Here is a 104,518-nt window from a genome sequence, read left to right on the forward strand (position 1 = left end):
GAAAAGAAAGAAAGAAAGAAAGAAAGAAAGAAGAAATGAAAAGAAAGAAAGAAAAAAGGAAGGAAAGAAAGAAAGAATCTGGTTTGCCTCCCCAAGTGATGACTTCAGAACCGTGGATTTTGATGCCTCACTTGCAGGTTGAAATCTTTCAATGGGCCTGTTTTTAGGTTCTGATATATTTATGAATAGAGTCTAATTTTTGGATTGAATAGAAAATTGAATCTCCTTCAGTTTTAAAATAATTGAAGCTTCCTCAGTTTTTGTTGCTCAGTCATGTCCAACTCTTGTGACCCCATTTGGGGTTTTCTTGGAAAAGATGCTGGGGTGTTTTACCATTTCCTTCTCCGGCTCATTTTACAGAAGAGGAACTGAGGCAAACAGGATTAAGCAACTTGCTCAGGGTCACACAATCCAGTCTGAAGCCAGATTTGAATTCAGGAAGATGAGTTTTCCTGATTCCAAGCCCAGTGCTCTATCCGCTGTACCACCTAGCTGCCCAGTTTGCTATTTATATTTGCTTAATGAACTACACAGTCACTATGGGGTAAAAAGCATGCCAAAGGCAGGATATTAGCATTTTCTCAAGCCATTTAGTTTTAGAAAAGCTAATTTTTAATTATGATTCATATCTGTTATCTTCTTATATACTAGTCCCAAAAGAACATACCTTCTAGAGACCCAAGGTTCATAGGTAATATAGGTTATTAAAAATGAAACCCTTCAGAAGTCTAATCCATTGAAATGTTACTCATGAGTAGTTTCAGCACTCATTAAAGAATTTGTAGTTATTAGTTTTCCTAGCTATACAAACTTGGTGCTTAAAGGTATTATGCATAGGTTTACATTGGATATTATCTGATGAAAATATTTTAAATCTGGGTTGAGGCTTGGGGCATTTTGTACGAGCTTCTCTTCAGTGGTTGACAGGATGACTTCTCAATGCTGCATGACTGAATAAGGGATACAGTTGAGACTAGAACTCAGGAAAAGAGAAATCTTTCTTCTTGCTTCCTGCTTTGATAGAACATATGAGGTACTAGACCTGCTTTGGAGAGAAACCCAGGAAGCAATTAGTTGAGCTGAGATACCTAAATCCCAGTGGATCCCTAGGCTCATTCACTCTATATTTTCTGGAATATACTGATCTGTATAACTTCTCTGATTTTTGTTTGCTCTTTGCTTGGATAAATGGGTTTATTTGCCTTTTACTAATTGTGATAGTCTTTTGTGTAACTAGCATTTGGTAGGAAGGAACCAAGAACTGTACTCTTTCTATAAAGGATTATCTAGGGGAGCAGCTAGAATCTAAAAAATAATTTCCCTGAGCCTAACAATATTTATGAATACAGATAGATGTAATTTTAGTCTGGTACTTCCTCCCTTAGGTGAGCAAAACAGAGAGTGTAGTAGTCTCAATCTTCTGCCCCCTTCCAGGCAGGAATAGAAGTGTCTCTTGGAGAGGGGAGTCCAAGATTCCAGAGATATGTATTCATGCTTCCCTGTGAGTCAAATTTAGACAACTCACGTGCATGTTCATATAACCTACATGGGCAACAAACACTCTACATGATTCTTGCATGTTATTTATTTTGGGGCAAGAAGTACAATAGGGAGGAAAGCATAGCGTAGTGGAAAGAGTGCTGGATTTGAAGTCAGAAGATATACGTTCAAATCCTCATTGTCACTGCCTGAATGATGGTGGGTAACCTAATTAACTGCTTTGGGCCTCACTTTCTTCATGGGTAACATGAAAGGGTGGGACTAGATCGTCTCTATTAGAAAGTTTCTTCCAGTTTAAATCTATGATCTTATGAACAAATAGTGGCATCCAAAGATGTAATTGATTTAGGACAGGTGACTTGAATTCATCAAGAGCCCCTCAGCAGACTTTTACTCTCTCCTTATTTGTTTTGATTATCAACTACCAATTAATCATTTTTTTTGTTTTGTCCTTTCCAATTCACAGATTTCCAGAGGTAAAGAAAAGAGAAACAAAGTAAAAATTAAGAAGCTCTGTCTTTTTTTTTCTTATCAATCATCATTGTTCTATTATCAGTCCTATCTCTTCTTTCATCTTATTCTTCTTCCCAATACTCTTTGTTAGGCCCTGAGGATAGAAAAAAATTAAAGATATTACACAGTCAAGAAGCTTACATTCATGGTTATCATTTAAAGTAAGCAAAATCAAGAGTTCAAAAGTCTCTCAGCCAATCAGGAGTCACACCTTCTGCCAGTGATCACAAGAGGTTTCCATTGTACCAGGAGGAATGGCATATATACAAATAAGTATAAATAGGGTAAAATGTAATGGGGGCAAAGACAACATCAAAGCAAAACACTCTGGGAAAATTTGAAGTAGTAGAGAACACTTCCAGAGTTGGTAAAATCAAACCTGAGCCTTGAAGGATATGGTTTGAGAGGTAAAAATGAGGAAAAAATACCTTCCAATCTTAGGGGGTGGGGAAGTTTCAGGAATACATAGAATCATGAAGCAGTTTTTTTTTTCTTCTAGCAAACAGCCAGGAATCCAATACATTGAAATAATGATGGAGCCAAATTGTTGGGGACCTTAAATGTCAGATTAATGATATCATGTAAATTTAAATGAATAATTAATTACAGCAAATATATCTTATACCATCTAACAAAAATTTTTAGAGCTGAATGGATCTTTCTATGGCTTTATTAACAATAGCAGTTCCCTGTTGCCCAAAATGGTGCTCCCAGATATGAAAGTGGTCACTAATTGATCAAATGTGCAAATCTAGATTTTCTCTAAGTGATGCTGAAAATCATATTAACTTTCTATGCCTATAACAAAGGCCCAAAGCCTAGCAGAAATCAGTTGTGATTGAAAAGACATCATATGGTTCTTAAAGATGCTTAGTATGCTCTCACTCTCCTTCCTTTGTATTTTATTTTCATATTTGAGGGAGAATTATGCATGTGTTTGCCACAGCCAGATGTTTAGATTTCTCAGCCAAGTGAGATACGGAATTATTGAAAGAAATAGGAATGGCTAAAGAAGGAGGTTTACCTTTTGTAATTGTGATGTGTGGGTGTATAAATTCTGTGAACCAAATTGAATCTCAGTGAGCTTAATGAATATGAAAAAATTCTTTACAAGAATGCTTTAAATGTAATGTAATTTTTTAGCCTATTATTTCTGGTTGAAATGCTTCATTAGCCACATGTTTGGTGTTCTCTTTTGGATAGGGACCCGACTTGTCATTTCATTTTCATAAAGAACCTCCAGGTGATGAAATTCCCTCTTCTAATGTAGGTTAGAACCTTCTCTGCAACTTAGTCTTAGACTAGAGTTGCCTAGAATACTGAAAGGTTAAATGATTTGCCCAGACCAAAACAGCCAGTAAACATTAGAGAAGGCACTTGAACACAATTCTTCCTGGCTTCGGGGCCAGCTCTCTATATACTACACCAAACCTACTCTTTCCATTTTTGGAAACAATTGCTAAAGCAAACTTTTACAATGTTTTTTAGAATATTTTTTAATCTTCTTGTCAAACAGCACAAACTGGTCATAAGGTATAGCTACATAAAATGGGCAACTTTGATCTGCAGCTAATTTATTTTAACTTCTTAACCTCCAAGGAGGCAGGGGAATTACCTTTATATCTCCCTCCAACACAGTGCTTTGAACATGGAAGGTGTTTAAAAGTTGGTTGTTGGAATAAACACAAGAACTTTGATATCAAATCCTACTCTTAGTATAATTTGGCTGATGAATGCTTAATAATTGGTAGATTGTCTTTAGAACTTTTATCAATGAGGATAAAAATATCTGTAGCCTCGAATATTGTAGAACTACTAAAGAATATGTCGATCAACTCTAAACATTTTAATAGCTTACTTCTTTCTCTGTTTTAGGCGGGCTTTCCATGGGAAATTGTAAGATAAAAACATGAGTCAAAAAATGCTACTAGAGAGTGCTGAAATTTTTTTTACATCATTTTTAATGCCATTTTGTCTTTTCTTCCCTATTATATTTCCTCCATAATACTTCATGGTAAATCTCCTTCAAATGAATCATTCAATTAAAATTATTTATGAAGCCCCTATTATGTGCTAGCACTGTGCTAAGTACTGGGGATACAAAGACTAAAGTGAAACAGTTCCTACCCCAAAGACCTCGTATTCTAATGGGAGAGACAATATGACCTAAGAGACTAGTGTACCTTTATCAGAGAGCAGGGAAGGGTAGTGGTGGCTCTGGAAACCTCTGAAGTTTCTCCTCCTCCTCCTCCTCCTTCTTCTTCTCTCTCATTCTCTCACTCTCTTCCTCTCTTTCTGTCTCTCTCACTATCCCTTTCTCTATCTACCATCTATCTCTATCTCTTTCATTGTGTATCTACATATACACATATACATGTATTCGTATGTCTGTATACATATTTGTATACATATACACATGAATTATAGATCCATATGTGTATATGTCACTTTATAGGAGAAGGGTCTGGGATAGGAATCTCTCAGGGTACTTTCCTCTCGAAATTGAGATTGTATAATGTGAGCACAGACAGGGAACATGATAGCAACCATGGGAAAAAGAGAAAGCATGCAAAAAGGAAGAGTAGGCAGGTATAAACTTGGAAGAAAAAAGTAGTGGAATGAGCAATCCCATGAGAAGAGAAGGGGGAGGAGGTGGAATGGACTTAGATAAAAAGCAGAATAATCATTGGGAGTAGCAATTAAAGAGCCCACAAGGCTCTCTGATGGAATAGGAGGAGGCCAATCACATGGGGAGAAAGAGCTCAAGAGCAGAGAAAACCAGAGCAAAGCAGCACAAGACTAGTGGTCACTAAGAGATGGAAGAATCTGGCCATGGAGCTAAAGAGTCACAAGAAACATGAGGAGTCTGCATAGCGTAATCCAGCATGGAGTGATGATTCTACAGCTACAGAGAAGTGGGGCAGGAAGCATCTGCCTTGCTGAAGGTGCCTGGAGGAAAAGAAACTCAAGAGATGGATGTCATGATTCTAAACTGTGTCCTTCCAATTTTGTTGTGGCAAGAGGGGATTTTATTATCCTGTGGTGTGAAAGATGGAATCCATTTTTATGGGTATGGATAATGATTACTATTCATTTAATTCCCTGTCATTTATCTTCCTGTTCTATTTTACTTAAATATATTTTTACTCTTGAAATCACAAGTTTTGATTAGTTTGACATAGAGCTGGGCATGGATAGAGGCTTAGATCATAGTTCAGATGACTCAAAACGGTACACTGAACCTGGGGAGGAGACTTTTAGAATCCCTGTCTTCCTTCAAAACCCAGCTCAACTACTACTTTCTGTTGTCCTCCTCAGCTGCTAATATCTTCCCCCCCCGCCCCAAGCCTATGGTCCATTTATGGGTTTGTTTCCTCTATGAACCTATTTATGTGCATGTTGTCTCCCTCGCTGGAATATAAACTCCTCAAAGGATGGGACTATTTTTTTCTTCATATAATCAATGATTAGCACAGTGCCTGGCATATAGTTAGTGTTTAATACATGCTTGTTGATTCATTGATTAGTGAGGTGTTGAAGAATCATGTGGGGACCTTGAGAGGGATCAGGTCTATATTATTACAATTTGGGCTATTTAGTATTTTTACTGCATTTTTTTCAAAAACAAAGATAAAATATACTAGCATTTAATACAGTTGTGTTTTTTATTTTGTACACTTTTCGAGGAACATAGGAAGGGCTTAATTAATGATTATATTAATGACACTCGGAGAGGGAGTGGTATGAATAATTGACACTTATGGCTAATGACTCCTCCGTATATCAAAGGATCTGTGATTTTATTCATGTAGATTCTCTTTCCATCAACAAAAATCATAACCTAACCATACCTTGGTTGAAAGTTTCATGAGTTGCAATGGCCTATGATGAACTTTCCATACTTAGGGTGGTTTTCAAGAAACAATTCCCCACCAGAACCATACGTGCAGCCCTTGCAGTTTGGTAGGATCTATTAGAGGGTACATACCTTTGAGAATATACATTATGATAAAGTATTATTTTAGGTCTAGTAACTAATTATACTTTAAAAATACATATTAGGGGGGCAGCTAGGTGGCACAGTGGATAGAGCACTGGCCCTGGATTCAGGAGGATCTGAGTTCAAATCCAGCCTCAGACACATAACACTTACTAGCTGTGAGACCCTGGGCAAGTTACTTAACCCCATTGCCTAGCCAAAAGAAAAAAAATACATATTAGCTATTAGTTCCACCACTAATTCTAGCAATTAATAAAAATCGTCAATTGGAATTTTACTTCTTCTCCCTCTTTTCACATATATTCCTGTACCCATCAGGGCAAGTACTAAGTAGCAGATATTTGGCATCAACAAAGCCCAAAAGGAATTAAGGAGAAGCATTATTTTGGATAATCCAAAACAAGTTAACTAGTCCTTAAGTAATTGATAGTTGGCTGAATTTACAGCCTTGATCAGCATGGAGACATCCATTTAATGTATAGAAAATACAAACCAAGGGAAATGAAAAGTGAGCTTTCATGGCTAAAGTACCATGTAAGAAGAACCAGAAAAAGAAAACTAATGAGAAAAATTATATACTAATATAAGTTTGAATCATAGTAGCATTTTTAGGTTCTTACAACTCCAGACCTATAAGTTATATAAGGGCTAAAGTTCAGTAAAAATATAAATTTCTAAATCTGCTGCAAATAGTACACACTAAATCCAGTGACATACCAGTCCTCTTGTTCATTTTCATCACACCTTCACCAGACCAAAGAATATTGCCAGAATGCTATAAACCATTGTTTATCCATTATTGTATATTAAATAGTGCAAGTGCCAGCCCTGGAATCGGGAAAACATCTTCTGAGTTCCAATCTGGCCTCAGACCCTTACTAGCTATGTGACACTTAATAGTGCTTGCCTCAGTTTCCTCATCTATGATATGAGTTGGAGAAGGAAATGGCAAAACCTCTCGAGTATCTTTGCCAAGAAAACCCCAAATGGGGTCACAAAGATTTGAATATGACTGAAACAACTGAACAACAGAAATAGAGCTAGTTATTAGATACATAAAAGTCACTTTATACTTGTGAGTTGGCTGACAGGTCTGGAAGTCTCCCAATTCCCTTTAACCTGCACAGTTTGTAATTTAACAGAGAACTGAAAAGCTAAAATCTCCAGTGAGCACAAATTGGGTGTCATATAGCATTGTAACTTGTAGGAGAATATAGTGACAGAATCAGCAGCTAGGCAAGAGTTCATCTCTGGCCTCAGGTACTTACTATCTGTATGACCCTGGTCAAGTCACTTAACCCTGTTTGCCTCAGTTTTCTCACCTGTAAAATGAGCTGGAGAAGGAAATGACAAACCACTCCAGTACCTTTACCAAGAAAACCCCAAATGGGGTCACGAACAGTCAGATGTGACTAAAAGGACTGAACAACAACAAAGGTAGCAGGATTGTCCTTGAATCTTACACACCAAAACATCTTTTTGGATCTAGTTTCTCAATGGTCTCTAAATCTCATGAAATAGAATTTATCAACATATTTGTAAATGTTGCAGTAGAAAAATACAATTTCTGTCAAGAAATCATTAGTAAGTATGAATGGTTCTCATCACAATGACTTTTTTTCTTTCCTCAAATGCATTTTTAACTCTAACAATATGACACTATGTACCACAATGAAATCACAATGAACTAAAAACCTGCGTGGTAATGGCTATGTCTGTGTTCATGTCTATGCCTCTTTTAGTCTGCATCTCTTTTTTATGTTGATATTTATACTCATAGGTAGTGTCTCTTAGATTGTGCTATATGTAACCATGGAATGCAGTAAACAGTCCAAAAAGTTTCATAAAGAAGAAAGCTTTAATCCTGGGTAGGCATGTACAAGGAGCTCATCTGTTTTTTTCTGTTTGTGACTCTCATTCCTAATGCATTTGGTCAAGGTGGACAGTTATTGGAAATTCATTAAAAGTGATTACATGAACAAAATCTTGGCTTCTTTATGGTATAGAATTAATCATTGAATGTTCTCCAAAATATATCAAAACTTATGGCTCAGGCTATGTGATCTGAACTCACATGGACAAGCTTTCAAAACTACACAATAATAACTCTCTGAAATTGACTCGTGTCTCTGAGGACCCTTCTCCACCTGATGGTACTTACTCTCATAAATATTCAATGTACAACTGTATGACTAGAACAAAAAGAACCAGAAAAAAAGCCAATAGAAATGACTTTTTATCCTTTCTACTAGAATGTTACTCCCCCCATGGGTCTTGGCATTGCTAGTTCACAGTTCATCTATCCCTTAGAAACAGTGGACATTTCCTCTTTGCTTTCTCTGTACTATCTGACCATTCTTTTTTTAATCATTATGTTTTTCTTCCCTTGAATTAGTGACAACTGACTTTACTGGTTTTCTCCTACTTTTCCTTTTATAGAATACCCCTTGCTTTGTTATCTTCAAAGCATTCCTTATATTCTTTCCAACAGCTAAAATTCTTACCCTCCTACCTCTGACTATTACTGCATTAGAGCTTGGGTGGGAATTATGAATCAAAGGCAATGAGCAAGCTAACATGATGTCAGGGAAAAGAAATTGAGAAAGCCCTAGAAAGTCAGGAAAGTGTTTTACATGTAAAGTGTTGTTAGGAAGTCCCAAGTGACTAAACACTGATGCAGTGATTTGACATGGCAAATACGCGATTTGCCACAGTGGTTACCCTAGTATGTTAGCTACAATAAATACAGATAACTAAGGGTCTCGCTCCAGTGAGTATAGAGAGCAAGCAGGATTGTGCATGGTCATAGAGAGAGGTTGTTCTATTTGCCTAACTGCCAGTGCCAAGTACTCATTATAAATACACAAAATAAAGGTAGATGTTTCTATTAGAGAAGATGAAAGCTTTGGAGGACGCCTCCAGTTGAACAGAGAAGATAAAGTGTTCTTTGAAAGAATGAAAGAAAGGCTTCAAATGGAAAATGAAGAGATTGAGAGGACCCTTACCCGTATCCCAAGCCTGGAAGCCTGGGAAAGAAACTGGAGATTTTAGAGGGCACAAGTGGTGTTTTCGGTGGAGAATAATGATGACGATGATGATGATAAAATATTTATATAGCAATTACTATATTCCAGGCACTGTGATAAGCACCTTACAATTATTATCTCATTTGATTTTCATAACAACCCTAAGAGGGAGGTTCTATTATTATCCCCATTTTACAGTTGAAGAAACCAAGGCAAACAGAAATTATATAACCCTCTCGGGGTCACACAGCTAATACTTGTCTAAGGTCATATTTGAACTCAGATCTTCCTGACTGCAGGCCCAGTGCTGTATTTACTGTGCCACCTAGTTGCCTCCAAAGGTGGACCTAGGAAGTAAACAATTGCTTAAGAAAATTATGCATGAGGGGCAGCTAGGTGGTTCAGTGAACAGAGCACCGGCCCTGAAATCTGGAGGACCTGAGTTCAAATCTGGCCTCAGACACATAACACCCACTAGCTGTGTGACTCTGGGCAAGTCACTTAACCCCAATTGCCTCACCAAAAAAAAAAATCATGTGTGAGAATTGAATTTGGAATTCTAAACCATGATTTAAGATCTAGGAATGAAAGACTTTTGGAAGGGGATACATATAGAATACATCAAATATCTGGTGATTAAAAATAGATGTTCCTGAAGACCCCTGAATCTGATATGGAAGTTTTTGGATTAAAAATGGAAAGGAAAAAAATAGAAAATGGAAAGAGAAGGAAAACTATCCTCATACCCTCATATATCTGCCAAGTCAGAGACTACAGATATACAGAACCATTGATGGTTATATACAAATATACATCAATGACATGAAATCATTAATGATTACCTTTTGGGAATTTCATCCTTGAGAACTTTTCCTTCCTCTTGAACTGACTTCCCTTAAGAATTTTAGGCCATTGGATTGTACCCATTTTTTTTCTCTAAGCTGTACGAAATCTGTTCTCTAATGTTTACATAAACCAAATAGGCCCTGTGCTCTTCTTATCTCTCATGAATTCTAAGATGCCACACTCTCTTCATAGTTTCATTCATTTCAGTTTCACCAGCCAGAACATTTTCATCCATCAAAATCAGATCAATAATGTCAGTTCTCTTTTCTTCCGAGAGCTTGAATTACCAGTAGTTGGTCAATTTGTACAATGTTATTTTTTATGACAACAGTATTTTAAAATTTCCCTTGAAACTGAGACCCAGAGAGGGGTTCATACTAGAGCTAACGTCACTAATTCACCATATTACCTTTGAAAATTCTATTTATCTCACTGTACTTGGTGTCCACATCTATGGAGGTATAGGGTTAGACTAGATGATCTTTGAGCTCTCTTCCAAAGCGTCTCCATACTCCTTCTCCCAAGATTACCTAATTTCATTCTATATATGATTGCTTTGTATGTTCTTGTATATGCACATGTTGTTTTCCTCAGTGAATAGAACTCCTTGAAGGCATGACAGTTTCATTTTCATCTTTTTATGCCTAGTGCCTTGTATAGGGTCCAACAAATAGGAGGTGCTTAATAAATTCTTGTTTGTGGGAAAAATACATAAAAAAATTTCTCACCAATACAAGAATAGTCTGGTAGCTAGAAGACTAAAAAAGCACCAAAGTTGAACATTTAGCTTTTTATTATTAGTGAAAGCTTAACTCCCATAGCTACCCTTATCATTGTTTTATAAAATAAAAAAATATATCATTTACAAGGAGAATGGTTAGAACCTAGGAAAACTTATATGAACTCATGCAAAATGAAGAGAGTAGAACCAGGAGAACACTGTACATGGTAACAACACTATTGCAGCAATGATCAACTGTGGAAACTTAGTCATTCTATGCTATACAATGGTCCAAGATATTTCCAAAGGATTCATGATGAAAAATGTTATCTACCTCCAAAGAGAGAACTGATGAACTCTGAATGCAGATTGAAGCATACTTTTTCACTCTATTTTTCTCTCTTTTTTTCAATATGATTTATATGGAGATATGTTTTGCAGGACTTCATATGTATAATTAATATTGCCTGCCTTCTCAATGGGTGATGGACGAGGTGGAGGAAAGGAGTTTAGAACTAAAAAAATAATTAATATTAAAAATAAATAAATAATAAAAATCATTTAAAGAAATAAATGTTCCAATATTCTAAGACTCCAATGAGTCTGTGATCTCAATGATATGCTCTTTCCATCAATGCAGACTGCATCCCATGTGTTAACCAAGCCTATGCCTGTAAAATACAGTTTTTGGCAGGTTCTACCAAGATGGAAGGAGGCAACTAGGTGGCTCAGTGGATAGAATGGTGGAACTGGAGTCAGGAAGGCGTGAGTTCAAATCTGACCTCAGACACTTACTAGTTTTATGAATCTGAGACAATTTACTTAACCTCTATTTGCCTTAATCTACCAGAGAAGGAAATGGAAAACCACTCCAGTATTTTTGTCAAGAAAACCTCATGGATAGTACTGGTGTGCTGTGGACTGTTGGATCACAAAGAGTTGGATATGACTGAAGAGTGAACAACAACAACGAAAACCGTGATGGAAAGGCTTTAAAAATGGTCCAGGAAATGTTTCTTTTCTGTGGATCAGTTCAGAGACTATCAGAAAAGACTCATTATCGGTAGGCTGGTCACTTAGTGATGGATTCTGTGGCCATGGCAAACTATGAGATAAAAGAATAAATATGTGAATAGAATATCATAGAATAAGGTTATTACTAATGTACATTGTTTATGTGAGGTCTATATTCCTATTGATTCATCTTGTTACCTGACATAGCAGGACAGTGCTATGTGTCTGATATCCTTTCCCTGGTTTTCATGTTTTATGGTGCCCAGAGACATGAAAACCTATGTAGTATCCCCACCCTCTGTTGCGTCCTTCTCATCATGCCCAGAGTGCCAGGGTTTGGGGTAAAGACAGAAAGAGAGGAAGAGAGGTATGGCAGCAGACATGTCAAGCTCAGAATGAAGTGGAAGTGGGAAATAATAATAATAGCTATACTGGGGCAGCTAGATGGTGCAGTGGACAGAGCACCGGCCATGGATTCGGGAGGACCTGAGTTCAAATCCAGCTTCAGAAACATAATACTTACTAGCTGTGTGACCCTGGGCAAGTCACTTAACCCCATTGTGTAATCAAAAAAAAATAATAATAGCTATACTTTAAAATGACACTTTAAAGACATGTTCTCTTTCCTTATAGAAATGACCTAACAGTCAGTAAGTGTCTGAGGCAGGATTTGAACGCAATTCTTTCTGATTCCAGGTCCAGCACTCTATCCCATTGTACTGGTTGGCTACCTTACCCTACATGCTGGTGGTTGATCGCATTCATCCTTCTCTGTGATAGTTAAATGTGGCCAGATGAGATCAGAGGTTCTCGCTTTCACCACACAGACAAAGAGAGGGGACAACCAACTTACTTGAGTGCCAGTCCCCACCAGATCCTACATTCCATTTCCTGTGACATGAATGAACTGTCACCTTGGTGTTAGTGTTTCTGTGTTTCTACCTGATGACTAGTCCCATTGGAAATGTAAACTGAGCTTCATGTGGTAACTCAATTGTTAGTTCTAATCTGTCTGCTAAAAGGAGATCTTAAATTGTATTTGTGTTAAAACTCTTAGGTGCAGATGAATACTATGTCTAAAGGACTTCTGAGTTGTTGAGTAGTTTTATTGATTGATTCTATGCTAAGTAACAAGACTGTTTATAGGTGGATGGGTTTGCTTTTGTAGGAAACTAGTGTCTTGGCAAGATCACGTGACCAGTTCAGGAAAATAAATCACATCCAAAAGGAGGCAGAGTAGGCTATTAAGAAACGATTTGGAGCTATGATTTTTTTTTTTTTTTGAGACTAGATCTTCTTATCTCAGGTAGGCTGAAAGTACAATGATCACTCATGGGCTCAATCCCACGACTGAGTAGATTCCCACATACTGGGGATATTCACTAATCCACATACCTCTGGACTACGAGTGCACTAAGAGGTAATAAAAGTTGAGGGACAGAACATTTCAGAGTCCCTGCTATCCATAGAATACCTAGCATTAGCTGAGTACTCACAACTTCTGCCTCAGTGGGACATGCAGAAACTTTCAGGGTGACGACCAAATAAATTTTCAAATATTTGTGTGGAAATGGGAATTCTTGGCTTTCTGCAAGCATATAATACTTAAAGAGTACTTTAAACATTGACTAATACAACCACAAGGTCTAAAGTTTCCCTTGGGGTAGAATCAAAGGGCCCTAAGTTATGCCTTGTCATTTCTCTACTTTCTCCTAGTAATGAAGTGCAATTAGTCTTTCATCATCTGATTTCTTTGTAATAAAATAATTTATGCAAACTCAGTTCCATATCAGAAGCCAGTCTCGGTGTCAAATAGCTGTTGAGGTGTTAGCAAAGCTTGATTAGTTACAGTCAATTGAAGTCTTTTTATTGACTCACTGTTGGGAAAGGCACTTTGCATCATCCATCAGAGTTAAAATTAAGAATCAGATCATTATCTCTCTGGACACAGTTCACTTCTGGCTTTCATTTTTGCTTCCGACTCTCGAAACTGTGAAAGAAAAGAACTGAAACAGTAGAATAAGCAGAGATATTAAATATGGTAGAAAAGGCTGTCAAACCTTTAGATGGGTGGAGATTACTGCAGGCAATTTGATCATAGCAGGGAAGCACAAATAAGGCCTTTCAAGGCAGCACTTTGGATCAATATGCTATTTTAAATGCTTTTAAAGCCTTAAAGTCTTCCAAAGCTTTACGTTGCTGTGAATCATAAAAAAGATGTGTGTGACTATTACCTAATAACATGTTTGCAGATTTAGGTGAGTGTTATCTGAAGATGGATGACACTTCGGAATGTCCTAGGCAGCCTACATCCTCATCTGTTTTTCAAAAGTCACTCTTACAATCAGTTGACAGACCTTTTTTTTTTGTTTGTTTAATGGTTTGCATTAAAAAGAAAATCTGAGGAAAAGGTTAGATTCTGGAAAGACTACAGAGATGTATTTTTTTTTCCATTTCTAAAATCAGAGAGTGATCACCGATTTCTCATCACAAATTCATTTGACTGAAGTACTTGTTTTCTTTTTAACCAGGACAAGGAAGAACAATGGAAATAGTTACGTTATAATTTGGATTTAATGTTCTACCAGTTATGATATGCCTTTTTTGAAATTCAGAAGACTTAAAACATTATCAAGCTAACTTCTATCAGCTAGTGACTTCTATCAACTGAATGTTGGAGGGCAGGAGGCTTGTGCTACACCAGGAGGATCAATATTATTTGGTAAGTGAAACAGAAGGACTCATCATTATGTATGTTTGAATGCCAGAAACTGATTTAAAAACATTGCCCACAGTTATTTACTTTAAGAAAATTACATTTGCACCTGCAGCCTTATGATACTTGGCATGGCTCAGATTGTTGGCACACTTGCAACCACATCCATGATGCAAAGCGTAATCACAGAAAAGCATCACATGTGTGCCAATTTCTGTGTTGTGATGTTTTCTAAAGCAGGGTGTAAAGGTGGAACAAATATATATACACACAAAATGAATCTTGTGCCTTCTTTTCTATATTCATCTTTTATTCTATGATTGGGGTCACAAGTGTGGAAAGAGCACACAAGCTGTGACATGGCAAAGAAAAGAGAATAAACATCTGCAAAATTATCAAAGTACTCTCCTGGCCTCTGGACAATTACATTAGATGCCCTAGATTCAGATCTCAGAGGGAACTTAAAGAGCATTCAGCTTCACCCCCTCCCGTTGTTTTATGGATGAAGAAATTGAGGGTTAAGGAGGTTTCAACTTGCCCAAGCTCATCCAACCAGTAAGCAGCAGATTTGGAATTTGAACCTGGATCCTTTAGACTAGGACTTGCTCATTCCAGAGTATTCCAGCATTCTTGGGCACCCCCAGTTCTGGCTCTATGCATGTGTATGCTGATGTTTGAACATGGCTCTTTCTTCACAAATTATTTCTATGATAAAACGTGGTCTTGATAGCTAAACTATGATAGCTAAATTAGTATAAAAATATGGTCTTGATAACAAAACCAGGGAGAGTCAAAACAGAGAAAGAAAACCATGTACCAATATTCCTAATGAACATTGGTGTAGACAATTTAACAGCAAGAGGCTATAGAAACATATAAAGACTATAATCCGGTTGGATATATCCTGGTGCTCTTTTAATATTAGGAAAACTGTGGCCAAACAAAACTGGCCATATAAACAACAAGAATGACAAAAATAATATGATTATATCAGTAGAAGCAGAAAAAGAAATAAAATACAACACTCATTTCTATAGAAAACATAGAAATAAATGGGCCTTTCCTCACCATGGCAAATAATATGTATCTAAAACCAAGGGCCAGCATTATATGCAAAGGGAATAAATTAGAAGTATTTCCAATAAGGTCAAAACAGGAATGGCCATTTCCACCATTATTACTTAATGCAGCTCTAGAAATACTAGCATTAGCAATAAGACAACAAAAAGAAATTGAGGGAAGCATAGGCAAAGAAAAAGCAAAACTATTGCATTTTGAACACGATATAGTGCTGTACTTAGAGAACCTTAGGCAATCAACCAAAGTGGATTGACATTATTAGCTTCAACAAAGTTGCATAATATAAAATAAATTCATTTAAATCATCAATATTTTTATATTACTAATAAAATCTATCTGGAAGAGTTAGAAAGAGAAATTCAACTTAAAATAATTACTGAATATATAAAATAATTGGGAGTTTACTTACCAAGATACACACAAAATACAATTCTAAAACACTGTTTATGGAAATAAAGGCAGACCTAAATAATTAGAGAAATATTAATTGTTCATGGGTAAGATGCACTAATATTATAAAAATGACAATACTACCTAAATGAATTTACTTATTCATTGATACATCAATCAAACCTGAAGGATTACTTTATAGAACTATAAAAATAATATAAAAATTTGTTTAAAGGAACAAAAGTTAAATAATCTCAAAAGAAATAATGAATATATGCATATACATATGTATATTATATATGTGTGTGTATGTATGTGTGCATGTGTGTATATATTTATGTACACACACACACACACACACACACACATATATGAAGGAAAGGAGTCTGGTGGTATCAGGTCTCAAACTATACTATGAAACACTAACAAAAGAATTTGGTACTGGTTAAAAAATAAACAAACTCTGCAGCAAAACAGATTAGGTACATACCATATAGAAGCAGATGAATCTAGTAGCCTAGGGTTTGATAAACTAAGAAAACTCAGCTACTAGGATAAGAACTCATTTAATAAAAACTACTGGGAAAATTGGACAGCTGTCTGGTGGAAACTAGGTTTATGCTAAAACCTATCATCATATGTCAGGGTAAGCTCCAAATGGATTCATGATCTACATATATAAAGGTCTTATTATAAATTAAGAACAAAGAAGAAATTACCTTTCAGATTTATGGATGGGGTAGAATGTATAACAAATGGTGGAGGGGCTGTGGAAAAGCAGGTGCATTGATGAACTGTTGATAGAGCTATCAATTATCAATACTCATTCTGGAAAACAATTTGGAACTATGTCCAAAAAAATTGCTAAAACTGTACATGCCTTTTGAATCAGTGATACTATTGCTACCAGGTCTATTCCCCCAAAATAAAGAAGAAAATTATCCATATGCACAAAAATATTTATTTCACTCATGCAGCCATACAGTGAAAGTAATGGGTTCTCTATACCACATAGATCCCCTCTTCACAGTTCAATATCTCATAAATTACCCCAGTGCCTCTTCACAGTTGGGTCCTCAGGATCTAGGGGCTCTCCTCTTATCTTTTTAAGGGGCTGGATTATGTGGCTCTATCCTCTCTTAGAATCAAATGAGCAAGAGACTCTACCATTCCTTCTTGCTGCATACTCTGGCTGACTTTACTAGCTAGGACTTAAGGTATGAAGGCTTAGCGGTTGTTCAACTCTTTTCTTTCCTCTCACCCCTAGCCCACGCTCTAATAGAGAATTTATTGAGTGTGAGTGGAAGACACTATGCTAAGCCCTTTGGAATATGGATATAAAAAAATAACATGGTTCCTACTCTTAAAAACTTTACATTTTAAGAGAGGAAAGCAACATATAAAGGGGAGCTGGAAAAGGGGAAGGGGAGGAAGGAAGATATTCATCCTGCAAGGTATTTTTGTCAAGGAAAAAATGAAATAATAGTTTTAAAGTGCTTTGCAAACCTTAAAATGCCATATACATGTTAGCTATGATGATGAAGATGATGATGATGATGGTGGTGGTGATGATAATAACGACAGTGATATCTGACTAGTCAGGATTTGTAAGAGTCAGAAATAACTGATCCAATTGCTACACTTGTGTCTATGAAGTATTAAAAAGCAAAACTGAACCAGAACTACAGGATGGCCTCCATTGTGTTGGATGGGTCCTCTATCAAGTATTTATGGAAATGTGGATAAAAAGACACATGATATAGCAAGTATGGATATGTTGTGATTTATATAAGAAAACAGCCACATCAGTGGAATCACAGATGCACAAAAGTGTAAAATCACATGTATACAAAATTAAATTAAGCTCTGTTGTGTAGTTTTGTATTTCCTTTACCCAGAATTGGGGGGCAGTCAGAGAAAATGCAAGAAGATGAGAGATGGAGTGTCTTGTCTGTGGAATATCCAGAAGATCAGTATTGCTGGATCAAAAAAATGTGCTGGGGACTAAGTTGTAAGAAGACTAGAAAGGTAGGAGGGAGCCCTGTGGAAGATAGACAGCACCAAACCACTCACTGTCAGAGAAGTTTTGGCTCCTCTTTTTATCTGAGGAGGCTGGCTACATTAGCAACAGTACCCATAAATCTATTGGAATGCACTAGTTCACATAAGCATTTTATAACAAAAACATCATGTAATGGGAGAGAGCATCATCTTTTAATATATTATTTTAATATATGCATTTTAATTTTTTAGTATTATCTTTCATCTGGTACAAGTTCTTGAAGGAGTCTCTTCTATTACCATCTGCCTTGTGTGATTTTTCTCCTTGGCCATAAGCCATCTTGCTGGCCTCCCTCCCTTGCCTCCTCACCAACATTTCTTTCAAATGTTTCTAGGACATTTCCCCTCACTTTCTAGTGAATGTTTTTCTTTGCTTCTGTTCCTTGAGGCTTTTAGAGTGTAGAAAGAAAGGACTTTTTTTTTTAGTCAAGTAGTTGAAAATATATTTGTATTTACTTGATGAAAGCAGGAATCTTTTCACATCTTTCTTTCTGAACCCCACGAAAATTAAAGTTGTTGGCAATGTTCCCAGGGATAGCTTCTTTGTGGAAAATCTGTGATTTTTTTCCTATTTATATTATGGTTATCAAATTTGGCTCTAAGCAGCATTAACACATCTTTTTTGAAGCATTTCATTTTAAATTTTCCTTTTTTGCTCTGAGTTTTCTGCTGTGCCTACCCAACAAAGGTCCCAGCAGCAAACATCCTTTGTTCAGGCTCTCAGGCCACATCCAGTTCCAAATTCGGAATTATCCCACCCCACCATGACTCAAGCAAAATTATTAAATAAAATGTCCTTGTTTTCCAGATACTTGTTTCCATTTAAAATTATATTTCATATCTTACTTGGATGAGTGTTTTACCTGGGACAATCTTTTCAGATTTCATATCAATTTGCTTAAAAACCTTAATCCACCTGGAATTTGGGTCAACATCAAATACTTTTAACATTCTATCATATTGCTTTTAAAATATAGTTAGGTTTAATGGCACAGAAATGGATGGATACTTATATAAAGCATTTTTTAAGTACTTACTTTGTGCCATGGCCTGTATGTACCCTTAGAAGCCAGCTTATTCCACTATGTCTGTTCTTTTCATCTTCAGAAATTTGTATGTAACATGCTCCTAGGGTAGAACATAGAAAATCCACTCTCCCAAATTCTCTCATCAAGTTAGGATAACAAATGGTTCACTTAGACAACAAAAGAGATCACTGCCAAGGAAACTGCATTCACTTTAGTTGAAGGGTAAATCAAGTTTCATATATCTTCAATCAAATTCATCACCTCTCATTCCAAATCTTCCCTTATGGCTCATCTATTTCTGTCAAAATTACACTCACTCACTAATATTCAAATTGTTGGTGTTCTACCTTCTTTCTTAGCTTCTCCTACATTCGATCACTTTTTTTTTTTTGAGGAGGGCAATGTGGGTTAAATGACTTGCTCAGGGTCACACAGATAGTAAGTATCTGAGGTCAGATTTGAACTCAGGTCCTCCTGACTCCAGAGTCAGTGCTTTACCCACTTCATCACATAGCTGCCCCTTATTCACCCTTATCCCACTTTTCAAACTTGTTGATTCTGACTCCAAAGAAGCTCCAGCATCCACCCCCTTTTCTGTTATCTTTGTCTTTTAACTGTAGTATTGAAGTAGCCCTTGTCTTGATTTTTCTGACTCCATATTCTCTTTACTTCAAACCATCCGTCTCCTGCTTTTTTTTAATGCTCATGTTGTTTCTTAAGACAGTTCTCTATTGCCTGTAAAGCTTACTCTTTATTTAGGCATTCAAGGCATGCCATTATCTGTTCCTGCTCTACTCATCCAGCCTAATGATACTACTGACTAAATATTCCATGATTAAGAAAAAAACTATACTACTTTTTGCCCTTTTCCCTACACCCTTGAACCTTTGATCATTCCACTCTTAGTATATTTAACTGCCAAATCTTAATCTGTTGTGCTCCTCCTATCTATGAGGCCTTCAAAATAAATTTTTTTTTATTTTTCAATTATTTTTTAAATTTTTCAGTGTTTTTGAATTAATTTATTTTTAGTTATCAACATTCACTTCCATAAGATTTTGAATTCTAAATTTTCTCCCCCTCCCTCCCCTCTCCCCTCCCTAAGACAGCATACAATAGGCTCTATGTATACATTCATATTAAACATATTTTCACATTAGTCGTGTTGTAAAGAAGAATTAGAACCAATGGGATGACCCATAAAAAAGAAGAAACAAAACCAAATAGGAAAAAAAAGAGAGTAAATAGTATGCTTCCATCTACATTCAGACTGCAGGTTTCTTTCTCTGGATGTGGATAGCATTTTCCATCATGACTCTTTTAAAATTGTCCTAGATCCTTGCATTGCTGAGAAGAGCTAAGTCTATCAAAGTGGGAAATTATCTTCTTCAGACTTTTTGTTGAATTTTGTATTTCTGTTATGGAATAACATTTTTTTGTGGTTGTTTTGGTATTTACTATATTTCATTTCTAGTGTGCAAAACTACATGCGGGCGGATACCTTGTCATTTGAAACTTTGTATCTCCCCTTGTGTCTAATGGGCACCTCAATATTTGTTGAATTTAAAAGCAGTATGGATAATGGAATAGGGGAAAGAGTAAGGGAGGAAGTGGAAAGGGAAGGAGAAAGAGGCAAGAGGGAAAAAGACATGGAAAAGAAAGCAGTGCAAAGAAAGAAGGGAAAAGGTAGAGGGGGGAAGAAAGAAGGTAGAAGTGAGAACAAAGGAGGAGAGGGAAAGGGAAAGAAAAAAGGGAAAAAGAAAGAAGGAAGGAAGGAAGAAGTCAGAAGAAAGGGGAGAAGGAAAGGATTAAGGGGAATGAATAGAGAAATGAAGAAAGAAAAGGCAAGAGAGAAAAAGTTATATTAACAAACTTCTTTGTGATAAAAAACAATCAATATGGATTTTTAGGATTATAATTTCCTCTTTGAATTTAGTTTTCATTTTTATAATTTAATTTTAGCTGTTTGCCTCAGAAATGGATTTTTTATTAACTTCACTTTTTTTTCCCACATGGTATCACAGTCACTCACATTTTCCTTTCAGTTGTGCATTTTTAAATATTCACATCTCTACTTAAAGGATGCATTTTGACAAAACACTTCATCAAAAACTATGAACATTTAGAAATTGCAAAACAAGAAAATAGTGGAATCATAAAAAAGGAATGAAATATCCCAGCCCCCATTAGTAGGAGATGCTATATATAGTGCTGGAAATATCTCTTTACTTGAATGCTACCTCTGTACTGACAGAGGGTCAAGTTTCATGTGGAAATGTAATTAGACTTCTTTTATTTAGTCCTAGAAGGTAGGATTAGGTGGGGGAGGCAGATTTCTTTTTTTTAGTATTGTATTGTATTTTCATTTCTTTTGTTAAAAATTTCCCAGCTACATTTTTGTTTCATTAGTTTTTTTAAATTATTCTTAACATTCATTTAAAAAATTTTTGAATTCCAAATTCTCACCTTTCCTTCAGCCCCTCCCCACTCTCATTGAGAAGACAGGCAATATGTTACCAATTATATATGTGAAATCATGCAAAACATATTTCCGTATTAGCCATGTTGCAAAAAGAAAAAAAAAAACAAGAAAAAGGAAATAAAAAAGTATGCTTCAATTTACACTGAGTTCATTAGTTCTCCCTCTGGAAATGGATAGTATTTTTCAACAGGAATCCTTTGGAATTGTCTTGGATCATTGTATTAATCAGAGTAGTTAAATCTTTCCCAGTTGATCATCGTTACAATATTGCTGTTACTCTGTGCAAAGTTCTATTTACTTTACTTTACATCAATTCATATGCAGTTTCCCAGGTTTTTCTGAAACTATTGGGGAAAGCAAATTTAAACTTTATATAATGAAAAATTTCCTAAAAATGAGAGCTGCCTTAAACTATAGCAGGCTGCCGACGGGAGGGAGTGAAATGGTCTTCAAGCAGGACCACCAGTCATTTATGCTGTAGAGAAGATTCTAGTCTACATAAAAGTTAGGCTAATTAAAGATTCTTAACCTTGGATATATTAATTTGTTTAAGAATATTTTAATATCTGTATACCAATATAATTGATTTCCCCTGTAATTCTTTGTATTTTATTTTATTCATTTAAGAACATGATTCTGACAAATGGTCACTAGGCCTCACAAGATTGCCAAAGGGGTCCATGACACAAAAATGTTAAAACCTCTTTCACATGGTTTGTAAAATCCATTTCAACTCTAAGTTTCAATCACCCTTTGTGGAGTCAATTTCCTTGGCTGCAATGTGGGGATCATAACACTGCTATTATCTACTTAACAAGATTATTGTGAGGAAAGTTAGGCAACAAGCATTAATTAATTACTTACTATGGACCAAGCTGTGTGCTAAGTGCTGGGAATATGGGGAAAAACAAGGCCCTGCTCTCAGGGAGAGTACATTCTAATGAGAGAGGCAACAAGGATAATAATCTAGATAACTGTAAAATAGAGTATAGGAAAATAAAGGAGAAAATATTTTGTAAAACGTGAAGCACTGTGAAATATAAGTAATTTTAAAAATTAAAATAGGCACATGTGTGCCTATTCTATTCTCTTAGATGAGCTTATTCTTCGTTGAATGCTAAAAATTCAGTTAGGTGGTCCTGTGGATAGAGTGCTAGACTTAGAGCTGGGAAGAACTGAGTTCAAATTTATCCTTTGACAATTATTAGTTGTGTGATCTGGGGTGAGGGGTAGCTAGGTGGTGCAGTGGGTAGGGCACTGGGCCTGGAATCAGGAAGACCTGAGTTCAAATGTGGTCTCAGACATTTACTAGCTATGTGACCCTGGGCAAGTCACTTAACCCTGTTTGCCTCAGTTCTACATGAGCTCGAGAAGGGAATAGCAAACCATTGCAATATCTCTGCCAAGAAAATTCCAAATAGGGTCACAAAGAATTGGATATGACTGGACCAACAACAACAACAATCTGAGGTAAATTACTTAACCACTATCTGCCTCAGTTTCCTCACCTGTAAAATGTAGACTATAATAATATCTTTCTCCAAGGGTTGTTGTGAGGATCAAATGAGATAATATTTATAAAGGGCTTTGAGAATCATAAAGTCCTCTATAAATTCTAGCCATTATTACTATTCTGAAAAACAAATAATATGGAGCTGGAATGATCATCCTAATCTTAGGAGCTTTCTTTAATCTCTAGCTTTGATTTGGACAGAATCTATATATGAACTGATAAGGTCATAGATGTGTAAAAGTAGAAAATTAATAGATTTTTTAAATCCTTTATTTAAAATAAATTTTGTTACTGCTTTTTAAAAAATCACAACCATTTTCTGCCCCTCACCCCTGGAACTGAACCTTCTTTTACAACAAAGAAAAAAAGTTGAACAAGAACAGCTTATAGTAATGCAGGAGCCATTTTGCTTCCATAGTCTCCTACTTTTCTGCCAAGAAGGAGGAGACATGCTTCATCTTCTATTCCGCAGAACCAAGACTGGTTACTCTGAGCATTTAGAATTTGAATTCCTTGTAGTGTTCTTTTAATTCACATTAAAAATCCTTGATTTTAAAGATGAGTCAAGTATAATCTTCATGTTAGGAAAAGAGACTTGAATCTTTCTTTTCTCAGTAGCTATAATAGGATGTAACTATGAGAACTAGTGGATAGAACACTGGATTTGGATTCAGAAATACTTGAGTTTAAATCCAACCTCAGACTTTTACTGGCTATTGTGACCCTGGGCAAGTCACTTAACCTCTGTCTGCCTTAGTTCACTCATCTGTAAAATGGAGATAATAACAGCACCTAACTCCCAAGGTTGTTGTGAGGATTAAATGAGATATTTGTAAAGTGCTTTAGCATAGTGCCTGGAATATGTAGATACTATATAAATGTTAGCTATAATTATTATAAACTGGGTTGGAAAATAGTTCTCATTATTCTATCTCTGAAATAATACTTCAAAATAGCCTACTTCTTTTTTTCAGAATCAGAGCTTCTAAGAAAGGGGAGTAGTGAGGTTGAATGCTATTCACAACTCCTGGGTGGGGAGCAGTGTGGGGAATAATTGGAGTTCTAAAAATTTCCCTTGGAAAACAGAGACCCAAGAAGGCTTCATCATCAAAGCCAAGTATATCTCTTTCAGGCTGTTGTCATGGCTTTGAAGAGATCGTGGCACAAGGAAAGGACCCATATGTACAAGACAGAAAAAGCAAGGATTTATTGTTGTTGCTTCTGTAGCAGCAAATAACTGGAAACAAAGTAGGTATTCAGCAGCTGTGGATAGCTGAACAAAGTGCGGTGCAGGAATATAATGGACTTTCACTGGCTCAGACAAAATGACAAATAAATAGGACAAGAATCATGGCAAAACTTGTATGAATCAATGAAGACTGAAATGTACAGAATCAGAAGAACAATTTATGTGATGGTAATAAAAATAATGTAGAGGAAAACAACTTTGAAAAAATCAAAACTCTGATGAAATCTAGGAAAATTAAGACTGATGATGAACAGTAAGTTTCATCTCTTGGTAGAGAGGCAGTGGACTAGATGAGCAGAAGGAGCTATAGATTCTCCGATATGACCAATATGTTAATTTGTTCTGTAGGACTATATTTGCTACAGGGATGAGCTTCTATTTAGGGTGATGGATGGGGGTGGGCTACTGGATAATGATAGAGAAACAAAATATTTTTTAAAATGCATAAAGAAATGCAAAAGGGGTACAAACGCCTTATCAAATTATACATATATATTTCTTAGCAAACATGTTATACAAGTTCATAGTTTCTTACATCCTCATCATAACAACTAACACATACAGCACCTACTAATGTGCCAGGCGTCATTCTAAGTGCTTTACAATTATTATCTCATTTGATCCTCACAATAACACTGGGAGGTTGGCACTATTATTATTCCCATTTTATAGATGAGGAAACCAAGGCAAACAGAGGCTAAAGGTCTTGCCCAGGGTCACATTGCTTCCAAGTGTCTCAGCTGGATTTGAAATTAGGTTCTCCTGACTCCAAGGCCCTTACTCTATCCATTGTGCCACCTAGCTGCCCAATTACATAATTTTCTTCCTTATTCTTCTTTGTATCTTGAAATGTTTGTGTTTGTGGGTGATCATTAAGCTGATAAAATTTTAAAAGAGATCATCTCATGCATTAATACATCTCATCTTAACATTCACCTAAAATGTGATAGTATTCTGTCAGCAATGACTTCTCTGAACTTCTTGATGGAGAGCAATAGTTGTATTGTGATGAAATAGAGATGAGAAAATTCACTATTTGAGACTGAATTTTTTTTTTAAGAGAGAGAAAGAAAAATCAATAATAAGTATTCTCTTTGTAAAAGAATATACTGAATATACAGAAAACGCAAATCTCAGAAAACCAATAATGAGAATTTTCCGGTTCAGAGAAATGAAAAGTGTTGAATTAGCTAAACCTAAAAAAGGTGGAAGAAATATTAGGATCATTTACAAAAGAGATAATAAAGCAGCTAGAAAGCCCTAAGACTGCAGGCCAATAAAGATTCTGCTAGCAGCAGAATTAGTTTTTGTTTACTTATTCTTTCCAATCAATATCCCAGAGACCAAACAGAGGTGCAAAATGTATTAAAAAGAGAAGATAAAGAAAACTGGAAATATACAATAAAAACGAACAAAGTGTGATTTATCTTAAAAGTTAGGGCTTTGGGAAAAGATCTCAGAAAGTAACTTCAAGTTAGTCCAACTTTCTGAAGGGTGAAAAGCTGTAAAATGTGTAGAAAGTTCTTCAAAGATTTCTGAACTCTATAAATATAACCCAACTGCTGCCACTTTAAGACCCTTTGGCATCTTGTAACACCCCCACTGATTATACTCCTTCTCACACTTCTTACCCAATATACCATTCAGAGGAGACTATAGAGGGTAATGAAGAATAGAGAGACGATTGACTCCATTGACAGCGACACTGCATAGGACTTAGGAGATCTGCTCACCTTAGAGACAGAGGTAGAAATGTTGAGATGATTTAAGTTCATATGGACTAACCACTTCATCTTACACCTGAGGAGGCTAAGTCCTAGAGAGGTTAAGTGATAGATACAAAGTCACATAGGTTGGTATTGGCAGAGCTAGGATTCGAACCCAGATCCTCTGATTCCAAATTCTACCTGTTTTCCATAGCCTAAAGTCAGAAGGACCTGAGTTCAAATTAGGCCTCAGATGCTGGCTGTATGACCTTGGACAAAACACTTAACCTTCATTTGTCTCAGTTTTCTCATCTGTAAAAAAATGGAGATAGTAGTATCCCTTACCTCCCAGGGTTATTGTGAGGATCAAGTGAGATAATATTTGTAAAGTGCTTAGCACAGTGCTTGGCACATAGTAAATGTTATATAAATGTTATTTTTGTTATTATTATTGAAATGTGAGATTTCTTCCAGCTTTAAGTCCTATGATCTTTATTTCAGGTATAAAAAAAATAGTATTCAATGCTGTAAAACTACTAGATAAGAAAGGACATGCTCTTTGAAACACTAGGAAATGAAACAATTGCCCAAATGTGATTCCATCTATTTTCCTATTTAGTTTCGGGCACAGGTATATTGTCCAAGCCTAGTGCTCATAGTCATCATTTCTTAGGGTGTAATAATATTTGATTATACTCATATACCACAATCTGTTTAACCATTCCCCAATTAATAAGCACTATTTATTTTCAGTTTTTTGATAACACAAAAATGCTATTATGAATTTTTTGTATGTATGTATATATGGGACCTTTCCCTCTGTCTTTGATTTCCCCAGGGGTATAGATTTAGTAGTAGTTTCATTGTGTTAAAGGGTTAGTTCAGTATAGTGTTCTTTCTAGTACAATTTTAATTTTTCTTTGAATTGCTGGAGCAATTCAGCCATCAACTATTGTACTGTTGTACAATAGTGTGCCTATCACAGAAGATTTTATGAAAGTGATTGTCATTTGAGCCAGCCCTGAAAAAAACAGATCAGATTTTTCTGGTACTCAGTCAGTAAATAATCATTTATTAAGCACCTACTCCAGTCACCATGTTAAGCAATGGAGATACAAAGAAAGGCAAAAAACAAAACAAAACAAAAAACCAGTCCCTGCTCTTAAGGAGCTCATAATCAAATAGGGAAGACAACAAGTAAATATATACAAATAAGCTATATGAGATAAATCAGTAATAATTAATAGAGGTAAGGCACTAGAAATAAGATGGTTTAGGAAAGGTTTTCTGTAAAAAGTGAGATTTTATCTAAGACTTGAAGGAAGGCAGGGAAGCCAAGAGAGGGAACTGAGGAGGAAAAGCACTCCACGTATAGGGGACATGCTCAGAGCTGATAGATGTAGTATCTTATTCAAGGAACAGCAAGGCAAATAGCGTTGCTGGATTGAAAAGTCCATGTTGGAACGTGGAAGATACTATCAAATGTAAAAAGATTGGAAAGGTAGGGGAGGGGTGGTGGTGGCTAGGTTATGAAGGACTTTGAATACCAAACAGAGGATTTTATATTTGATTCTTGAGATGATATGGAGTCACTGATGTTTGCTGAGTAGGGGGTGGGGATAAGCATGGGGATAGTATGATGTTTTAGGAAAATCATTTTGGTAGCTGAGGATGATAACTAAGTTGTGAATTTGGAGGACTGGGAAGATGGTATTGCCCTTGACAATAATAGGTAGGTTTAGAAGAGGGAAGGATTTGTGGTGAGAGATAACGGTAGAGGTGGAGAAGAAATTTTAGGCATAGAGAATTTTAGGCATAGTCAAATACACAGGCAGGAAAAACATAGACTTCTCTAGGTTATTTCAATTACTGCAGTTTGGAGTAACACTATTATGTTCAGTATGTGAAGCGGGATTATCTGAATGATGGCTAGAAAGATAAGTTTGAGCCTATGGAAGGAATTGAATACCATATTAAAGAGTCTGAATTTGATTTGGTGGCAGTAAGGAGCCACTGAAAACTCGAGCAGGAAAATGATAGTTGTGCATTAGGGAGTTATTTGTCCTTTGTTTTCAGAGGACCAATGACATTACAGGGTGATGTCTTGACTCGTGCATGAATCGGATTTAAGTGAAGTAGAGTTGCACAAAGTTGTCAGCCTCACTCTCTCTTCCAGAGTCATTGAAGTCCAGTGGCGGGACAAAAGTCAACATGATTGGAGATGGGCCAGGATGCAGTGTATGACATTGGCATCTTTGATGTCTGACCAAGCTCTAAGCACCTCACAGCACCTACTTCAGTGGTCTTCATGGCCATTGGAACAAATTGTTTTTAATTTGCCCATTCTACCAAGGAAAGTCTTCACATGCTTAGGGTAAACATCCCCCTAATTCATAGTTGACTTGAGGTCCATCAGTTACCCTCAACTTGGTTTAGCCTGTTTGTTGAGACAGTTTACTGTGCTGTAGCTGCTGTACGTGCTACAGCTTCTTGGAGCCCCCGTGAGAGGTAAGGGCCAGGTGGACACCAAACGTGGATAATCAGCCCTGAAAAAGACTCAACAAGCCCTCACACCAGAGGTGGAGTCCTCCTTGAACATCCCAGACACCTCATTAAGGAGTACATAGAATAGATTGGACTGGTTATCAACTAGAGACAAGGAGAACAGTTAGTAGTCTTCTACAAATAATTTAAATGGTTTGCACTGGTGGACTCATATCATCAAATGCCTACAATTAGGCCCTTAACCAGAAGAGCTTTAACACCAAATAGAAATACTTTCCAATTAGAAGAATAAATGGTAAAGGAGTAATGAGTGTATGGATATTAAGGCAGATCATTGAAGTTATTGCTTTTTCAGGGATTGGAAAGACTTAGAAATTAATTCATGTGGCATTTTACCACCCCCCTTTTCTTCATTGCTTTCCTACATACTGGTTCCAGAGGTTCCTTTAAAGGGGAGTATAGTTACTCATCTTAAAATAATACAGTGTAACTGCCCTCCAACAGTGGTTTGGGGCTGTTAGGTGGCACATTGCCAGGCCTAGAGTCAGGAAGACTCATCTTCCTGAGGTCAAATCTGGCCTCAGGTACTTACTAGTTTTGTGACCCTGGGGAAGTCACTTAACCCTGTTTGCCTCAGTTTCCTCATCTGTAAAATAAGCTAGAGAAGGAAATGGCAAACTGCTCAAGTATTTTTGCCAAGAAAACCTCAAATTGGACATCAATCCATCACACGTGAAATGGTTGAACAACCACAACAAATTATTCTCTTTTTCTTTACTAACAAAAACCTTCTCCTCCTCTTCACCTTGGCTTCATTACTGATCTTCAGTTCAGTGCCAGGTGAAGAATGGAGAAGGAGGTTGGATAAATTTAGCTTCTTAAATAGGAGCAGGTAGATCTGGTAAGAAAGGAAGTATGCTCTTTGATACATGAATGAGTCTTATATCGTGGTACAAGCATAGGCATAATGCCATGGCCATAGATAAGTAACAGGGAATTGTGATGTGTAAAAAGTTTGAGAAATATAATTTCTGAGTAATTAATCATTTTATTAATTATGGCTAGCAAATAATAAAAGGATGGTCATTTAGCTGTCTCTTGTAAACCAAAGATGGATAAATGGTGGCCTATTGATGCTTATATGCCCTTGGAAGAGTGGGTTTTACTGACAGGAGGCAATCAACTCTGAATGGCTAACAATTAATAAGAGAATGAATATTATAAGGAGAATGGGACCTATTCTAATGAGGGGCTGGAAGACTTTGATTATATTACTCTTATTCCCAGATCTCTCCCAGCCTCCTAGCAATCTAGACAAAGAATCTAGCCTCCATTCAAGCCTGAGTAGAATATGATGGACTTTCCCACTTGGTTGGGGTCTGAATAAAATTGAGGAGAAAGTTAATACAAGTTCATCATCATCAATGTCTTTCAGATGCTGAATAACCTCTAAGGGGCTGATTTCTGAACAAGAAAACGGGAAGGGGAAAATCTTTAGTCCTAATTCAAAAATTGGTTATTAATACGAGAGAGAAATAATCATTTCTCTCAGAATACAGCTCATGATAAATGCCTTGGCATCTGGGATATGTATAGATTTTATAGATAAGAAACCTTATAAGAAACCTTAGAGATCTTTTGGCTCAACCCTCATTGTATGAATTACAAGATGGAAGATTTGAGAGAAGAAATGACTTGCCCAAGGTTATACATGTAGTAAGTAAGCAATGGGTCCCCCATTCAAGTCCAAGACTAAATAACTGGGAGGTTCTAAGAAACTAAACTGTGAATATAACCACAAATGAGTCTGATAAGGAAGGAAATGTGGATGAAGGACTTGCTGGGGTGGGGGGGAATGATATTGAAATACACTAATGTAGTCAGAGGGAGTTTTCTGATGAACTCAAATTGTAAAAAGGCATGTGCAAAATATGGGAACAAAGGCACATAATTAGGAAACAATACAAACTAATTGCATAAACTTGTAAGCATAGTTTCAGGAAATGTTAAAGCACAAAATAAGGTGGAGCCTTTGAAAAATGCTAAGGACAATTGAAGGGTTTTCAAAACCATATTCAAGGTATAACAGATATTCTCAAAGCACAGTTATGGCAATGTCACTCCTCTGCTCAATTATACCCAGTTTACCTGTTATTTCTGGAATCAAATAGGAACTCTATTGTTTGGTATTTGGAGCCCTTTATGATCCTGCTTCAACCTTCCTTTCTGACTTATTGTATAATTCTCCTCACTATGGACTTCCCTGTCTAATCTGGTTTTCTTACTCTTCCTTATAGACAGCATTCCATCTCCTGTCTCCTATAGCACATTCCTGGAATTCATTCCCTTTTCTGCATTTTAGAATTCCTCACTTCTGTCAAGTTATTAAAAGATACCCTATATTCCAGAGCTAAGGCCAAGCAAGCAAGCTGTGCCCTGAGCGTGGCATAACAACAATACTTCGTGCTCACCTTCTGGATGATCTCACCCTCTGGCAAAAATCATATAGTTATTGTCTTGCTCTGACCAGCACCAGGTGTTCTCTGAGCTCAGAAAAGCACCAGACAAGATTGGACAAGTACCTATGTTCTTGTCATGAAGCTTTGCTATGAATCAAATTTGTCTCATTGTTATTATTACCCCTCATTATCAGGGTTTCAGCTCACTGCATAGCCAAAAGTATAAGTATTGAGATCTGTCCACACTAAAGTGAGCACATGTGTCTTTGGTTGCAAGCTGTTTCTTTCATTTTGAAATTAAACTTCTGTTTGATTCCTGACTCTCCCGTCTCTAGCCTGCACTGTTTGGCTCTGGTCAACCACAGGTTAGAGGCTGGTTCAGGTCAGTAGACATTAAATGATGTCAGAAATGAGACTGTACATGGAACTGGGTCATTGGATTCTCCAGTACCAGCTGGAATAGACCAGGTGCCAATGGAGATTTATTTCTCCTGAGTCTGACTCCCCCTCATGTGGTGAATCCTCTGCCCTTGCCCTTACTCTGATCTCTGAGCTCCTGCATTGGTCAAGCTTGCCATTCTTTGGGAGGAAAACTCCAGGGCCCCTCTGGTGACCCAGTTCATCTTGGATCACTCTGGTCAGAATATCCTTTCTTAAACTGCACACCTCTGTTAATTGGCCTGTCTTCATGCCTCTGCTGTTTTTATACTGCATGCCTTGGTAACTGTGTGCCAATCTGCCCAACTTAAAATTAGAATTATAATTGCATGCTTTGTTAAAACAGTTTGTGTTTATTTGTATCTGTCTTGTCATTTTGTCTGTGTTTGTGTTTGTATAAAATGTCAAATGTCTGTGTCGAATTTGTGTTGTAAGTTAGATTCTGTTACCTTGAAAGATTTACAATGTAGCCAGCTAGAAAAACTTCTGAGGGCTATAGTCAAAGAGTTTAGGACACAGGAAAGATTAATGAACATTCATACTTGAAGCAATTGTCCCAGCAAGCAGTACTAACTCCCACTTTAGGCTTTCCGTGGGAGATCAGGTAATAAGAAAAAAAGTCAGATAATCAAAGTTTGTAGAACTGCTGAAAACATCTTAGCAAATTCTGGAAGTTTGAAGATTAATCATTAAAGAGTTTGAAAATTTATAATTTTTTAGGATTACAGGAAACTTCTGAGATTTTGGGTAATTCCAACTCACTTCTTTCTGAAATATCTTAGTAAGTTTTGGTAGTAAGTACAGACTTAGTAAGTCTATAGAATTCATTTTAAGAAAAAAGTAAGGATTACCCTGCTATGAAGCAAATTTGTCTCATTGTTACTGTTACCCCTCATTGTTAGGGCTACAGCTCAATGCATAGCCAAAAGTATAAGTACTGAGATCTGCCCATACTAAAGTGAGTTCCCCTATTAGGGGAGGGGCCCCAACACATGTGTCCTTGGTTGCAAGCCATTTCCCTCACTTTGAAATTAAACTTCTGTTTGATTCCTGACTCTCTTGTCTCTAGCCTGCTCTGGCTCTGGCCATCCACAGGTTAGAGGCTGATTTGGTCCAACTGACACTTTCTTCAAAGTTCATTTCAAGTGATATCCCCTACATGAAACATCTTCTCATTATCTTCTTCCATCCTAAGTTATTGAATCCTCCAAAATTATTTTGTATATATATTTTATGAGCACATATTTTCTCTCTCTGATAAAAAGTAAGCTTCTTGAGAGAAAGGGACAGTTGTTTCATTATTGTCTTTATATTTCCAGCACTTAGTATTGGAATATAGGAGGTTTTAAGGTTAATAAAGCACCTTCTTCCCGACATTGTTAAATAGGAAATATAATATTAGTAAGCCTATTTTGCAGATGAGGAAAGTGAGGCTTTGAGAGGTTAAATGAGTTGCTCACTATAGAAATGTCACTAAATGAGTCTGATTTTTTTTCACTATGCTAAACTTCCTTGGGAGAACCACAAAATAATATAGGGTTATGTCTCTTACTGAAGAATGGTATGGGAAAGCTGAAGAAAGTCCCATTTAAGCTAAATCTGCAGTCAAGATTCAAGTGTGAAGTAACTTCTTTAAAATCATCACTGTCCAAAAGTGTAATAGGATCACCTGGATTCTCCATTAGAAGATTTTCTAGTGGAGGCTGAATGGACACTTTAAAAGATGTTAAAGAAGAGGTTCTTGTTAAGGTACTGACTGTTATTAGATGCTCACTGAAATAATTTTCAGCTTTTAAATTCTCTGGTTTTGTAATTTTGGGGAGGAGTGGAGGGTTGCTCAGGAACACTTAATAGATTTTATGGAAATTGACTGTAAAGAATCATACATATTACAGAATACACCCCCAAAGATTCTGACAGTTCATTCAAATGCACTATTCTATTCATATATAGTCACTGAAAAGTTTTCTTCCTGGAAAGATGAAGTTTACTTTGTAAACAATGCAAAATTAGATTGTCACTGTAAAAAACAAATCCATAATTAACCTTGTCATCTCTACTTTCATGGTTACAAAATTAAAAATATGATTATATAAATAAAATTAAAATGGGAAGATAAATGATTAAAATGTCAAATTTATTGTGGTACAATTTAATTTAATATGATAATTGCTTGACCTGTAAATACATTGTACACAGATTAACTGTACAGATCAAAGTTCCTTATTATCATATAAATTGGCTAATAAAAATTACTTATTCTCATCAAAATTGGGTGAATTGAAAATTCAAGATGTGCTGTGTAATATGTTGCATCTTTTTTTTATCACCTAAGAAGTTATATTAATTCTATTACAGCTTGAATATAATTTTATTTTTCTAGAATTCTTTTAAGATAATAGGCTTTAGAAAAATTAATTATTGGAAGGAATCTATACATAGTTAAATTATGGAAGCTCATAATTTATAAAACATATTCACAAACACCTACACAATATCAGCAAAGAACATCTTAATTGATGCTATATGGAAGGGCTTGTACCAGGGTTTCTAAAGCAAATTAAGGAGACTCATAGAATTTTAGAGTGGGAGGGGACATCAGAGGGCAACTCTTGGTTGGAGGATAAGCTCAGAAAACAGTAAAATCACAAAATTGGAAAAAACTGCAGAACCCATCTAGTCCAATTAGCAACTAAGCAGCAATCCCTCTATGTCATAGTTTCAGACTATCTACTTGTATGACCTTGGGGAAGTCACTTAACCTGTGTCTCAGTTTTTTCAATTGTACGATGGGAATAATAATAAAACCTACTTCCCAGGGTTTTTGTAAGGATAAAAAAAGTTATCACCACTATCATCATCATCATTACTATTGTTAAGTGGTCATCCAGTCTAAACTTAATGATTAAGGGTAAACCGTACGCTCCCAGAGCAAGATTTTCTGCTTTTCGAACAGTTCTAATTGTTAGGAAGTTTCCTTCACACTGAGCTTAGATCTCTCTCTGCAACTTCCACACATTATTCCTAGCCCTGCCTTCCAGAGTAAAGCAGGTCAAGTCCAATCCATTTTCTACCAGACAGCCCATAACATATTTGAAGACAACTATCCTGCTTCCTTTTGTCCAGGACAAATACCCTCAGTTTCTTTTCAAATGATCATTTATAGTTTATGATTATTCTATTGGAAATTGTTGTTGTTGTTCAGCTGTTTTTCAGTCTTGTCCAACTCTTCGTGACCCCATTTGAAGTTTTCTTGGCAGAGATACAGGAGTAGATTGCCATTTCTTCTCCAGCTCATTTTACAGATGAGGAACTGAGGCAAATAGAGTTAAGTGACTTACCCAGGGTCACACAGTTAGTAAATATCTGAGGCCAGATTTGAACTCTGGAAGATGAATCTTCCTAACTCCAGGCCCGGCACTCTATTCACTGCACCACCTAGCTGCCTTCTATTGGAAGTATGTTGTTCAAACACTTTGAACACTCATCTGTTGGGGAATGGCTATAGTTGTTACTGCTACGTATTTGTGTCAATTTCCCTCATATTTTGGCTATTAGACTTGACTATCATTGATATTTGTATGCAAAAAATTTCCACTCGACTATTTCTCTTAATCTAGTCTCATTGGTATTGTTCATGCAGAAACTTTAAAATTTTGCTCAATTGAAATCATCCTTTTTTATCTTTTGGGAACTTCTCTATCCTTTCTTGGTTTTGAATTCTCCTCCTAGTCATACTCATGAAAGTTCTTCATTCCATTTTCCTTTAGTTTTTCTATGATTTGACCTCATATTCAGATTAATATCTCTTTTTAAAAAAACTTGAAGTGGTATATGGTATAAGTTGTTTATCTAAAACTAATTTCTGCCAAATTTCATTGCAGTTTCTCCAGCAATTCTTATTAAAAAGGGCATCATTCTTGCAGTAATTTATATTCTTGTGTTTATCAGATACTGAACTTTTGTTCTTAATGGGATATGTTTCCTGTTCCTTAGTGTGCATGTTTCTGTATATGTATTTTAAACAAGTACCAAACATAGTTTGAGGTCTAGAAATGTTATTAAGCCTTCATTTGTACTTTTCTTATGCTTTCTTTTGAGATTCTACTCCTATTGGTGCTCTGGATGAATTTTGTTACTTTGTCTAGTTCTATAAACTATCACTGTGATAAGTTAATAAATCAATTTAGGTAATATCATCATTTACATTATATTGGCATGGCCCACTCATGATCACTGCATATCTCTTCAATTATTTAAGTCTTCCTTTGTTTCTATACAGTTTTGAACTAACTTTCCTAGGTTAACTCCAATAAATTTAATACCTTTTGTAGTTATTTTGAATGGAATTTTTCTTTTTTCTGTTTATTTCTTTTTTGTGGTACTATATGGAAATACTGATAATTTCATAGATTTAATTTATATTCTAATAATTTACTGATGCCATTGATTACCTCAATTCCTTCACTGCTTTTCTGGGGTTTTCTAAGTATATCACCATGCCACCTGAAAATACAGACAATTTTGTCTTATTTTTGCTTATTTTTAGAAATTTAATTTTGTGATTTTTCTCTTATTGCTATAGATAAAATTTCTAGATCTCTTTGAAGTAATAATGAGGTAAAGGAACATTTTACTTTTTCTCTGTTTATACTGGAAATTTTTTTCACTATATCTCCACTGGAGGAAAAAGTTAGCTTTTCGTTTTGTATTTACACTATTAGTCATACTAAGGAAAAGCCTTTTGATGCTTTTTAGAATTTTAAACCTAAATTAATGCTTTTTCTTTGGTCAAAGACTTTCCTTGCATCTATTGAAATAATCATATCATTTTTGTTCTTTATATAGTTAATTATGACAATTATTTTCCTAATGATGAGCCATCCTTATATCTCTGTTGTAAATCCAATTTGATCTTAATAAAAAATTTTTTTTCCTTGAAAGGATTTTATTTAGAATTTTTGCATCAATATTACTCAGTGAACTTGGTCTGTATTTTCTTTCTTTTGTTTGCCTCTTTTTTTGTTTAGGTATCAGGATCATCTGCCTCATTAAAGGAATTTCATAGAATGTTTCCAATTTTGAGAATAATTTTTGTAGAATGGGTATTATTTTTTCCCCTCTTTAACTGTTCATTTGTTGCTTGATTAGTATCTTCTGAGTCTGGATTAATTAATATTTATATTTCTTGTTTTGTTAACTGAGGTATTTTGTATCTTTGTAGGTTCTCATCTATTTCTTTTGAATTCTTTTTTAAGCAATAATTATGCATAATAATTTCTGATAATTGTTTTTATTTCCTCTCTTTTGTTAATTTATCTTCATTTTTAATTTTAGTAATTTGATTTTACCCTCTTTAAACAAACTGACTCAGTTTTTCCTTTATCATTATCTTTTTATTTTCAAGTTATTCTTTTTTCTCTTTCAGAATTTCTTCTTTTGTATTTGTTTCTGAGTTATTGCTTGAAAGACCTTTTCTTAATGAAGCGATACCACCTTTTTTTTTTGGCAATTGAGGTTAAATGACTTGGCCAGGGTCACACAGCTAGTAAGTGTCAAGTGTTTGGTCTGAGGTCACATTTGAACTCAGCTCTTCCTGACTTCAGGGCCAGTGCTCTATCCACTATGCCACCTAGCTGCCCCTACACCACCTCTTAATAAACACAATTTCCTTCTCCTAATGTCTACAAAGTATCTCTTCCAAACTTTTCAAATTCTTTCAGGAATTGAAGTCAAACTTACCCTCCTATAGCTTACATATTCTACCAAATTCACATAAAAAAAAAAACACAATAAATTTCTTTCTCCATTCTGTTGAAAAGAGTACTAAACGTAGAGTTAAGAAAACATATATCTGAAGTAAATGTCAGACACTAGGTGGGTGACTCAGATCTGAAAACTGAGGATAATAATAACACCAATCTCACAGCATCGTGTGATCACTCACAGTGACTTGGCATTTGGATCCTAGAGTTCTTTTAGTATGCTGAAGTGTGGCTCATCTGAGCATGGTATTTTGACCTCATTGAGGAAAGCTAGATATTATCATACCATGTTGTCTCTCAATTCTTTATTTACCATTGTTAATATCCTGCCAGTCAAAAGTTCATTCTCCGTGATATAGAAAACATACAAAAAATATAATTCATTAGTTTTGCATTCCCTTCATCTTTTCTTAATCCTTTTCCCACACTCCCTAAGTTGTGGTATTATCTCTTTTTTTATCCTTCCTTTGCCACTATTGTAGTTGAAAATGTCCTTTTTTATTCTCAGCATTCATCCCAGAATCAACTTATTCTGAATTTTATTGTGTCTGCCACTATTCTTGTAGGACTGACACTTTCATTTCATTCATCTTTCAAAAAAACAAGTTGTTTGATGTGTTCCCTTAAGCTTATGGTTTAGATAGTCTCCTCTTTCATGGGAATTATTTGTGCTTTATCCCTACAACATTGTTAGTGAAACATTCCCATCCCCATCATTTTCTGATAGAATTTTTTGCTATGGGATCCTGCCTATCCATTTTTTGTAATCTTTGAAACTTGTTCTACCCATTTGTAGGTTTGTGTAAGACAATATCTGACTTTCTTTATCACTTTCATGAATGCTAAGGTGGATTGGCCACTTCCTTTCAAGGTTTCCATGATTTCTACTTCAGCATGCATTTTCCTCTTATTGATTAGAATCAGGTTCAGAAAAGCATCTCTCCTTATTCCTCTACCTTTTGGTGAATGAATTTATCATTAAGGCAAGTCAAAAATTTATCATCTACTCTGCTTTTGGCAGACATAGAACTCTAGCATATGCTTGTGCAGTTGAAGTTTCCCATCACTACTAGAACTAAGTCTCTCTCATCCTGTATATGTAGAGTTTATTTTTTAAACCTAAGTGTAGGCCTTTCCATCTTATTCCATCTTATTTCCATCTTATTAAATTTTATTTTATTCATTTTGCCCCATTATTAAAGTTGGTTGGAATCTTCCTGGATCACAATTCTTTCATTCTGCATATTAGCTATCTCTCATCTTTGTATCACTTGCCTTATGCAAGTGGTTAATTTAAATTTTGAATAGAAAAATGCCTAAGGAATGAGGCCTGCAATGTACTATTAAAAACCATCTCCCATACCGACACCAATACATTAATCAGTACTTTTGGAGTATGGCCACTCCGTTCTGAATGCACATATCTTTATTCTCATCCTTGATATTTCTTTTTATCTTGTCAAAGAAGATATTAATTCAATTTGACAAGTATTTTCTATATAGATAAATTATTATGCTAGGCACTAGGGCTACCAGAATAAAAATGCAACATTCCCTGCCCTCAAGAAACTTACATTTTGCTGGAGCAATGTAATAGCTACACAGATAAGAACAAATCTAAGTATTTCTTGTTTTTTATTCACAAATTCCAGCTCATAGTCATTAATCATATCTGCCCCATTGGACACAATTAGTTCAGGTCTGGTGACTTGAACTCGCTAAGGACAGGTATATCCTCTTTTATCTGTTCCTTACTTATCTTAAGTTTTAATGCTTCTTAATATTTTTTTCTATTCAGCTCAGTCTGAACACTAGTATATATTAAAGAAAATGAGAATCAAAATATGTACACCAAGTAGTTCTGCTAATTATCTTTCCTTTTACCTCAAATAGAAATGATGGCTCCATTTCTTCTTTTTTCTTGTCCTTGCCCACTAGCACCTTAAAGCAGCTTTCTTATTGTCCTTAGCCTTCTTCTCAAACCTTGGCACATTTCTAGACCTCAATCTCTGTGACAATTCTTACAGAGTCATATTATTTCTTTAATATTCATCTTCTGTTTTGTGATCTCTCTTCCATAATTTGTATATTTTTCTTTAAATCTAAATTCATTGGCAGCACTTCTTACACTATGACATTGCTCTCTTTATAGAGCTCCTTGTTTATAGATTGCTATAGATCTCTTAGAATCATGTTATAAAAATTTTGCTCTTGAGTTACCTGAGTCAATTTCCCTTTAAGCAGCCAGCCATAAGAAAAATACTAATTTCAACCCAATCACCTAAAAATCTTGGATATTTGCCATGGGATTTCCAAAAGTTTCCTCTTTATCACAAACTCTCCTTTGAATAATCCAATGTTGTTTCTTTTCTGATAGATCTGATAGATCAAGATCTATCCTTTTTGGACCAGGGATTCTTATCCTTGTTTTCCTCTCTGTGTCATATTTGTCCATCCACATATTCCTTGAACTGGTAGAGATTTACCTCTGCTTTCTTCAATATGATGTCCATTCTATTTTTTTTCTTTAAAGTTAACCCTTTGGGAGTTTATTTTTCTTTTGACTCATCTGACTCTAATGATATTTTCTTCTTTAAAGAAGGATGCTACACCACAGTGGATGATCCCTATGTTGGTTAGTAATTTGGGAAACAGAAAGAGATGCCTTCCCAATAGCATATACTAAAAAATTATTTGTTGAAATGATTTGGACCTATTAATATGTAGAATAAATTAGCATATGTATGTATATTTAAGAATCAAGCTCCATCCTGACTCCCCACAAGAGGATATATTTTATAATTGAAGTATCTTTATAAGAAAAGAAGAGTTTTTATGACAAATGTCATTCTTATTCCAGTATTTCGAAGGTTCATCATTCCATTAATATGGAGCTCCCTTCAATCACGAATATCCTAAGCCCATTATGCTTTAGTATGGGTCTTCATAAGTTGTCATGAAAAATGCATCACTTTATATTCAATCTAATACTGAGACTATCCAAACTTAGATAAACTGGTCCTTAGATGACTGATGTAGAATTAACTTCCAACACCATCTTTTAAAGTTTTTCTATTTGAGCCGTGCAATAGTATCTTAATTTGGGCTGTCTACCTCAATTTTGTCTCTGTTCCAAACATCATGTGGTAGCTGTCAAAGTGATTTTCCAAAAGCACAGATATGACCATTGTCATTCTCATACTTAGTAAACTCAAGTGGCTCCTGATTACCTATAGGATCAAATATAAATTCCTTTGACATTTCTGCAAGAAACCTCTTCTGATCCCCTCAGATATTACTGCCTTCTACCCCAAAATTAACCTGTATCTTTTTATAGATGTGTAAATTTTGTTTATATGTTCAAATTGTATGTGTAAATGTTGTTCCCCCCAGAGAGATTACAAGCTCCTCAAAGGGAGGGACCGTTTCACTTACATCTTGGTATCACCAGTGCTTGGCAAAAGTAGGTACTTTGTAAGTACTTGTTGATTATTTGTATAATAAGACCTGCAACAGGCCTTTGAGTCACTTCCATACTACAGGCATCAGATAACGGCTTGAGGGGAAATCATAACAAATTCCATGACTGGAATCAAAATTTGTCATGGAGATGGTCTTAAATTCTGCTCTACAATGTTTCTATTTTTTAAAATCTTGGTTTTATTTCCAATAAACCCTTTTTTAAATTGAGCTAGGAACTTTTCATGCATCCTTAAACACAAAACAAAATTGAATCTGGGTAACATCACTATAAAGGCACCAGCAAAAACCTTCTACTCACATAACCTTACTCACTATAGATCACATTTCACAGAGCACCAGTCACCATGAAATCTGATTAATTCAATTTTATTTTTTAATGATTCATCTGTCATAGAAAGCAAGTCACTCAGATAATAACTTTTAGTATAATTTTCTTATCGACAATAAAATGAAGTCATTAGGGATCTACACACCTGATCCTGAATAACAATTAAAAACCCAATTTCCTTTGCTAGGCTGGTCTTAAATAGAATCCTTGTACTTAATCACATGAAGAACAGCTCCTTCTTATTAATTAAACCTAGATTTTTGTGCTGTTGAAACCACCACAATAGAATTAGCTTTAGTTATTTTTTTTGTATTGTTTTGCAAAGCTAAGAGAACTGCTGTGATGCTTCTACACAGTGTACATACACATCACATTAAAATGTTCCTTGTGCTTTGTGAACAGAAACAAGAATTTTCAAGCATTAGCAATGATGTCTGTGGGAGTTTTTGGCATTCAAATAAATGAAACTGGGGGCTGGGGGCATGCAGGCAGTAAACAAGGAAAATATTTATCTTAAGACAGGGCCGGATGTTAACTAGGCACATTAATCAAGCTGTGATACAGTGCTCTGCAAAGTCAGCCATAATAAGTGTTTTTCATGACTCTTCTACTTTTAAATACAATAATGATAACAGCTCACATTTTGGCTTTATTTTATGAAGCCTTTTACACTCTTTATTTCAATTGATCCTCACTGTAACCCTCTGACAAAAATAGTACAAGTATAATTTCTACCGTTTTACAGAGAAAACTAAAAGGGAGTGAGTGGTAAGATTCATTAAAAATACTTAAAAAATGCAAGAAATAGAGAATATGTAATTTCTTGGACTCATAGGCTTGAAGTTAGAAAAGATCTAGACCTCACCTACCCTAACCCCTTCATTTTACAAATAGAGAAACCAAGGCTTTAAGGGATTGGGTAACTCTCCTAAGGACACACAATAGTGAGAGGCAAAATTAGCAACTTTTCGGACTTTCCACAATGACTTGCTTGAGTGACTAAGAATTGAAAAATGGAAAAAAAAAAGAGATCCATGTATTTCATGAGCATGGTAGGAAAAGATGGTAATCAATGGAATAAGTTACACTGCTGCTATTGCTGTTGGGCGATATTGTTATTCCTTGCACTTGGTGCTCCATGTCTCGACTCTGGTATTTTCTCTGGCTGTCCCCCATGCTTGGAATTCTTTCCCTCCTCATCTCCATCTTCTGGCTTCCTTTGAGCTTCTTTAAAGTTTCACCTTCTGCAAGAAGCCTTTGATGGTTTTCCTTAGTCTTAGTGCCCTCCCTCTTGAGAATATCTCCAATTTATCCTGTGTATAGCTTATTTATACAGAGCTATTTGTATATTGTTTGACTTTTATCATATTCCTAGCACTTACCATAGAGTCTGGCAGACAGTAGATGTTTTTAATAAGAGCTTGTTGACTTGATTTGACTTTTATCCTATATTTCTAAGTAGATCCATTGTATGATTTTTATCTATCTCGTGATAAAATAAGAATTTCAACTAAAAATAATCCAAAATTAGACTGTGAGGAAAGTTATATATTTAAATTTAACTAGGAGAAAAGATAATGAAATCTTTATAACCAATACTGAAAAATTTTAGAAAGCTATAGATTGATCTCTTTGTGAGGAAAATTATGACAAGAACATAAACAATAAAGTCATTCTAAGAAGAGACTTCATTATGATAGCAATTATTTTCTACTGGAGCTTTAGAAGATTCTGAAAGCTTCCGAGGTCTTCTCAGAAGAAAATCTACAGATAATTGGGTTATGCTACTGATCTTGTTTGATTTCAGACCAAATTAGATTCTTTAAGCAAAATGAAGTAGAGGCAATCAGGCAGTCCATAAGCATTTATTAAATGCTTACTATGCTATATACTGTTCAAAGAGGTGACTCTATCCTCCTTGCTGTACCAAAAATAAGACACTCCATCTCTTGGCTCTGAGTATTTTCTATGTCTGTCCTCCATGCCTGGAATGTTTTCCCTCCTCATCTCTACCTTCAGGTTTCTACCTCTGCCTCCCTTCAGATCCAAACTAAAATACCACTATCTACAGGAAGCATTTCCCTACCCCTCTTAATTCTAATGCCTTCCTTCAGTTATTTCCTATTTATTTTGTACATAGTTTTGTTTGTACATATTTGTTTTCTTCTTGTCTTGCTCATTAGATTGTGAACTCTTTGAGAGCAAGGACTGTCTTTTGCCTCCTTTTTTTTTTAAAATATCCCCTGCACTTAGCATAGTGCTTGGCATACGTAAGATAGAAAGGGGTCAGGTTATGAAGGATTTTTAATAACCAAACAGAGGATTTTGTATTTGATTCGGGAGTTTATTGAGTAGGGGTGGGGGAGGGTGGAATAGTAAACAGGCTGGTAACTAAAAAGTTACTGGAGTTCCTTATTCTGAAGAGTAGGAGGGGAGAGAGGACAAATTGTCTTTGTAAGCAACTTGAGGGTAGGAAGAAATCATAGTGCCTCCATGGTGCCTAGCACATTGCCATATTGAATTGATGTTTGCTCAGCTCTGTTCCTCTATAAAGGCTAATGCCTGAGTCTCCATCTCTCTGTCAGTAAACACTCTCTAAAATATGCAGAGTGATAGGAGAGCTAGTGGAAGTAGCGTTGTATATGAAATAACAGGGGCAATGACATGATAATAATACTGATATCTGTTTCTGTAGTCAGGAGACCTATGTTTGAATCTCTGCCTTTCATGTTTACTAGCTTTACGAACTTGGTTAATTCTCCATTTCCCCACCTGAAAAATGAATGGATTGGACTAGATGATTCCTGCTTCCTTTCCAACTCAAATATTATGGTAATCTTCCTGAAACTCAGTTTTGTCATCCACAAAATGGAAATAATAAGACTAGAATATTCTACCTCATTGGGTTATTGTGAGGAAAGCACCTGGAAAACCTTAAAAGTCCTATAGAAATGTGAGTTATTATTAGTGAAAAGAGTGCAGTTCAGGGAAAGGCCAAATTGTTTCCCTTATTAATTAAATAGAATAATATCTCCAACTATCTGGTTCACTCTGATTGTGGAAATGAAATATTTCCCACTCTAGTCCCTAGTGGGTAGCTGAATCCAAAATAAAGATTGAACATAAGCCTGTTTCAAAAGGAGATATTTCCAAACTTATCACTGAAAAAAATCCAACAATAATAAAACTTTTGCTAGTGCCATGTTCCTTGATTATTTTAGTCCTTGAGATTGAATCTATGATTTCATTTATGTAGGAAACTCTCGGTATGGAAATTCTCTCTACTGATACAGATCAGATCATTTTGGTAGGAAAAGTTGCCTTTAGCAGGTGATGTTTGAAAACCATCTTAGACACTCCAATTTCTGGATAAATTTGTCCAGTCTATAAATGCTCTCCATTTTATTAGTAATTCCCACTGCGCACATGGCCTCAGCATGAAGGATGTTCACGGCTTCCTAGTCTTGTCACACACAAGATCCTAAATCTTCACTGGTTTTTTTTTCTGAAAATCAGCACATATTAACTCATAGAAAACATCTTTCTGGACTCTTAGTTTACTCTAATTCTCAATGGAGACTCTTAACTGGAAGTGACTTCAGCTTTTCTTGGCCTTCTCTCAAGCTACCCAAAATGGCAAATTGTCACAAATGTTAACAATTTTTCTTGTGATTATATCTCACCAACAGTTGGAAAAAGCTGTTGAGCTTTCCAGGAAAATGCACTTAGGGGCTAAAACCCAACATGGGAATACCCTTTTCCACAAAGGAAAGTTTTAGGCAAGTTTGAACGTGGTGAAAAAAGAGTTTTCAAATGAAAGTTGCCTCCAGTTCATTACTGTACTTATTTCTGTTAATACTGAGGCTGGTGAAATTGAATGTCCTGACAAATTATACAAACATAGGAATACATAGGAAAGAATGTTAATTTTGGAGTCAGAGGACCTGACTGCAAATCTAACACTATCTATGGGCAAGTCACTTTACCAGCCTCAGTTTCTTCTTTTGTAAAATTAGGTGGTTGAACTAGATGGTCTCTGAGATTTCTTCCAGTTCTAATTCTTTTTTCCAAAAGTAGAAGTGAACTTTGACTATTGCTATTACCATTCTTCATTAGTGATCTATAGTAGTGTGTATCTTCTGAAATAATGGACCAACATTTTTTGAAAGGGACTCTTCCAACTTTTTCTTCTCCCGAACCAAGTTACTTCATGCAGTATGACTTTAAAAAAGCTTCTTTTAAATGAAACACCTTATGTTCATGGATGTAATAATGTACCATAAAGAGACAGAATGACACAATGAATAGAGGGACACCTTTTTAGTCAAGGAGACCAGGGTACAAGTCCTTTCTTTAACTTGAACAAGCCATTTAATTTCTTAGTGCCTATGAAATTCTACAAGATTTTAAGCTTCAGAACACGTGTAGATTTGTATGATGAGAAGAGTTTCCTCTTCGGAAGTTCTCTAAACAAATAAAATCCCAAGTCTGGTAAAAACAAAACAAACAAAAAAGCCCTATGTATATTATGTGCCAAAACAATAAAACCAAACACATAAGAAAATGTGTGTTCTGTACATTTTACAGTCCCTTAGGACAATAGGCTACCCACTGGACAGGCAGTACATAACAGTGGAATCTAGGAACTTTCAATACCTTCTGACTCTATCATTCTATGACATATATTCTAATCTATGATTTCTCCAGTGTGAAGAACTCTCAGTGAGGAAACTCCACTGATTCAGATTACAATTATCTAAGGTTAACAGATAAGTCCTAGCGAGTCACTGGAGAGACACAGACTTGCCCAGGGCCACACACATAGTGTCAGAAGTAGAATTTGAATCTGTATAGCTAAATATTTTTTTAAAAAAGGTAAATAAATGTCATAGTGTTCTTAAAACACTGATATCATTTCCCAATGAATCCTTTACTGACAGAACCCTTTCTTAAAAGAAAGTTGTACAGATAAGCAGAGTGCACCATACTGGCCATGTCTGAAAATGTATGTCTCATTCCACACCTGTACTCTACCTCTCTGTTAAGAGGCAGCATTTGGCATATTTCACTAAGAGTTCACTTGAGTCATGATTAGCTTCTGCATTACTTAGCATTCTGATATCTTTCAATGATGTTTTCTTTTATATTACAAAAATCATTGTGTTCATTCTTCTACCAGTTTTGTTTCCTTCACTCTACATTCATTCATTCATATAAGATCTCTTATGTTTCCCGAATTCTTTATTTTTGTAATTTCTTCCAGTACAATCATGTTAATATATCTCAGTCTGTTCAATAATTCCCCAATTGATAGGCACCCACCTTGTTCTTACTTTTCTACCACAAAAGTGTTGCTATGATTACATATATGTATATATACATATGTGTATGCATATAGATATACATATGTGTATATTTCTATCTATGGGACCTTTCTCTCTCTCTTTGACTTCCTTGGGATGCATGTCTACTGTAGAAGTAGTTGAAGCCAGCTCTTTCTAACTCCAAATCTGAGTTTAGCACTCTATCCACTATGCTATATTCTCTCAATAGCATATATGATTGTCAAATTTATGTTAAATCTACAAATAGGAAAAGGGTCTTAAAACCACCTTCCTTCATATGCTGAATTGCCACTTGAATATTGTAATAGCTAACCTCTCTGCTGCTGTGTTCCATATTGCTTCAAGATGTGAAAAACTGGCAGGACCCTAAATTCCAGACATCATTTCCAATCATGCTTGGAGTAAGCTCATGGTATCTGGTATTGTGCAACATCCTTTGGAATTCAAAGAAATATTTGACACGCTGCTTCTCTCTTGCAAAAGAAAGAAAAAGGGCAGAACATCTTATCATCAAACATACTGACAGCATAGTGTTTTGGATTCATCAGTTTGTGTAAGAGCCAGCAATGTTTTCATGGAGCAAACTGCTTTTTTTAGATATTGTGAATGGATTGGATGCAAAATCATAAGAAATGTGTATTTTTGACCTATATTAATAATCTGTGGTATGCTTTCCCTTATAGGATCACTGTTCATTGTAACAGGATCCCCTCCATAGAAATCTACTTAGATTGTCTTCTAGAATAGTGTGTTTTTTCTGAAATCTTTAAAGTTGTCATCAAGTCAACAAACATTCGTTAAGTGCCTACTATGTGTCAGGATCTGTGCCCCCCAATACTGAGGATGCAAAGAAGGGCAAAATAAGAGGAACAAGAAAATGTACCTACTCACTAGCAAAAGGAATCCAGGAAGAATGTCTTAAGGCAAGTCAACTGTTCTAACCAGGTTAGGGGTAAAAATTTTCATGTGGACTTTATGGAGTGGATAATAACTTGGGATGGAGGACAAGAGTTAGAATTGTGAAGGCTTCCCAGAGGATCTTGACCTTTGCTACAATCACTAGCACCTACAGAGCCTTGGTCCCCTCTGCTCACTTTGATGAGCATGGTGATATAGTCCCTATCTTCCCATACTAAGGAGGCTACCTAAACCAGGACCAAGGGCAGATTTCCACTGTCCTGAGATGAAGTGACACCACGGCTGAGATGTTGTGTGGGTTCACTCTCTTGTTGTATATATTTAGACTCCATTTCTAGTCACTCAGTTAAAATACTATCCCCTGCTTGTTTCCTTGTGTTTAGTTTGAATGAATGAATGGAAAACAGCGGTTTTTTTAAGTGCCTACTACGTGCTAAGTATTGAGGAACCACATAAAGCAAGATAGTTCCCGTCAATGGTGTGTTAGTAAATTTTTAACAATTGGCTCTCTGAAGAAAAAAAAAACCACACTTTTAAGTTTTTTCTACATTAGTCTACATTTCTCTATCACTTTCTTAAACGTAGATCATCAACAAAGCAATAAATCAAACTCTGATTTATAGAGCTTTTTTTGTTTCTGGAGTATAAATGTCCACACTGAACATTGAACAATCTGGGTATAGCACACTGGTCTCCATTCTCAAGAAACCCACAGTGAAATTGGGGAGATAACACATAAAAGAAAGTTCAATTGTAGTGGCAAATAACCTCTGAAGTCCTGAAGTTGCATGAGAGGGTAGATGGCAAGGCTCAAGACTCTTTATATTGAATTAGTAAGTCAGATTACAGTGCTGGGACTTGCTCATGGTAGAGCCAGGGCATATAGTATGGACTGATGATCCTCTCTCTCACAGGAAGAAATAAAATTGGTGACTTCCATCTCATCCAAACTGCATAAGCAATCAATCTGGATTGGCTCTGTATTGCTGTGGCTGAGTGAGTCAGTGAAGGGAAAGGCTTGAACCCAAACCTATGCCTGCCTACTTTGTCTCTCTTTGCAGACTCTGAACATTGACCTCAGCCTACTTGCCTCAAAACTTCAAACCTTGCTTGCATCCCTCAGTGTAGATTGATACTCTAGACCAGGGGTAGGGAACCTGTGGCCTTGAGGCCACATGTAGCCTTTTATGGGATTTGTTCTGTGAAGTTTGGATTCAGTCAAAGGTTGGCATTTGAGGACCTAGAGGGTCACATGTGGCCTCAGGGTTGCAGGTTTCCCACCCCTGCAGACATTGCCCATAGATCTCCTAGTAACCATACATACTATTTATACAGAATCATATTATTGTGTCTGTTTGCCTATTTTTTTTTGGTCCAGGTTTGCACTGTTGATGGACATCAGCTATTTAATGTCACATAGTTGACACATACAATATACGCAGATCTTGCTTGTCCTACTATCATTGGAACCAAACTGAAGTAGAACCAAGCTGAAGAGACTCTTCTAGGATACAATAGGATGAAAACTGAAATATGGGACAATTTCATATACATGGAACACAAAGAGGCCAGATTATCTCCATTATATGTTTCTTCAAGATCAGTCTTTACACAAAGATGCTTCATTATAGGCCTTAGTTACTATCAATAAAACCTACCTTTTTGTCTTCATAGACATGAAGGGAGGTGAGATAAATCTTATCACTTTTAGCCTAAAGTACAGGTAGAGTGTTAGGTAATTGTTGATAATATGGTAGAAAGGCAGTTAAAAAAAAGAATTAGCTAGAAAATCTAAAGGACTCAATGTACTGAATAGGTATATCTATGGGTTTGCCCCCACAAAAGAATAAAAACATCCCTGAGTCTATGGGTATGTCACAAAAGAGCATTCCTTTTCAGGGAAGGGTCTACATGGCAATTATCATTTGACAGACAACCAACACATGTCAGAAACTTCACAGAGAACCAGTATGCATTCTGTGATATAACAGTCCCAGATCCTTATAGAGGAAATAAACCGTCCTTGTAGAAGGAGTAAAAATGGTACTAAAGAGAACAAAGATGGGCAATCATATATATTAGCCCAAGTGTACCCAGAGAAGATCCATGTTAGGGCCAATATAATTGTAAAGGGAAATGGAGAGATATATGCTGGGTCTGACTGAGCAGGCTCTAACCTGTAACAAATAAGGAACTTTGAATAAGGACTAGTAAAGAGTGTTTTCAGGATTTGTTTAAGAAGATTGGATGATTGCAGGGGAAGTGTTAAGGATAACAAGTAGACATCTTGACTGTTCCAACGGTATCCTCAAAATATCAGGAGAAAGTAAAAAAGGCCCCAGGATTTTGGGTTGTCAGCCTGTCTCGAACTTATGTGAGGATATGGATAAGAGTTACCCAGGATGGGGTAAGCTTGGATGAGTTGTGAACTGCATCATTGTAGAAAACTTCCCAAGTCAAGGAGATTACAGATGTATTTGAATTTTTGAATCTTCTATTTAATTAAATAACTACCTTTTGAACTAATGCATGCTCTGGTTTTGCCTTATTAGAAAAAAAATTGAGCAAGTCCTCATGAACTATGGTTTTGAGTAGATGCTGATCCAATGTGCCTGGAAATTGGATGTAACTTTCAGAGGCGCATGTTCCAGGAAGTGCGGGAGTGGGCTATACCAATTAATATGAAAATACTTAGCTTGGTATTTTGGCAGCGAATATGTTTTACCAAAGCAAGGCTTTATTGGCAGCCAGCAGCGATTTGTTTCCTTGCTAGTCACATATAAGACTGAGAATCCAGTCTCAGCCATATTGTCCATTACCTGAAGAATCTTTTTTTTTTAATCCAATGAACATTAGGTGCCATTTGTGTGCAGTACACTGCACCAGGTACTAGGGGAGATAAAAAATTTAGTAAGATACAGTCCTTATTTTCATGAAGGCACACAGATAATGACAATACTCAACAGAATAGGAAAAATACGTTAAGTACATTGACCACAAAATTTTAGCAAAAGGTCCAGTGTCACTGCACATTCACCTTACTCATTCCAATATGTAGCTGCCCTAACAACAATAACAACAAAACAACAAACTTCAGCTTCATCAGGGTGAATGGTGGTGCGTTTAATGACACACTAATGAGACTGTGATATTTTTAATGGCCTTAAAAAAAATTTAAAAATCTCATCAAGTCAAGAAGCATTTAGTAAGAGCCCTATTATGTGCCAATCACAGTGCTATATGCTGGAAATAAAGAAAGGGAAATATAGTTCTTGACGTCAGGGAGCTCAGAGAAGGCACAAAGTGAACAACTGTGTCCATATGAGATATATTCAAGATAAATTGAAGGTAATCTCAGACGAAAGGCACAAATGGTGAGGGAGTATGTGCATATAGAAGGGGGAAATCGGGATTGGGATAGGGATAGGCCTCTTGTAGAAGGGATAATTTAAACTGGGCCTTGAAGGAAACCAGGAATAATTATAATTAGCTTATAGTTAACCCAAAAGTTTAGACCTGTATGTTTGGTTCAATTCACTACCTTAGGGAACTGCCACATTTTACTCCAGAAGAACTGGGAAATGGGATTGAGCTAGACTTCCCACAGTCACCAGTGTTCCACTCTCACACTCTGGGTCCACAGTGGTTTAATTCTATCCCTTCCTCTCCCCACCCTCAGATCTCCACCATTGAACCAAATTAACCCCTATAGCCTTGAGGTCATTTTGTGTTCATTAATTCCTCTCAATTTCCTCTCTCTTTAGGTGCCATTTTGGTAAATATATCTTTCCCCAAGAACTCTGGAGCCTGAGAATTTACACTGAAAAGCTTCTTTGTATCCCATTTTTCTACTCCTTGTTATGTTTTGTGTCACTTGAGTCAGCCAGGCTAAGACACAGACAGGCAACAATTAGTAAATAGCCCCCTAAACTCTTAGTAAATACTTGAGCAATACAAAAAGTATGTGGAATGTTATCTTAGTCTCTCATCTGCATACTGCTACTTCTAAACATATTCTCCTTCTAAGAGCATCTTTGCCTAGCTGCATTCTCACTTCCTCTCAAAAGAATTCAGTGCCTTATAACCGTAAAAAAGTTTCGAACTTAGACATTCTGTAGGTCTCTGATTTAAAATAACTATTTATTTTTGTCATTTCTGAACTGTATTGTATTTTTTGTACTCTATTCATTTTGTTATTTGATTTAATTTTAGGTATTATATTGCTTTATTCTCAATTCTTTTCTAATGGATACCTAATGGTAATTTTTTTTATTGTTCAATGGGTATAGAACCATAATACTTATTTATACAATATATATTTGATTTAGACATTGCAAAGAAAATTCTGTTTATATACACATTTCTGATTCCTTATACCACAGTTTATTATTTATAGCATCATATTTATGTTGTCAAAAAACAAAGTGTAGAGGAATGATGAAGATTAATTTTTAAATAAAGCCATTCCAAACAAAGTGTTTTGAGAGATTGAGAAGTTTCGCTAAGTATTTTGAAATTGTAGCTAGCAAATTTTGTAAATCACAAAGTGAAAATGCCCATTAATTTAAGAAGTAGAATAAAGAAAGAAGACTTAGAAATTTTTTCATATCACTCTGAAAATCCTTTCCAAGTGAAAATCTGACATTTGTAATTGATGGTGCTCAGACTTGTTAGCCCTAGGTCGAAATATACAATGATGAAGTGCTCTTTTTTGCATGTCTCTCTATCCATGTATTTCGTTTTTCCACTTCCTGCGGTGACTCCTTAACTTCCCCCATCCCCCATACATACATGTACATGTTTCAGGAATCTAGTAAGTTGCAAATTGCCTAGTCATATCTGATATGAGTCATTCATACCTTAAGTATGAATTTGAATCAAACTGTCAGCTCTGCTTCTGTCTCTCTCTCTCTCTCTCCCTCTGTCTTGATATAGATATAGATATATACACACATATACATACATATATATGTATGTATATGTGTGTCTATATACATATTTAAAGTTATATATGTAAAATGAAAGTTTTCATCTTCCTTTAAAAGGGATTTTTCAAGCATCGGTGAACAAGTGAAAGGAGTATTTTCTTGGATGAAAAGAAACTCATCTCAGAATCCCTGAAATCATACCACATGATAAGAACTCATATTTTTGGAGACCTTTAAGGTTTGCAGAATGCCTTTCTCCACAACAACCAGGATCAGGTAAATAATACAAGTATTATACCTATTTCACAGATGAAGAAACAGAGTATGAAGAGTAAAGTGACTTTCCCATGGTTACGCAACTAATATCTAAGGCAAGATTCAAACCTAAATATCTTTACTTCATGTCCAGGGCTGTATATGCTCCATTGTGTTAGCTATGTGATCTTTCTAGAAACAGCTAGGGGTACTGTGGATAGTGCCCTGGGCTAGAGTTGGGAAGCCTTGAGTTAATTCTGGCCTCAGAAACTTACTAGTTGGTTGACTCCAGGCAACTCATTTAACCGCTGTTTGCCTCAGTTTCTTCAAATGTAAAATGGGGATAATAAAGCACCTACCTCACAGGGTTGTTGCAATGATCAAACTGTAGATACTTAATAAATGCTTATATCCTTCCCTTTATGTGCCAGAGTCTGTTCCATTTCTATGGGAGAGGCTTGGTGATAAATTTAGAAATTAACAATGAAAATTATTTACATTTATAGTGAAAAGTTCCACGGTTGTTTAAGATGTGATCTTGGGCATCTGCTCCTTAAAAAAGGACATGGTTATTTTTTTGTGGGGTAGAGGGAATTCTGTATTCAGATATTACTGTGATACTAATCAAAACATATTAAGAAAACCTTTGTCCTTTTAGAAAAAGGTCTAAATAAAGAGTTTTCTTTCCATCAAAAAAAGCCTCTATCCAAAACATCTTAGAATTTTTAAGCTGGAAGGGACCTTAGAGATCATCTGATCCAATTTGCTTATCTTAATAGGCGGCATAGTATAGTGGAAAGAAAGCCAGACTTAGAGCACTTTATTTAGTGGCAAGAACTCTTGGATCAGGAGAAAGCAGGGTGCAAATCCCATTTCTGACACTTATGCAATGCCTGTGGCACATCTTCTCTCACACATGGGGCTCCTGGAAAAGATACCTCAGGTTCAAAATATTCTGTGGATCCAGATTTACTCAAAAGCCTCATTCAAAAGTTTGCAGCATGGATTTATTTTTACTAGTCAGCCAGAGGACACAGTTAATTGAAGTCAAAGGTAATCAATGAAATAACTTAGTAAGAAAATAGGCTATGGAAATTCCCTTCTCACCTACATCCCCACAAATTTTAGTTGCACTATCCCAAGGATGCACATACCATCAAAGGGAATAGTAGGCACACATAAGAATCGCAGATCAGGACACACACATAGAGAACTTGTGTGATCAGGGAATATGTAGGGAAGGGCCACTCACTCCTCTGTTAGTGCAAAGCCACATCATCTTTGGGTGATGTCATTCTACTGCTTTCTTTGGGTCTGCTCTCTGCTGGTTGGTGTTCTTTGTGTGACCCATGTTTTAGTGTCACGTTGTATCTCGGTTTTTCTCCCTCTAACATTGCATCTCTGCTACTTCCAATCTATCTCACTCTCCTGAGCTTCTCCTCTTAATGAGGACTTCCTGGTCTTATAGATGATGCTGGGCATTGCTTCTTGCTACTAGCTTTTAGAACTCTTCTCTTCATGGCAAATGCTGGCCATCTTAGCTTTAGTCTTGCTTGAGTGTAACAAATGGAACATGTTTTCCTCATAATAACTCTTTACTAATAACCAGAGGTCACAAGTACCACACCCAGATAACAAAAGCCAAAAGGAATGATTCCAAACTAAGATAAAGTATTTTCTTTTAATCTCTATGTTTTTGACTAGTTCTTTGCAGACAATTATTTTATTTAGGGTTAGAAATTCCCATGATCTTCTCTGGCTTTATATGCAAATGAAATTGAGACACTAAAAAAAGTAAAAGAGTCAAAGTCATTGGGTCATTGTTCTCCATTCACCTACACTGAATTCTTGTTTTTATTGTGTACATAGGTATGCAGATACACCCTCCTAGATTTGGTGCTATGTTTAGCCAACATAAATGCTTTTCATCTTCCTTCACTTAAAATCTGTGTGTCTCTGGGCAAATCAGTTAATGTCTTCTAGTCTCAGCATCCTATTCTATGGAGGGTGGATTAATAGGATTTAAAAGATTTATTATCTTTACCTCACAAGTTTGCTGTAAGACTCAAATGAGATAATATATGTGAAACATTTTGCTTTACGCTGGACTCTTATAATAATAATAATAATAGCTGACAGATGTTCAGTGCTCTAAAGTTTGTGAAGCACTTTTATGTGTGTTTGTGTTTGACCCTCACAACAGTTCTATGAGGTAGGTGCTACAAATATGATGACCTCTCTTTTACAGATGAGGTCACTGGTGCCCATAATGCATCAGAAAGAAACAGAGCAAGGAAAATTCAGAGGTAGGATTTTAATCCAAATCTCCTGATTCTGCAGGTGTCAAGTATTCTATTACATTAATGCTGTGCCTAAAATCATATGGTTCATAAATGGTAGAATTTGAGGATTAAGAAGCCATTGAAGACACTGACAGGTCAGATATTAGAATTCTTGGAAAGGAAACTTGATGAGTGGTTTTTATGGAAGCAAATTAAACTTCTATAAAATCCCATTTCACCATTCAGGACCTTGAACTCAAGAGCCTTAGGAATAACAATGCGAATAGTCCAGTGCCCTTAGCCATCTTCCTAGGAAGATGCAGCCTGGCAACTGCTCCTGCAGGTGCTACAGCCACAGCTACAGAAGACAAGAAAAGAGAGTTCTTGCCACCAAAGTCTTTGGCACTCTGAAATGATTCAGCATCAGAAATTGATGGGATTTTATCAGTGGAGGTGACATTAAAAAAGAAGCCTTAACATCAGCTTTACTGCTGCATCCTAAAGATCATGAGACCTTTCCAGTTGACTTGAAGTTGAAACCTTCCATGTATTGTCTCCTCCATTAAAATGTGAGTTCCTTTAGAGCAGGGACTGTCTTGCTTTTCTATTTGTATTCCCAGAACTTATCAAAGTGTTTTACATATAGTAAACACTTAATAAATGCTTCATTCACTCATTTGTTCATTCATTGTCTTGTTGTGGTCAGTCTGTGTGGTCAAAGGCTATTTCAGTGGCATTTTCTACCAAATTGCCATATACCCTTTGTATATGGGCCTACTAATGGAATCTGTTGTCTGGAGGAACATCCTAGCTAAATTTGGAGGATTTCATCTCCAGAGAGTTATTTAACCGCCAGATTAGCTAGCCACTATTCTGATCTGTCTACTCAAAACACCAGGACTTTGGAAACTTTGTGTTTTCCCTGATGGTTATGTGTTCAGTACTGAAACAGAAAAACTTCCAGGGGAATGCCAATTTCTATAGTTCTTAGAGAGAGAGTGACTATCTATGTCCTAGTTTTATCTCTCTCTGAGAGGCTATGCTTATGCCTAAGGGGATATGATTAGTGTGGATTCAGCCAATCAGAATAGCTCTCAACTATCGCCTACTAGAAAACTTCACTTCTTCCTTGGATCTGTTTTGTGTCACTGAATTCTTGACCTGAAACCCTCAGGCAAGTATAATCCTTTAACTCCATAGGTATTTTAGTCTTTACATAGAATCGAGGAAAGGAATAAGAGAGTACATAATAAGCAACCACCCTATACTCATAGCTCCTTCCTGACCCAGACTGCACCTAACCAGTACATAGGCATACTCCAAACAAATGAGGTTTAGGACATAGTCCACATATCTAGACTCAGGCATGGCTATTTCTACAGGGACATGTTTTCTCAGTTCAGGATTAAACAAAACCTTTCCATTAAAGCCAATGGCATTTTGGGTTCAGTCACTGATTCCTTTTGCTGGTCTAGTCTAGGCTATGTAGTCTGGTCAGGGTCTCTCTGGCTCCAGGGGCCAGTATTTTTCTGGTTTGTATCTTGTCATTGGCAAGGACTTCTGACTGCTTGTCAACAGTTGGTTCATCATTCACAGAGGGAGGGAAATGGATACAAGGTGAAAAGATATGAATGAATAGTTTCCAGGGAAAGAAATCCAAGCTATTAACAGAAATATGAAAAAATGCTCCAAATTACTAATAATTAGAGAAATGCGAATTAAAGTAAAATTGAGATTCCCCCTAATGCACACAGATTGTCAAAGATCACAAAAAAAGTAAATGAGAAATATTGTAGTGATTTCCAACATTTTGGATTCTGAGAACTCTTTTCAACAATAACAAAAACGTGTGGTGAATTCCCAGGATTACTTGTGATATTATTTTTGACTTATTCATGAAATACTTACAATACCTACAAAGATCATTTTTACCCCAAAAAGCTCCAAATTAAAATTTATATTTGTTTTCATAAAATACATTTTTCTACCTATAACTATGAAAACTTTATATACAAAATTATAAAAATTTTATGTGGAACATTCTGCAAGAAAGTAATCCATCATGACCTCATATACTTACTATTATCTATAATATTTCATACTAGATTTATTTTTTAACAAATTTTATAAAATATAAATAATATTTTAATGAAATAAAATTACAACTTGGATGTTTAACATAATATAATAATTATATATAAAGTTTATTTTGATATCAAACTTTTAAATTTAAACAAAGATTTGTAATATTTGGCTCAATACTGCAGTCTTAAATATGGTTCCTTATAGATGTTCTGCATTTTTTATTTAAAACAATAATAAAGTGAAAATGCTTGCTCACATAAATATGTGGTAGAAAATGGTTGGTGAATTTCACAAGTTTTCTTGTTGAAAGATAGAAATTCATTTTAAAAAATTTTAGCCACCTAATCAATTGATGAAAATAACCACAATACTGTCTAACATTTATATGATACTTTGAGATTTTCAAAGCATTTCATGAATGTTATCTCATTTGATCCTTGCAACAATGCTGAGAGGTAGGTGCTATTATTATCTCTATTTTGTTATTGATGAAACTGAGGCAGACAGAGGTTAAGTGACTTGCACAGGGTCACATAGTTAGTAACTGTCTGAAACTGGATTTAAACTCAGATTTTCCTAATACCAGGTGAATGTTCTATCTACTATACCATTTAACTGTCTGAAATTTAAAAGATAACTATAACATAAAATATTTTCTTTTCTCCTATCTAATGATAAGCATTATGTTACATGATGAATGTACTGAAAGTTCAACTGCACATATTACTTGGTTTTTAACAATGTATTATATATGTAGGTATGTGTACATATATATGTATACATACATACATACATATGCGTGTGGGTGTTTATACACACATAGACACTAATCTTTGTATGGAAAGAATCTGTTCCAATATGACTTTATTCTCCTTTATAAGTGGCTATACTCTCACAGAAACTCTACTGGATGACTGATTTGTGTGGCCAAAAAGTTCACTTGAAAATCTGCCATATAGGGGTGGAACCAAGATGACAGAGTAAAAGTAGTGACTTGCTTGAGCTCTCCCCCAAACCCCTCCAAATACATGTAAAAAATGGCTCTAATCAAATTCTAAAGCAGCAGAACCCTCAAAAAAGACAGAGTGAAACATTTCTAGCCCAAGACAACCTGGATGGTTGACCCGAAAGGTCTATCGCACTGGGTGGGGAGAGGAATGCAGTTTGTAGGTAGGCGTAGGTGCACAGGCAAAACAGGCCTCAGCAAACCTGGAGCAGCCCTCAGAGGACTGAGTCATGGCAGTTGTGGCAGTTTCCAGACATCTCAACCCACAAAAGCCAAAGACAACATAGAAGGTCAGTAGGAAAAGTCTATGACTATGGTGACATAGAAGCTCTGTCCCAGCCCCAGTCCCAGTGTGCAGCTCTGGGGCAGCAGCTGCTTTCTGAGCTTCTGGCCCACTGACTGAGGGGGAATCAAGTGGCTGATCAGAGGGGAATTGCAGAAATCTCTTTGCTGGTGCAGGATTCTCTTGTTTTGCCTGTGTTTGGATTTGGGTCACAGTTCTGGGTTGCAATCCTGGGGCGAGGAGGAGTGCTGGAGTGGTGGAGCTTGTAGTGGTGTTGGAGAGGAAATCCTCCTCACAGTTCCAAGGTAGAAAACAGTGCTTGTGGTCACTCATGGACCAGAGCACAGACAAAGAAAGGAGTAAACACCTCACCCTTGATCTTATCACCTTGGAAGAATGGAAAATTTACAGGTCCCTAGAAGTATCTCTGAAAATAGCTGCACAAAACCTTGGGACAGTACATTCTCCACACTGGAAGCAGATCCATACCTTAACAAAGAGTTTATAACTCAAGTAATTGGTTGGGATCATGAGCAAACCTTGAAAAAAAAATCAGACTATAGAATCTTTCTTTGGTGAGAAAGAAAATTGAAATATACAACCAGAAGAAGACAACAAAGTCAAAGCTCCTACATCTAAATCCTCCAAGAAAAATATGAATTGGTCCCAGGGCATGAAAGAGCTCACAAAGGAGTTTAAGAAGCAAGTAAGTGAAATAGAAGAAAAACTGGAAAGAGAAATTAGAGTGATTCAAGAAACTCATGAAAAATAAGTCTACGCCTTGCTAAAGGAGACCCAAAAAAATACTAACTCCTTAAAAAGTAGCCTAACCCAAATGGCAAAAGAGGTCCAAAAAACCAATAAGGGGAAGAATGCCTTAAAAAGCAAAATTGGTCAAATGGAAAAGGAAGTTCAAAAGCTTACTGAAGAAAACATTTTCTTAAAAATTAGAATGGAACAATTGGAAGCTAGTGACTTTATGAGAAATCAAGACACTGTAAAACAAAACCAAAAGAAGGAAGAAATATAAAACAATGTGAAATATCTCATTGGAAATACAAGTGACCTGGAAAATAGAGCCAGGAGAGAGAATTTAAAAATTATTGGACTATCTGAAAGCCATGATCAAAAAAAGATCCTAGACATCATCTTTCAAGAAATGATCAAGGAAAACTGCCCTGATATTTTAGAATCAGAGGGCAAAATAGAAATTGAAAGAATCCACCAATCATCTCCTGAAAGGAATCCCCAAAGGAAAACTCCTAGGAATATTGTAGCCAAATTCCAGAGTTCCCAGGTCAAGGAGAAAATATTGCTAGCAGCCAGAAAGAAACAATGCAAGTGTTGTGGAAACACAAGATTTAGCAGCTCCTACATTAACAGACCACAGGGCTTGGAATATAATATTCTGGAGGTCAAAGGAGATAAGATCACAACCAAGAATCACCTACCCAGCAAAACTGAGAATAATCCTTCAGAGGAAAAAAATGATCATTCAGTGAAATAGAGGACTTTCAAGCATTCTTGATGAAAAGACCAAAGATGAATAGAAAAGTTGACTTTCAAATACAAGACTCAAGAGAAACATGAAGAGGTAAACAGGAAAGAGAAATCATAAGAGACCTATTAAGTTTGAACTGTTTACATTCCTGCATGGAAAGATGATATTTGTAACTCATGTTGGAGGGATATATATATGTGTGTGTGTGTGTGTGTGTGTGTGTGTGTGTGTGTAGATAGATAGATAGATAGATAGATAGATAGATAGATAGACAGACAGACAGAGGGCACAGGGTGAGTTGAAGATGAAGGGGTGATATCTGGAGAATAAAATTAAGGGGCAGGAAGAGAAAGGGAGAAGTAGAATGGGGTAAATTATCTCTTATGAAACAGAAAAGAAAAGGCTTTTACAGTGGAGGGGAAATGGGGGAAGGTGAGAGGGAACGAGTGAATCTTATTCTCATTGGATTTGGCTTAAGGAGAGAATAACATACACACTCGATTTGGTATGGAAATCTATCTTACCCTACAGGAAAATAGGGGGGAAGGTGACAAGAAAGCAGGGGAATGATAGAGGTGAGGGCAAATTAGGGGAGGAGGTGATCAGAAGCAAACACTTTTAAGGAGGGACAGGGTCAAAAGAGAGAATAGAATAAATGGAGGGCAGGATAGGATTAAGGGAAATATATTTAGTTTTTTACAACATGACTACAATTGAAGTGTTTTGCATGACTACACATGTTTAACCTTCATTGAGTTGCTTGCCTTCTCAATGAGAGTGGGTGCGGAGGGAGGAAGGGAAAAAATTTGGAACCCAAAGTTTTTGTTTGTTTTTGTTTTTTTTTTTAGTTGGGCCATGGGGGTTAAGTGACTTGCCCAGGGTCACACAGCTAGTTAAGTGTTATGTGTCTGAGGCTGGATTTGAGCTCAAGTCCTCCTGAATCCAGGGCTGGTGCTCTATCCACTGAGCCATCTAGCTGCCCCAGGAACCCAAAGTTTTGAAAACAAATGTTAAAAAAATTGTTTTGACATGCAACTGGGAAATAAGAAATACAGGAAATAGGTATAGAAATCTATCCTGCCCTACAGGAAAATTGAAGGGGAAGGGAATAAGAGAAGGGGGGAGAGATAGAAGGGAGGGCAGATTAGGAGAAGGGATATGCATGCCTCTTGGAATAGGGGAAAGAATGAGATGGGGACAAAATTTGGAACTCAAAATCTTGTGGAAGTGAATGCTGTAAACTAAAAATAAATAAATTAACAAAAAAATGAAAAAAAAAGAAAATCTGCCAGATAAATGAATTGCAATATAAGTAGAGGATAAATCAGAAAATGGCTTTAATATTGCAAAGAGAGCAATCTAAGGTTTGTTTCTGCAAAGTGTTTGTGATGGTCCATAATTGTTTTAAGATGGCTTGTAATATGCAACCCAGCAATCATAATTTTCAAGCAGACTGACATGGACTTCGAGAAGGCAGACATTCATAACATCTTGATCCTATGATTACAAAGTTGATGAGATGTGATTATAGAGTAACAGAAAGGAACAAGTGGACTACTCTGGTTCAGTGTATAGAAAACAAATAAGAGTAAATGCATACGTCCAGCCATCCGTTGAGAAACAATTTGTGCCCAATGTTGAACCCCTTGTTGTGGTTTGGAAACAATCTGACAACAGGTGGAGATACTGCAAGAACACAATGCACTTAGAAGCTGTCAGTCTGTTGTAATCTTATGTAACATTATTGAGCAATTATTTATTGATTAAGGCCATTAATGAATTTTTTATATGAACTATTTGGATTATAGTTATGGCAACTGGCCCAATCACTTCCTGGCAAATAGAGGAAGAAGAAATGGAAACAGTGTCAGATTTTATATTCTTGGTCTCAGAGATACTGCAGATGGTGACTGCAGCCATAAATTGAAGGACATTTGCTCCTTGGAAGGAAAACTATGGCAATACTAAAAAGCAGAGACATCACCTTGCTGACAAGGTCTGTATATTCAAATTGTTTTTTTCCAATTGTAACATATGGCTGTAAGAGCTGGACTAGAAAACTGAGTATCACAGAATCAGCACTTTTGAACTGTGGTGCTGGAAAACACTTTTGAGAGTCCCTTGGACAGCAAGGGGATCAAATCAGTCAATATTTAAAGAAATTAATTCAGAATACTCATTAGAAGGATGAAAACTGAAGGTGAGGCTTAAATATTTTGGCCACATAATGAGAAGACAAGACTCATTGGAAAAGATCCTGATGTTGGGAAAATTGAAGGCAAAAAAAAAAAAGGGAACAATAGAGGATGAGATGGATAGATAGTGTAGCGGAAGCTATGAATATGAGCTTGGACAGACTTAGGAAGATAACGCAGGATAGAATGGCCCGGCATGCTATGGTCCATGGGGTCATGAAGAGTTGGATGTGACTGAATAAACCAACAACAACAAAAAATTTCCTATGCCAAATAGATTTCCCTCCTTTCAAGTGAAAGACAAGCAAACGTTGCCATAACCGGGCAGGTAGGGTTATTGCCATTGGTTATGACACAGAAGAAAGGCTGCCGAAGCTTTTGGAACAGGATCTGAGCATGAACTTCAGCCCTGACACTTATTACCTATGCAATTTTGGTCATGACACAGCCTCTGTGGACTTTGATTTCCTCATCTGTAAAATGAAGAGACTGGACTTGAAGATGACTGAAACACCTTCTAGCTCTGGTTCTATGATTTGATGATACTAAGGCAGCAGCTTTTGCCAGTAGCCTGGAAGACCCACCTTCTCTCCCCTCTTAGATTTCCTATTACTCGCCTTAAGAAGTTGAACTAATGAAGGATTCTAGACATTTCCCCACAATAAGAAAAATACAAAAAAGAAACTTCATATGAAACCATAAGACAGCTTGGTTTTTTAAAGTATATTTCAGATTGAACATGACAGTTCCAGAAATGCCCTGATTGTCTGTGCCTGTTTCTGAACTTCTTTCTGCTCTTGTCCATATATTAAAAATAATCATTGATGGTCCTTTTCTTTTTTTGGGGGGGGATATAACTACCATTCTCCCCTCAAAACTCTACCACTTCAAAATGAAAGCCCTCCCTTATAATAAGCAAATATAGTCAAGCAAAACAAATCCAGAAATGCTCATATCTAAAAATATATGTCATTCTCTGTATGTAGCCCATTACTTCTCCTTCTGAGAGATAGGTGAAATTCTTCATTATAGATACTCTAGAATCATGGCTGGTCATTTAATTTATCAGAATTCTTAAATCATTAAAAATAATTTGTCTTTGCAATGTAATTGTAATTGTGTAAATTATTCTCCTGGTTCTGCTCAATTCATATAAATCCTCCCAGGTTTTGCTAAAACCATCACCTTCATTACTACTTATATTTCAACAATATCCTTTTACCCCTGACCACTTACCAACTGATGAATATTTACTTAATTTCCAGTTCTTTGGTATAATAAAAATGCTACTATAAGCATTTTGTATATGTGGCTCCTTTAACTCTTTCTTTGATCTCTTTGGGGTCTAGGTTTAGTCATGGCACTGCTAGGTTAAAAGGTATACATGACTTAGTGACTTTTGGGGAGCATAGTTCCAAATTTATTTCCAGATCAATTCACAGATCCACCGAGAGTACATCAATATGCTTATTGTCCCACATTTCCCTCCAGTAATTGTTATTCCCTTTTATTGTACTCTTTATCAATTAAGGTATAACCTGAAAGCTTTGGAGTTTGTCTATAACATTCTTGAAAGTTTTCATTTGGAGTTTTCTTTCAAGAATGTTTAGTGAATTCTTTCTATTCCTACTGTGTCTTATGGTTCTACTGGATTTGAACTTTTTTTTGTGATTTCTTGAAATACGGTTTTTAGGTTTTGTTGTTGTTGCTATTTTGGTCATAATTTTCAGAGAGTCTAATGATTGTTAAATTATCTTTCCTTGACCTTCTTTCTAGGTCAATTATTTTTGAAAGCACCTTTGAAGAAAATACCTTTGAAAGCTTTTTTTTTTTTTGATCTTTTGGTTTTGGTCTAATATTTCTTGTGTGCTGGAGTCATTGAGTTCTTTTTGTTCCATTACATTTTCAGGTGCCCATTCCTCAGGTGAGGGCAGTTAGATAGCACAGTGGATAGAGTGCTAGGCCCAGAATCAGGAAGACTCATGTCTCTGAGTCCCAATCTGGCCTCAAATACTTACTAGCTTTGTAACACTGGGCAAGTTAGTTAACACTGTTTGCCTCAGTTTCTTTATCTGTGAAATGAGCTGGAGAAAGAACTGGGAAACTACTCAAGTATCTCTTCCAAGAAAACCACAAGTGGGGTCACAAAGCATCAGACACAACTGAAAATGACTGAACAATAACTTTTTGGGTAAGATTTTCCAACATCTGTTCTAAGCTATTTTCCTTTTAATTTTGCCTTAAGATGATTCATTAACTTTTTTTTTAAGTTTTTGCTTCATTTCTTCTAGTCTCTGTTGTAGACTTTGTGGCCAAGTCAATTTCCCCTCTTCTTTGATGCTCTGCTTAAACTTTCTCTTCTAAGATTACCTCTTGAGTTTCTTTTATTCCATAATGTTTCTTCGTTGTGTTAGGCATTTTCTTCAATTGATTCACATTTTCAGCCTTGTGTCTTGGATTGAAATTTTTTTCAAGGGACTGGCTCAATCCCCTCTAGGACTCTTGGATGTATTGGGAAGGTGCTGTTTGATCCTGTTACTTTTATAATGTGAATGGCAGTGCTGCTAGTACCACCATTCTGGATAGGGTGCCTGGTATCAGGCTCACCCCATGCCTCAATCCATGGCTTCTGTCTTACCATCTTGTGATTCATTATGGGTTTTAGTCTTGGTTGGTCTCTATCTCCTTCTTACTGCACAATTTTTAGTCAGGTGTTGTTTCCATTCTCACCTGTATTTCTGACAGGCTCCAGTTGAGTATTGAAAATCGTCCTGTTTTCAGGTCTCTTCTTAAACTCCTTGGTGTAGACCCTCTTTCTTACCATGACTCTTAGCACATTTGGGCTTTGTCTACCTATTCAATGACCTCTGTAGAGCTCTGCTTCTGTTCTGATGGGCCAGGGCTAGGAACTAGCTTTCATTCCCCATTTCTGGAGTTACTACTGATGTGTTCCATTCTCCTACAGAGAGCCTGCTAGCTTATTGGAGCTCATGCTAGCTTCCCTAATGCTACCTTCTCCCAGCCTCTCAACCCTTCTGCAGTCATGACTTCTTGTTTTTTTACTGCAATCTTGATTTCCCCCATGTGACCACTCTCCCAACCTCTTCCAGCCTCTTCCAAGTTTTGACTTTTTCTTAGAGTTCTGGATTTGATGGAGGAGAAAACTTGTTTTCCTTTAACTTTCATTCTTATTTACCTATCTATTGCCCTTTCAACATTTGTTGGGGTTTGTGTGGCAAAGTGGGGATCCCCTATGACTTTTCACATAGCCACCTTAACAGGAAGTCCAAGGCTAGCGTTCCTAAATTGGTTCTCATATTGTTGCACTGATTCTTGTCAAGAGTAAAAGGATCAGGTGATGAGTCAGGTGAAACTTTTGTGGAGCAGAGCAAGGTAGCACTAGAGGGCATAGAGGATATAGTCTAGATTTCCTGATCTCTTTTTTTTTTCTGTTTTTGTTTTATATATTTCCTTAAGGGGAGCGTTATGGAGTCCTTTTAATCTGGTTCAACTCCTGACTCTTCAAACTTCTTTTCCACTTTTCTTAACAGACTTCTCATGCTGTATCTTCTCACCTCAGCAACTGGTTAGTTCTTCCTTATGCCTCCATTTGAGGAAATACTCCAACCATATTCACTGCTAATCTGGCTCAGCCCCTGACTCCCTATGTTGAATTATTTCCCTACTTTTGGACCTCTTCCCCTTTTCTAACCCCCAATCCCAGCTGCTTTCTCCCCTCCCCCTCTACTTTCAACTTTCTTTTACGTGTTGTCTTTACTCATTAGAATGCAAACTCCTTGAGGACAGGAATCATTTTTCTTCTTTGCTTGTATTTGTACTCCCAAAATTTACCTCAGTTCTGAGACATACTAAGAGTTTAATAAATACTTTATCTAAGCAAATACAATATAATCTAATCTACTGAAAACAGTCATCAATCTTAAGGTATAGCATACACCAGAGGTCTAGGGTAGTGATGATACCAAGTCTTAAAGCAAAAAATAACAATATAATAATAATTACCATTTATATAAGACTTCAAGATTTGCAAAGGACTGTACACACTTTTTAAAGTTTAATAGTACTTTAGTTTTTCCCCACTCACATGTCAAGAAAATTTTTAGCATTCATTTTTACAAGATTTTGAGTTCCAAATTTTTCTCCTTCCCTCCTTCCCCTCCTCTCTTTTGAAAATGGTTGGCAGTTTGATATAGTTTACACGTGTGCTATCATGTAAAAGTATTTCCATATTAGTAACAGTTGTGAAAGAAGAAACAGATCAAAAAGAAAAAAAAAACCATGAAAAAGTATGCTTTGGTCTGCATTCATAGTGCATTAGTTCTTTATTTGGATAGGGATAGTGTTTTCCTTTGTGAGTCCTTCATACTTGTCTTGGATCATTGTGTTGCTAAGAGCTGAGACAGTCATAGCTGATCATCACACAAATGTTGCTGAAACTGTGTGCACTGTTTTCTTGGTTCTACTCATTTCACTTTGCATCAGTTTATACAAGTCTTTCCAGGATTTTCTGAAATCTGCCTGTTCATCATTTCTTATTTCACAAAATTATTCCATTACATTCATATACCACAATTTGTTCAGCCATTCTCCAATTGATGGGCATCCCCTCAATTTCCAGTCTTTCCACCATGAAAATAGCTGCTATAAGTATTTTGCACATGTATGTCCTTTCCCCTTTTTTACGATCTCTTTGGGATACACACCTAGTAGTGGTATTGCTGGATCAAATAGTATGCACAGTTTGGTTGCCTTTTGGGCATAGTTCCAAATTGCTGTCCAGAATGGTTGGATGATTTTACGACTCTACAAACAGTGTTTTAGTGTCCCAGTTTTCCCACATCCTCTCCCAAATTTGTCGTTTTCCTTTTTTTGTCATATTAGCCAATCTGATAGGTGTGAGTTGGTAGCTTAGAGTTGTTTTTATTTGTATTTCTCTAATCAAAAATGATTTAGAGCACTTCTTCATATGCCTATAGATAGCTTTGGTTTCTTCCACTTACTCAATTTTAACTTTTAAGGTATTGTTTTCCTTGATTAGCTTTTGCACTTTCTTTCCATTTAGCCAATTGTACTCTTTAAGGAATTATTTTTTCAGTGGATTTCTGTATCTCCTTTTCCATTAGGACAATTCTACCTTTTAAGCAGTTTTCCAAGCTGTCGGCTCTTTTCTCATAATTCTCTTGCATCACTCTCATTTCTTTTCCCAATTTTTCTTCTACCTCTCTTTTATGATTTTAATCTCCATTTTGAGCTTTTCCATGAGATCATTCTGGACTTGAGACCACTTCCCATTTTTCTTTGGGGTTTTGCCCATAGATGTTTCGACATTGTTGTCTTCTTTTGACTTTGTGTCTTGGTCTTCCTTGTTACCATAATAACTTTCTATGGGCAGATTCTTTTTTTGTTTGTTTGTTTGTTTGTTTTTGCTCTTTTTTGGGGGGGGGGGTTGTCTTTTCCTTTTTCAAAAATCTGATCTCTGCTCCTAGGGTGAAATGGGCTCTGTCTCAGGCTTCTTGTGCCAGTAGCTGCAGGCCCTGTCTGTTTACCTGGTGCTGCTGATGTTGCCCCAAGACCCATGGGATACCCTCTAGTCGTGCTGTGTTGAGGAGTGTTTCTGCATTTCCGCAGGACTACACTGAAGCACGTGGAGGTCTGGCCTCTGAAGAATGCCTGTTTATCCAGGGCTACACTGAAACACATTTCAGAGCTAACGTCTGCTGTTCCCCTGGCTATGCTAAGGCACGTGGGGTGTCCTGGTGTTGGCGTTTATCTGCTCCACCACTTTGAGGCTATTTCCTGCTGGTTTGCTGAGATGGGGCTTACTGCTGGTTTGCTGGGATGCTTCCTGTCCTGGAATGCACTACCCTTTAACCCAAATGAGACAGAACTTTCTTGACGATCCTCCAAGTCTCCTGGGCTAAAAGACTATTCCACCCTGTCTTTCTGCTATTCCAAGATTTGTTTTGAGGTATTATTTTATGGTTGTTTGGAAGTGAACATGACAGAGCTACAGCTATTTACTGCTTACTCCACCATCTTAGCTCCCAGAAGTGTCTACTTTCATTATTATCTTATTTGATTCCTTACAACAAACCTGTGAGATAGGTGCTATTACAGATCCCCATTTTATAGGTGAGGAAACTCAGAAGTTAAGTGACTTGTCAAAGAGTCAAATAGCTAGTATGTGTCTGAGGAAGAAATTAAACTCAGATGTCCTTATTCTAAGCCTGACACTCAAACATAAGCTGTGTCCTGAGCAATTTCTGAGTCTCCATTTTAAAAAACACATCTGTGTCAGAAGTTATGGGCTGGTTACAATGTCAACCAGGCACAGCTAGAATCACAATGTGGTTTTAAATTATAGTGTAACATCATAGAGGTGATACAACCTCTCACACCATCCCCTGGTTTCCACTCCTACTGCCATGGCCCTAGTTCAGAGTATCATTATTTTTCACATGAAATGTTTTAATCATCAAATCAGTCTTCCAAGCTTTAGTCTTATTTTTCTTCCACCCTATTTTATACATTATTTCCCCAAACAGGAAGATACCCTACTTCTGTTCAAAAATATTCAATGGCTCCCTGTCATCCACTTCATTAAGTAAGAACTTCTAAACCTCATATCCAAAGCCCTCTGTGATTTGATCCCAATTTACTTTTGCAGCCTAATCAATTATTATTGCTCTTTTTTGTGCATTCCATACTTCAGCAATAATGAATACTCTTTTGCATGTCTCTTTTGCTTTCATCATGTATTATTCTGTATTATATTTACTGGTGTACATCTTTTTAAAAAATTTTTTTTTTGTTTTTAACAAGTGTTTTTGTACCGTTGGGTTACAAATTTTCTCCCTTCCTCCCTCCCCACCCACCCTCATTGAAAAGGCAAGCATCTCGATCCAGGTTATAGATGTGTAGTCATGCAAAACACTTCCATAGCAGTCCTGTTGTGAAAAACTAAGTATATTTCCCTTCATCCCATCCTATCCCCCATTTATTCTATTCTCTGTTTTGACCCTGTTCCTCCTCAGAAGTGTTTGCTTCTGATTATCCCATCCCTCAATCTTCCTTCCCCTCTATCAACCCCCTGCTCTCTTGTCCCCTCCCCCCACCTTCCTGCAGAGTAAGATAGATTTCCATACCCCACTGTGTATGTTATTCCCTTCTTAAGCCAAATCCCATGAGAATAAGATTCACTCATTCCCTCTCACCTTCCTCCATCTCCCCTCCAATGTAAAAGTCCCTTCTTGTCTGTTTCATGTGAGATATTTTACCTCATTCCACTTCTCCCTTTCTCCTTTTCCCAGTATAATCCTCTCCCACTCCTTAACTCTGTTTTCCAGATATCCCTTCATCCTCAACTCACCTTGTGTCCTCTATCTATCTATATATACAAACAAATATTTTTTTCCCTCCTACTACCCCAATACTGACAAAGGACTCATGAGTTACAAATATCATCCTTCCCTGCAGGAATGTAAACAGCTCAACCCCAGTAAGTCTCTTATGATTTCTCTTTCCTGTTTACCTCTTCCATGTTTCACTTGAGTCTTGTATTTGAAAGTCAAATTTTCTATTCAGCTCTGGTCTTTTCCACAGTAATGCTTGAAAATCCTCCATTTCATTGAATGACCATTTTTTACCCTGAAGGATTATACTCAGTTTTGCTGGGTAGGTGATTCTAGGTTGTAGTCCTAATTCCTCTGCCCTCTGGAATATCATACTCCATGCCCTCCGGACCCTTAATGTAGAAGCTGCTAAATCTTGTGTTATCCTGATTGTGTTTCCACAATACTTGAATTGTTTCCTTCTGGCTGCTTGCAACATCTTCTCCTTGACCTGGGAGCTCTGGAATTTGGCTACAACATTCCTAGGAGTTTTCTTTTGGGGATCTCTTTCAGGAGGAGATCAGTGGATTCTTTCAATTTTTATTTTGCCCTCTGGTTCTAAAATATCAGGGCAATTTTCCTTGATAATTTCTTGAAAGATGATGCCTAGGCTCTTTATTTGCTCATGGCTTTCAGAGAGTCCAATAATTTTTAAGTTCTCTCCTGGATCTATTTTCCAGGTCAGTTGTTTTTCCAATGAGATATTTCACATTCTCTTCTATTTTTTCATTTCTTTTGATTAGTGTTACAGTGACTTGATTTCTCAAATTGTCCCTCTCTTCCAATTTCTCCATTCTAATTTTTAAGGAAATATTTTCTGAAGTAAGGTTTTGGACTTCCTTTTCCATCTGGCTAAGTTTGCTTTTAAGGGCATTCTTCTCCTCATGGGCTTTTGGACCTCTTTTGCCATTTGGGTTAGGCTATTTTTTAAGGTGTTATTTTCTTCAGTATTTTTTTGGGCCTCCTTTAGCATCACTCTCAGTTTTTCCTCTACTTCTCTTATTTGCTTCTCAAAATCCTTTTTGAGCTCTTCTATGGCCTGGGACCAATTCATATTTTTCTTGGAGGCTTTGGATGTAGAAGCTTTGACTTCGTTGTCTTCTTCTGGTTGTATGTTTTGATCTTCTTTGCCATCAAAGTAAGATAATATAGTCTGACTCTTTTTGTGCTGCTTGCTCATGATCTCGGCCAATTACTTGAGTTATAAACTCTTTGTTAAGGTAGGAATCTGTTTCCAATGTGGAGAACATACTGTCCCAAGCTTCAGGGGTTTTGTGCAGCTGTGTTCAGAAATACTTCTAGGGACCCATAAATTTTCAGTTCTTCCAAGGTGGTATGATCAAGGGCGAGGTGTTTACTCCTTTCCTGGCCTGTGCTCTGGTGTACAAGCACTCTTTTCTGTCTTGGAACTGTGAGGAGGGTTTCCTCTCCACAGGCACTACAAGCTCCACCAGACCAGAGCTCCTCCTCGCCCTAGGACCACCTACCCAGAACTGTGACCCAGATCCAAGCACGGGCAAAGCAAGAGAATCCTGCACCAGCAGAGAGATCCCTGCAATCCTCCTCTGTCTGTGGGCCAGACGCTCAGGAGGCAGCTGCTGCCCCAAGGGCACGCTCAGTACTTGTGGCTGAGACCTAGCTCATTTTCTCATCGCAGTCACAGACTTTTCCCACTGACCTTCTAAGTTGTCTTTGGCGTTCATGAGTTGAGAAGTCTGGAAACCACCACAGCTGCCCACAATTCAGTCCTCTGAGGCCTGCTCCAGGGTTGCTGCAGCCTGTGCACCCAAGCCAAATTGCACTCCTCTCCCAGTCCGTCGTGATATACCTTTCTGATCAACCATCCAGGCTGTCTTGGGCTGGAAATTTGTTTCACTCTGTCTTTTTGTGGGTTCTGCTGCTTTAGAATTTGTTTAGAGCCATTTTTTATAGGTATTTGGAGGGGTTTGGGGGAGAGCTTAAGCAAGTCACTGCTTTTACTCCGCCATCTTGGCTCTGCCCCCTGGTGTACATCTTTACCTACCTATCTGTTCATATGTCTACCTGTCTTTGGTTATCTATGGCAATTCCTCCATTAAAGTCTTCCTCTAGTGTTTCATTGTGTTTTAGAGGTTACCCTGGGTTCAGCTAGCAGAACACAAGGTCTATTGGGTCCCATCAAGCTGGAAGGCCACTGAGTTTAGTCTTGGTGGTGCACTAATAATCTGTTTCATGAGAAGCAGCCCAGTTAAGGTCATCACTAATTTGACTACAATGGGCTGAATTTTTTGGTCACAGTTATTGAGGTACCTCAGTGGAGGAAACATCCACACCAGTGATATTGTAGATCCTTGAAGCACTGATGTATTCATATTATTGATGTATGCTCTATATTTCCCTCCACAAGTGGAAGATCCATGAAGGTAGGAACCATGTTTTATCTAAACACTGTATCTTTTCTCTGTACCTGGAATTCAATGTACGGTAGCTGCTTAATGTTTGTCACCATCCCTAGAACACATCCCATGCTTTCCTATTTTTCCTCTTGTGATTTCATCTACTTAGAATCCATGGAAGTTACTGACCTCAGCTCTGCTCTTCTTTATCTTCTCCATACTCTCTGCCTTGAAAAGATCATCCACTCCTCGTAGAGTCCACTAACTCGTGAAATTCTTCCACCGCTTTCATAAAAATGACGTTCACATTTGTGTGTGTACACTTGGCCATTCTCCTGAGGGACAATCCACATTGGGGTGATCCACTTTAATTGTTAGGAAGACCACAATAACCATCCACCATCCTGGCCTCCTTCTCCTTTCTCCAAATGATGAGTTCTTCCTGGTTCCTCTATTTAGGGGAAGAGCCCAGACTGGCCAACCTGCATTATCCTCTTAGCAGTGCCTCTGTCTTTCTAGACTTTAACACCATACCTCAACTGCAATCTTACCCTAGAACCTCCTTCAGTGCCTAGAGCATTCTCACCCTGGAACATCCATACTCCATGCCAGCCCCATTCTCCTGTTGGTGAATCCTTTCCCCATGCCTCTATTTTGAGGAAGGATCCACACCAGCCAAACTTCATTTCAGCTGTGTTTCTCACTGTCTGGTTTCAACACAATGGTTTCCATGCTGTAGATATATCATCTCTCCCTCCACTTTTTCAGGTCTCTTTTACATATTGCCTTCTCCCATTAGAATGTAAGCTCCTCAGGGCTGGGACTGTCTTTCTTACTGTTTGTATTTCCCTAGCACTTAGCAAGTGTTCAATAAATTAATTGTTGCCTTATTTTGTTGTTCAGGGTCATTTCACCCCTTCAGAATGTTTGACTGAAAAATGGCAAAACACCATTTTTACTCTGAGTTAATATGTTCAGTTGTTAATTATTTGAATATTTTTGACTTGTTGTAAACCCCCTGAGGACAGGGATCATGACTGATACTTCTTATCCTTCTCACCCAAGGTAGTACTTCACATATTATTACAATCAATAAAGTTTTGTTATCAATGATAAAATAAACATGTATGTATTTTTGGCAAAGAAGCTTATTTTTTTCCTCAATCATTTTCCATTTGAACAATAATTTTAAAGAGTCTCCTGAAAATAGTTTTCTTTCTGAAAATGGGGATCTGAATCAGTTTAATATCTTTAAAAATGATTGTTAAATTAGAATATGATCAAAAACTTTGCACATTTTCAAAGGAAAAATATAATTTATTCAATATGCATTTTTTTTTGTTTGAAAATATGTAAGATGTTGGTCTTATTTTGCTTCTAAGTATCATTTTGAAAATGGATGGAACATATTAGATTGTCTGACTACGTCCACAACGCCATGAAAACCCAGGACTTACATTGTCAGGGTTGGTTAACCTCATTCCCTTCTTTTACCTTTATCTTTTATATATTGGTGTCTACTTAGGCAGCAAACATCTGTCAAGTGATTAATATGTCTAGGAAAATTCAAGTCATGGTTTATTAATTGTGGCTGAATAGGGCATTAAGTAAAATTCAATCACAAAAAAAAGAAAATTAAATAAGTTCAATCCAGGCAAGCTGAAAATAGTCATCTGTTTTTACTTAATTTATAATTTGATCACTCAAGCAAATTACTGATGATATGAAGCATCTCCTAAATATTAATGATCAGGCAGTTTTTTTTTAATAGTGCTTGAGTGGCTTCCTCTTTTTTCCAGAGAATTTTTCAAAACTGATATTATTCATTTTAACAAAATGGCAATGACTTTTAATTATATAATACTTTAATATAACACATCATATTTAGCACTATATAAAATGTAAGATATAATTATAATACAAAGTAAAAATTAGTGCTCTTTCACATTTAAAAACACATGAAAGGAAAAGTAACTCATCAAAAATTTACTTTGAAAATATGCCTTCTCTCTGCTTTATGTTTTTAACAAAGTTCAGTGAGAGATTATTGATTTTTTTAAAAGTGTTAATCAGTATTTAGATAATGTACTAAATAATTTAAAAGCTTGCTGTCTTATAAAATATCATTAAGGTATTTTTTACATTTTCAGACCTCAAACTAGAATTAGTTTTTTACTAAGAATCTCAAGTTAGATTTTAGTTCCTAAAAGACAAATAAATGTTTGTATTTTCTATTCCTTTTGCACAGTATATGTAATAATGGCTACCTTTTAAATAGGCTTGTAATAATAGAATCATAGAACTTTTAAGGTAGACAGGACCTTTTACATAGTTTATTCTACTTCTCTTATTTAAACATAAAAAATAATAAACTTATTAATTAGCATTGTGTAGTGAATAGAGAGACAGCCTTGAAGTTGGAAAGACATGATTCAAGTTCTGCCTCTGAAACATAGTGGCTGTGTAACCTTATAAAGTCATTTAGTCATTTCTGACTCTTCGTGACCCCATTTGGGGTTTTCTTGGCAAAGATACTGGAGTTCTCATTTTTAAGTTTAATTGGCATTATTAACATATTCTCCAACATCAAAGCAAAAGTAGATTTATTAAATGGCAGAACTGGGAATTAAACTCCAAATTCTGACATGGAGTACAGTGCTTCTTTCACACTGCACATACTTCAAGCTAGATTTCCTTATTTAAATGTAATGCCATTATAATTGTGGCATGAGATGCCACCCCTCAGGTACAGTAAGGGGTATTTGGGAGAATTCCAGTTTTGAAAACATGACTTGATCCCCCATTCTGTTCATTCTCTACCAAAGGGACCATGAATCAAATAGTAAAGCTTTTAATTATAACAGAAGAGCAAAGCAAATAATTAGAGAAGATCCCTCTGACACAAAAAGGTATGGTCTCATTTAAATTCCTATGCCCCTGGTGGGAGAGGGAATACTCTTGAGACAATCCTTAGGGTTGCCTCTGGGATGGGATTCTTCTCAAAACTTCATCTTTCAACAACTGTTTGTGTCTCAGCCATGATCTTCATGACCCCACCCCACCCCACCCCACACCCTCTTTTTCTCTGGAAATCTCTTTCACCTCTGTCCTAACCTCCAAATGCATAGTATCCTTTGGCTGCTTTCTGGCAATTCGAAGTCTCCTATACCTTCCCCACACCTGCCATTCATTCATTCAATCAATTAATCAATAAACATTTATTAAGCATCTACTGTGTGACCAGTACTGTGGGGATACAAAAAAAGGCAAAAAATAGTCCCTGCCCTCAAGGAGCTTACAATTTAATGAGAGGACCTTACAATCTCTACTGACTTTTTGTCTTATATCTTGAATTTCCTATTGGATGTCTTAAATTAGATTTCTCATAGACGTCTTAAACTCAACATTTTCAAAGCTGAACTCTTTATTTTTTCCCTTTATCCTCCCTTCTAACTTCCTTCTTACTGTCTTATTACCATTATCCTCCTAGTCACCTAGGCTCACAATTTAGATGTCATCCTTGACTTCTCCCTCTCCCTCACCCCAACCTTATTGATTCTACTTTCCCAATATCTCTTGTATAAGTCCCTTTCTCTCCTTTGACCCACTTCCACCCTGGTGCAGGCCCTCATTCTCTATTGCAATGACCTTCTGGTTGGTCGCCTCATGTCTCTCCCCACTCCAGTGTATCCTCTACTCAACTGCTGAAAAGGTCTTCCTAAAGCATACCTGACCATGTCACACATGAACCCCAATCAAATTTCAGGGGGTCCCTATTAAAATTAAAATCCTCTCTTTGGCAGTTATAGCCCTTTACAACCTAGTTCTTTCTTACCTATCTATTCTTATACTTTACATCTCTTTATGTAATCTATGATCCAGTGATGCTGGTCTCCATGTCCTAACATGCCTTTTCATTAGCTGTCTCCCATATCTGGAAGGCTTGCCTTCTTCAGATATCCAGTCTTCCTTCCCGACTCAGCTTAAATCTAACTTTTTGTAAGAGTCTTTTTCCAGTCCCTTATAACGCTAGTGCCTTTCTTCTGAGATTATCTCCAGCTTACTCTGCATGTATGTTTTGTTTATGTATTTGTTCGCCTGTTGTCCACCCCCAATTGAAATATGAGTTCCTGAGTAAATCTTATCTTTCCTTTTATGCAAACAGTATGTAGAATAGTGCCAGCCAGATATATAGTAAGCACTTATTAAATTCTTTGTGTTGATTTGACTTGATATTTATGCTTCCTCTACACATGGATCAGTAAAAAGTTTAATCGAGGACCTGCAACAAATGCTGGCTTATATGCCATCTAAAAAACAACAGTGATAGTTCACAGGACCATAAGATTCAAGAATTAGAACCGAGCAGGAGCTAGTTTGGATTGTTAATAATAACTAAAAAAAAAAAATCAAAAACCCTATCAGCCAACATCTTGTCATAGAAAAGTGCTAGCATGATGTTAATTTTGAAAAATGATTCAAATGTTCCCTCTCCCCCACTTTTTAATGGAAAAATAAAGAACAAAAACTAGGACCCATTTTGTATCTTACTATAGCAACCAAATTAAGTAAACCTTGAGAACTGTATTTTTTCCCCCAGATGTTCATTTCTGGAAAATTGGAGTGGGTCAGTCTTATCTCAATGCTTGAGAATTTACAGGCACGATACTGGAAAATCTTAAAAGAAAGCCAAACAAATAAATATCGCCACAGATTCAATATAAAAAATGCAATACTTAATGTAAGCTATGCTGTTGGATTAGTGTCTCATTTATTGGTAGGAGTCACATTTCATTAACTCTGCCTTCATTGGTACTGGTCACTATGTAAAGCAGAAAAGAAAAATATATTTCTAGGAAACCTGAGAAGATTTGTATGAATTGTGAAGTGAGCAGAACCAGGAAAATAATTTATAGAGTAATAATAAAATTTTCAGTGTAATAGCCAGCCATGATTCCAGATGGTACTTAACTCTTATCAGAGAAGTGATGGAAGAATGAGATATTTTTACACGGCCCGTAAGTGAATTTATTTTTCTTGACTCTGCATATTTATTGGCAAGGATTTTGCTTTTCTTTTCTTTTTCCTTAATAAGAGTGGGAAGGGGTGGTATAAAGAAAAAAATAAATGCTTATTTATTGCAAAAATCAACAAAAATAGCAATAAAAATGTGATTCCCTCTCCTACCAAAACAAGGAGAGAAGAATCTATGCTTAGATAACCCAGAGATCTAAGGGAATGCAATGCAATGCAGTGGAAGGAGCAGCAGACGTGGAGATACGGGGCCTGCGTTCAGATCCTGCCTCTAGTAATTACTCGCTGGACAAGTGGCTTCATCTCTCAAGACCTCAATTACTCCAACTGATAAATGAAGGATTTTATTAGATAACCTCTTCTTACAACTCTAATATTATGATTCTATAAGTCCATTTTGACCTTTTATGGCTGACTTTTGAAACTTTTTTTTAATAGAGGTCTTCACACATAATCCAGGAACAGAGAACCTATCATCTGAAGCTCAATAAAGTCTAAGGCAAATATAATATTTTGCAAACTCTGAGACTTGAATTTCTCCCAACCCGCACTTAGATGATCATATCAGTTTCCCAAAGGAAGGCTAGATACTACTTCTATCAAGATTTTAGGGGTAACACTGACAAGATTTGGTGATGTCTTTCTTAACAGCGTTATTCATGAGCCCCCATCTGGTATGCTCCCCCCATTATAAAATACCAGTTATATCTTCCTAACACCATTAACTAATTAACAACCTACATTTACCATCCTAATAAATGTATCTCTCCCTTCCCTACTCAGCCATTTAACCAAATTGGCTTTCATTTTGTTCCTCTATTTCCATCTCCTGGCCTTTGTACTGGCCATCCTCCAAGCTTGTAATGAAGTCCTTTTTTAGCTCTTCCTTACAGAGCTCCTCTCTTCCTTTAAGATGCAATTCAGTTGACAGCAATCTTGAATTGTGTCCAAAGAGTTATAAAAACTGTGCATACTCTTTGACCCAGCAATAACACTATTGGGTCTACTTCCCAAGGTAATCCGGGGAAAAAGAGAACTCATTTGTTCTAAAATATTTATGGCAGTTATCTTTGCAGTGGCAAAGGACTAGAAACTGATGAAAGCCCATCAGTTGGGGAATGGCTGAGCAAATTGTGGTGTAGGATTGTGGTGGAATACTGTGCTGTAAGAAATGATGAGCAGGTTGATTTTAGAAAAAACATGGAAAGACGCATGAAATAGTGAAGGGTGAAGTGAATAGAACCAAGAAAATATTGTAAAAAGTAACAGAAATATTGTTTAAAGAGTAACTGTGAATGACTAAGCCATTCTGAGTAGTATGAACATTCAAATCCACTACAAAAGACTTATGAAGGAGAAAGAATTGATATTGCAAGTAGGTATTGTATGATTCCACATTTAGATCTATGTCCAGTGTTGGCCTTCTCTAATGTGGGGTTGGAAGGGAGGGAAGGAGATAACTTGGAATTCAAAATGTAAGAATTTTTTTTTTTAAGATTCAATTCACATGTCAATTTCTACATGCCTTACCTAATTCCTTTAACTTCTAGGGCCTCTCTCCCAAATTACCTTGTATTTATTTATATTTATGCTCTCCCTATTTTTATATGTACTTGCTATTCCCCTTCCCTTCCATTAGAATCTAACATCATCATAAGTAGGCATTATTTCTTTCTACATCCGCAGAACCTAGCATAGTGCCTGACACATGGTAGATGCTTTATAAATAATCTTTGATAATTGGTAGATAATGGAACTCTCATTTCTCTCAAAATATTTTTAATTCATCCTAGAACATGAGTTTTATTTAGGAAAACTGTACTTTATTACTTCTTATTCATCCAACTTGTTGATTTTTAGATAAATCTAAAGTTAAAGCTAATGCTGGAACTCCCATATTTATCAGCTTTTATCTGAGCTCTTTAAGTATCTGTCAGGATCCTACTGTAAGCTCTCCACCTAAATGCCTGCCATTTGAATAGAGTAAACTTTTAGCTGATCCATTTCCAAGTTTCTAAGCCCCAATGCCAGCTGGAGTTTAAGCTTCCTTTGGAAGCATCAGATGGCAAACAAATAGATTTTGATAAGAAATGATGGAAAGGGCATACACATGGTGACACCATGTTATTTCTTCTTCAGAGATTATCAAATAAGCTGAAGAAATCAGATTTCTGGGCCGGAAAAGATGCCTCTTGGGGGTTGTAACACACTTGTGAAAACACTGGCCTGAGGTCAGTGCTTTGATGGAAGTAGCTTGGCCTTCCCAGGCCACAACACCTTTTGACCTTTATATATATACTTGGCTGTTAAGTCAACAGAAAAGCTTCGCTTTGCCTAAGGACACTTTGACTACTGTGGGCTATCCCTCACCAGCACTCTCAGTAGAAAAATCAGCTGCCCTGTGCAGGAAATGCCTCAGTTGCTTAAGATGCCCAAACTCAGGCAAGGCTAAAAAAGCACATTTTGAAAAAAGGAAACCTTATTCAATTGAATTTGCAAAGTGCACTGCATGTGTTGGAGAGTTTTCTTTTAATTTTTCAGTGTTCTTCTCTCTCCCTCTCCCCACTTTCTAAATCCAGACGGGTAAAAGAGAAAATTGTGCAAGGCAAAGTTTCTTCAGGGAACCCAGATGTTGTCCTTCCACTGTAAACTCAGGTCCCAAAGGCAATGAGCAGGCTTTATTGGTGAAAGAAGGAACAAATATTATAATTGGTTTCATTCAAATGCTGATAGCAGCTGCAGCCAGATATTGTAAGGGAGAGGGCATTCTGTTTGTGATGTTTCTTATCCATTCCCGTGATGCTTTTGGTGCTTTTGCTAGACTGGTGTAGGCCTACAAAATATTTTATTTTAAAAATAATAGAGCCACATACCATTCTGTTGAACAAATTCACAAGCTTATCAACTGCTTGTTAAAAAAAAAATTCAAGGGGCATTTGAGTCATTTAATAAAACACTCATTATTAAAAAAAAAAATAAACAAAGACAACAACAAAATACCTCTTTAAAAAGTAGACCATACTGGCTCCCTGACCTTGAGCAAGCAACAAGCATTTTTCTAAGCCTGTAAATTTCAGAACACTTACCAATATGCAATGGTAGAGGGAGTTGACTCACTGAGATCACTGGAGACCGGAGAAATCACAGGTCTTGGAGCGGGCGGGGAGAAGTAAAAACTGGGAAAGGATTCTTATTATTTCATATCTTGATTGATGGGGACTGTTTTATAAATAAGAGAAAAGAATGTTAACTGATTCACAAATGATTTATATCCTTTAGGAAATCATCCATTTAAAATTTAAATATGTTCTGGGCTACTTTTTTGGTGGATGACTGATTTCTTTTACATTTATATAATTTCCCCATACTTCCCTTTACCTCAAGTGGACCCTTTCTTTATAACAAAGAAGTATAGGTAAGCAAAACAGACTGACACATTGACTGTGTCTGATATCACATGGCTCTTTCCATACCAAGATACTACTACTTCTTTCTGGACTAAAAGTTTATATTGTTTCATCAGTGCTCTGGAGTCAATTTTTGTCATTGCATTGATCAGAGTTCTTTTGTCTTTAAGTGGTTTTTTCCTTTACCTTATTGTGGTGGTTGTGTATATTGTTCTCTTAGTTCTGCTTACATGCTTCTGTATCAGTCCATCCAATTCTTAAGTTTCACTTAAATATTCATATTTCTTTTTTTAAAGTTTTTATTAATTTATTTTGATTTATAAATAATCACTTCCATATGCTTTTGAGTTTAAAATTTTTCTCCCCCCTCATCCCCACCACCCTCCCCAAGACGGTGCACAATCTGATATAGGCTATACATTTACATTCCTATTAAACATATTTTCACATTAGTGATGTTGTAAGTAAAAATTAAAACCAATAGAGGGAACCATCAACAAAGCTCAACAGAAGAGAAAAAAAAATAGCAATTCAACTTCCGTAGTTCTTTCTTTGGATATGGATAGCATTTTCCATTACGAGGCCTCTGGAGATGTCTTCGATCCTTGTATTGCTGGGAAGGGTTAAGTGTATCAATATTAGTCATCGCACAATGTGGCTGTTATTATGTATGACGTTCTCTTGGTTCTGCTCACTTCACTCAGCATCAGACCATACAAGTCTTTCCAGGTTTTTGTGAAGTCAGCCTGTTCATCATTTCTTATAGCACAATAGTATTCCATTACATTCATATGCCACAACTTGCTCAGCCATTCCCCAATCGTATGTTTCTTAAAGGCCAAATATATTCTATTACATTCACATCCAACAATTTATTAAGCAGTTAACTAATTGGTGGGTACTCAATTTGTTCTCTCTTCTCTGCCCCCTAAAAAGCTGCTAAAAATATTTCAGTGTATATTGGACCTTTCCTCTGTCTTTACCTTTTTCAGGTAAGTTGCCAGGAGCAATATCTCTGGGTGAAAGGGTACAGAGCAGCTTTGTCACTTTTCCAGCATATTTTCAAGCTGTCTTCCAGTCTGGTTGGACCTGCTAACAATCATTTATCTCCAAAAATAAATTTATCTGAAACTACAAAAAGAATAGAAATTATGTTTAATAGAAATACTAAATAAGGAGTGTGTTGAATTTTACTGGCAAATATTCTGCTTGATTGTAATTTAGCAAATTCATTTGGGTCCTTTGGACCTACACCTAAACATCAAGGTCTTTGAGCTATTCAGATTAATGAATATCATTGGACTGCACTAATGCTAGTAATGTAATGGAAGACTTAAGGAAGCTTAAATATGTTTATTCATTGAGCTTTGAACTGGGTTGTTCTTCAAATAAATGATTACTGACTTCAGGAATACTTTACCTATGTCAGAATCATGAGATTTAGCTCTGGGTAGAAAGGAAAGAGTGTAGGGAGTCACTGAAGTCAATAGTTAAAGGAAACAAATGAGTTCACATTAACTTCATATATCAACTTAACAGTGACTGATAATAGCTACAATTCCTTCAGTGCCATGGTTTAATTTAACTATATTAGGACTTCCAAAACACACTTTTCCATTAAAGCTTTGAAGAGGCATCAATAACCTGAAAAGTTTTCTTATCTCTTTCTGCCTCTCCCTTCCCCCTTCAACTCTTCCTAAGGTAAAATTTTACTTTATTTTTAACAAGCATTTTAAAGCACGTATTATGTAAAACACTGTGCTAAGTGCTTTACAAATGTCTCATTTGATTCTCACAACAACCCTAGGAGGTAGGTACTATTATTATCTCCATTTTACAGATGAGGAAACTGAGGCAGGCAGTAAGTAATTGATTTGTCCAGGGTTACATGGGAAGTAATGGACTGAGGTCGGAATTGAACTTGGGTCTTCTTGATTCCAAGTCCAGGGCTTCATCCACTACGCTTTCTAGCTGCCCAATTTCAATTCTCCTTTTCCTTTAAGACATACAGATACACATGCAGAAAGAAGAAGGGGTTTCAAGGACATTCTAGTTAGTGGATGTCTTCTCATTTTCATGAAATTAAAAAAAAACCTTATACAGTTTAGGATTCTCTATAAATGGTGTAGATTCTGAAGAATAAGAGGAGTAAAGAGAGATAAGGTGAGCTACTAAACCTTTTTCAATCTAGATTTGTGATTTCATTATTGTAGTGACCTCCTAGTAAGGGGACATCATCTATTGATGCAAATGGGTAACTATGCTGCAATTTATGAACTGAGAGAGCTTCCTGGGACTGTGAGAAGGCAAGTGACCTGTCCAGGGTCACCTATTCAGGATGTATAAGAGGCAAGATTTAAATATAATTCTTTCTGACTCTGAGGTGAGCTCTCTAGTCACTGTGCAACCTTGCCTCTCTATTAAGTTTAAGAATCTACAGACTGAAGAATCTTTGTTGTTTTTAGATGGCAGACTGGGTGAAGTGCACTGGAATTAGAAAAGAAGTGGGTACAAAAACCTGATTCTGATACCTACTAGCTGTGTTGCTATTGTTTGTCAACCAATCTCTCTCAGTTGAGACAGGGGGTCTCATAGGGCTTTGGTGAGGCTTATATAATGCAATAAAGGTCTATATAAATGTCAGATATTATTTTGGTAGAAATGGCTCTTTTATAGAATTCCATGACAAAATCTCTGTCAAGAAGTACCTTGTAGGCTTAGATTCTTAAAATCTAGCCACTTCTCAGATTCTTAAAATCTAGACCCTGCTCAGATTCTTATAATCTAGCCTCTGCTCAGATTCTTGTAATCTAGCCAATAGCTTACTAATGTTCAGGCTCCTTAAGAGTCTGCCCAATATGACAGATGTTCTAATAAACCTTGTCTTTGGCTGAAAAAAAAGAAGTACCTTGTAAATCTGCAAAATTGAGATGCAAAATTGTGTTGTAAAAATGTGAGTTATTTATATTTTCTGGACAGCTAGGTGACACGGTGGGTAGAGCACTGGGCCTGGAGTCAGGAAGACGTGAGTTCAAATCCTCCAGCCTTAGACATTTACTAGCTATGTGACCTTGGGCAGGTCACTTTACCCTGTTTGCCTCAGTTTCCTCATCTCTAAAATAAGCTGGAGAAGGAATTAGTAAACCACTCCAGTGTCTTTGCCAAGAAAACCCCAAATGGATTCAGGAAGAGTTGGGCATGATTAAAACAACTGAACAACAAATACTTTCTGGATGTTTAAAAAAACACCTTTTGTAGTACATAAGTCAGTATTTCAACTGCAAGCTACATAGTTCAGTATAAAAGGAAAGGGGAGGAAGAAAAAGGCATTAACTTTATTACTGGCAATCTGTCTCTTCAGGGACCTGGTCGCTCTATTCATTCATGTTCATTCTCCCCCCCTTTTCTTTTTTCCTTCCTAGATGCCTACAAAAATGCCCATCCTTAAACAGCAACCTACACATGATATCTCCATTCCTTCAAGCTCTTGTCTTCTCCACATTTCTTCTCTCTTCCACAGCCCAAATCCTAAAGCACCCAATTCCTCCACTTACTCACTTCTCACTAACTTCTCAACCTCCTGCCAACTTGGATGCAACCATTCAATAGAATTGCTTCCTTCAACTAGCTCTTAAGTGTTAAACTAATGGGCTTTTCTTAGCCTTTATCTTCTTTGGCCTTACTGTAGTTTTTGACAATGCCGGCCACTCTTTTCTCCTTGGTATACTCTTTTCCCATGTGGTGACTTCTGCGATGTTGCTATGCCATGCCCTGATTTTCTTCTTAACTGTCGAATTGTTTCATTTAGGTGCCTTTTGTAAGATTAATCAAGCCTCTACCATCACTGGGTGTTCCACAAGGTTGGGTCATGGTCCCTCTGCCTCTGCTCTACATTCTCTATCTCTATGATTTCATCTACTGGAGCCCCAGTCCTTAAACTTAGAATTATAGATGTTATGATGCTTGTTTGGGATTGGAATGAAATGAGAAACTAATAAAAAATTTAACATCCAACAAAGAAGTTTATGATAACATAGAAAAGATATTAAGAAAAGGTACAACACTGGTGTATATGAAACCATGAACTTATGTTGCATAGTTGTTTTTTTAAGTGCCTGTTACCTTTAACATGGTAATGACAAAATTGGCTTGCTTGTCTGTGTCCTCTTCTGAATTTCCTTCTGTTCTAATATTTCATTAACATTCTTTTCTTTCTTTTTTGCAGTCATTGTCACTTACCAGTATACTTCTGACCCATGCCAAAAAAACACTCTTTCATGTAACAAATAAATATCATCAAACAAAACAAATCACTACATTGGATATGGCTGAAAAGGTTTATCTAGTTTTGTGTCTCTGGTCTATCACCTCAGGAAGTCCTGGTTGGTCATTGAATTAGTCAGAATTCTAAAACTTTTCAGAGTTGTTGTTGTTGGTGTTGTTTTTTAATTAATTTATTTTGAATTAGCAACAATCATTTCCATAATCTTTTGAGTTTTAAATTTTTCTCCCTCTCCCTTCCCACCTCCATCCTCAAGACAGTGTGCAACCTGATGTAGGCTATACATATACATTCCTATTAAACCTATTTTCACATTAGTGATGTTGTAAGTAAGAATTAGAACCAATAAGAGGAACCACCAGAAAGAGGAAACAAAACATAACAGAAGGAAAAAAAATAGCAAATAGTATGCTTCGAAGAGTTGTTTTTTGTTACATTATTGTGGTCTTAGTAAAACTTGTTCTCCAAGTTCTTTGGATGTCACTTTGTATTAGTTCATACAGGACTTCTCAGATTCTTCACCTAGCATTTGTATTTTATTTCTTAGTTGTGTCCAACTCTTTGTGACCCCATTCGGGGTGTTCTTGGCAGAAAATGGAGTGATTTGCCATTTCTTTCTCCAGCTCATTTTACAAATGAGGAAACTGAGGCAAATGGGGTTAAGTGACTTGCCAAGGGTCACGCAGCAAATAAATGTCTGAGGACAGATTTGAACTTGGAGAGATAAATCTTCCTTACTCCAGGCCAGTACTCTATCTACTGCACCACCTAGCTGCCTCAGAATTTGAAGTCTTCCAAAAACTAAATCCCCGATATACTATACAACTATAGGGATACCTTCCTGACCCCAGACCTGACACTCTATCCACAGCACCACTTAGCTGCCCTTTTCATATAAGTATACTTGTATAAATCAACATGGCATAAAGGATAGAGAGCCAGTTACAAAACCAGGAAGACTTAGGATCAAGCAGTACCTCTGATACATACTGATTGTGGGGCTCTGAGTAGATCACTTAATCTCGCAGTGTCCTAGGTAACCCTCTGAGACTAAGTTGTAGAGAAGGACTAAACTGGTAGGAAGTTCTTAATCTGGGAATTCCTTATATGAATGAAATCACAAGTGCAGGACCTGACCTCTCTAATAGTACTCAAGGGAGGATAAAACAATGAAAAACTGAAGGAAAAAAGCACTTCAGGAAGAACAATGAAAATTCCACGGAGGCCATAACACTTAAGGTAAGCTGGAAAGGACGTCAAGGACTCCCTGAAGTGGAGATGAGGAACCAGAGCATCATAGACATAAGAAAGAGCTTATGCAAAAGCTCAGAATGGGAAATTATCTTCATTAGTTCAAATCTGGCCCAGACACTTACTAGATGTGTGACCCTGGGCAAGTCACTTAACTAATTTGCCTCAGTTTCCTCATCTGTAAAATAATCTGGAGAAAGAAATGGCAAACTATTTCAACTGTCTCCGCCAAAAAAATCCCAAATTGGATGACAAAAAGTTGGACATGTCTGATGATAACTGAACAACACTTTTATGAAAGGAGCTTGAAAAAGTGAATGAGGGCCTGCCTTGGAGCCAAGGATACTGGGGGTGAAGTCCTATCTCTGATATATGCTAGTGATATGACCATAGAAAAGTCACAACCTCCTCATTTCTCACTTGGCTGTACTACTTTGAGACTTCTCTCACTGACTTCTTTACCATGCCTCTGGAAGATCATTACTGGGATAATCTCACCATCCTGTAAGATCTCGTTGGCCTTGGCAATCTATTTCATCACTACCCTCTGCCTCTCTGGTTGGAGTTTGGGGCTGTGAACTTCAAACCTCCATTTAAGGAGAGCTCATATCACACAACTCATTTCTCACCTGGCTGAACCACCTTGGGATTTTTCTGACTGACTTGTCTATGCCCCCGCACTGGGTACCATTTCTTTCTTTCCCCTTCCCACTGATTTCTTCCTCTTCTCTCCCTTTTTCATCTTCCCTTTTATTTTGTCTTTCTCTATTAGATTCTAAGCTCCGTCAGGGTGGACACTTTCTTTTCTTGTATTTGTATCTACAGTGCTTACAGTGCCTGGCACATAGTAGGTGCTTAGTAAACATTTATCGACTATTGACTTAACCTCTTAGTACCCAGTCAACTCTATTAAGACAATAAGTTTCAGAGAGGGTGCTAACCTGCATTGGCAAAAAGAAAAGTCACTTAACTGTTCATAACCTTCGAAGTGGAGATTCCATGAAGAAACCTTGTCCTGAAGAGGTTATTGATGGCAAGGAAAGACCCATATATCCAAAGTGGCACATGGTGATATTATTTGTGATAACCCAATGTGACAACCAAATATATACTCAACAGTTGAGGAATGGTTGAATGAATAATGGCATATCAGTATAACACAAACACCATTACATCACAAAGAAGGATGAATATGAACAATTCAGAGAAACATTGAAAGATTTGTATGGAGTGATATAAGGTTAGAAAGCAGAGTCAAAAGAACAATTTACTCAATGACTCGAAGTGTTAATAAAATCAACATAGAGTGACAACAAAAATTGAATGGAATGCAACATTCAGTCCTGGTACCATGTTATCAAATTATTATTAATAATGAATAATGTGGGGAAGTTTTAAAGGGGTTTGGGTGTTTGTTGGAAAATATCTATGGCATCAAAACCAAGTTTATCAGAGTATTCAGGGGCTCAAGTAACTGTTGCTTTTTCTTCTTCACCTCCAAAATCAATCAACAAGCATTTATTAAGCACCTATTAGTGTTAGTCACTATACTAAGCACTGGGGATACAAGGACAAAAGTACAATACTCTATGCCCTCAAGAGTTTCTATTTTTCCTAAGAAGGCAGTATAGATTCATCTACACCATAGGACCCAGTGCCTTTCTGAGGGAGTTTTTTTTTTTAATTTAAATCAGACAAATCTTAAAACTGTGGCATATTATGGCCCTTAATATAATCCCTACTCCATTAAGTGCTCACTTCATAGGGAGGTTCAAAAAAAAAGGTTGGAGGAAACATCATTGGAGGTCCCCAGATGTATTCAAATGGATCTATGATCTCAATGATGGAGAGTCCCTTTCAGTGATGCAGACTGCAACTCAGTAGGTATAATTGGGCTATACTATCTAGTAATACATGAGTCTATATCTCCCATAAATTTGCTACATGGGCTTGGCGTGTTGGAAATGTTCATCATGTTATATAATAAGATCATATATCTTTAGAGTTGAAGTGTCATTATATGCCTTCAAATAAAATTCTCTCATTAATACAGTAAGAACATGAAGTCATACAAACATATATGCAGAGAAGGAAAAAGGAAAGGAGAAAGAGAGAGAGAGAAAGAGAGAGAGAGAGATTAAGTGATTTTAAGCAGTTTTCCCAGGGTCACAAAGTTAGTGGGTTTTTTTTTTAATTTAATTTATATTATTTTTAATTTATGGAATAAAACAAGCATTTCCATAACATAGTTCAATAAAAAAGATGATTGCACATGAAATTGGAAATCTATGCACAACTTGCTATTCTTTTCAAATATACAACAAAATTATCATGTAAATTTTTTTAAAGATTTAAACCTACATCTTCCTAGCTCATAGTACTGTCGATTTTTCTACGCTGACCCTTGATATTATATAAACATTAAGAAAGTGTATGGTTTCTCCATTGATTATCCCTCACTGCCCCCTCATAACCAGTCAATAATTTTTCTTTTGATGATAGCCTTTCCTCTGAATCTTCTCCCTGTGTGTAAGATTTCAGACAATTCTTGCCCACTACATATCCTTCCTTTGCCCTCTGGGTGATGCTCATTTTCATTTCTTCAGAGACTGTACTGTTTTGTGCCTTACAATCATACATCAAAATGAATCACTGGAAAAGCTTGCATCCTCTACACACATACTGGCCTAATCCAGTACCAAGTGGCACGACTGCTTTGTGAAGGAAATTAAACTCACAAAAACTTCAAATTAGTGAAAGACTCTTAGCCATCATCTAGTCCCTCTCCTTTTCTAGATGAATAAACTGAGGCCCAGAGAAGTGAGGAAACTTGTTTAGGATCATACAGATAGTAAGTTGCATGAGCCAGGATTCAAACCAAGGTCCTTTGCTTTCAAATCCAAGTCTTTTTCCACAGGTCTTTCAAAGAGTGTTGTGAACATAGTGTGGTGGAACATGCCTGTAATCCTAGCTGCTGGGGAGACTGAGTTCTAGATTGATGGAGTTCTGAACTGCAGTAGGGCTAAAGCCAACCCATTGTCCCCACTAAACCTAGCCCCATTATGGTGAATCCAAAGATGTGGGAGGAGCATTTTAGGCTGCTTAAAGAGGGGCAAACTGTCTCAGGTCAGAAAAGCAATGTCTGTACTGGTCAGTAGTGGGACCAGTCTATGAGAGGCTGGGGCTCTTTCAGGCTGGGAGAGATGGGAATATTACAACTCAGCCAAAGAATCCCTTGGCTAAAGGGCCAAAAGATCATTCTGGTGTTAATAATGATAATAATGACTAATTTTTGTCTAGTTCTTTAAGATTTGCAAAATGGTTTACTTACCTTAAGTCATTTGATCCTCAAAACAATCCTGTGAGGTAGGTTATATTATTATACTTATTTTAGAGAAGAGGAAACTAAAACAGACAGAGGTTAAGTGACTTTCCCAAGGTCACATGGCAAGTGTCTGAGGCAAGATTTGACCTTAGTCAGGGATGGGGAACCTGCGGCCTTGAAGCCACATGTGGCCTTCTAGGTTCTCAGGTGCAGCCTTTTGCCTAAATCCAAGTTTCACTGAACGAATTCTTTTATTAAGTGGATTTGTTCTGTGAAGTTTGGATTCAGTCAAAGGGCCACACTTGAGGACCTAGTAGGCCACATGTGGCCTGGAGGCTACAGATTCCCCACCCCTGCTTTAGGTGGTCTTAATTCCAAGTCCAATTATCTGCTGCACCACCTAACTGCAATTTTTAGAGAAATATCTCATGTTTTGTTCAATTTCTTTTGTTCTATTAGATTTTTTTCTTAAACATTTGCTTAAGAGCTAGAAACTCTTAAACTTATTATCTTTATTTTCAAGAAATCTTTTCAGAGACCATCTACAAGATGTTTCTCTATTTCTCTACTTTATGAAGCAAATGAAATAAAATGACTACTTCTCAAGTAGATAAAGGCAACACCACCATCATTTAACTAGGGTAAACAAAAGCCAGGTAAAACAATATCCACTTTTTGTGATAAGGAATAGGTAGCCATTGAAGGCTATGAAATTTCTTTAATGGACCCCATGTTTGGAGAGGTAGCATATCCTAATGGAGAGTGAATTCTCTTTGAGAGTCAAAGAAGTCACTTGACTTCTCAACCCTTCAGGCAACTCTCTCAGAATATTGGCTATCAATGAGTACTAGTAGATGAGTTACTCATTGGCATCAGTAGGAGGTATTAAAATCTAAGGTCTAGATTTTTTTAAGGGTATTATTTTAAATTTTCTTCAGCAATATTAAAAAATAAACTAAAATATAGGAGGGTTACACTAAAACAGTATTCTGTATACTTAAAGAATTCTTTGTTTTTGTCTGTTGACCTTACATTGTCAGGCTTAATGGCAAACAAATATTCAGGTAGTCTCATCGTCTCTGGCAATAGGTGCTAGCAAATCCCATGAAGGTTGACCTTTGCTGCTGGGATGAAAATTAGCATTGTCAGCTTCTGAAAGGAGAAATTTATGACAGCAGTAGGGCAAAGCAAGCAGGAAACGAACATCATAACAACTATCATTGTAGAGTTAGGGAGCAAGGCTCCAGGCTTGCTAATTGAAAGCAACTGGCCTATTGCCTCTGGACAGGAGGTCATGGAAAACAATTGGTACAACTGGCCTATTGCCTCTGGACAAGAGGTCATAGAAAAGACCTGGAAAGGGGCTGGAGGTGATTAAAATGGTACTATTCAGGCCACTCTGCTTATTAGCCCACCCCTTGCTCTACTCGTCTCACTTATCCTTAGGAAAGTGTAATTGACTATAGTATTTGCTTTTAAAAAGTAGAGTGAAAAAAATAGGAAATTAATTGCTTTTTTCTCTGGATTCCAGGTGGTGAAATTTAGTGACTAAAGGAGACACTTGAATTGACAATACTTGAGTTTAGGGGGAAAAAAGTAGCAGCATTGTTGAACAGTCAATATTATAATCATTTCATTTATTTTTAAAAATGGTCAAGCAACTTACTACACTTTAGGAATATTTATGAAAAGAATATTAGAGTGCACAGAAAAAGTAGCCCTAATACACAAGGTTGTGGCATGAAGTAGTAGATGGAGTATTGGACTTGGAGTAGGAAGCATTGGATTCAGATTTTGCCTCTGGAACCTCCCAGATATGTGATCATGAGGAAGTCTTAGGAAACTCTACAATTGTTTCTGTGAAAAAAATGAGGGTTCCTACATTGAGAAAATCCTAAGTCTTTCATATAGCTCTCTTTTTATTGGTCCCTAAGTCACAGGTCATGTTATTGTCATCCTTAAGCCAAAGGGAAAATGAATCCTTGCAGGGAGGAACAATGAAATTTAGTCTTATTCTGCTCTGTATATAGGAAGGAAATTCTTGGTGAACCTTTATTAGCCTTTTTCTTTTCATCTTGAATTTTAAATTACAGATCCCTTCCAGTAAAGTAGAGACCAAGTACAACATCTACATATACAGCCCAAAATTCTGAGGATATTTATTGATCACCACACATTGATCAAGAATGTAATTATCTTGTAAAAATATCCCTTATCCAGCCTCTCTGACTGTCAGAATTGTCATTTGTAGGGCAATGAACAGATTGGAAAAGGTTAAGATCAGGAATGCAGGTAGACCACTTATCACACAAGCATTTTTAAAGAGATTATTATGTGCCAAGTACTGCACTTAATGCTAGAGCCACAAATACAAAACCAAAAACCAGAAACCAAAACAATCCCTACTATGAAGGAGCCTATATCCTATCAGGGGAGCCTACATGTGCAAATAATAATAACTACAATGTATATAGTGCTTTGAAGTTTACAAAACACTACATTATATATACATATGTGTGTGTGTGTGTATATATATATATATATATATATATATATATATTCATACACACACATATGTGTGTGTGTGTATTTGGTCCTTAAAACAACTCTGCGAGGTAGGGACTATTATTACTATCCTAATTTAGATACAGATGAGGAAATTGAGATTGAAAAAGGGTAAATGATTTGCTCAGGGCCCCACAGCTAGTAGGTGTCTGAGCCAAGACTTTAATTCACCTCTTCCTATAGTGCTCTATTGACTGAGCCACCTAGCTACTTAATATGAAATAAATACAAAATTACTACAAGCTATAGAATATAACTCCCTTATACAAATATAAGGTAACTAGTGAGAGAGGGTATTAGCACCTTGGGGATCAGGAAAGGTACTATTGTAAGTGGTGCTTGAGGTATTGAAGGAAGTGAGGGAATTTATGAGGAGGAAGTGAGTTGTGAGTGCCTTCCTGGCATGGAGGGACAGCTAGTGCAAAAACATGGAGATGGGAGATGAAGTGCCTGCCATATGAGACAATCAAAAAGAAGGTCAGTGTAGCTGGATCACAGAGTGAAGGAAAGGGAGCATATACACTGAAGCTAGAAAGCTAGGCTGGGGTTGGGTTATGAAGGCCTTTAAGAGCGAAGCAATTTAGTTTATATTTGATATGAGAATAGGTCAGGTTTGTGTCCTTGCACAGATTTGTGGGGTAGAGGCCATTCTAACTGTCTGCATGAAGGGTGATGAGTGTCTAAACTGAGATGATGGCTGTGTGTGTGTGTATAGACAAAGGTGCCATAGTGGATAGAGCACTGGGCTGGGAACCAGGAGGACTTATCATTGTGAATTCAAATCCTGCCTTAGGTACTTACTAGCTGTGTGACCCTGGTCAAGTCAATTGATCTTGTTTGCCTCAGTTTCCTCATCTGTAAAATGAGCTGGAAGGAAATGGCAAAACACTCTAGCATCTTTGCCAAGAAAACCCCAAATGGGGTTGTGAAGAGTCAGATATGACTGAAACAACAACTATGTCTGTGTATATCACACACACATACAAACACACACAATTATTTAGTTCAACCTTCCTCATTTTGTAGAAGAGAGGCTGAGACCCAAGGAGATTAAGAGACTTGTCCAATGTCACACAGGCAGCAAGCTTCAGAGTGGTAATTTGAACCCAGGTCCTCTGACTACAGAGCCATTGTTCCTTCCTCTGCACCCTATTGCCTCCTGGGTTAGTCATTCCTAAATCAGCTTTCTACAGTAAGACCACTGATCTGATGGAGCAAAGACCAAAATTAGTGTAGAGCTAGAAGAAACAATAAAAAACATATGTTGTACAATTGACATAATTCTATCCTGACCTAATCAACAGAGTTATTAATAATAAAATATGAATGATGAACAGAAGTGCAAAGAGACAGCCTATAGTAATTTCACAGGGAAATTTAAACAATGTAAATTAATTGTCAGAACAAGGAGATCAAAAAAGCCTAGGAAGTGCTTTAATTAGCAAAAGCTTTACTTACTTGCCATTCAGAGGACCAGAATAGCTTAGAATAAAAATACATTTGTAATGTCTTTGGGAGAAGAATGATAGGGGATTATAAGCAGTATCATCTCATAAAACAGGAAGAAAAGCAGAGCATAAAACCAGTTTAGATAAAGCTTATTTTTTGTTATATATTTTAAAAAATGATCCTGATACAGTAAAACACCTTCTTACAGGCTTTCTTACCACAGAATTTATTTCATCCATACATCAAAGTTATTAAAAATTCCTTGAAAGATGTGACAACAAAGACAGTTTTGTTTGACATCCTTCTTACCATAAATGCCAGGTAAGAATATTAAACAGGGAGATATGTTATTTATTCTAACCGTGATGGAGAAATTCAATCCCACACAGATTCTCAATTGATGAGAGATTATCTATGAATGATGAAGTCCTCCAGATGCTCCTAGTTGGCATCATGTTATTCATTTTGAGCTCCAGAACATTACAGAGTGTATTGGAAGAAGTCAGTTACACCAAAAAGAGTTTGGCCTAATCATCCACATCAGAAAAAACAAATGGATAAAGAAATGTCCATTGCCCAGATCATGACAGAAAGTTAGACAGAATCTATAAGACTTTGTCCATCAAGAGACTTGCTGGGACAAGCAAATGGACAGTAAATTTAACCTAAAATTAAACTTATAGGCAAATCAGGCTAGAATGCCTTCAGGATATTTCAAAGCTCCTTTAATGACCCCAAACTTCTGTTAGAATCAAAGGCCTATCTTTTGCATACTAATAGTGTTGCTACAATACTGCATGACATAGGAAACTTAAGTCTCTTAGGAATTTAAAAAAATGTGTTATGTAGAAGGCAAGGGAGTGGTGCATGGTAGATGTGAAGAGGCTGCAACATGCGAGAAATAAGGAACTTTGGAGAAGAGCAAGAATAAAGAATGTAATGAGGAAACTGTGTGAGCTAAAAAGGAGATGGGCTAGTCACTCGGTTATAGTATAACAAGGCGACATCTTTAATACTTCACTGTTATCCTTGTGATGGCAGGAGAAATTGGGGAAGGTTCCTGCACCTTAAAGTGCTGCGCTCCCCCCTTACCCCACCACATACACACCACTGTGGTGAACTTGTGGCCGTAGGGGGTGACAGTTGCACAGGATGGGCAGGCTTTTATGAGTTGCAATCTGTATCATTAGAGGAAGCATTCAGATCAATGAGATCACATACCAACTTGAGTATTTTGAGCATAACTCACCCATCCCCTTCCCTCCTGGAATCTAGTCAGAACAATACGTGAAAGGAGGCTTTGAATCAGATGACTGGATTAAGGCAAAGACTCTCTGCTGTTTATAATACATAGAGGACTCTTTTGATTCCAAACTGACTTGCCTCTTCAAAGGAGGGTGGGGTAGAGGGGAGCCCCTTCTTTGGGCTTTAGTTCTTGGATAGGACTTAGAATAAAGAAGAAAACATGATGTGTCCTGACAAAACTTCAACATCTGTTCTTGCAAGGATGAATATGATTGGGAACCTTGTAACAGACCAGAATGATGGAAGTAAGTGGGACTTTAATGACCAAGATTTTATGAAGAACCTCTCTTCTCCTCTTCCTCTTCCTCCTCCTCTTTTTCTTCTCCTCCTCCTTCTCCTTCTCCTCCTTCTTCTCCTTCTCCTTCTCCTTCTCCTTCTCCTTCTCCTTCTCCTTCTCCTTCTCCTTCTCCTTCTCCTTCTCCTTCTCCTTCTTCTTCTTCTTCATTTACTTTCCCTTCAGTCTGCCTCTGGTGGCCAGAAAAGCAAAACAAACCCACCTCTTCTCTCTCTCTCTCTCTCTCTCTCTCTCTCTCTCTCTCTCTCTCTCTTCTTTTCTCTCTTTCCTTTTTATTTTAGTTGTTAGGAAGCCCATGAAGCCTCATGTCAAGGTAGGCTCAAATGGGCCCAGGAAAAATAAAAATAACTCAATAACATCCTCTTCATTGCTTTGCTTATATGCCTTGCATTTTGAGGATAAGTCTACCACAAAGCAGAATCTAACCTCTTTATTTTCATAGGGACTTTTAAAAGTACAGATACATTTGGACAAGATTACATATTGATGACATGTCTTCATGAATTTCATAGGAGAATGTAGCGTTGATTAGAAAAATAAATAGTAACTCCAGAAATGATAGATTTATAATCTCAAGGCCCAGAGGGACTTCAAATGAAAATCTAAAATCCCAGAGGAATTTTAAGCATATGAATCTTGTTCTGAAAAATCATAAATTCACATCTGCTAAAGTGGAAACATCTGTGAAATAAAACTAGATGTTTTTTCTTCGTATGTTCTGGTACAAAAATGAGAACCAGTCAAATGGTTTAAACTATAAGCTGCTTCTACAGCGTGAGAAAATTGAAATGCCCTCCAAATGTGTCTTTCTGGCTGCATGGGCTACTTATGCCAAGCAACACAAATATGGCATCTCCTGAAAAATATTAGTTTATAAGTTATAAATTTATGTGCAAGGTGATGACACACATCTGATCATATCATAAATTTTGCCACAATGGAAACAGTTTTTTTTTTCTTTCAGATGGATCATGCAAGAGAGTAACCAGTCACATGAAGATATAATTTGTCATCTCAATGAAAGGAAAAAGCAATGAGGACATTGTAAATATGATATGGACAGCTGATCTAAATGCAACAGTGATTGACTAAATTTGTTTGTTTTTTTATCAACGACAGGAATATGAACTAGAATTGTTATACACACATATGTGTATATGTATAGGGAATTCCCAGAACAGGTAATTCCAATGCAGATTGTCACCTTCTCTGCAATTTATAATCTTGGTCAGTTAACTAGACCATCAAGTTGTTAAGAGATTTACCCAGGGTCATACAACCAGTATGTGTAAGAAACATGATTTGAACAGAGGACTTCCAGACTCCAAGGCTAAGGATAGAGTATCCACTATGACATGCTGCCTCTGAGTATCAAAGATAATCCTAGAAAATGACCATTTTGCTAGCATATAAAATCTATTCTCTTCCCACCCACCACCCTTCTGGGAAATTTCTGGTTCACAGAGAAAATCACTTTTTCAAAGCTCACTCTTATCAATGACTGCCTGGGGTTATGCTGCGGTTCAACTGGATCAATAGAAAGGTTCCATGAGTGATTGGATTATTCCTAACTTGCATGTTTCCAACAGTGATAGAGAATCTAGGAAAATTGGCCTGTCTTCCATCCTGCACATTTACATGGAAAAAAATGAAGGTGGAAACTAGATAGATAACTCTCCTTTTGAAGGCAAAGACGGAAAAGTCAGAGGGCAGAGCTCACTCAGCTGGGCACAGCAGGCTCTAAACATGGAAATGTACCAGTAGAATGCAGAAATGGATTAGTAAATATAGAAAAACAAAAATTTCTAGAAATTATGGAATCTGTGCTGGAAATGACCTGAGAGGAAATCTAGTCCAACTTGTCCCTAACCAAAAATCTCCTCTGTAACATCCCCAACAATTGAGTCTTTCCTTGAAGATCCCAAGTGAGGAGGAACCCACTCCCTCCCAAAGCAACATTGACTAGCTCATTGGAGTCTGGTGTTTGCTGGCAGACAACAATCCTCAAATGCCTGACTACTCTAGCCCATGAGGATTGTGAAGTTGTGATAAACAAGGTAGCCCTCTCCCAATTCTGTGGCAAAGGGAAGAAATGAAATCTTGTGAAAGGCAGGAAGTGTACAATGCATGAAGAAGAATAATGTTAAAAAGTTCCTAATCCTACGACAGCAGTGCTACTTCAATGGTAAGAGAGATCTCAGTTAGTTGCATCTCAGCATGTACCCAGTAGTCAGTGTGTGAGGACAAAAAAGTAAGGCTACATGATGTACAGCAGGTACAAAAGCTACAGACTAAGTGACACCTTCCCCAGGAGAGCCTCCATCAACAGAACCTCTCCCAACACTGGAGGTTGGGACAAGGAGGGCTGAGAACAAAACGTCACTTGAGTCAACATCATTTTCAATAATTCCACCATTTTCTGGCTGCCCAGGCTTATAACCTCAGCATTATTTTTTACTTTTCATTCCCTGTGATGCTACATATCCAAATATATCCATTTCCACTTGCACGACATCTCTCATATCTTGTTGTTGTTGTTGAGTTGTGTCTAAGGATAGACAGGCTTCTATGAGTTGCAATCTATAGGAGAAAGAGAGAGAGAGGGAGAGAGAGAAAGAGAGCACTTTGAATTGAGAGTCAGGAAGATCTGAATTCAATTCTAGGTCTTAGATACTTAGTGGCTGTGTGACCCTGGGCAAGTCAGTTAACTTCTATATGCTTCCAGTTTCCTCATCTGTAAAACAGGGCTAGTAATATCATCTACCTCTCAGGGTTGTTTTGAGGGTCAAATGAGATAATAGTTATAAATTGCTTTGCACGCCTTCAAGTGCTATATAAATACTAGCTCTAATTAATTAATTATGGAAAGTCTTGTAGAATTCTTTGTAGAATTTTTAAAACTTTTCAATCCTTGCAACTGTTATTGGTGCATAAGCTGTGATTATTTTCATAGTTGTCTTTTTGGCAAATGCCTCTCATGAACATGAATATATGATGAACAAATGATGTTTCTTGATTCCTTTGAATGCATAATAAAAACCAATTTGTCAATTCTTTTATTTACCTCTTCAAGAAGAATCTGTGAACCATCATTCAGTTGAGCTACAATTTCCTTCCCCCCTGGTTTTCTTTATGGAAAGAATATCAAGAATAATGTTGCAATTCTTCCAGCATTATATTTATCTGCTTGTCATTGGGCAAGGATTTTACATTTAAGGTGCCAATGACCAATTTAGTTAATAATCTAAAAATTCTATGATTCTTAGCACCATCCTTTCCTCCTTTTTCTGCTATTTTGTCACTGAAACTGTAGAAGCAGACATAGTGGGCAGGGCTAATGGGACGGAGGGCCATTTTGGGTTTCCATGGCCAAAGATTCATATCTGCTGGTAATGAGTCTCTCAGGACTTAGCTAGACAGGCCATTAGGAAGCAGACTGAAGCCTTGAACTTGCCATGACTGTCACTTCACAAGCCCAGCCCTCAAAGCACCTGGGTACATTAAACAAGGATGATGCACAAGACCCAGATCAGAGACATAGCTGGAATGGACCTCAAAGACGTTCTAGTCCAACTGCCTCACTTTATAGATGAGGAAACTGAGACCTAAGGCAATTAATGCGGTAGAATTTGTCCTCTGTACTCCAGAGATTCTGACTCCAGAGATTCCATTTTTCCACTATACCACTAGAACTTTGTGGAGTTTCAATTCATATGTTACTATATTGCTAAGCATGACTGAAAAAGGAGGCTCCTAACACTCAGGCTACACATGATTCATAGCAGAATGGTACAGTTGTCAATATTTGGAATACCTGATTTGTAGAAGATCACCACGGTTAAGCTGCTTGACATTTTCGTGTTTTAATTTGTTACCTTTAGCAAGTCATGTAACTTTTCTGATTCTCATTTGTTAGATGATGATAATGCTTGCATTGTCTGCCACACAAAGTCATTCACAGTAAGCAGCTGGTAAACCTTCAGTGATGGGACCAAATGGTCTTTCGGTTCTTTTCTGTTTCTAAAAAGTAGTCGTCTGTGATTCAAGGACATTTCTAAAGGCTTTAGAAAAGATTCATCTTAGAGACGGCTTTCTGTCGACTCTTATATTTGTCTTTGGATTTCATAATCAGAATATATCACAACATAGTATATCACAATACCATAAGAGTGTCCAATGTCATCCTCTTGCTCAAGATGGTTCAGAGGTTCCCCATTGCCTCTAGGATAAAACACAAATCTTTCTGTTTGGGAATGAAAAACTTTTACATTCTAACCTGAGTTTATCACATATTTTTCCTACTCCTGAACTCTGTACTCTAGCCAAACTGGTCTCCTACTCCATGACGTTTCATTTCTTAACTCTGTCTTTGTACAGTGCGTCCCTTCACCTCCTCACATCTTGCAACCCTTAGCTTGCTCGTTTCAAGGCGCAGATCAAGCATCGCCTCCTATAAGTGGCCATTTCCGATCCCTCTACTTGTCTGTCCACGAGACATCTATTTTGTATGCATATTGTATTTACTTGTCTATATGCATGTCGAATCTCCTTCCCAATCCCCTTACCCCCGATACACACACACACACACACACACACACACACACACACACACACACACACACACACACACACACACACACACACACACCGCCAGGGCCTTTAAATAGGATGCAGGCCTCTAGAGGGCCAGGGCTATCTCATTTTTGTCTTTACAGTCACAGTAACTACCCCAGTTCCTGTCACATAGTTGGCACTCTATAGATGCTTGCAGAATGAATGGATTTGCTAAATACGTGGAGATTGTTATTATTATTTCATCATTTGCCAGAAAGCTTCTCGTTATATGTCTGATTAAAGCAACATTTTTTACGATGTAGCTGCCTCGCCGGAGCCTCCCTGATTATTTCAGGAATGTCAGTCAAGTTCTAAAGATTCCAAGGGACCGTTTGTTAAATGTATCGAATGGAAGATATCACCACATGTGATTTTGTAATGCAAGGAAAAGAATTGTGTATTTAAACTTCCTAAGACTATACACATACAGATATAGTATACGTGTTTTTTTTTCTTTTTTTGAGATTAGGCCTCCCTATCTTGTTGGAAGTACAGTGGTAACTCATGGATTTGATCCCAATACTGATTGGCATGGAAGTTTTAACCTGCTCTGTTTTTTCCAACATGGGCAAGTTTTCTCCTTCTTTGGTTCTCTGGTGGCCTTCCAAACACAGACTTAGCACATTGATGCCAAACTTGATGTGGAAACCCAATTGGCTTAGCCCTACTGCAGCTAGGAGATCCCAAATTCATACTATTCATTGCCTCAATCTCCCCAGCAGCAGGAATTGTAAGTACGCACCAATCAAACAATATTTATTAAGCACCTACTACGTGCCAGGTGCCGTGCTAAGCACCACCACACAAGTCTGCACATATATTTTGCTATATATATTTTTAACTATCCCAGAATATCAATTTACGAGCTAGCTCTCCTGTGCAACATCTTGGGAAAATTTCCTTCATGGAGAATTCCTTTTAATATTTACAAATGAGAACATGTTCAATATAATCTTACCTATTTGAATCTTATAAGAAGCATGCTGCCTTCTGTATTATTTCATTCAATTGAATTTTAACAAATATAGATCTAATGTCAACTATGTCCAAGAGGCAGCATGGATTAGTGGATATAAAATTGGCCTGGGTTGAGAAGAGCTGGGTTCAATTCTGCCTCTGACATGCACTGGCTGGGTTACTCTAGCAAAATCACTTGACATCTTAGTGCACTAGGCTTAAAACGTGAGCTCAGGAGGACACATTTTTAATAAGATTATAAGTTTGGAACTGGGAGGTACCTTAAAGTTCATTTTACTGGTGAAGAAACAGAGCCTCAGAGATGTGCCCAAGTTCAACAACAGCGCCAGATTTTAAATCCAGTGTTCCTTCTACTCCACTGGTCATGGGAGGGGTGTTCGACTTCTGAAATTATTTCCATCATTCCATCACTGATGCTTGGATGGATCTGTAGTTTCCTTGCAATGGGCAAGCTCCTTCTATGAATCAAACAACTTGATACTACCAAAATAATTTCCACTTCATTTCGTGCTGTGTAGACCCACCTAACCTACCATTTGGGGGAATTAAAGGAAAGAAAGGTTAGAAAATTTACAGGTAGAAGTATATATTTCATTATTATAAATTGCCATTCCTTCTTTTTGCTTTGATTGATGGAATATATGAGTTATCAACTGTCCATGGCATTATGAAGGGCCAGAATTACTTAACTGTTAGGGGTGGGGGTGAAGGTGTATGTGGGCAGGGGGGCAAGGAATGAGAATTACATTTCTCTTGGCTCAAATATCCACTCAGAAATTCCAGGACAATCTCCCTATTGGATAATAAATTAGTATCATGCCAATTCGCTGGCTTGGAGGCATACATTGATCAGAGAGTTTCAGAAGGTAGTTTTATTAAAAATAAAGAAAATCAATAATTATATATTCTGCAACATAAAAATTACAGAACCCTAAAGACTTATAGTGTCCTAAGTCTCTCAGTAGCCCACAATTTATATTCTCCAGTGTCTGGACTCTAGATTAAATTAAATTCAATAAGGATTTGTTAAGCATGTATTATATGCTAAGTATGGTTTTGGAAGCTAAGAATATAAACAAACAAAACCATCCATTAGCTCTTAACGAACTTATATTTTGCTAGGGTTGGGAAAAGATGTATAGATAAGTCTTGCCTTCTCAGTGGTGTGGGAGGGCTGGAAGAGGAGGAAAGGTCTGTTGCAACTCTGAGCTTCTGTGATTCTGTGAAGATTAGCAACTCCATTTCCCAGACTAATATGTAGTTTAGAAAGGAGGCCAAAATTAAAGTGTTAGCCTGTGAGTAGAAGGGAGATAGATGCAAAATATGAATAAATTGAATCTGTTGTTTGAATGAGAGTAAAGAGTTGAGAATGATTGCTAGGTTGTAAACTAGGGTGGCTTAAAAAATAGAGGTGCCCCTGGAAAAAATAGAAAGGTTAGGAGGAGAGGTATGATTAGTTATAGTGAATTCTACTCCAGACTGTTGAGCCTGGAATGCCAAAGGGACATCAGGTAGAGATGTTCATCAGACAGCTGGAGACGTAGGACTTGAATTCAGGAGAGAGATGAAAATTGGATATGTAGATTTATGGATAATCTGTATTAATGGTTAATCCATGGAAACTGATGAGATCACCAAGAGAGATTAGAGATAGACAAGAAGACCTAAGACAAAGCCCTGGAGCATATTCACAGATAGGGGAACAAAACCAGAATTCTGTAAAGGAAAGTGAGCAGAATTGATCAGACAGACAAGAGAAAATCAAGAGAGAGAAATGTCATGAAAATCTAGGAACGACAGAGTATCCAGAAAAAGGAAGTGGTCAACATTGTCGAATGATACGGAGAGGTCAAGAAGAATGAGAAGTGAGAAAAGGTCATCGGAGTCAGTAGTAAGATCATTAGTGATTTTAGAAAGAATAGTTTCAGTCAAGTGGTGAGAATGAAAGCCAGATTGCAAGGGACTGAGAGGTAAACGGGAAATGAGAAAATGGCTGAAGAGTCTTTTCCAATAGAGGTCCATCTCATAAGGTCTTCTGCTCTGTCATCTGCTGGCCCTATGTATCTTGTTCAGGTACTGTCTTCCCAATGCTTGTTTTCTCTCCTTCAGTCTCATGATGTGATAGGCATGATATCTGCCAACCACGTAATATCTGCCATGGGCTAGTTTTTCCTTAAAAGGCATTGAAACATATCTTTGAAACTTTACTAATTGGCCTGGTAGACTAAGATTCAGGCCTTAGATATAGCTTTTTAGTGACTTATATATAAAAAGCCAGTGTAGAAGAAGTCAGTAGCAATTTCCTCAGGCTTCTGACCAGCAGACCAGCATGGCCATCAAAAAGACAGGGAAGCTATATTCAACTGCATCAATGTTGAAGCTTTGCTGAATATTCCTTTTCTAGTTATGGCTAAATAAATCTGCTTTTGTTAACTAACATTCAACTTGTTCTGAAATCTTTTTACATATTTTACATGTTTGATTTGATTAATTCTCTTGTTTTTGATCTCCAAGCTATTATATGACAGAGCTAGGTGATAAAATGAGAGAACAAGAAATGGAGAGAGCAGTGGTGATGGATAGGACAAATAATAGGTTTAGGAGGTATGAGGCAGAGGAATGATCAATGAAAATTTCAGAATTCAGCATCATGGAAGTAACACAGTAATGCATAATGGTAAGATTTAGGATATGATCATCTTTGTGGGCTACTGAGGCAGAGTGAAAATATAAGGTTGATAATAAGGTTGATAACTTGGGGTCACAGTCTTATGGATTTACAACTGTAAGGGACCCCAGAAGGCAGTTGATCAATCCTTTCATTTTAAGGTGAAAGAACTGAGGCCCAGAAAGGTACAGGGATGTGCTCCAGGTCACATAGGTAGTAAGTGTCAGAATTTGGAGTAGATCTTCTGAATTTAAATCTAACAGTCATTCTTTAGTATCACACTGCCTTCATGAAGCTAGAATCTTCAAGGGGATATCAATGTATAAGTGGAAGTCCTCAAGTACAAGGGTCAGAGTTGGGGTAGGAAGAAAGAGCAGGAATCGTATACTGAACTTGAGGAAGGAGGGAGAATAACCTGGAGTAGATCATAGGGACAAGAATTTGCACTGACAGATATAGATGAATGGAAGGAAGCAAAAAGGAGGAAGAAATTTTCTTCTTCCTCCTCCTTGCTCAGTTTTTTCTGGATGTCATGTAAAAAGGGGAGTGGCCAGGAATATGATGTTTTTTGGAGGGATACTGATTTCCATTAGTATCAAGAGATGAAAAATGTGAAAAGATGAGGTCTAGAAGTTTGTTAACTTTATAATGGATGCTCCTGAGGTTACAAACAAACGGAAAGACAGAGAATGATGAAGATTGGGAAGGGTGATGAGGATTTTAGAATCAGAGAGTTGGATCAACAGATCAACCGAGATTCTAGCATCAACAGAGTTAGAGGGGATTATTGTGACATCAATGAGTCTAACTCACTCAAGATGAGGAATGTGAGGTCCAAAGAGGTGCCTAAATTCACATAGGTATAAAGCAGCAGTGCCATAGGGAGGTAGATCACCACCTGGCCAGTTCTGTGTGTCAGTCCAGGACAGATTGTGCTCTGTACTAATACTCACCAAATCTTGCACAATTAAATTTATCCAAGGCCCAAGAATTCCTGATCATAGTTCTGTCTGGAGATAGTGATACAAACCATCAAGGCTCAGATTGGTTTCTAGACCACAGCTGAGAATCTTCTCCAAAATTCAATCATTTACCTTGTGTTACACTGAGTGGGAAGAGAGGATGGGAGACTTTGCCTCGACAGTTGGTGATACTCAAATATAGGCATTAGGGGAGAGGAGGTTGGAGTTTACTGGACAAAGAATGGGAGATATGCCAGGTAGTTGGGGCCTCCACTCTTTAGGGTCATGTGTTAATAGAAGGTGGTACCTGTGTCAGGGCAGTGGCATTAGACTGTGCTGACCTTAAACACTGTGGAATCAGTGGTAGAGTAAGAAGGAAGCTCATGTTGGGTATATGTCTCAGTTGATACCTGGTGATTAGATTCCCAGAGCCCTAATTGAACTCCATTTCACTTGCCTTATCCTAACATAGTAAGGGATTGCATATACCCACAAATTAGTTTGCAATTGGACAGTATACTTGACTCCTAGTTAGCCCTATTATCTGAAGACCTGTGTGACATAGAATACAAAGAATGCTCCATTTGATATTAGGTGAAATCTAAACTCTGTGAATTGCTATCTGTTTAACTTTGTGTATGTCACAGCTTTGCTGAGCCTCAGTTTATTATCTATAAAATTAAGAGGTTGGATTAGGTAAGGTTCTAAGATACTTTTTATAAACTTGTTCCAGAGTAGGGAGGAATTGTATGTGGGAGATTAATTGCTACTGACAGGTAGGGAAATTGTTTTTCTCTGGACAGTCTCAGAAGGGCTCAATGATGAAGGTAAAGTAAGTAGTGCTACTATCATGTGCAGTAGGTGGTGGGTCTAGGAGGTCTCCAAACCCAATCACAGTTGGGTTGCAAAAGGGAGAGCTCTGATGCTCTGGACTCCAATTGCAGCAAAACCCAACAGTTTTAACAATTCATGTGG

At 36.9% G+C, this 104,518-nt stretch overlaps 1 long non-coding RNA gene across 1 annotated transcript; it reads left to right on the plus strand.

The window, feature by feature from the left end:
• Positions 1-4,710: 4,710 nt before the first annotated feature.
• On the plus strand, positions 4,711-96,957 carry LOC114024523. Its single transcript, XR_003566910.1, has 4 exons — positions 4,711-5,083; positions 14,152-14,342; positions 52,132-52,290; positions 95,286-96,957. It is a non-coding gene; the product is annotated as an uncharacterized LOC114024523 (long non-coding RNA).
• The last annotated feature ends 7,561 nt before the right edge of the window (positions 96,958-104,518 follow it).

This window comes from Vombatus ursinus, unplaced genomic scaffold, assembly GCF_900497805.2.
Source record: "Vombatus ursinus unplaced genomic scaffold, bare-nosed wombat genome assembly UNPS02014821.1, whole genome shotgun sequence".
In the NCBI taxonomy this organism is placed as follows: domain Eukaryota; kingdom Metazoa; phylum Chordata; class Mammalia; order Diprotodontia; family Vombatidae; genus Vombatus; species Vombatus ursinus.